This window comes from Xenopus laevis, chromosome 1S (assembly GCF_017654675.1).
Source record: "Xenopus laevis strain J_2021 chromosome 1S, Xenopus_laevis_v10.1, whole genome shotgun sequence".
Classification (NCBI taxonomy): domain Eukaryota; kingdom Metazoa; phylum Chordata; class Amphibia; order Anura; family Pipidae; genus Xenopus; species Xenopus laevis.
Genome location: NC_054372.1, coordinates 9,024,154 through 9,168,332, shown reverse-complemented (window position 1 = coordinate 9,168,332; position 144,179 = coordinate 9,024,154). Strand labels below are relative to the sequence as shown.

Sequence of the window (144,179 nt, the reverse complement as noted above, 5' to 3'; positions counted from 1 at the left end):
ACAAGTAAAAAACAACCCAGAAGGGGAGATTTATCATGGTTGACATAGTAGCCCTAAGGGTAACGGCACAGGAGAGATTGTTAGGATATTAGGAGGCAGTGCCATTCTGCCCAAAATCAACCCATTGCCCACTATAGAAATCACCAGAAACACTCGTACTGACAACAACCTGATAAATGTTTACATTAGGGTTTCAGGCAGTTACCAGGTTAGCAATTGGGGGTGGACAAACGCTAACTGGTGCTCATATGCACAATGTTATCATAGTGGAGCAGAACACCATTGGGGACATGGACCCAGACTAGGAGTAGACACAGAATAAGTACATGCCTGGCACCTTCCTGCTCTGCACCCTAAGCACATGACTCTTCTGACTACCCCTAGTTCCAGCCCTGCTTTGAGTTGACCTCCAGGGATTCAGAGCAGTGAGAGGAGGACTCAACCTGAAGACCAGTTAGCACGAGATTTAGGAAAAATCACTCGTTGTTCTCTTATAGATATCCTAGCAACTGTGGTTGAGCGGCTGATTTTTCTATACTTTATTATATCTGTAAACTTGTAATGAGCTAATAACAGGGAGGTATTTGAGAGCCTTGTCTCAAACATCACCCTACCAGGGGCAGTAAATAAGAACCAAGGCTATAACATGAAGCTAAAAGTGGAAAACTGAAAAGTGACACATGAAACACCTCTAAAATATTCCATGAATACAAGAAATAGCCAAATGAGTAGAGGAATATTCAAACAGGCATGCGGAGAGAGTGCAGAGACGTGTAACTAAACTGGTTAGAGGGAGGGAAGACTTGAATTATGAGGGGAGACTGACAAGGTTGGGGTTGTTTTCTCGCACTTGCGAGGGGACATGATTAGACTTTACAAGTACATTAGAGGACATTATAGACAAATAGCAGGGGACCTTTTTACCCATAAAGAGAATCACGTACCAGAGGCCTCCCCTTCAGACTAGAAGAAAAGAAGTCTCATTTGAAGCAACGTAGAGGGTTCTTCACAGTCAGGACAGTGAGGTTGGGGAATGCACTGCCGGGTGATGTTGTGATGCTGATTCAGTTAATGACTATAAGAGGGACTTGGATGATTTTTTGGACAGACATAATATCAAAGGCTATTGTGATACTAAACTCTATAGTTAGTATAGGTATGGGTATATAGAATTTATGTGAAGGTAGGGAGGGGTGATACCAGTTCTGCCTGAGCTTTGTGGGGAGCAGCAGTAACAGGCTGAAGATAAAGCTGGAAAGTGCAGCCATTATCTGGGAAAGAATGTTCGACTCAGGATGTGAATGGCCTTCGGGCAAGTCTACAGGAACTTCTCTCAGGGAAAATTGTAACACAAATCTGCAGCCACAGTGGCCTCCGGCAATGATGAGAGCGCTGGGCCTCCATTCGTTTGTTTACGTTTCAGCATGGCAAGTAGATTCAGACAAAAGATTTCTGCAAATGTTTTGCCATTATCCATCACAGTTTTTCTTTAGATACTCTGTCCCTTCCTCTAACATGGCCGCGCCACAGCTAGTGGGTATATTGGCCTCTGTCTGTCAGCCACTGGGAACCCACTTTAAAGCCATCAATCAGGTGCTGGAAATACAGAAATGAGCCTCATTATTACAAACAGGGCCAGCCGGAGGCTAACTCTCACCACATGCATTAAATAACCTTGATGTGAACACCCATCCAACTAATAAATATTACAAACACCTGACATATAGACCTCCATGGTTATCAGAGCAGTTCCTAGATAAGTTTTATACTAAATGAGAACCAATAAAATTGGCCAGATCCATTAGGCCCATTGATGCAGTCCTTTCCTGAGAGATATGCTTGGGCTCACATTATGCAGGGCCGTCATCGGGGGGGACAGGGGGGAGAGTTGTAGGGGCCCCAAGGGTAAGGGGGGCCCAGCCACGCCGCACTTACTTGATTAGCTGGGCCCCCCTGCTTTCTGAGAGCAGCTGACTTTGGGAAGGCAGGGCAGGAGCACAGGGAGAGGTATCTTCTGTCCATTCCTTTCCTTTATTGGTCAGAGAGTTTAAGTCCCGGTTGAGCTGCTCAGGGATTGGATAGCTGAGCTCATCCAATCACCATGCAGCTTTACCGGGACTTGAAATTCTGTGTCCAATAAGGGAAGTGTAACATGGCAGGGCCCCCCTAAAGGCCAAAACTTCTGGGGGGGCAATTTTTTTTACATGGACGTTTAAGGGGGGCCCTGGCCACCAATGTTTTTATAACGTGGGGGGGCCCTGGACACCAATTTTTTTTTTTTTACCGTGTGGGGTCCTAGTCACCAATATTTTTTAACGGGGGGCCCTGACCACAAATGTTTTTTTATGGGTGGCCTTGACCACCAGTATTTTTTTATTAACATATGGGGACCCTATTTTTTTTACTGTGTGGTAGGGGGTGGACCTGTGGGGTGGGGATGGCGGACTTGTGGGTGGGGCTTATGGTGGGTGCATCCCAGAAAATTTTGTTGAATGGGCCCCTGTGATTTCTACTACTTGGTGGTCAGACTGGTGGGAAAACAACCAGCAGGTGGCGCTTTGTAACAAAATTCATTCATATTAACAGTACATGTATCCCTTAATATCTTGGAATTAAAAAAATAAATAATGTAGATTACAAAAGTTCTTAGAATAGCACATCATCAATTTTACATTCACATATTTTTAAGGTTTACTTAAATGATTTCCTCTTTCTGTGTAATAATAAAACAGTCGCTTGTATTTGATCCCAACTAAGATATAATTAATCCTTATTGGAAGCAGAACCAGCCTATTGGGTTTATTTAATGTTTACATGATTTTCTAGTAGACGTAAGGTATGAAGATCCACATTATGGAAAGATCCGTTATCCGGAAAACCCCAGGTCCCGAACATTCTGGATAACAGGTCCCATACCTGTACATGAAAGAACCATCATCAATTAAACTTGCATAGAAACCAGTATAGTTAATAGAACTGTGGAAGAACCTATCACATGCATATCAATTTCTAAGAATATTTACTATGAGGTTTTTCAAATATTAATAAGTGTGTTTTGGCTTCTCTTCCCCTAAAATGACAATTTGTTTGTTAAAGAAGTCCCTGATAGCAGAGTATAGTATGGGGAATGGAACAGTTATTCCACTGGAAGATCACCTTACAATTAGGTGCCATAATCTGATATTTGTTTGTTTTCTAATGAGCTTGATTGAACACCCAGTGATCAATCAGAAAACCTTTAGACTTTTTACAGCAGAGAAGATTCACTTTAGTAAATTCCTGTCGCACAAGGAAATGTCGGCCCCAAACCTTGGCTGCAGGACCAGGCTCAGATCCCTCTTCCAGCTCTTCTGAGTGATAAATCAAAGGTAAGGAGGAACTTTCATTGACAAGGTCTCATTGAGGGAGACATCTGAGCAGTCGGTCATAAAAAGCAAGTGGCAAATTACAAGACAGATGGGGCCATCAATCAAAGGGAGTTCCAAACCAAGTTGGAAGCAGGACAGATATTTGGGAAGGTTTGGTTTCATGGTGCTAACAGACATAGAGATGTCATCAGCTGACCTGTTCCAAGTATGGCAAGGTGTCTCCTTGGGCGAAGGGAAGAAGCTCCTAGATCCTAGAAGTTGGGGTGGTTCACCTTTAAAGGGCACCTGTTGGGTAAAAATGGTATCCCCAACCAAAGGTGTGGGCTAATAAAGCCTGCATCATTCAGGTAGGGGATAACAGTCGTTTTTTTTTTGTTTTTTTTTTAAATGTCCCTTATCAGCGCTAAGCTAACCGCACCAGGTGGGAGCTCCACTGCGAGCAGCCATGTCCATTAACTCGCATGTGGATAAGAGCAATTCATTTTCAGTATGCGCATGCGAGTAACTTTATGTTATAAAATAGCCCATTCTAAGCAACTTTTCAATTGCTCTTTGTTTTTTAATTTTTACAGTTTTTGAATTAGTCGTGTTCTTATATATCCAGTCCGATCATTGTAAATAAGATTTTCCAGAGTCAGCGGCCTCATCTTTATATAATTCAATGAGGAGAATCCAGCCCGATCCTTGCACTGGGCAATCAAACAACACAATGTTCACCCTCTTTATGTGAAATTCAACTAAAAATTGTTCATATTAGTCGTATTATATTTGATGACAGCAAATAGACTGGTGCGGCACTGGTATTGATGATCACATGTCTCTATAATAACGTTTGTGCCACCTGTCTTGGAGCTTTAGGAAGAGCCTTTGGGAAAGATTGATGGAAAGTTTACAACACCCTTTTGAAAACTGCACAAACTGCCAGTTTGGTAATACAGTATGTTGATCTTTAGTGACCTCTGCTGGACAATAGTGAAATAACACTCTTGTCATATATGTGGTATATCATGAAAGAAACAACGAGTGAAATATCTAAGATGTTGCTAATCTGCCCATAAGGGTAGGACTACACGGACGTTTTCGGCGAGATCCGACGCGCTGCGACAAAACGCATGTGACGTAAATAATGTAAGAGATAAAAATGTCGGATGAAGTCAGATGTAGATGCAGCGTGCGTTGTCTGCATCCGACAGTCGTGTCGCGTCAGATCAATGCAGCGACAAGGCATTCACTTACCTATTTCCAATTTGTCGCATGTGTTTTGTCGCAGCGCATCGGATCGCGCTGAAAACGTCTGTGTAGTCCTACCCTAAAGGTTGGGGAATATGTGTCAGGGGCATGGCACTAGTGCGAACATTTCCTAAGTGCTAATATTTCACAAGCGCTTAGAAATGGCAGTTATACACGACAGTTTCATGGAAATAACTCATATCTCTTCTTATTCCCACAGGTAATTCTGCTTATCCATGTACTTTCCTAGCAGATGAATTAGAGCTCACTCAAATAATTGATTCCAGTACAAACAAAATCTAACAAAATAACTGCCTTTTGCACAAATCCTGCATGTAGAGAGACATGATGTCTGGTGAGTTTAATAGAATGAGTTCTAATACATCTTCTAGGCAAAAGGAGCCCCTCTATAAGATATATATTGCTGTATAACTGTAAAAAGTGTTTCCAACTCAGCTTGCAGTTTCAGCCCTGCCTAAGACTCCATTATTCTCATACTTTCTGGCCACAGCCTCCAGCCAGACAATGAAAATGTTATCCACCAGGCAGGGGTGTAACCATACCTCCCAATTGTCCCTTTTTCGGAGGGACAGTCCCTCTTTTGACAGCTCAACCCGCAATCCCTCATTTTTACTGGAAAGTCCCTCTTTTCTCTGCACTGAACAGCCAGAAAAAGAAACAAAGTTTCTCACTTAATTGGCTTTTAGCAGAGAGCCCAGAACAGCTAACAGGTGCAAATAAGATACTTTGTAACTATTTTCAGACACAAAAAAACAGTTTCGATAAGGAGAAATATTTTCAAACTTTCATAACCTGTCAAATTTTGCAAAATGAACATGGTAGTTAGGGGGTGTGGCCACAGAAAGGGCGTGGTCAAAAGTTTTGCTGCACTATGTGCAAAAAAAAATTTTTTGTCCCTCTTTTTACTTCCAAAATGTTGGGAGGTATGGACTATAGAGGAAGCAGGGGGGCCCAGGAGCTATAGGGGCCCCATGAGGCCGTAATTCATATACAATTTCAATAATTATTGGTAAAACCTCTAGACATTTTGGGGACATGAATAATAATTTGCTGTGGGATAATATCTAGTTACACTAATGCCACCAGGCCTGTAGCCAGTTTGTTAGCCTGCTCAGTAATTATAATGACTAATCTTAGACTCTGGGCCAGCACTTCTGTTCTTGGAAAAACACACTGGCCCATGTTCTGTTGTGAACACTAAACCCCCGACTTTATTCAATCTCCCATGATGCTCACATAGGACGTACCCTTTTGCCTCCCCCTAGTCCGTGTCCGTCTCCCCTCCCTCCTGAACTTCATCAGGCATTATTTAATTTCATTCTAACAGCTACTTAAATATTAACTGCTTCAATATGATTGGTTCACTACTTATTCCCCAACCATATCCCTTTCTTCTTCTTCTCTTAAAGGCATTTCTCCTACACACACCCTAAAAATACATTCACTTCCTAAACTTAAAGGAACTGTTACACCAAAACATAAAAATGTGTTAAAAAGGAATGACAATATAATGTAGTGTTACCCTGCACTAACACAACCGGTGTGTCTGCTTCAGAAACTCTACTATAGTTTATCTAAACAAGCTGCTGTGTAGCCATGGGGGCAGCCATTCAAGCACAGGATACACAGTAGATAACAGATAAGTACTACTATAGTTTATATAAACAAGCTGCTGTGTAGCCATGGGGGCAGCCATTCAAGCACAGGATACACAGTAGATAACAGATAAGTACTACTATAGTTTATATAAACAAGCTGCTGTGTAGCCATGGGGGCAGCCATTCAAGCACAGGATACACAGTAGATGACAGATAAGTACTACTATAGTTTATATAAACAAGCTGCTGTCTAGCCATGGGGGCAGCCATTCAAGCACAGGATACACAGTAGATAACAGATAAGTACTACTATAGTTTATATAAACAAGCTGCTGTGTAGCCATGGGGGCAGCCATTCAAGCACAGGATACACAGTAGATAACAGATAAGTACTACTATAGTTTATCTAAACAAGCTGCTGTGTAGCCATGGGGGCAGCCATTCAAGCACAGGATACACAGTAGATAACAGATAAGTACTACTCTAGTTTATATAAACAAGCTGCTGTGTAGCCATGGGGGCAGCCATTCAAGCACAGGATACACAGTAGATAACAGATAAATACTACTATAGTTTATCTAAACAAGCTGCTGTGTAGCCATGGGGGCAGCCATTCAAGCACAGGATACACAGTAGATAACAGATAAGTACTACTATAGTTTATATAAACAAGCTGCTGTGTAGCCATGGGGGCAGCCATTCAAGCACAGGATACACAGTAGATGACAGATAAGTACTACTATAGTTTATATAAACAAGCTGCTGTCTAGCCATGGGGGCAGCCATTCAAGCACAGGATACACAGTAGATAACAGATAAGTACTACTATAGTTTATATAAACAAGCTGCTGTGTAGCCATGGGGGCAGCCATTCAAGCACAGGATACACAGTAGATAACAGATAAGTACTACTATAGTTTATCTAAACAAGCTGCTGTGTAGCCATGGGGGCAGCCATTCAAGCACAGGATACACAGTAGATAACAGATAAGTAACTACTCTAGTTTATATAAACAAGCTGCTGTGTAGCCATGGGGGCAGCCATTCAAGCACAGGATACACAGTAGATAACAGATAAGTACTACTATAGTTTATATAAACAAGCTGCTGTCTAGCCATGGGGGCAGCCATTCAAGCACAGGATACACAGTAGATAACAGATAAGTACTACTATAGTTTATATAAACAAGCTGCTGTGTAGCCACGGGGCAGCCATTCAAGCACAGGATACACAGTAGATAACAGATAAGTACTACTATAGTTTATATAAACAAGCTGCTGTGTAGCCATGGGGCAGCCATTCAAGCACAGGATACACAGTAGATAACAGATAAGTACTACTATTGTTTATATAAACACGATACTGTGTAGCCATGGGAGCAGTGATTCAAGCACAGGATACACAGTAGATAACAGATAAGTACTACTATAGTTTATATAAACAAGCTGCTGTGTAGCCATGGGGACAGCCATTCAAGCACAGGATACACAGTAGATAACAGATAAGTACTACTATAGTTTATATAAACAAGCTGCTGTGTAGCCATGGGGGAAGCCATTCAAGCACAGAATACACAGTAGATAACAGATAAGTACTACTATAGTTTATATAAACAAGCTGCTGTGTAGCCATGGGGGCAGCCATTCAAGCTCAGGATACACAGTAGATAACAGATAAGTACTACTATAGTTTATATAAACAAGCTGCCTGTGTAGCCATGGGGGCAACCATTCAAGCACAGGATACACAGTAGATAACAGATAAGTACTACTATAGTTTATATAAACAAGCTGCTGTGTAGCCATGGGGGCAGCCATTCAAGCACAGGATACACAGTAGATAACAGATAAGTACTACTATAGTTTATATAAACAAGCTGCTGTGTAGCCATGGGGGCAGCCATTCAAGCACAGGATACACAGTAGATAACAGATAAGTACTACTATAGTTTATATAAACAAGCTGCTGTGTAGCCATGGGGGAAGCCATTCAAGCACAGGATACACAGTAGATAACAGATAAGTACTACTATAGTTTATATAAACAAGCTGCTGTGTAGCCATGAGGGCAGCCATTCAAGCACAGGATACACAGTAGATAACAGATAAGTACTACTATAGTTTATATAAACAAGCTGCTGTGTAGCCATGGGGGCAGCCATTCAAGCACAGGATACACAGTAGATAACAGATAAGTACTACTATAGTTTACATAAACAAGCTGCTGTGTAGCCATAGGGGCAGCCATTCAAGCACAGGATACACAGTAGATAACAGATAAGTACTACTATAGTTTATATAAACAAGCTGCTGTGTAGCCATGGGGGCAGCCATTCAAGCACAGGATACACAGTAGATAACAGATAAGTACTACTATAGTTTACATAAACAAGCTGCTGTGTAGCCATAGGGGCAGCCATTCAAGCACAGGATACACAGTAGATAACAGATAAGTACTACTATAGTTTACATAAACAAGCTGCTGTGTAGCCATGGGGGCAGCCATTCAAGCACAGGATACACAGTAGATAACAGATAAGTACTACTATAGTTTATATAAACAAGCTGCTGTGTAGCCATGGGGGCAGCCATTCAAGCACAGGATACACAGTAGATAACAGATAAGTACTACTATAGTTTATATAAACAAGCTGATGTGTAGCCATGGGGGCAGCCATTCAAGCACAGGATACACAGTAGATAACAGATAAGTACTACTATAGTTTATATAAACAAGCTGATGTGTAGCCATAGGGGCAGCCATTCAAGCACAGGATACACAGTAGATAACAGATAAGTACTACTATAGTTTATATAAACAAGCTGCTGTGTAGCCATGGGGGCAGCCATTCAAGCACAGGATACACAGTAGATAACAGATAAGTACTACTATAGTTTACATAAACAAGCTGCTGTGTAGCCATAGGGGCAGCCATTCAAGCACAGGATACACAGTAGATAACAGATAAGTACTACTATAGTTTACATAAACAAGCTGCTGTGTAGCCATGGGGGCAGCCATTCAAGCACAGGATACACAGTAGATAACAGATAAGTACTACTATAGTTTATATAAACAAGCTGCTGTGTAGCCATGGGGGCAGCCATTCAAGCACAGGATACACAGTAGATAACAGATAAGTACTACTATAGTTTATATAAACAAGCTGCTGTGTAGCCATGGGGGCAGCCATTCAAGCACAGGATACACAGTAGATAACAGATAAGTACTACTATAGTTTATATAAACAAGCTGATGTGTAGCCATGGGGGCAGCCATTCAAGCACAAGATACAAAGTAGATACACTGCTTTGAATATCAGTTGTCCCTATCCTAGAAGTAAGATTCCAATATACCACATACACAATCTAACATACTGTAAATACTGTGGGGCAGATTTACTAAAGGGGAAGTCGCAAACGTTGGCGACAATTCACCGCAGGGACATCGCCGATTTACTAACAGGCGCAGGCATGACTTCGCTAGCAAAAGAGATAGATGTTAGCACTCATTCGCACTCCATCGCCAGACGACAATTTGCTCTGACGAATGGACATTATTATGCAAATTCACTAAGATGTGGATTTTACTGAACGTTAGCTCTTTCGCCAGATTTGGCTTTGCCAGTTCAGACCAGACGTAGTGCACTGGAGTGCATAGATCTTCCTCATTCTTCTGTTACTTACATCATATTCTGTGAGTGGAAAAAGCATCAAAGTTCCAAAAACGCTTTGTCTTTTCCTTTTTTCAGAGTGACAGTGAAGTCCTAAAACATTTTTTTGTGTAACCGGGTTCCCCCCTACATTTCCTAACATATGGAACATAAACTATACACTGGGCTCATGTGTAGGGCAATATAACAACTTTATTAAGGTTCCCTGGACTTGTGTAATTAACAGTGAAATGTAATGTATTTGCTGCAACATAAAGACGTCCATCCAACTTTAAATTTCCCTCCGTATGTAAATTAACCTGAGCGCAAGACCTCTAGCGAATTTGCGTTATGCAGAAATGAACACTAGCGCATCTTCGCTTTGAATTGCTCGCATTGCCTAAGAAACGCAAGCGAAAAAAGTCATCAGCATTCAGCGCCCACAACAAAACTCCGCATTTTAGTGAATTAGCGTTGTCTGAGCGAATTTTTGGCTGTAGCGATGGGAGCGAATCGGTCGCTGGCGACTTTAGGTCTCACTCCTTCTGCCTTCTTGTTGTTGGCTCATAACAATAGGAGGATTATGGGAGTTGATAAGGGTTATGGTCAGCTATAAAATCAACAGAAGTCTTTCCAGCAACCAAATATTTCCCAAATGTCTGTTCCAAATCCCAAGTTACACTGCACCATACGAATGTTAAGAGAAAGATGCTTTACCCCCAGCGCCGGATTTCCTTTCCGGCCGCCCCTAGGCCGCGCGGTCCGACCAGGTGGCTGCGCGGTTCTAGCACCCGCCTTCCCAGCGTGCTGGCGAAAAAACGCCGGCGCAGCTGGTGTAGTTGAACGGGGACGCGAACATCCCCATAATGCGGCTGGGTGGCATGCCGCCCCTATTTTTTGCCGCCCTAGGCCCGGGCCTATGCGGCCTTGCCGCAAATCCGGGCCTGTTTACCCCCTTGTTGTGCAGCTGCCAGGTAGGAGATTTAACAGTTATGTGGTTGCTATGTGGTTGCTAGGACTAGATGTGAGAAAGAAGGATGGATAGTTAAAGGGCTAAATAGAAATTTCAGCAATAAGAATAACAATTGAAAAAGAAGATTCAAAGACATGGTGACCAAAATGTGCAAGACCTGTGGGTTTACCTGCAGGTCATGAGTGGGTGGCATGCTGAACTCTATCCTTAGCTTTACCCCACCTGTGATGTCATTGTGCTCTAATGACTTCATCTTATGACAGACATAGTTTATTTATATACTCGTGCCCAGGGCCGCCATCAGGGGGACATAGGGGGTACAAGTGTACAGGGTCCTTGACAGCGCCAAAGCCGTGAGGCCTCCTTCTGAAGTCCCGAACAGCCGAAATGCGGAAGTGCCGAAACAGCCAAAGTCCTGAAGCAGCAAAAAGACTCAAAGCCACTAAATAGCCGAAGCTGAAGTCCCGAAGAGGCAAAAAGACCCAAAGTCACGAAAACAGCCGAACTTGAAGTCCTGAAGTGGCGAAAAGACCCAAAGTCACGAAAGTAGGCGAAGTTGAAGTTACTGAAACACCAATGTGTGTTTTTTTATTTTTCTTCATCCCCTGGCCGCCAGTGTATTATTTTAATACTCTATAGGCCCCTGCCACCAATGTTTTTTTAAAAAAAAATTTCTTTTTTTTACTTTTAAGGGGGGACCTGGTGCCAATGTTTTCTAGGATCTGGGGCGTGGCTTGGGGGTCGGGATGGGCGGGACCCCGGAGATTTTGTTGTACAGGGCACCATAATTTCTAATGGCGGCCTTGCCCGTGCCTGCCCCACCCCCTCCCTAGTGACGTATGAGAGGGGCAGAACAGTGAGGGTATATAAGAAACAATGTATGCTGGGTGGGTTTGGGGGATGGCAGGTTAAGGTCGGGTGCAGGCTATTTTACAACCCAGACCTGGATAAGAAACCTTCTTACCTTTTCTCATTCACTTGCTGGTTATGGTAATGGACACCCACTGCAGAATGAGGGCACAGGAGGTAATTGTTTTATTCCCAGCAGCAGGCCTGGACTGGCAATCTGTGGGTTCTGGCAACTGCCAGAGGGGCTGCTATAAGGTCCCATAGAAAGTCAGTATTTAGTGGGCTGGTGTGGGCTGTTTGGGCCTCTATGTGAGCTGATTGGGCCTCTGTGTACCTGAAATGCCAGGGCCTATTTTAATTCTCAGTCCGGACCTGCCCAGCAGCGACCAATGGTACCAAGTATATTTTCATCTGTTACCTCCAAGAATGTCATTGCACCTCAATATGTGTGTAAAGGGCCATTGTCTGTCCACAGCACCCAGTACTGAGAGACCTGTACATATATGTAGCTACTGCTCTCACCAATGCTAAAAATTGTCTCTTGGACCTTTTGGACCTTATCGTTGGCCATTGCTTTGGTAAGACCGACTCATAACTATATGTGTTCAATGGGAATTGCAGGTTTTATTCACTATTACCCTTTTGTGAAGTTGTTCAGGTAACGCCAAACTCTTCTTCTCCTGAAATTCTTCCATCATCTCTTTAATGTCATCAGAACCCTTCATCAGCCATAGGATTCTCTCCATGTTGCACAGCTCCTGGGTTCCATGTGCCGATGGTTACATAGAACAAGTACGACAGAAACAAGGGTTTTCTTTTATTGAAATCATATCTATAATTTGTTTTTCACAGCTTCACCAGCTTGCCTTACCATAGTCATCTTGTTTAACTCTACCTCTTCTATTCCTACCAACACCTTCTACATCAATTGGTCCCACTATTTGGTCAAAGGCAACTGCCCCTCTTTTGACCCAATAAAACAGGGTCAGAAATCCCTCACATTTGGGAAAGCTTCTGAGGCTGAATCACAATACGAGTGCTTTACTGTCCAGGTAAACATGTTGGGGAGACAACATCTACAAGACAACAGGACCAATTTAGTAACATGGCTGCAAAACTGAACAAGGGCAGTTCCCCTTAGCTACCGATCTGATCTTTGATTTAATTTTCTTACTTTAATTTTCTAATTGCTTATTGGTCAGTACTGGCAATTGTTTTGGTGTACTTTAACAACTATATTAGTAAATCTCTCTTGCCTTCTAATTAAGCTAAATTGAACTTATCACTCTCAAAGCTCTGACATTTGTGCAAAACTCTGCAGCCTGTGAGTGCCAAAGAGATACCGATTGATAGGAAAAATCAAAGGTCCTTCCCAATGATAAGACGGATCAATGTAAAAGACGAGATATGGGACAGTGTTCTTACTTATTCCCCGTATTCTGTCAGTGAGTCAGTGTGGCTGTGGTGTCAGCCAATGAGAAATCTCCATATTGGACAGTGAGATGAAAATCATTTCTGTTCACAGCAGCCACAAGTTGTATTAATAAGCCCATTGCTTGCACTTTGCACCCCGCTGAAAACACAAGGGACCATGAACTTTATCAGCACTGACACACCAATATAATTCTTATAGAAAACCAGTGTTAACTTATTAGATTAGCTCAAAAACCCTTTAAGATCCCCATTATATCAATAATAATATTATTATCAGACAGGCAAACAGAGATTTCGTTTTTTTTTATAACCCCATATTGGGCGGTTAACTAAAGGCATATAATTACATTCATTTATTTAAAATTCCTAACATTTATCTGTTAGTATATACATCTATTATTATATATAGTTTATAATTGTTCATGTTAGGGTTCCCCCATCCCTAGCAACAGCCCTGTCCTGAGATGCCCAGATGCCTGGCATAAAAGCTCTTTCATACATTCAGGCCTGGGTTGACCAGAGACCAGAGATGAGTGACCATGGGGTCAATGTCATGCTCCATGTCTAGTAACCCCTGCCATCCAAATCCAGGTTCCCTATCAGTTTTACTAATTCAAGGCAAATCTGTGTGTCAGTAAATCTTGGCAATACACTTACAGTATTCCAGGAGCAATTCATGATCTGTTCATTGGATCCATGGTCAACACTAGCAGATAACTTCAATGTGGATGTGAAGGAGGGCTTACTTGTTGGACATATAGATAGGAGGTGGTATAATTATCCAACTGTAATGCTCTATATTGGTATGTATAGGTGGGAGATGGTCTAATTATCCAACTGTAATGCTCTATATTGGTATGTATAGGTGGGGGATGGTCTAATTATCCAACGGTAATGCTCTATATTGGTATGTATAGGTGGGAGGTGGTATAATTATCCAACTGTAATGCTCTATATTGGCTTGTATAAGTGGGAGATGGTCTAATTATCCAACTGTTATGCTCTATATTGGCTTGTATAAGTGGGAGATGGTCTAATTATCCAACTGTTATGCTCTATATTGGTATGTATAGGTGGGGGATGGTCTAATTATCCAACTGTAATGCTCTATATATTGGTATGTATAGGTGGGGGATGGTCTAATTATCCAACTGTAATTCTCTATATTTGGTATTTATGGACAGCTTAACCTCCAATTCTCTTAAAGCCTAATGCCCATATTTCAAGGAAACAGGATTATTACTTGTTTGGTAGTGCTACGCAATATGTTGGCGCTATATAGATACATGTTAATAATAATAGTGGAAGACTGTTCAGATACTGTTTGTCCATTGGGACCACTGGAATTCGTATATTAACTGGATCATCTATGCTGCCCGTATCTGTACTTAGAAAAGAAATACCCATGCTCAGTGGCGATCCTGGCCCCTCCTCCGCCTGAGGCAGCAGCAGTTGCTGCTGCCCCCCCTCCCCCGGACATTTGCTCTTAAAGTACCAGGAGCAGCATTTTTGCTGCCCCTGGTACCTAGTGGGGCGTGCTGCCTGAGGCAACAGCCTCAACTCGCCTCATTGGCGAAGCACCCCTGCCCATATGTTATGGCCCTAGTGCAGGCCAAACTGCACTAGGGCCATACCATAAGCTTGCCAGGCTTGTGCAACTATTTTCTGAAACACAATTTCTCCATCTGATTCAAATAAAAAGTGTCACCTGTCCAGAAGTGTAGCTATAAAGGCATTGCCACTGCATGATCTCAGGGTACAAAGGTTCCTATGAGCTTTATCACTTGTAAGATGTTGTTTAGAGGTTTATCAGAGAGGTTGTTTAATTAGAGCTGCATTTAATGCTAGTAATAATAAGGGTGAGAGCTCTGGTATTGAACAATGTGAGCCTCAATAGAACAAACTAAGCAGTTTAGTGACTATGACATTTCAGGGCAATAATAACACATGGGTCAATTAATCACCTGCATTAAAAATTTCCTACCACGGGCAACAAATCTCCTTGAAAATACCTTACCATTCACTAATCTTTTAATCACTGCAAGAAGATCCCATTACTCACAGCGTTTCTGCTTAAAAACAGGAAAATTCAAGAGCAGGTATGTAAAAACTCTAAACTCAGACCACCTGACCAGAAATACTACAACTCTAACTGTAACAGGAAGAGATCGCCTGACCAGAAATACTGCAGCTCTAACTGTAACAGGAAGAGATCACCTGACCAGAAATACTGCAGCTCTAACTATAACAGGAAGAGATCACCTGACCAGAAATACTGCAGCTCTAACTGTAACAGGAAGAGATCACCTGACCAGAAAAACTGCAGCTCTAACTGTAACAAGAAGAGATCACCTGGCCAGAAATACTGTAGCTCTAAGTGTAACAGGAAGAAGTGTGGAAGCAAATGTAGGGGCCCATAGGGGTTAATCTGCCCCTATGGCTTTGAGGCCCCTCCCTTTTCTTAGTGTGATTGGCCAAGAGGTGTAGTGACAACTTCCTGCCACACTGCACTATAGTGTATGTGAGGAGTGGCCTCTTCTTCTTTGGCCTCTGGTTGTGATCCAGCTGGGTGTTCCCAGGGGAGCCTGGGTGCAGCAAGGCCCAGAAAGGCATGTGTCCAATTCGGGGACCAGACAACCCCGTGAATGAGGAATAGAAAGTGACAGGTGAGCTCCTAGTACTAGAACACTCTAGGAGTGTAAGATAGTCAGGGTTGATCTAGGTAAGAGCAGTTCTGAGCTCCAACATAGGAGTGATACATAGGAGGTATCTCTCCCAGGCCATATTGCCTGTAGTGTAGGGATCCCAGCGGAGAGGGACTCAGGAGAGATGATTGCCCTGAGGTTGATCCAGAGACCACTACCGGAATATGTTGCAGAGGTGAAGTGGGATACCTGCCAAGTCTGTCCTAAGGGAGTGTCAGTATGCATAAAGCTGCATGTGATCTGCCTGTGCCTTTTTCCTCTAACCACTGTGATGTGAGTAAACCTGAGGACGTCTCTGACTAATAAACAGTTCTTTATTTGCATCATAAGAACCTCCTGGCGCCCAATCATTTGTATGTTTTGTATGCACAGTAGCCTGAGTGTTGTAGTTACACCTTAGAGGGAAAGCTTCCACTTAGTGAAGGCCCGGATCCTGAAGAGAGAGTCCAATGTAACCCATGCTCCCACCTTAGCTGGACATTGACTATCTGTGGTGTGGATAGCCCAGATTGGCGTTACACAAAAGACACAACTCTGTCTGTTAATTGGCTCATGTGACCTAACATGTTTGGTTTGTTTGGGTGCACCGTGAATTGTAGGATCCCAGGGGGCAGCCCTTTTTTTTTAAAATGGCAGTTTTCTATTTACGATTACCCAATGGCACATACTACTAAAAAACTATATTATTATGAAAATGGTTTATTTACACAAAGCAGGTTTTACATATGAGCTGTTTTATGCAATATCTTTATATAGAGACCTACATTGTTTAGGGGTATAGTTTTCCTTTACAGGTGAACATCCTGCCTATGGTCTGACTAGTGAGAATTCGACACTGGGAAAAATCGAATACCTGCTTCTAAATGGAATATATTTAATACTGAAGTGTGTGTTTAGGTGTTTTATCGCTGAACAGAACACAGGGAAAGAAATGACTGTGCTTTATACTGATAAAAGTCTGATTATTAGTCTAACAATATTGATAACCAATGTGTCAGATTGCTAAACACGGCCTGTGTTATCTACCAGTGGTTAATGTGTGTGCGGCTGATACACAAGGGATATGTGGAAATAACAACTGGAACTTTACCTCTGAACTTATAGGTGTTGCCATGCTGTGGGCTGCCATGCTTTGGCCTCACCAAACAACTAACCCTGTCTCCCACATTATTTCTGCCTTCTTTTCTGTGAAACTTTCTGCCCTCTCACCTGTGATATTTCCTGCTCTACCCGTTGGAACGACGATTTCCACCAGGAGTTGGGAACGGCTCTTCTACACTGCAAGTAGCCATAGAACAAATGGGCAACCTGTACGAGGATCCTTGCCCAGTTGGCTCATTATGTTTTTTCACAAAGTCGCTGTCGGCAAATAGCTTTTTGGTTGGATAATCCAGCTTGTCCGACTAGCAAACTGCACCCCTTCCAAAACCAGTGATCTAGAAATGTGCAAATACAACCTGAGCTCCAGTACAAATATAGATCCAAATATACATCCAGGTACATGTCAGTGTGTGTTTTCCTGTTTGTTTTTTTTAATTCATTCCTTTTTCCTGCTTGATTATTAGGGATGCACCGAATCCACTATTTTGGATTCGGCCGAACCTCCGAATCCTTCTTGAAAGATTCGGCCAAATACCGAACCGAATCCAAATCCTAATTTGCATATGCAAATTAGGGGTGGGAAGGGGAAAACATTTTTGACTTCCTTGCTTTGTGACAAAAAGTCATGTGATTTCCCTCCCGTCCCTAATTTGCATATTCAAATTAGGATTTGGATTGGGTTCGGCCAGGCAGAAGGATTCGGCCGAATCCTGCTGAAAAAAAAAATCCTGGATTCGGTGCATCCCTATTGATTATCAGTTTACTTGGCCACATATATCAAGAAGAGGTCATTAAACCTCATCTTTAAAGGAGAAGGAAAGGTTGAAACTAAGTAAGAGCTGAGTCCTCTGTCAAAAGAAACATCACATTTCTTTCCTTCTATTGTGTACTCATGGGCTTCTGTATCAGACTTCCTGTTTTCAGCTTAAACCTCCAGGGCTAGGGCTTGAGCATGCTCAGTTTGCTCCTCCCTTCCCCTCCCTTCTCTGCTGTTATCTGAGCCCAGAGCTATGCCTGAGCAGGGAAACTCAGGCAGGAAGTGATGTCACACCAGGCTAATATGGCAGCTGCTATCCTAAACAATTAGAGAATGCTTCTAGAGCTGGTTACTCAGGTATGATAAAGCATTCTGCAGAATAAATATAGTCGTATAGCTTGTGCTATTGTGGCTAAACTATTGGCAATAAACTGTCTCTGTAGCTTTCCTTCTCCTGATTTTTGACCCACAGGTCCATGAATTTAGAGGCCAACCTGGCAGATAAACTAACAGATCACTAGGACCCCAGGACCAAGGACCAAATACAATGAGAGGTGGTCATCATAGAAGCAAACTATAACCTTGCAATGCATGTGCTTGTGGTACATACTGGGATTGACATTGATTCACCAATAAGTTCTGGAGGTCAATAAATAAATGTCATATTCAGTAAAAAAAAAACTCCTAAATGATAAAACAGAAATTGAGCTGTTTTTTGCCACTCATGTCAGTTCATATTCTGATTGTGGCTAAGGACTCATGCACTCACTTGCCTTATGCCTTCAATGTTTATTGTGCTGAACCCCAGGGAAGCACAGGGCCAGATGCAATTAATTCTTTTAAAGCGGCTGTTCTCGCGAAATATATGTAAGTGCCAAATGCAGGTGGATCCCAGCACGTTGCAATGCAATAAACTTCTGCTGTGCTGGGGATACTGCAAGTTATTTTGCAAGTTTTAAACTTCGTGAGCCTTATTTATCAAAGTCTGAATTTTTCTGACTATTTAAATCAAAATAAAGTCCGACCAAACTAGTATCCATGATTGGACCTTATTTATTATTAAAAAAGCACGATTTAATAGGATCGGGACAAATCCGAAAAAATCTGCGAAAATCCGAATCGTACAAGATTTTTATCCCGAAACTCGATTTTTTTCAGGCTTTTTTTTCCTGAAAAGCCTGAATTTTTCAAATTTTTGCCTGAAAAGTCTGAAATAGTCAGATTCCCAGGCTAATTCCAGCGCAGACAAGAGAAATTTCCAAATAGGATAGGACTTCTCCCATTGGGGTAAATTTATCAAAGAGTGAAGTTCCGACACTAGAGTGAAATTCCGCAGCTCTCCATTCATTTCTATGGGATTTTGAAAGGCTTATTTATCAATGGGTGAAAGTGAAATTTCACCCTTTGATAACTACACCTTTAAAAAACCCCATAGAAATGAATGGGAAGTGGCGGAATTTCACTGTAGTGGCGGAACTTCACTATTAACTTCACTCTTTGATAAATATACCCCATTGACTTATATACAACCTCGGCAGGTCTGAGATGCCTGATTTTCAGATTCAGACTTTTTCCACCCTCGGGGTATAATCAATCTGGAAAAATCTGAGTTTTATTTCCACTAAAAATTCAGATTTTATGGTTCAACTCGAATTTTTCGAGTTTTTGGACTTTAATAAATAACCCCCTGTATATATCATTTGTTTGTGTGCTTGTCTAATGAATAAACAACCTTGATAACAGCAGGCTTAAAGAGAAGTAGAAAGCAAAATGTAGACGGCAAGATGCAAAGTGCAGAAAAAGTGCAGTCGGTGAGGTTTTTGCTCTTGCATGTTGTGCTGGACGCTAAAGAATGAATTTTTGCAGGTCTCAGCCCTCCATATTGGACCATAGAAACTTTTGGCTTCCCCCATGAACATAGCAAGCCTGTCATTCACACGCACTGACCTTTGACGGGCAGGTGACTTGTTCCTCCTCCAATCTACTCCTCACACTTCTCAACGCAGGCAGCACTGTATTCACTAGGTGAATGGAACTCAGAGACCAGCAGAAATCCTATTACCTGCAGGCAGGGAGCAAGTGTAAAAAGTGCAAAAAGAAGTGGCAGATTCCACACTTTGCAACCTGTCCTGTAAGTATTAAATGACCCTTATATTGATTCCTGGGCAATGAACTGTTCCATGGATGGGCCACCAAATGCCTCGGAATTGCTCCTCTCCCTGGCCAAAATAAGCTGATCATCTAATATGTATCTAATATGTTCTCCTAGCACTGCACCACCTAAAATAGGACTGTTGACAAATGAAATATTCTGCTAATGGCTCGTGCTACTGTTACATTAGTCTATGGGTGAGGTCACCTGATCAGGACAGATAAAAAGGCTCCAGAACTGAAGAACCTGTGCCAGTATTATCAGATGAACATTGATAGGCAAATAAATTGGATGTGGGTTTATGCCTATTTTTTAAACTGAATCAGAGGAGAAGAAAGGAATGACCCATACAGTTGCACCCCCCCCACACTTTCTGAGTCAGAGGTTCCCACCATGTGAACATAATTAAAACATAACCTTTAATCATAAATAGGTAAAAATATGCCCAGAAATTAAGTTAAAAATAAAGATGACGAGAGGAAGCTAAATCGACTCAAGGGGGCAAATTCACTAAGATTCGTAGTTGCGCCAGGCGTAACTTCGCCACACTTTGCCAGGCGTAGTTTCGCCAGCGCTTCGCAAATTCACTAAAATCCGAAGTTGCGCTCAGGGGTAGCGTAAGGTTGCGAAGTTGCGCTAGTGTTGATTCGCTAAGCAAAGCGAAGTTACGCTAGCGATGGTTAATTTGCATACTGCGCCAAATTCAAATTTCAATGGAGGAATACGTAGAATCACTACAAATGCCTGGGAAACCTTCAAAACATCAAATAAAATGTTTATTTTTCCCTACACATGTGCCCACTGTATAGTTAAGTTGCCATGAGTCAGGAAATGTAGGGGGGGAGGAGGGGAGCCCCAAAAAAATTTAGATCTTTTTCAGCCTATCACCCGTAATGTAGAAAACATGCCAGCGTTTTTAGGGACTTAGAAAAAATTTTGACTTTTTTTGAAGCAATCCCTATCTACTCTATTGCGCTTCGCCTGGTCTGAGGTGGCGAAGGAAGTCTAGCGTAAAAGGTAGCGTTCAGTACACTGCGCGCGTTAGTGAATTTGCGTAGTTACGTCCGTAGCGATAATTCGCCAGGCGTAAGGGTGCGAAGTAACACTAGCGAATCTACGCCAGCGTTCGTAAGTGAATTTGCGCAGTAACGAAAATGACAAACGCTAGCGAAGTAACGCTAGCGTTCGGTGCTTAGTGAATTTGTCCCAAGGTCTCTAGCTCATGGGCGGATTATGTAGGATTCCAAGTTAACCTTAGTTAGTAAATCCCTTAATTAATCAGTGCTGGGGTGTCAGTATAGTTATGGGTATGCGCTCATTTGGTGACCTTGCCAACTAAGCAGATCTTATCATTTCTGGCCACCTTTAGTGAGTCCTTGATTAATGACCTGCACAGTCTTTCATTGAATCTGTAGAACAATCACTGTGCTAATTAGAAGTCTCTTCAGGCTGTAAAGATGATCAGATATTATGCCAAACATACTACTCGGATCAAAGTTACAAACACGCAATGGAAGTGATAAACCTCTCTGATTGATATCAGACCTAATGTCGGTGCCCAAGGAATCAAAGTGCATCCAGGCAATTAATATCGGATACAAGTCGGAACATCGTTACTGGAGGAAACATAGAAAACATTTATATTATATGGTATATTATTTCCCAGTGTCTGTTCTGTTTCTATCAATGATCAGAGCAGAGCGGTTGACATCCTACTCCTTTCCATCTTTACCTTTATTTAACAGTGACAGAGGGAGAGGAACAGCCGAGCCAGGATGGTGGAACAGTTCACCAAGGGGCAGATTCATTAAGGGTCGAATTTCGAAGTTAAAAATACTTCGAAATTCGACCCTCGAATTGAAATCCTTCGACTTCGAATATCGAAGTCGAAGGATTTAGCGCTAATCCTGCGATCGATCGAAGGATTTTTCGTTCGATCGAACGATTAAATCCTTCGAATCGAACGATTCGAACGATTTTAATCCAACGATCGAAGGAAAATCCTTCGATCAAAAAAAGGTTAGCAAGCCTATGGGGACCTTCTCCATAGGCTAATATTGACTTCGGTAGGTTTTATCTGCCGAAGTAGGGGGTCGAAGTTTTTTTTAAAGGGAAAGTACTTCGACTATCGAATGGTCGAATAGTCGAACGATTTTTACTTCGATTCGTTCGATTTCGTTCGAATTCGAACGAATTTAACCAATTCGATGGTCGAAGTACCCAAAAAATACTTCGAAATTCGAATTTTTTTCATTCGAATCCTTCACTCGAAGTTAGTGAATCTGCCCCCAAGTGTCTGTGTGTGTGTGTGTGTGTGTGTGTGTGTGTGTGTGTGTGTGTGTGTCTGTGTGTGTGTGCGTGTCTGTGTGTGTGTGTCTGTGTGTGTGTGTGTGTGTGTGTCTGTGTGTGTGTGTGTCTGTGTGTGTCTGTGTCTGTGTGTGTATGTGTGTGTGTTTGTGTGTGTGTATGTGTGTGTGTGTGTCTGTGTGTGTGTATGTGTGTGTGTCTGTGTGTAGCTACATCAATATGGTCAGTCTGGTAGATTTTAATCTAATCTATGGATAGAGGCTCAAGCACCGTCTCAGCGATTATATCATCATCATCATCATCATCATCATCATTTATTATATGAGGAATCATAAATCTGTAAATTAAAGGGGCAGGGTGGGAGACCTATTTATCGTCTCTCCTTCCCAGTGACCCTCAGAGATAAATGAGACCAATGCAGATCCTATGCTGAGTCGATGGAGCACCAAGGTCAGTTACACAGGTCATGGGCATGAGCCCCAAATGTTTTGGTTTAAACAAGGTTGGACTGGGCCGACGGGAAACCGGGAAAAAGCCAGATGGGCCATGGCTCTCATGGGCCCCACCAGCCCAGACTCACTCCTTTTCACCACTGCTGTGAAGCTCCTCCTGGCAGCAAAAGGTACGGCGGGGGGCCCAGAAAGGGATTTTCAATATGGGTGGGGGGTTCGGAGGAGAGCCCCTGAGACAGCAGCCCCGTTGGGCCCCTCAGTCCAACTTTGGGTTTAGATGTAGATATTTGCAGCTGCACACAAACACACACATCAGCACAATCATACTGCATGCTGGGACAGACATACACGAGCGATTTAAAGGGGAAGTACTTTAAAATTAAATTTCAGTAGAATGTAGAGCATGAAATTCTGACACTGTTTACAATCGGCCATCATTTTTTTATGTGTTTTGTTTCATTTATTTACTGTAGCTGCGCAGCTCTCTAGTTTGGTATTTCAGCAGCTTTTAGATTGTTACAGTATTATTTTCCCTTGCAACCAGGCAAAAGTTTGCATAAGAGACTGGGCTAAGTATAGGAGTTGAACTGAATAGCAACAAAGCAATACAAAGTAACAATAACAATAAAATTCTAGTCCCACAGAGCAATCGGTTTTTTTTTGTCTGCTGGGGTCGGTGACCCCCATTTTAAACCTGGCACTAGACAAAGAGGAAGGCAAATAGCTCAAAAACTATAAAGAATAAATAATGAAGACCCAATGCAAAGTTGCTCGGAATAGGGAATTCTGCAACATATTAAAAGTTAACGTAAAGGTGAACAAAGAGTTGAACAAATTCTATGACTCATCTGTCTGTGACCCTGAACTTCACACTCCAGCGCCTGCTTTATAGGTAATTCCTCTTTATTTTGCACATCAGGCAATTTATTACATGCGGCGCAGGACAGAATCGCTTCCATTGTGTCGTGCAACATAAATGTACAATTCACTTGGACTTTCCATCTCGTAATTCTACTACACCGGAGCTGTTCCGGCCCAGTAAAGAGACAACTGTCCCCTTGTAGCTCTGCTTGTAAATGTCCCCTGCTGGATATCAGGATCACCTGAAAGATTTGTATTGTTAGGTATGGGATCCGTTATCCGGAAACCCATTACCCAGAAAGCTTCGGAAAAAATCTGTCCCATAGACTCCATTGTATCCAAATAATCCAAATTTTTATAATGATTTCCTTTTTTCTATGTAATAATAAAACAGTAACTTGTACTTGATCCCAACTAAGATATAATTAATCCTTATTGGAAGCAAATTGGGTTTATTTAATATTTACATGATTAAGATGTTTTTTTAGGGGCCGATTCACTAACTTCGAGTGAAGGATTCAAAGGTAAAAAACTTCGAATTTCGACGTTTTTTTTGGGCTACTTCGACCATCGAATGGGCTACTTCGACCTTCGACTACGACTTCGAATCGAAGGATTCGAAGTAAAAATCGTTCGACTATTTGACCATTCGATAGTCGAAGTACTGTCTCTTTAAAAAAAACTTCGACCCCCTAGTTCGCCATCTAAAAGCTACCGAAGTCAATGTTAGCCTATGGGGAAGGTCCCCATAGGTTTGCTAACCTTTTTTTGATCGAAGGATTTTCCTTCGATCGTTGGATTAAAATCCTTCGAATCGTTCGATTCGAAAGATTTAATCGTTTGATCGAAGGAATAATCCTTCGATCGTACGATCGCAGTATTTGCGCTAAATCCTTCGACTTCGATATTCGAAGTCGAAGGATTTTAATTCCTAGTCGAATATCGAGGGTTAATTAGCCCTCGATATTCGACCCTTAGTGAATCGGCCCCATAATGTTAACTATTACATTACTGAATGTTTTATAAAAATGTTTTTTAAAGGTGACCAACCCCTTCAAGATATGAAGATCCAAATTATGGAAAGATCCCTTATACAAAAAGCCCAGGTCCCGAACATTCTGGATAACAGGTCCCGTACCTGTATATACAGTAACTATAATATATGCCAGACCCTGAAGAGAATCAGTTTAATAAGATCTTCAGGATCATCTATTATTATGGAGGAACAAAATGAAGCCAAATGATGTACATTAATGTTGACTTTTTATTGGCCTTTTTCGGGCAGATATCTAATGGGCAGGACAGAAAATTCTGTTGGGTCAATCAGTTGGATCTGCCCAATGCATCTTGCTGCTTATGCCTCGGATTAATGCTGCTGCTGATTGGTTGAGATCTCCTCCTGTCAGCTGACTTCAATCACAACAACTAAACCCTAACAACACAGAAGTGCAACCAAATAATAGTCATTATTCTGTATTCTTGTACAGTAAGTCCATGTGAGTAGTGATGGGAGAATAAATTCGCCAGACACAAATTCGTGGGGATTATCCGTGTTTCTCCACAAGCGAATTAATCGCGCGTCAGATTAATTTTGACTTTAATGCATTTGGACCAAATAGTTGCGCGTATAATAATTGTCACTGGCTTCAAAATTGACGCACGTCAAAATTATTTCGACTTCAATGCGTTTAGCAAATTTTTTCGCCGTTTCGCGAATTTCGCCACAGATTCGCCCATCACTACATATGAGTAGTCATTTAGAAATGCTGTGGATACAAGTGCCCTATGGAAATCATGACCCTCAGTATTTATTTACTCAGTTCTGGCACATGGGGCATTGATTGGCCAGATAGAACAATTGAGCAGGCACTTCCAAGGACCAATCTTCCAGGCAGACTATACAGTTAAAATGTACTTTATTTATTCTAGTGCACTAGGATACAACCTAACGCGTTTCGTATCGATAGGATACTTAAAGGGATACTGTCATGGGAAAACATTTTTTTTTTCAAAATGAATCAGTTAATAGTGCTACTCCAGCACTGAAATCCATTTCTCAAAAGAGCAAACAGATTTTTTTATATTCAATTTTGAAATCTGACATGGGGCTAGACATTTTGTCAATTTCCCAGCTGCCCCCAGTCATGTGACTTGTGCCTGCACTTTAGGAGAGAAATGCTTTCTGGCAGGCTGCTGTTTTTCCTTCTCAATGTAACTGAATGTGTCTCAGTGGGACATGGGTTTTTACTATTGAGTGTTGTTCTTAGATCTACCAGGCAGCTGTTATCTTGTGTTAGGGAGCTGTTATCTGGTTACCTTCCCATTGTTCTTTTGTTGGGCTGCTGGGGGGGGAAAGGGAGGGGGGTGATATCACTCCAACTTGCAGTACAGCAGTAAAGAGTGATTGAAGTTTATCAGAGCACAAGTCACATGACTTGGGGCAGCTGGGAAATTGACAATATGTCTAGCCCCATGTCAGATTTCAAATTTGAATATAAAAAAATCTGTTTGCTCTTTTGAGAAATGGATTTCAGTGCAGAATTCTGCTGGAGCGGAACTATTAACTGATGCGTTTTGAAAAAATATTTTTTTCCCATGACAGTATCCCTTTAATCATAGTGATCTGGAACGCTTTAGGTTGTATCCTAGTGCACTGGAATAAATAAAGTACCTTTTAACTGAAAAGTCTGCCTGGAAGATTGGTCCTTGGAAGTGCCTGCTCAATTTTTCTATACGGTTATCCTCTCCCTCAGCTGAAGGTTCAGGGCGGTGCACCTGGACCCCTTCTCTAAACCTTGAGACCTGAGAGATTTACTGCATTATCTTTACCTACTAGTGTTCATGATTCTATATTGATCGGCCAGAGGCCAGATGAAAAATCTGAGTGCAGCATTGGTGAGCACTAACAAGTAGTGATGGGCAAATTTCTCCCCTTTTCGCAGAAAAATTCACAAATTTCCCAAGAAATTCGCGAAATGGCGAAAAATTTGCAAAAAAAATAGTCAAACTCAAAAATTGACACCCGCTTTAATTTTGGACATGCGTCTGAAAATGTTCAGACGCCGGTGTTACAGTCAATGGGCGTCAAAAAATTTTTGTGGGAGTTTTCCAAATTTATTTGCTGGCGGCAAAACATGGAAATTTGCCACAAAGTCGCGCCAAATTTATTCGCCCATCACTACTAACAAGCCCTATACTTGCTGCCTTCCATTGGGCAGGCTCCTTAGCATCTCATGTGCCTTGCACCTCATTCCCTTCAATGACATGCAAATTTAGGGGATAGGGGTAGGAGGCAGGATGGAGGATGTTGCTCTGCGGAGTTCAGGCAATGCTGTAATCATTGGCAAAGCCCAGGTCCATGGGGTAAATTTATCAAAGAGTGAAGTTCCGCCACTAGAGTGAAATTCCGCAGCTCTCAATTCATTTCTATGGGATTTTGAAAGGCGTATTTATCAATGGGTGAAAGTGAAAGTTCACCCTTTGATAAATGTGCCTATAAAAATCCCATAGAAATGAATGGAGAGTGGCGGAATTTCACTCTAGTGGCGGAACTTCACTATTAACTTCACTCTTTGATAAATATAACCCATGGGGCAAATTCACTAAGATTCGTAGTTGCGCCAGGCGTAACTTCGTGGCACTTCGCCATGCGTAGTTTCGCCAGCGCTCCGCAAATTCACTAAAATCCGAAGTTGCGCTCAGGGGTAGCGTAAGGTTGCGAAGTTGCGCTAGCGTTGATTCGCTAAGCGAAGCGAAGTTACGCTAGAGATGGTTAATTTGCATACGGCGCCAAATTCAAATTTCAATGGAGGAATACGTATCAGCACTACAAATGCCTGGGAAACCTTCAAAACATCAAATAAAATTTTTATTTTGCCCTACACATGTGCCCACTGTATAGTTAAGTTGCCATGAGTTAGGAAATGTAGGGGGGAAGGAGGGGAGCCCCAAAAAAAATTTCGATCTTTTTCAGCCTATCACCCATGATATAGAAAACACGCCAGCGTTTTTTGGGACTTAGAAAAAATGTGAACTTTTTTTGAAGCAATCCCTATCTACTCTATTGCGCTTTGCCTGGTCTGAGGTGGCGAAGGAAGTCTAGCGTAAAAGGTAGCGTTAAGTACAATGCGCGCGTTAGTGAATTTGCGTAGTTACGTCCGTTGCGCAAATTCACCAGGCGTAAGGGTGCGAAGTAACACTAGCGAATTTGCGAAGCAACGAAAATGCCCAACGCTAGCGTATTGACGCTAGCGTCAGGCGCTTCTGCGCTTAGTGAATTTGCCCCCATGTGTTTCATTCAGGTTGGGGTCCACAAACACTAGGGTGCAAAGTGCAAAAAACATGGCATCTTGCACTTGTTTCTTTGCACTTTATTCCCTGGTCCGACGATCACAAGTCACCCCTATAAACTTTTTGTTGGTTATGTTACTTGTGTAAATTATTATCACCATCGGAAAATAAAGGAAGTGCTTTGCAGGCAACCTTTGCATTCTATGCGCTGATTGATCACACCACAGTGTTACCGAAGAGAAATCAGATAATAAGAGCTTAATCAGGCTAATGATTACCTTATTATACAAGTCTTTATGGCAATTGTAGCTCTGAGCAGGGCTATTAGAGCAGCTGGAGTGCCTACATTTCTATTGTTTTTATTGCATTTTACTTACACGGCATCTGTTTTAGCACAGGAAATTCATGGATGGTTGGTATTCCAGCATTATGGGAATAAATCCAATTACATCCAATTATACTTATACTTGTTGTACAGGTGCCAAGATCTCATGGTCTGAGCTCACACACCTACAGTAGAACCCTATGGGAATGCACAAACCCAAACTTGGTACCAGGGCTGGACTGGCGTTAAAAATCAACCCTAGCAAAAAAATCAAAGCAGCCCACATATAAACTAGGTCAGTCCCACCAGTTTAAAAAAATGTTATTCAGGGTCCCCCCATAAGAGTAGGAAAAAAATTGATTGTCAGGGCCTCCCCTTTCATAAAAGTAAAAAAGAAACATTAGTGGCCAGTGGACCTTCTTCTTCCACTCCCTTCATCGGTTTCAGCTTTGGCTCCCTTTGGTGGTTTTGACTCCCTTCTGCAGCTTCAGCTGCTTCGGCTGCTTTTGGTGGTTTCCCAAGTGACCCACACAGGGCAGCCATCAGGGGGGGACAGGGGGGAGAGTTGTAGGGAGCCCCAAGGGTAAGGGGGGCCCAGCCACGCCGCACTTACTTGATTAGCCTGGCCTGAGAGCTGCCGACTTCAGGAAGGCAGGGCGGGAGCACAAGGGGAGGTATCTTCTGTCCATTACATTCCCTTATTGGTCACTGAGTTTAAGTCCCGGTTGAGCTGCTCAGGGATTGAATAGCTGAGGTTTGAACTTCCCCTCCAGCTCATCCAATCACCATGCAACTTTACTGGGACTTGAAATTCTGTGACCAATAAGGGAAGAAAATGCTGTCACTGGAAGAAGATGCAGCCACCTGTGCTCCCCTCCTCCCTTCTGTAGTTGTCAGCTCACTGACAGCAGGTGGGCCAAGCTAATGAAGTAAGTACAGCATGGCAGGGCCCCCCTAAAGGTAACCCTTTGTGGTCCCTGTTGTGTGGTGGGGCCCTGGGCACCAATTTTTTTTTAAACTTCTGGGGGGGTCAAGTTTTTTACATGGATGTTTAAGGGGGGCCCTGGCCACCAATTTTTTTTTCTTACCATGTGGTAAGAAAACTGCACCAGCTCGGGGTTATAACAGTGAGCTCCACGGAGTGATCTTCTGGCTTCCTCTTTCTTCGTGCAGTTGCACATGCGCAGTAGAACGAAAAGCCGAAGAAGCAGGAAGAGGATTGATCTATGGTGCTCACTGGAAGAACCCTGGGCTGGTGCTATGAGCACTGGCCTAGGGTTTCAGGTAAGTCGATACAATCACTTGGGGGTGCCTAACATTTGGCACCCCCACGTGCTGCAAGCCTTTCCTTCTCCTTTAAGGATGAAGGATGTGAGTGTTCTAGGAAAAGTTACTTGGATACTGTAAAGCAGGGGTGCTCCAAAGGTAGATTGGGATCTACCAGTAGACCTTTACCTGGTGATCAGTAGATCTCAAGTCACTGTCAGCAAACAGCTTGTCTAAATCACCTTCCTCTTTCATGCTTTTCATTCAGATTTTTATTATGTTAAGGTTACATAAGAAATAGTTGTTTGTTAAATATAGCAATATAGATTTACAATATACATCAATATAATATTTAAGTAATATTTTCCATGGAACAGAATGCTGACTGTGATATTATGGATGTAGATCATAATGGGACAACTTCACTAAATGTAGACCTCGCATTATTAAAGTATTGGGCACTTCTGCTGTGAAGGCGAATGGCAATTGACTCAATCAAACTCATTTGTGTTGCTGCACCCAGAGCCACTATTAGGCCAGGTGGAGACACCCAAATTCGTCGCCAAATTCCGCTCCATGTGTCTGTACCTGGGCCAACCGGGCAGAAGATGAAGCAGCCCTTGTGTCATGGCAATTATATGCAGAATAAAACATACGTGTTAGGCACAAGAAGACCAAGAAGAATTCCTAGTGAGATATATATATAGGTGCTATATAGCTGCTCACTACTGTGCCTTTAAACTAAAACTGCAAATCAATGAATTCTGCAAACAACATTTATCAGATGAAGAAATACACCATCAAATGAAGTCATCCTACTCATATCTGCAGTTTGGCCTGGGTCCAGTTCATTAATCCTTAGGTCATGCTGATTCCACCAACCACTGCTCAGGTCCTACGTTAATATTTGAGCAGAGTTGTAAAAAGAACTTGCATTACCTCTCCTCCCAGTTAATTTGAAGATAAGGGGAACTAGTTAAATTCAACAGCTGTCGAAATTCAACTTCACTCTGCTGCTGTCTCTGCCTGCAACCACCATGGCCTTTGCTGGGAAGTATGAGCTGGTCCATCAGGAGAACTTTGAGACTTTTATGAAGGCCATCGGTAAGCTGGGCTGATAAATGCTACATATATTGCTAGTGTGTGGGGCACAAGTTAGAATTTCAGAACTCTACAAATTCCATGATTTATATTTATCCAATGTACAATGGCTAGCACACCTATTTCCTCAATATAAAGCTGGATTGGATTTCTTTGTATTGATTTAATCTAAAAAGTAGATAGATGCCTAATGTATGTTATATAATGTATAATTTAAGGCGTTAAACAATGTGTGATTGTGTAATGTCATAGGACCATGCTGAGACTTGTTAAGGACAGGTTAAGTCACATATAAATAGTATAGGGCAGCAATTAAGAGAGGGCTATAGAGGGAAGGTTATTGAAGAACCGGAGATGAGGAACTGAAGAAGGTTTATGCAGGAGATCTAAGGAGCAGATGTTATAATGACTTTGTGGGTCGGTATAGAGAGATATATGTGCCTGGTTGTAGAAGTTTAGATGGTGGGAAAGTGTTTCATAAGTGTTGACATGGGATGGGGGAAATCATTAGTCAATGACACCTGACCTTTCATGGCTTCTAGTTGGGTGAAAACACCTTAGGGGTTATTCTTTATCAAAATCCAATTTTTTCATATTTTTTAAGTCCAACCAATAAAAAAGCACAATTTAATCGGATCAGGGACAACAAGCTTGATAAAATCCGAATCGTTGTGTTTTTTCCGAGTTTTTTCCCCAAATCGTATGATTTGAGTTTTTTGGATTTTTGCCCAAAAAGTGCGAAATAGTCAGATTTTTGGCGTAATTCCAGCGCAGACCACAGAAACTTCCAAATAGTATAGGGACCTCTCCCATTCACTTATATGCAACCTCAGCAGGTCTGAGATGCTGGATTTTTAGATTCACCCTTTTTCTATCCTTGGGTTATAATAAATCTCGAAAAAATGTGAGGTTTTTTTCCACTAAAAATTCAGATTTTATAGTAAAAAAACTAAAATTTTTGGAGTTTTTGACATTCGGACTGTCTGTAATAAGGGGCAGGCTTGCAACCATGCTCAATTAAAAGAAGGCCTTAATTGTGCATCATTAATACTGCTTCAGTATAAAGCACCAGTGGACCCAAGCCACTTTACTAATGCAAATACAGGGCATAGAGAAATGTGCATTTAGTAATAGTGTCTTAGTATAAGGGACTGAAGAGCCACATGATGATCCCTGAGTTGAACTGGATTTTTTTCCCCTTTAAGGTCTCTCTGATGAGCTGATCCAGAAAGGCAAGGACGTTAAGAGTGTCACCGAGATTGAACAGAGTGGCAAACACTTCATTGTCACTGTGACCACTGGCTCCAAAGTCTTACGCAATGAGTTCACCATTGGGCAGGAAGCAGAGCTAGAAACACCAACAGGGGAGAAGGTCAAGGTAAGAACTATTTTAAAGGGAAAATATACCCGTTGTCTCTGCTGGGATTTGAGCCAGGGTTTCTGGGACCTTTGGGCCAGGTGAGCAGCCGGCAGGATGGCTCACTATCTATTACCTGGCCTTTGCAGCCCTAGGCCAACAGCAGCCTGATTGGTGGCTTTGGATCAGCCAGTCAGGGCTGACCCTGCCCTATATAAAGCCAGCCCTCCTAACCCTCCTTGCCTGAGCATTGACCTACATTAGCACTGTGGCATTGCCCCTAGCTAAAGGTTCCAGCTCTAGCCTTCCTTGCCTTGTCTTCCTTGCACCTTTCCTTGCTATTCTGAACCTTGCTCTGTTCCTCGCTCCAATCCTGGCCTTGCCTTGAACTTTCCTTGCCTTTGCCCTGCCTCATCTGACCTTGTTTCTGCTATCCAGTCCTCTTGCTCTACATCAGCTCTGTCTTGTTCCTACCCAGTCTGTTCCTGTTCTGACTCATCACCCTCTTCTCCCAGTCCAGTTTTGACATTATGTTCTCGTCATCCTGTTCCTGCCTTTCCCTTGCCATATCCCTTCAGCACATACAGCTCCTGCCTCAAGGACTCACCCTTCCCTCATCTGCCTCCACAGCACCCCCTACCCAGAAATGTTTTTTTGCATGTATTTTGCCTTTAAGCAGAAATAGTTACTCATGACTGTGTAGATATTCCCTATTTAATGCTTTTTCAGACAAAAATAAATATAAAACCCCTTTCCTTCCTTTATTTCTACAAAAGTGAGTGTTGCCATTCAGATTCTACTTAGAACCAGTAGTGGGCTATGTTTTATTATTGTTCTTTAAATATGTAACATGTATTCTCTTCTTTACACCTTGCAGTCCGTGGTAAACATGGAGGGTGACAATAAGTTAGTGGTACACCTGAAGGCAATCACATCCACCACTGAACTGTCCGGAGACACTATCACCCATGTAAGGCTTCCTACTCTCCTTCCCTTTAAGTATCTTTACTCAAAAGTGATCACCATAAGGCTATTGAATGATTAAACAATTCTTTTATTCAATGAAGATAAATAATTATGGCCGTGTTATTGGTTTTTGGCCTCCATAAGGGTGTAAAAGCCTCCAGTGATCACTCATTGATCTGTCCCAATGTATAGAGTCAACCTGTAAGCGTATAACATTTAAGCCTATAATATTTCTCATAGAGACCGGCGATAGACTATTAGACTGAGAAGCTTTATGCATAAACCTTTTATAAAGAGGCCAACATTTTTGGTTCTGCGAGGTTATTGCTTCCCCAAGAGAAGAAACAGGAGCTAGAACTACAGTAGGTGTTGCTGGGGGTTTCAGGGCTATAAAAACCTCAGTGAGAGTCCTGATAAACCATCCCAATATTTCTACATTTAAAAAAAAGAGCCTATTTAGGCTTGTGGGATGAGGGTTCTAAAACAATTTTGCATGCATACTATACAAAATCAATGCTTTTGCCCAAAAAATAAATGCATTATAAAAGTGACTGGATAAATAGAGGGCATTATAGGACAACGTTTGCTGTATTTAAATAAACAACACTCAATTTCTACAATTTCTTATTAAATATGAATACAGGTATGGGATCCGTTATCTGGAATCCAGAAAGCCCAGAATTACGGAAAGGTTTTCTCCCATAGACGCCATTATAATCAAATAATCCAAATTTTTAAAAGCGATTTTTCAGCTTGTACTTGATCCCAACTAAGATATAATTAATCCTTATTGGAAGCAAAACCAGCCTATTTGGTGTATTTAATGTTTACATGATTTTCTAGTAGACTTAAGGTATGAAGATCCAAATTATGGAAAGATCTGTTATCCAGAAAACCCCAGGTCCCAAGCATTCTGGATTACAGGTCCCATACCTGTACTTTGAACTACTTTAATTTGTTGGTGTTAATGTCCCGTTAAGCTGTTGTATAAATTATAAACTCCGGGGAGAATTCACATATCATACTAAATACTCTAGACCAGTAACAATAATCACCAATCAGAATGTTGCTGATACTTTGCCATGGGTTAGCACTCAGCAGTAACATTCATCAAGTTGGTGTGAAGATGTGGGGCTGTGGTTCCCAAACTGTTTGGAGAAGGGGAGCAACACCATTGGATACTGTAAATGGTTCTCTAAAACGTTACCATGGTGACTATTTTATATACATAATATATATTACATGTATTAAGTTCCACATGTCAGTCTAAATGAAAATTCAGGAATAAACAGAATGGGCACGCACTCCTGAACCAGCCGATGAAGATAAAACTTGACTTTATTCCTTGTTATTATGACCACATGTCCTGACGCGTTTCGTATCTACTGATATGAATCATAGGCACTTTATTCCATTATATTATGACCACATGTCCTGACGCGTTTTGTATCTACTGATACGTAATCATAGGCACTTTATTCCATGTTAATATGAGCACTATGCCTATGGTTACGTATCAGTAGATACAAAACGCGTCAGGACATGTGGTCATAATAACATGGAATAAAGTCAATTTTTATCTTCATTGGCTGGTCCAGGAGTGTGTGCTCCTTCCATTTATTCCTGCATTGCCAACCCAAGCTACAGGTTCAGGGCGCAGCCCCCGAGCCATCCGCCGATATCGGTGAGTGTGAACTTCAATTGTATTACTTTGTATCAATTGATTATACGGAGAGGATCGGCCCCAAAACTGACGGATCTAGGGTTTATACACCCAGATCAATTCCTTATCAGATGAGCTGCAATTTAATTGAAATCACTGCTTAGGGAGTAGAGTTTGGGGTTTTACATACCCGGACAGTTTTTTTTATCTGTCTCCATTTAGGATAGAGACGCTTAAATACCATTTTAAAATGTTTAGCACAATGGGCCTGAAACATGGTGGATAGAACAAAGTAGAAATAATCTGTTTTAATCTTGTTTATGTTTTTCATTCTAGGTCCTGACCCTGAAAGACCTTGTTTTTAAAAGAGTCAGCAAGAGAGTCTGAGGCAAACGTTTACTGTGTAAAAAAGACCCAATGAAAACATTTGTACAATATAAAAACTCATCTCACTGTGTAAAAATGTGAAATAAAATAGTTTAAACAAAAACGGAAGCTTTAATGGTCCATTGGGCAATAGGTATGGGCCTTTTTCTGAGAAATGCACCAATAAGAAGAATTTTAATGTAGAACCAGGGAAGCAAATTGACCTGGGTCCACAGAACAGAGGTTGTGGGCAGAGAGAAGGCAACATTGCTCCTGTAGAAGAGAAAGATGGTAATAGTGGCACTAGATGGCAGCAAAACACATTGAGGATAATACAATATACTAGGGATGCACCGAATCCAGGAATCTTTCACAATGGATTCGGGGGTTCGGCCGAATCCAAAATAGTGGATTCGGTGCATCCCTACAATATACTGTAAGCAACTCATAGTAGTAAGTTTAGGTCTCAATCATGGGATTGGTATATCTCATATGCTGGTTTAAAGGGATACTGTCATGGGAAAAAAATGTTTTTTTCAATACGCACCAGTTAATAATGTTGCTCCAGCAGAATTCTGCACTGAAATCCATTTCTCAAAAGAGCAAACAGATTTTTTTATATTTAATTTTGAAATCTGACATGGGGCTAGACATATTGTCAGTTTCCCAGGTGCCCCCAGTCATGTGACTTGTGCTCTGATAAACTTCAGTCACTCTTTACTGCTGTACTGCACGTTGGAGTGATATCGCTCCCTTTCCCCACCCCAGCACCCTAACAATAGAAAAATGGGATGGTAACCAGATAGCAGCTCCCTAACACAAGATAACTGCCTGGTTGATCTTAAGGTGGCCATACACAGAGAAACCCGCTCATTTGGCGATGCCGGCAAACGAGCGGCTCTCTCCCCTATATGCCCACCTTGAGGTGAGCATATCAGGCTGATCCAATCGTGGGCGGTAAACGGGCGGTCAGATCGCAGTTGGTCGGATCGTGGGACCACATCAATGAACAGATGTGGGCCACAATCCGACGGGATTTTTAGTCCCGTCTGGTCGACATCTGGCAGACTTTTGGTCAGACATAGATCAAAGAAGCCCGTTGGAGGGCCCCATACAGAGGCCAATGAGCTGCCCACTCGGTTTGTCAGCAGCTTTTATCGGCCTGTGTATGGCCACTGTAAGAATAGCACTCAATAGTAAAATCCAGGTCCAACTGAGACACATTCAGTTACATTGAGTAGGAGAAACAACAGGCTGCCAAAAAGCAGTTCCATCCTAAAGTGCTGGCTCTTCCTGAAATCACATGACCAGGCAAAATGACCTGAGATGCACCTACACACCAATATTACAACTAAATACACTTGCTGGTTCAGGAATGAAATTTTATATTGTAAAGTGAATTATTTACAGTGTAATTTAGAAATAAAAACGACACCAAAAAAATCATGACAGAATCCCTTTAAGAAAGGCACAATCATAATGTATATTAACATATTGGCCATTCTATCTCTGTCTCTCTGGCTGATGGAAGGATCAGTTCTAGGCTGGCTGGTCTGGAAGGAGAACGTGTATAAAAGGTCACATCTTGATAAGAACCAATCCTTTTATCATAAAAATGACAAAGCATGAAAAAGAGACTTTAATGGGATTAAACATTTACAAATTCCCTGATTTAACAGTACAAGAGAACAAAGGAATTTAATATTACACTAAAAGGTTTGAAAGTCAATAGGAAATATTACATTTCCCCTCAGAGTTTCTTTCTTTCTTTCATGATCTTCACATTTCCCTCATCATAATAAAATGACTATAAACTAGCTTTACAAGCACCAGAGTCCTTTTGCACAGGTCATATCTACAGTGATTATTATTATTATCCTTTATTTCTATAGCACCCTTTGTTCTGCACTGCTTTACAGAGATTATACAGCATTCCCATTAGTCCCAGTCCCAGTGGAATTTACATTCTAAGGTCCATATCACATACTGTATACAAACAAATGAACCTGCCTGTGTGTTTTTGAGTTGTAGGAGGAAATCACAGTACAGTCCTTCACATTTTCAAGTCTTTAAATTTTTCACTCATCTACAAACCCTTTATAACTATGTTTTTCAAGAAACTTCAGGCTAAAGGAAGCTCCAGATTTACTCAAATTTCTAGACACATGACAGTTCCCACAATGGTTTTCAGTCGGGGTGGCCCTTGCCCCTGCACCCCCTGAGGCGCTTTTTCCTATGCAGTCCCTTTGTCACACACAAAGGCAAATTAAACTTTGAAATCGCTTAGTCTTTATTAAGAAATAACTTACTGAACTCCGCTTGAGCTCCTCTTCAGAAAAAGTGATCCACTGTTCGGTGCTCCATTTCTCCTCCCTGCCTTCCTTATATGAGATAGCCAGGGAGGTGAAATCGAGCGTCGCATGATGGATCGTCACCCTGTCGCCTTTTCTAAAGAGGTGCCTCCCAATCCCTTTCCTGTGATGGGAATTTACCAGCTACAAGTAGCGCTGTTACCTTAACAACATTCCATCTATTGTCTGGCTCGAATGTCTCATTTTGAGTTTTCTTTTAAAAAAAAGCTTCTCTGCCCATAATCTTCTGTTAACTCATCTCTGGCAATATTCTTGTGAGAAACATTCCCAGCTCTGCCAACTCCCCCTTGTCTCCATGGCACGGCACTATCATTGCCCTCGGCATTCCCCCCACTCACTCCATTCCCACTGCCATTCACTCCATGGTCCATCTAGGGTTGCCACTTGGCCAGTATTTTACCGGCCTGGCTGGTAAAAATGGTTGTTGATCCCAATGTTATTAATAAGGAAAAAAGATCAATATATAGGAAGGCCGGTATTTTTTTCCAGAAAAGGTGGCAACCCTAGGTCCATCCCTGCTCATTCCCTTGTTGGGAAAAAATGTTTCTGTAGCTTGAGGATTGTCACATAAAGCAGCTTATTCTATGTTGGAACCTTTTATATTATCTTTCAATAACAATTTGATTTTTTTCCAGAATAATGCCCGTCTGTAAAGCAGTCAGCCATTCCTCATATTATTTCATCTCTTTCTTTAACCTCCAGACAGTTTCAGTTAAAGGCCAAACTCTTTGTTTCTTTAATTCCCTGTCCTCCCTCCAGATTAATGATGAGCGAATATGTCCCATTTCACTTTGCAGAAAAATTTGCAAAGCACATTGGAGTCAATGGGCACCCCAAGTAATCCCAAGAGGCTATTTCAGCAGAATAATTGGTATGAATGCAGTCATGTTCAGGGTTTTATTAAGTTCCCTCTTTCTCGTCCATCATTAAAGGGATCCTGTATCTATTCAAAACAAGGCCACGTACTTTTATTCCTCATACTTGGGACAAAAAGTACAAAAACCACGACAGGCAATCTATTTCAACATGTTCTGTTGCCTTCTGTTATCAAAGGACAGACATGATATAAGCCAGGGGTACCCAAAGGGTAGATGGGGATCTACCAGTAGACCTTTAGCTGGTGATCAGTAGATCTCAAGACACTGTCAACAAACAGCTTGTCTAAATCACCCTCCTGTTTCATGCTTTTCTTTCAGATATTTATTATGTTAAGGTTACAGAAGAAATAGTTGTTTGTTAAATATATATAGCAATATACATTTTCTCACATATCAATATTTAAGTAATATTTTCCATGGAACAGAATGCTAACAGTGATATTATGGATGTGGATCATAATGGGACAACATTGCTAAAAGTAGACCTCGCATTAGTATGGGCACTCCTACTGTAAGAGATCCACATTCTTATATTATAAGTGCTCACCGGAGCATCACTCACCCTTATGTGAGATCTGTGTGTCCATATATCTGGGCAGATGTAGAACAACTCTACTACAGTATGCCGAAAATATTCAATTCAATGCATATACAAGTCTCATTTACTCCAACAACGGTCAAGAATAACATGTTTCATATGTATTCAAACCATATTTACTTACAAATAATATTTCTACTGTATTTTTGTACATTAAAATTTAAAAATTCAAAAAACTAAAACTAGGGATGCACTGAATCCAGAATTCGGTTCAGGATTCGGCCTTTTACAGCTAGACTAGGATTTGGGCGAATCCTTGTGCCTGGCCGAACTGAATCTGAATTCGCATATGTAAATTAGGGGTGGGAAGGGAAATCGCGTGACTTGTCATCACAAAACAAGGAAGTAAAAAACTGTATTTCCCCTTTTTCCTTTCCCGACCCTAATTTGCATATACAAATTAGGATTCGGATTCAGTTTGTTATTCGGTGCATCCCTAAATAAAACATACAAGCACACAACACTAAACTTTTCTCCTTAATGTCATACATGCTATAAAAAGCAGAAATAAAAAGCTTGCCTAGGTCTAGTAAGCAGTCAGCTACTGTATGTAGTAAATGCTACCAGTAGCAAACATTGTACCTTTTTATGAAACTAACAGTGATGTCATAGACAGCAAGATGATGGCATTATCATGTAACCTGGCATCTGGTGGGCCTGAAAAAGATGGTGACACGTTATATCCAGGTTCCCTGCATGTCACTATGGGATTACAGGGCATGTATGTGATGGCAGCTGTGTAACTGGACAGTTAGGACTTTGCTTCTTGTGGTTTTTTGTGGAAGTTTCACTGTTGGGTTCATCCATGACTTGGAAGGGCATATTTGATAGAGCTGCTTCCCTCATCTTGTAATAAACAAACTCATTCTGCTTGAACATCCGAAGCTCCATTTCTGTCTGCGAGCGCATCACCTGTTGGTAGAACCCATTACAAGTTGAATGTAAGAAAGAGAATTTTTAGTTGTACAGTCATAAAGCTTCGGGAAGATGCCGTATTGTGTACTTCTATGGAAATCAAAGTAATTTCTTATGGGCCCTTTTTATTTCATCTTTCCTAGAGCTGGGTCAGCTCTGCCCCCTGGAACTCAATCTTGTAGCTACACAGCTGCCCATTTTATCAGGAAAGTAAGTATGTCCACCATTCAGCTGATGTTCGTAGTGTATACAGTACCTGTTACTCAGCTGTTACATAGTTAGTTAGTTAAATTGGGTTGAAAAAAGACAAAGTCCATCAAGTTCAACCCCTCCAAATGAAAACCCATCATCCATACACACACCCCTCCCTACTTTTAATTAAAATTCTATATACCCATACCTATACTAACTATAGAGTTTAGTATCACAATAGCCTTGGATATTATGTCTGTCCAAAAAATCATCCAAGCCATTCTTAAAGGCATTAACTGAATCAGCCATCACAACATCACCCGGCAGTGCATTCCACAACCTCACTGTCCTGACTGTGAAGAACCCTCTACGTTGCTTCAAATGAAAGTTCTTTTCTTCTAGTCTAAAGGGGTGGCCTCTGGTACGGTGATCCACTTTATGGGTAAAAAGGTCCCCTGCCATTTGTCTATAATGTCCTCTAATGTACTTGTAAAGTGTAATCATGTCCCCTCGCAAGCGCCTTTTTTCCAGAGAAAACAACCCCAACCTTGACAGTCTACCCTCATAATTTAAGTCTTCCGTCCCTCTAACCAATTTAGTTGCACGTCTCTGCACTCTCTCCAGCTCATTTATATCCCTCTTAAGGACTGGAATCCAAAACTGAACTGCATACTCCAGATGAGGCCTCACCAAGGACCTATAAAGAGGCATAATTATGTTTTCATCCCTTGAGTTAATGCCCTTTTTTATGCAAGACAGAACTTTATTTGCTTTAGTAGCCACAGAATGACACTGCCCAGAATTAGACAACGTGTTATCTACAAAGACCCCTAGATCCTTTTCATTTAAGGAAACTCCCAACACATTGCCATTTAGTGTATAACTTGCATTTATATTATTTTTGCCAAAGTGCATAACCTTGCATTTATCAACGTTGAACCTCATTTTCCAGTTTGCTGCCCAGTTTTCCAGTTTAGACAGATCACTTTGCAAAGTGGCAGCATCCTGCATGGAACCTATAGTTCTGCACAATTTAGTATCATCTGCAAAAATAGAAACAGTACTTTCAATGCCCACCTCCAGGTCATTAATAAACAAGTTGAAAAGCAAGGGACCTAGTACAGAGCCCTGCGGTACTCCACTAACAACACTGGTCCAATTAGAAAATGTTCCATTTACCACCACTCTTTGTAGTCTATCTTTTAGCCAGTTCTCTATCCAGGTACAAATACTATGTTCCAGGCCAACATTCCTTAATTTAACCAGTAACCTTTTGTGTGGCACTGTATCAAATGCTTTAGCAAAGTCTAAGTAAATCACATCCACTGCCATCCCAGAATCGAGGTCTCTACTTACATTCTCGTAAAAAGAAATTAAGTTAGTCTGGCAAGATCTATTACGCATAAAACCATGCTGGCACAAACTCATAGTATTATGATTTTCTATGAAGTCCAGTATCTTATCCTTTAATAACCCTTCGAAAAGCTTTCCTAATACTGACGTCAGACTAACTGGCCTATAGTTTTGAGGCTGAGAACGGGATCCTTTTTTGAATAGAGGCACCACATTAGCAATTCGCCAGTCTATCGGCACAATGCCAGATCTCAATGAATCCTGAAAAATTAAGTAAAGAGGTTTGGCAATCACAGAGCTAAGCTCGCTAATTACCCTGGGATGAATACCATCTGGCCCTGGACCTTTGTTAATCTTAACATGTTCAAGTCTCTTTTGAATTTCATCATGTGTGAACCATGCATCATTAGTTGTATTACTAGAATTGGGAGTGTTAAGAAGGAAACCTTCACTTACTGGTTCTTCATTTGTGTAGACAGATGAAAAATACGAGTTCAGAATCTGCGCTTTTATTTTGTTTTCATCAACCAGCTGACCCCCCTCTGATAGTAAGGGTCCCACCCCTTCCTGCTTCATTTTTTTACTATTGACATATTTAAAAAATAATTTTGGATTTTTTTTACTGCTTGCTGCAATATCCTTTTCTATAGCAATTTTAGCTTGCCTTATAGCTTCTTTGCATGATTTATTGGCCTCCTTGTACCTTATAAATGTTTCGGCTGTACCAGCTAACTTGAAAGCCTTATTACACACTTTATCTCAGGCTTTGCCATGGGTAAATAATAACACAATAAACAGAACATCAGGCAACCCTCTGGAGCCATGTGGAGCATTTGTCTATCTTCTAACACTATCTATACTACATATGGTGTGAAAGGGGATATTAGTCCTTCTAATTCAGTGAGTACATCAAACCTCTGTTACAGCTGCGGAGCGCTGATCAAAGCATTCTTGGAGTCTGGTAAGGTTAATATCAATATATCGGCTTTATTTGTGTGCTTTTAAAATTACAAAGGAGGGGATTTACATCTAACGCGTTTCGTGTCAGAAGACTTGACACTCTGATGAAGTGTCAAGTCTTCTGACACGAAACGCGTTAGATGTAAATCCCCTCCTTTGTAATTTTAAAAGCACACAAATAAAGCCGATATATTGATATTAACCTTACCAGACTCCAAGAATGCTTTGATCGACGCTCCGCAGCGGTAACAGAGGTTTGATGTAGTAGCCGGTCAGAAGGAGCCGACATATCGCGAGAGCTGCAGTTTAGCAGTAGCTGGCGTGCATGGGATGAGCTCCGCCATTGCCACATCACTGTTTTTTTGTCTAATTCAGTGAGTAACCTGTTTACTTGCTACCCCATGAAAAATATAAAAAGAGGGCACATAGAAAAACTCAACAAGGGCCACCAAAAATAAAGTTAAAAATTTGATATTTATTGTAGATTCATTAAAAAGGAACTATGCATTTCATGCCCACAAGGGCACTTAGTAATGGGTTACCCCATGCCCGGGGTTCTGATGCCCCCAGTTTTCATGACAGAGCAGAATACACATAGGGGTTGAGGAGAAAGCTTAGTAATTGTAACAACTTACTTCCCTGGTGGTCCAGTGGTGCGGCGCGGATGCCCGCCGTGCCATCAGCGGGGATGCCCGCCTCGCCGTCCTGCTGCTCCTGTATGCGCCGGTAGTAAGGGCGCGTGCGGCGCATGCGCGCTTGCGTGTTGACGCCAGCGTGCAATGGTGCAAAAGTTTAAAGGGCCAATTTACATTTTCTCACTGCCCGTTATAGGTTTTCTCCTAGTGAGTTACTGGTGCTTCTGTGCTCTTCTGTATCCCTATCCCCTCTGATTGATCTCCTGGTTTGAACCTTGCCTGACTCTGCTTGTAATCTGCCTGCCTCGACCTAGTCTGATTGACTACGCCTTGTAATGCGACCTTCTGCCCAGAGACTTTGCTTTACCGTCGTGCCCCTTTGCTCATCTAGAACCCTTCGCTTGGCACCTCTCTTAATAAAACCTGGTGGCATCCGATTAGCTGAGGGGTCCTCCCAAGGTAAAAGGCGGCTGTTAAAGGCGGAAGCAAAAGCCGAGAACAGGGTGCTTAGCATTGGTTCTGGAATAAGGGTGCCGACCGTGACAGTAATCATGATAAGTGCTGAACATGTACAAATGAAAACACCACAGTAAGCAGGGAAACATATCCGTTATCTACAACATACTTTCCAACATATATTTGGCTACTAACCTCTAAGTCTTTAGTGATGGGATGTGAAGGCCCATGTGTGATAAGAAGAATTGCAAAGGCTTTGCAGATCATCCCATGACCAACTTCAATCATGCCTGCATGCCAGTGGGTCACTCCTGCCCTCATTACAGCCATTCCCAGTTGGGCATTATTTGGATGATAGATTTTCCTAGGGAAAAAAAATATCATAGCTTTAATTTTGATACTGTTACAAATGAGGTTCCAAACCCAGAACTAATGCCAAGGTCTTGGTCACGGCTCAATCTTCTGCCTATAGCAGTCGCCTTTCGCTTCGGGAGGAGCCCACCCGCAACTCGCCAGGTCCTAATGTAAGAGGACCAAGGAGAGAGTTCTGGGCAGGCAAGGGAACCGAATGTTGTAACTATAGGCCTATAAACTATAGGCCAGTTAGTCTGACGTCAGTGGTAGGAAAGCTTTTCGAAGGGTTAATAAAGGATAAGATACTGGCCTTCATAGCAAATCATAATACTATGAGTTTGTGCCAGCATGGTTTTATGCGTAATAGATCTTGCCAGACTAACTTTATTTCTTTTTATGAGAAGGTAGAAAGTAGAGATCTCGATTCTGGGATGGCAGTGGATGTGATTTACTTAGACTTTGCTAAAGCATTTGATACAGTGCCACACAGAAGGTTACTGGTTAAATTAAGGAATGTTGGCCTGGAACATAGTATTTGTACCTGGATATAGAACTGGCTAAAAGATAGACTACAAAGAGTGGTGGTAAATGGAACATTTTCTAATTGGACCAGTGTTGTTAGTGGAGTACCGCAGGGCTCTGTACTAGGTCCCTTGCTTTTCAACTTGTTTATTAATGACCTGGAGGTGGCCATTGAAAGTACTGTTTCTATTTGTGCAGATGATACTAAATTGTGCAGAACTATAGGTTCCATGCAGGATGCTGCCACTTTGCATAGTGATTTGTCTAAATTGGAAAACTGGGCAGCAAACTGGAAAATGAGGTTCAATGTTGATAAATGCAGGTTATGCACTTTGGCAAAAATAATATAAATGCAAGTTATACACTAAATGGCAGTGTGTTGGGAGTTTCCTTAAATGAGAAGGATCTAGGGGTTTTTGTAGATAACAAGTTGTCTAATTCTGGGCAGTGTCATTCTGTGGCTACTAAAGCAAATAAAGTTCTGTCTTGCATAAAAAAGGGCATTAACTCAAGGGATGAAAACATAATTCTGCCTCTTTATAGGTCCCTGGTGAGGCCTCATCTGGAGTATGGGGGCAGTTTTGGACTCCAGTCCTTAAGAGGGATATAAATGAGCTGGAGAGAGTGCAGAGACTAAGTGCAACTAAACTGGTTAGAGGGATGGAAGACTTAAATTAGACTGTCAAGGTTGGGGTTGTTTTCTCTGGAAAAAAGGCGCTTCCGAGGGGACATGATTAGACTTTACAAGTACATTAGAGGACATTATAGACAAATAGCAGGGGACCTTTTTACCCATAAAGAGAATCACCGTACCAGAGGCCTCCCCTTTAGACTAGAAGAAAAGAACTTTCATTTGAAGCAACGTAGGGGGTTCTTCACAGTCAGGACAGTGAGGTTGTGGAATGCACTGCCGGGTGATGTTGTGATGCTGATTCAGTTAATGCCTTAAAGAATGGCTTGGATGATTTTTTGGACAGACATAATATCAAAGGCTATTGTGATACTAAGCTCTATAGTTTGTATAGGTTTGGGTATATAGAATTTAATTAAAAGTAGAGAGGGGTGTGTGTATGGGGCTGGGTTTTCATTTGGAGGGGTTGAACTTGATGGACTTTGTCTTTTTTCAACCCAATTTAACTATGTAACTATTTAACTGGAATGGAGAAAAAAGAGCGTGGTCAAGAGACCAATGGATACCAATCAGGAGACGTAGTACAAATCCAAGAGACGAGAGAGTAGTTGAGGTCACAGGCCGTTTCAAATACACCAATATCTTAGTACAAAACAGAATCCTAGAGCGTAGTCAAATAACAGGCAAGGGTAGGACAGGCAGTTTCCATGTAGTTGGTACAATACAAAAGAGTAAATACCCCTGTGATTATGTTATCCTGCTAAACATTGCTTTATGAATTGAATCAGTCCAGTATATACAATAAACTGCACTAGAATCTCATTGAGCAAACTTACATGTATCCATCAATCATTTTCTTGGCATTTTCTGCGGCATCTTGAAACATCTGAAGATAAGAGAGCACTTCTGAATAAATGCTCAGGATCCGTAACATGTAGATGTTGGTATCGGCCAAAATGGGCTCCTGTCTCTTCAGGCATTCCCGGCACAGTTTCACCACCTGATTTGAGATGACAACAACAAGCTGAATGGACGGGTGGGGGGCAAGCTTGTTCTGCTATACTGTATATACAGACGTTGATAACATTTGAAATTAATTTCCACTGGCATTTGTCACAGGCCAATAGTGTGGTATGAAACATCCCCGATAGGAGTTCCATTGCACAGCACCCATTCATTTATGAACTCTAGCTTACAGAACGATGGCTGGAATTCGTTATTGTTTTCTGGTCATAGTAACAATATATTTAAGGGGGTTATTTATTACAGTCTGAATGCTAAAAACTCACAAAGATTCACGTTTTTTTTACTATAAAATCAGAATTTTAAGTGGAAAAATTTCAAATTTTTTCGAAATTTATTATACTGCAAGGATGTAAAAAGTCAGAACCCAAAAATACTCCATATTCAACCTGTCCAGGTCCTGTAGAAGTCAATAGCAGAGGTCCTATTTGCAATTTGAAGACATTATGGTCTATGCTGAGTTTCACAATATAATCAGAACATTTTGCTCTTTTTGCAGATTTCACAAAAAATTTGGATTTTTTTGGAGGATCAAATCTGAAAAAAATCAGAAAAAGTTGTGGTTTTCGTTCGACAATCGAAAAAAGTTGTGTTTTTTCAAGATCTGAGATTTATTCAAGATTTATTACACTGCGAGGATGCAAAAAGTCAGAACCCAAAAATACTCCATCTTCAATCTGTCCAGGTCCTGTAGAAGTCAATGGCAGAGGTCCTATTTGCAATTTGAAGATATTATGGTCTGCACTGGGTTCCGCATGATAATACGAACATTTTGGGCTTTTCTGACAATTTCACAAAAAAATAGGACTTTTTAGATGTCAACGAAAAAATTGCGGTCTTCAAATAGGGCCCTGCCACCCCTAGCCCCTAGTTATTGCCATAGTAATGGCCCTGCTTAGCTTCCGTATTGTTTTTATGGCAAAGTGAAAAGTCCATTCAATAACCTACTTGTGTTCACCTATACTTGCACACAATATGTGTAAAAAAAAAAAAAATACTTGTTGCTATGTTTTTACCTTTGTTTGCTATTAATAACATTGGCATCAAGGTTCATCGTTACAGGCCTGGTGACAACCCTTATTGCGTCTGCGTGTTTTGCAGAATAGGGTAGAAGGCACTTTTACACAAGAGTACCCTGCAGTTTACACCTGCTTTGATAAGGTGGTAGTGTCAGGTATCTTTCTGAAACTTACAGTACATCTATAATCACTCATTATTTAAGGAGAACTAAACCCTAAAAAATTAATATGGCTAAAATTGGCATATTTTATATAGTGAACTTATTGCACGAGGCTAAAGTTTGAGCTTGTCAATAGCAGCAATGATCCAGGACTTCAAACTTGTCACAGGGGGTCACCATCTTGGAAAGTGTCTGTGACACTCACATGCTCAGTGGGCTCTGATTGGCTGTTGAGAAGCTAAGCTTAGGGCTCGTCACTAATTATCCAGCAGAAAATGAGCTTCCCTGGCTGTAATATAAGCTGATGCTACAGGTTTGCTGATTATTCAATTCTGATGCTAATTGCACTGGTTTCTGTGCTGCCATGTAGTAATTATGTGTATTAATTACTAATCAGCCTTATATTGTGACATTTCTATTCTATGTGTACTGTATATTGTGAGTGGGTCCCTAAGCTCAGTAAGTGACAGCAGCACAGAGCATGTGCAGTGAATCAGCAGAAAACATGGGGAGCTACTGGGGCATCTTTGGAGACACAGATCTTTACTGCTAAAGGGCTGTGGCTGCCTTGGGCTGTACAGAAGCCATCAGTGGCTAGGCCCCCCTCCCCAATTTATAAAAAAATTAGTGTCCAAAGGTTTAAAAAAAAATTGTTGTTTGGCATGGCTCAGCTCCTACTTCAGTGCAACTCTGCTCCCTCTTCGGCGCAACTCGGCTCCTACTTCGGCAGTTCAAGGAGGGCCCGGCTAATCCTGCAAACGCAGCATGGCCATTCCCCACTTAACATCTAGAAGCCATTGGGCACGGGACCCCCTAATCGCGGCCCTGCATAGGCAACCCTTCTCCTCCTTCCTGTCCTCTAATTTGTTCATCATTCAGTAACTTAAAGGAGACATTTTGTGTAAAAAATAAGAATGTACCAGTGCATTATACTCATTTAGATATAGAAGAATTGTGCTTAACAAAGTAGTATTTCAGGCTGATTTATTGAATATTTCTGCAGAAACCCTAATAATCCCTCCCTTCTCTTCCACTTGCTGCTCCCTGAATTCCCAGGCTGTGCTCTTAGCTCACTGCACTGTAGGACAGGAACCAATCAGCAGCTAGCAGGACCTGATAGGGAACTGAAGCCTGTCTGTGGCTTGTGTGACTGCAGGGCTGTGATTGGCTGTCCCCTTCCTACTGTGCTTCTTGCAAGGACCATTAGGACACCCCAACCCTCATTTGAAACAGGGACCAGAGAACATCTATAGGGAGCTCCAATAAAGGGGCTATTTTTAAAGATAATATTCAATTTTAGCACCATGTAAAAGCAACACCATATATCACTTATAATTGCCTACAAAATTAGTTTTTTTTTTAAATTTATTCTATTTGTCTCTTTAAAGAGCAAGATTTATTTTATCCAGAGTAACCCAGACCCCAAACACAAGTGTTTTTAAATCAGCTTTTTGCACCCTAAAGGGTAGGACTCCATGAGCGATTTTGTTGCGATCCGACGCACCGCGACAAAATGCTTGCGACTTGTTGCATGCGACAAAAATAAGGTAATTAATAGAATTGTCGCATGATGTTGCAGCGTTGATCCGACACGACAGGACTGACGGATGCAGACGCAGCGCCCAGCGTCTGCATCCGACAGTCGGATCGCTTCTGATCAACGCTGCGACATCATGCGACAATTCTATTACTTACCTTATTTTTGTCGCATGCGTTTTGTCGCAGAGCATCGGATCGCGGCAAAATCGCTCATGGAGTCCTACCCTAATGGTCTTGCACTTTCATCTGGAGTCTCAGCAAATGAGCCCTAATGACTAATTAAACTGTAATATACTCACCTGATGGTACGACCCTTCTGAACGAGCTTTGTCTATTTTCTCCATAGTATCTTTTGAATATCGTATCGCCTCTTTCACAACACGTTCTTCTGGCTGTAAGGGGAGGAAAACATTGCCAGTCACTAAAATAACAATTATTTATTAATGAATTTGGCTCAACTGAAATGTTAGTTGAAGTCACCATGCGTCACATGAGCAAGGGCTAGAGACCTCAGTACTAATAAATGGATTGATCTCCCCTTATAAATCCAACCGAGTCCCTCTGTATTTATTATATTTATTATAGCAGTGTTCATCTTCCCTGCATGTTACCTTAAACAGGCAGTAATGTATAAGCACATCGTTTATTACGCATAGTAAACATTCCAGCTCTGAACATTTCCTTTTAAATGCATAGGAGTCTTTGCTATGTTGTTTGCTTCAGCAAAGATATTCTCCACTGGCACAGACTCAGCTGCACCCATAGTCGTTATATAAAATAAAAACAGAAGATCGGTGATTAAAGAGGAACTGTCTGCAATACTAATGCATGATATACAAAAGTTTTTATAGTTTGCCCTCTGAACCCAAACGTTTTTTTCTTGGTACAAACCTCTCCATAGTGCAGTTTAGGGATGTAGCGAACTGCCGATTTGGTGTTCGCGAACGCCGTTCGCGAACACCGGCAAAAAATGCGAACGTTCGCGAACAGTTCGCGAACTTCGAACACCGCTAAAATCGTTCGATTCGAACGATCGAAGGATTTTAATCGTTCGATCTAAGGATTTTCATTCGAATCGAACGATCGAAGCCATTCGATCGAATGCTTTTCATTCGATCGAATGCTTTTCATTCGATCGAATGCTTTTCATTCGATCGAATGCTTACAATCGTTCGAACGAATGGAAATCGTTCGATTTTTAGCGGTCGAAGGAATTCGAATGGTCGAATGGTCGAACGATCGAACACGAACTCAAAATGCGAACGTTCCCAAACGTTCACGAACATTCGGCGGACGCGAACGGTCGAAGTTCGCGCGAACTAGTTCGCGGGCGAACAGTTCGCTACATCCCTAGTGCAGTTTACTATCGTATCAGTCAACAGTGCTGGCTCGTGCTGGAATAATTCTCTTAGGCCTGGTTAATCTGAAAGCATGGCTGAGTTGTTGCAACAGGAACAAATATTTTCTAAATTCAGTAACTCTCAAGTAAAACATTGAGGGGTTGATTTATTATTGATTGGATAAAATCCAGAAAGATTACCACCTGATTTCCACCATCATCTGTTTGAATCTTCACTTTTAGTCAAGGTAACAATAATTGAATTTGTTTTTTTAACAATAAACACATTTAGATGATTTGTGGTACTAATACATTAAGGGTTTTTTTTTTACTAAACTCAAATTTTTTAATTTATTAAAGCCAGATGCAGCAAAAATCCCGAATCTGAAAATCCGGCATCTCAGACCTGCGTGGTTGTGTTTAAATAAATGGCAGAGGTCCCTATTCTATTTTGACGTTTCTGTGGTCTACGCTGGAATTAGCCCGAAAAATCCAAACTTTTCTGGGTTTTCAGACAAAAATTAAAAATAATTCAGGCTTTTCTGCAAAAAGCACCAAAAAATCGAGCGATTTGGGAAAAACCTGAGAATAAAACGTACTATTACGGGTTTTTGCTTGATTTTATCGGGTTTTTACCCGAACTGATTAAATCAAGCTGTTTTTTTTTTTTTTGCAATTACATTTTTATGGATTTTTACATGCAAATAACAATGACGTATTTTAAAATGTAGCAAGTACTGGAGCTGAAACAGTAAATAACCCTCTAATCATCTACAGCTGTGTATCCCTTTAAAACAGTGACATCTCCAATATGACAACCTTTCCCGGCAATGCTCAAAGTGCTATATATGGGAGGACAAATCAGAGATGGCTCAGTAAAGTTGGACAGCTCCATTAGATAACTATCTTGGAATGCTTTAAATTTGAGATGTTCACTATATCTTCTCACTGCCACCCTGCAACCTTCCCACTGCCATTTTTAGCCTAACATGTAGCAAGTCATTGAATTTAAAAGATAAATCATAATAACAACGTTTTAGCCAAAAGTAACTATGAGACAATGACATCTTGTTCATGCATGGTAAAATGTTATTCTTATAGATTATTTCAAACATCCAAATGGATCAAGGTTCTTCCAATGCCAAAATATTTCATCCTCTTAGTGCCAATGTTATTTTTTTGTTATTACCATGTGAGTTGTATGTTACCATCGTACCTTGCTTTCTTCATCTTTCACAGCCAAGAGCAAGGCATCCATGGTTTTGTTGGTGCAATGCTCACACGTGCAGTCAAAGTAATACTGCTTCTTTAGTTGCTCCTTCCTATCCAACGTGAGATTGAGGAAATCCACATAGGACACACTAAGCTCATCTCCTTTGTTGATCTTCCCAAGAGCTCGAAGCTCAATTCTGTTATAGAACAAGAGAAAAAGAAATCAGTGTTGGATGCAGAAGACAATAACAAGGATTTTTTTCTCTTATAGTTAATTCCTGAATGTTAGTTGTGAATTGGATTTACATGCACCATGAGTTTGATAGGTCCTTCATTGTCCTGCTCTCCGCATCATTAATTCTGGGGATTCTGTGCAAATACAAGGTTAATAAGATCTAGACATAATGCATGTTTTGTATTATTTTTAACAATTTAATTTAACTTTAACAGCATTTATGGAACATGCCATGTGTATTTGGTACTTTGTTAAAGGTCTGCTTAAATCTGGGATGTGCCATTTTATTGCATCAATATTTAATTAATTAAAGAGAATAATAATCATTAAAGGGGAACTATCGCAAAAATGAAAGTTTAATATAAGCTTCATCATACTACAATCAATTAAAATTCTGTGCTGTTTCTCAAATAATCAAGTTTATCTTCACTATTCCTCTCTCAGCATCTGTTTCTCTTCATTCTGTCTTCATGCAGCAGTTGGGTGTCAGATATTCACTGACAGTTAGATCCAATATATCTTATAGGGGGGCTCCTTTTGCCTAGAAGATGTATTAGAGCTCACTCTATTAAACTCACCAGACATCATGTCTCTCTACATGCAGGATTTGTGCAAAAGGCAGTTATTTTGTTACATTTTGTTTTTACTGGAATCAGTTATATGATAACTGATTAAAGGACCAGTAACATCAAAATTTCTTTTTAAAAAATTCATTAGAATACATAAAAAAAAGACAAATTCAATTTTGAAATCACAAAGTCTTTATTAAGAAATAACTTACCGAAACTCTGCTTGCGCTCCTCTTCAGAAAGTGATCGGACGACGATCCATCGTGCGGCGCTCAATTTTACACCCTGGCTATCTCCTATAAGGAAGGCAGGGAGGAGAAATCAAGCGCCGCACAATGGATCACCCAATCGCTTTCTGAAGAGGAGAGCAAGCAGAGTTTCTGTAAGTTATTTCTTAATAAAGACTTTGCTATTTTAAAGTTTAATTTGTAGGGATGCACCAAATCCACTATTTTGGATTCAACCGAACCGCCGAATCCTTCGCAAAAGATTCGGCCGAATACCGAACCGAATCCTGATTTGCATATGCAAATTAGGGCTGGGAAGGGGAAAACATTTTTTACTTCCTGGTTTTGTGACTAAAAGTCACGTGATTTCCCTCCTCTCTAATTTGCATATGCAAATTAGCGTTCAGATTCGGTTTGGCCGGGTAGAAGGATTCGGCCGAATCCGAATCCTGCTAAACAAGGCCGAATCCCAAAGCGAATCCTGGATTTGGTGCATCCCTATTAATTTGTCTTAGTAATTTTTTCTGATGTATTCTAACAAATTTTTTTTTTAAAGAAAAATGTGATGTTACTGGTCTTTTTAGAGGTAAGCCAATAAGGCCAATATGGAAGAAGATGTAGTAGTGTAAATTTAGTAGTGTAAAAGTACTTTATTTATCAAATTTATTTATGAATAGTGATGGGCGAATTACTCCTGAAAAATTGGGAAATTTCCCGCAAAATTCGCGAAATTTGCGAAACGGTGAACAATTTTGCGGGAAATTTCCCAATTTTTCAGGAGTAATTCGCCCATCACTATTCATAAATAAATTTGATAAATAAACTCACATTGTACAGGTATGGGATCCATTATCTGGAAATCCGTTATCCAGAAAGCTCTGAATTAGGGAAAGGCCATCTTCCATAGACTCAGTTTTTATCAAAATAATCAAAATTTTTAAAAATTATTAATTTTTTCTCTGTAATAATAAAACAGCCCTTTGTACTTGATCTAAACTAAGATATAATTAGTCCTTATTGGAAGCAAAACCAGGTTATTGGGTTTATTTAATGTTTATATGATTTTCTAGTAGACTTAAGGTATGAAGTTTAAAATTACGGAAAGGTCCGTTATCCGGAAAACCCCATGTCCTGAGCATTCTGCATAACAGGTCCCATACCTGTATACATTAATGTTTGTGCTGGAAGAGGCAAATAATCACCATTATTATTTTTCTTATAAATCAGTCTGAATTTTACAAAAACACCAAACCCTATAGAAACATAGTAAGTTAGGTTGAAAAAAGACATGTCCATCAAGTTCAACCTTTTAATTTTTTTTTAATTATTTTAAGCTACCTAACTGCCAGTTGATCCAGAGGAAGGTGAAAAAACCCATCTGAAGCCTCTCCAATTTGCCTCAGAGCAGGAAAAATTCTTTCCTGACTCCAAAATGGCAATGGGACCAGTCCCTGGATCAACTTGTACTATGAGCTATCTCCCATATCCCTGTATTCCCTCACTTGCTAAACACCATCCAACCCCTTCTTATACCTATCTAATGTATCAGCCTATACCACCGATTCAGGGAGAGAATTTTTATAGATCTGGCTTTATTAAAGGTTAACCCCTACCCCCTACCCTACATAGACCCCCCTCTATGCCCCCCCCAGCCTATGTGGTACCTTTGGTAAATGCTCCTAACTCTTTACTTACCCCTCGTTGCAGATTCAGGGCATCAGAGTTCATGGGCACCATCTTCTTCTCTTCTGCAATCTTCGGGTCTTCTTCTGGCGCTTCGGCAATTTCCGTGACTTTCGGTGCATGCGCAGTTGTCACGAAACAGAAGATTGCTCCAACTGCGCATGCACCGTTACTCCACTCTCTTCCCAAAGATTGCTGAAGAAGATGGAGCCCGTGAACTCTGATGCCCTGAATCTGCAACGAGGGGTAAGTAAAGAGTTAGGGGCATTTACCAAAGGTACCACCTAGGCTGGGGGGAGCAAGGAGGGGGGTCTATGTAGGGTAGGGGGTTTTATTAGCAAGGGTTTGGTTCTCCTTTATGGTAAACATTTCCAGTCCGGTAATTTCAGACTACTCTAAGTGGTTTAGTAGGTTCATCCTTGTTAACAATAAACGTTAGTACCATATTACCAAATAAAAAGTATTTTTCTATTTCCAGACATTGTCTGTGGTACATAAGAAGGCTAAATCCATGCTTTGCGGTGGAGGACAAATCAGATGACTTTGTGACCAATGACATGTGGGATGTGCAATATGTAGGAAAAGGGAAGATTACGGTACATGAGATGGTTCCACAACATGAATATTAATATTGTTCTCATCAAGTCTGGAAAGTGGATTTGGGAGTGGAGAAAAGGATGGGAGCTCATACACTGTGCACAATACACGTTACGGATTCCATATGGGAGGGGGTGACGTTGCACAAATACTTGTGATACCAACCCACCTCATCTGTGTATGAAACATTGATCTAACAGCCTCATGACTGAAAAACAAAACAAGAGTCTGCAATGCACAACTGAATAACAAGGGCCATTAGAATGCAATAAAGGCTCCTGTATTTCTGGGACCAGTTAAGGAATGTCATATATCTATCCAGCACTGGATATTGCATTAGCAATCGATTCATGAGAGAAGCCTTAAAGGGACCCCAACCACAAAATACAAATTGATGTTAGCTATAACTATACAGTTATACAGCTATATATACTTTACAGCAGAATGATTTATTTTATATTATTTAATGTAAGGGGGTTATTTATCAAAATCCCAATTTTTCTGATTTCATAAATAAAAAAAAAAAGACCAAAATTAGAATCCATGATTTGTCTTTATCTATCATTTTAAAAAAATCAGCCATTGACTTCTACAGGACCTCGACAGGTTGAAGATGGAATTTAAAGCTGGAGTATTTTCAGATTCCGACTTTTTGCAGCCTCAGTTATAAGAAAATCTCGAAGAAAAAAAATTTATAGCAAAAAAAAAAAAAATCAAATTTTTTGAGTTTTTAGCATTCAGACTTCTTTTATCTACTGTGTTTCCTGTGCTTGAATGGCTGCCCCCATGGCTACACAGCAACTTGTTTATATAAACTATAGTAGTACTTATCTGTTATCTACTGTGTATCCTGTGCTTGAATGGCTGCCCCCATGGCTACACCGCAGCTTGTTTATATAAACTATAGTAGTACTTATCTGTTATCTACTGTGTTTCATGTGCTTGAATGGCTGCCCCCATGGCTACACAGCAGCTTGTTTATATAAACTATAGTAGTACTTATCTGTTATCTACTGTGTATCCTGTGCTTGAATGGCTGCCCCCATGGCTACAAAGCAGCTTGTTTATATAAACTATAGTAGTACTTATCTGTTATCTACTGTGTATCCTGTGCTTGAATGGCTGCCCCCATGGCTACACAGCAGCTTGTTTATATAAACTATAGTAGTACTTATCTGTTATCTACTGTGTATCCTGTGCTTGAATGGCTGCCCCCATGGCTACACAGCAGCTTGTTTATATAAACTATAGTAGTGTTTCTGAAGCAAATACACCAGTTTTACCAGTGCAGCGCAACACTACATTATATTGTCATTCATTTAAAACACTTTCATTTTTTGGTATCACTGTTCCTTTAAGAAATAGACTGCATTGAAATACATACTGTATACGCTATAGAAAATATGACACATACTTGCCATTGTTGAATATGATGGTGCAGTTTGGCCAACAGTCATGGTTAGCAAGGCAGAGGTTTGGGAAAATTCCAACACCAACAGCTTGGAGACCTCTTTGGTCACTCAGAGTAAAACCATTGCAGCTTATCTAAGAAAACATCAAGCAAGAGGTATATATTGTCAGTAACAGATCAACAATTTGCACATGAAATTATTTTAAAGATGAAATGAATTTATCCTAGTGGAAACATTTGGGGGAACTGGCACAGGGGGCATATGCCCACCTAGTTTTCTTGTAGCCCAAACACACACACACCCACACCCAAAAGGCCCAGTATCAGTTACCAATGGGTTCTATGAGAATTTGAAAGCTTTGAGTTTTTTCTGGGTGTCAGTGTAACAATGACCTACCACACTAAAGATAACGGAGATGTACTGCATGCCAAACTGTTGGCTCTGAATTGGCCAAAAATGCAAAAATTTCTGAACATCTTCCATGAGTGAGCTCTTCTCTGTATCATCATATTTGTCTAAATGGTTCTGTAGATCATCAATGGAGACAAAGCATCCCTCAGTGAGGCCTCCTCCTTCCCTCTCTATCCTCCAGAGAATTCTTGCAGCAAGTCTGTTGTTGTACAGAGAAACTTTGTTAATTTGTCAACAGAATTAACATGCAAAAAAAACCAAAACACAAACACCTCACTAGGGGGTTATTTATCAAAGTCCAAATTTATCTCAATATTTTCTGGAAAAAACTCCAACCAAATCTGCTCAGGTTTTTTGGGCTTATTTAATAATACACTTTCCAGAAAATTTTGTTTGCGGGAAAAAAATCCCAAAAAATCTTGAAAAATAAGATTTTAATGATTTTTTCCGATTTTTCACCGAAAACTCAGAATTTTGACCAAAAACTCAGAAACCGTCAGAGTATTGCCAAAAACCCAGCGCACATCAAAAAATCATTGAGACTTCTCCCACTGACTTATATGCAACCTTGACAGGTCTGAGATGCCGGATTTTCAGATTCTGACTTTTCCATCCTCTGGGTTTAATAAATTCCGAAAAATTCATGATTTTTTTTAAAAGTAAGATTTTATAAAAGGAATCACAAATTTTTCGTGATTTTTGCATTCAGAGTTTAGTAAAAAAAAAAAAACTTTCAGGCACACAGTTTTGCTTATTTGTTTTAAAAGGGTATTACTATCCCTTGTAAAATATCTATTGTTTAATTAATAAATTGATATTTCTTGTAGGACAGGACAAACACTTAAATTAATTAAAATTTTATTCTCCAACTTCCTGGTTCTGCAGAGGAACTGCGGAATGAGGAGAAACCAGTTCATCAATTTGTAGAATCCCCTCTGTATAATGATCTGTAAACCTAAGGTGGGCATAGAAGATTTAAAAGATCTTTTAGTTATCGAAAAACCAAGCTTATCTTGAAAACGTTTGGGAAGCCCATTTATCAAAGGTAGAATTTTTTTAAATTCGAATATACTCACAATTCGACTGGGTTTTCGACTGAGGTTATACAAGAAAAAAAATTCAAATGGATAATATTCGTACGAATCAAATTTTTCTCCCCAAAAAAACTCTAATGTCAGAAAGGCCATTAACATCTCCAAATGGCTCAACGGACCTCTGCCATTGACTTAGAGGAACTTGGCAGGTTTTAGGTGGCGAATATTCGAATTAGGGCTGTTTCCAGGTCGAGGTGTAATAAATCTCACATTTGAATTTATACTAGAATAGGGGGATTAAAAATTTGAATGTGTGACTTTTGAAACTAAAAAAATTAATTTACTATTCGACCCTTCATAATTCTGCTCCTAAATTTCAAGCGATATTTTCTCGTTGAAGACAGGAAAACTATGGGGAAAACTGTTTGTATCTTTGCATGTATTTTCTTAAAACCACTTCAACCAAACTCCCGCGTACATTTTTACAGTATTTATCAATAAATGAACTTGAAAAAATCTGATGCAGAAAAAAGATTTGAAAAAAACAATTTTGACTTCATAAAATCTGAAAACGTGACATTTTGGGATTTGACACCTGAAAACTCATATTTTTTTGGATTATCACCTGGAAACCACAAATTCTTCTGGTTATTGTATGAAACCCAGCGCAGATCAGGATATCTTCCAATTGTAAATGTGACAGCTGCCATAGACTTCTACATGGCCTCTGCAGATTTGAGAAGGTGTTTTTCCGTTTAAAACTTCCGACCAGAAAAATAAAATTTGGACTAAATGTTTAAATTATTTTTAGCAGACATAAGGTATCATGATCCACATTAAGGAGTCCTCCATTATCGAACAACTTCAGGTTCAAGCAATCTATATCCTATACCCATATTACTAAAGTGCTTAGGAGCGGGCTTTGTCAATATATAGGGGGTTATTTATCAAAGTCCAAATTTATCTCAATATTTTCTGCTACAAACTCCGATCAAATCCGCTTATTTATTTTCAGATTTTTGCGAAAATTTGATTTGCGGGAAAAAAATCTGATTTTCGTAATTTTTCGGACATTTCATTTGATTTTCACGATTTTTTTCAGATTTTTGCCCAAAAACTCTGGGGTATTGCACAAAACCCAGCACACATCAAAAAATCATTGGGACTTCTCCCATTTACTTATATGCAACCTCGACAGGTCTGAGATGCGGGATTTTCTAATTCGGACTTTTGCGTCCTCTGGGTTTAATACATTTTGAAAAATTAGTAATTTTTTAGTCCGATTTTATATATAAAAAAATCACAAATTTTTCGTGATTTTTGAATTCAGAGTTTAGTAAACAACCCCCATAATGTTTGAGTTCATGGGCATTCAGGGGTTTATGTCGCCTTTCACATACAGTATCTGTGAAGTTTGTACGTACCTGATATTTTCTTGTGCTCTTCCAGCTTTCTTAATAGCCACACACTCATGTTTGTGGCTAGCCCACGACTCCTTTTGGCAGGTTCGGTCACAGTAGTGAGCAAATTTACACTGTCCGCAGCGTAGTAGCTTCTCCTGCCTCTTAAAGCATGAATGGCACACACAGTGGGAAAGACTAAAGAGAGAAGACAAATTATACACAAATAAACTTTTTTTCATTCAGACCCTGCGGATTTAAGAAAAAAGTCAGAATATCCAGCACAACAGTTGTTATTTTCCTTGCAGAGCTACAGTAGAAGAACCTCACAGCACAGGACAGACTATGTGAGGGTCACAAGTGCACGTTTATGTTGGGAAAGCAGGCTGCAGAATGGAGAAATATGCCTTTTCTACAGTGGCATTTCAGGGGCTGAAATTAAAATGTCACAATATAAGGCTGATTAGTAATTAATACACATAATTACTACATGGCAGCACAGAAACCAGTGCAATTAGCATCAGAATTTAATAATCAGCAAACCTGTAGCATCAGCTTATATTACAGGGGAAGCTCATTTTCTGCTGGATAATTTGAATTCCAAGGACCACTTGGAAAGGCCATCTCCCATAGACTGCATTTTATCCAAGCAATCCAATTTTTAATCTGTAATAATAAAACAGTCGCTTTTACTTGATCCCAACTAAGATATAATTAATCCTTATTGGAAGCAAACCCAGCCTATTGGCTTTATTTAATGTTTACATGATTTTCTAGTAGACTTAGGGGCATATTTATCAAGGGCCAAATTTCAAATTTGAAAAACTTCAAAATTCGAATTCAAAAAGACCAACAGAATTTTTTTTTGGCCGAATAGGTCAGTTTTTGATCAAATAGGTCCATATTCGGTCCGAATCGACGGAATATCGATCGAATTTGATTAGAAGTTTTTCCAAAAATATAAAATTGGATTTTTCAAAGTCCACCAATTGATTCCAAATAGGTTCTAGGAGGTCCCCTATAGGCTAAAACAGCGATTCGGCAGGTTTTAGATGGCAAATGGTCGAAGTCGAATTTTTAAAGAGACAGTACATGATAAATTTTGATATTCGAATTTTAGATTTTTTTTCAAATTCAAATCGAATTTGGACTATTCCTTAGTCGAAGTACACAAAAAAATAGCTCTAAATTCGAATTTGTTGAATTCCATAATTCACCTCGACCTTTGATAAATCTGCCCCTAAAGGTATGAAGATCCAAATTACAGAAAGATCCTTTATCCGGAAAACCCCAGGACCCCAACATTCCAACAGTAAATGTCACCTGAATTATCCCACTGCCAATATCTGCCCTTAGGTAAGATTCTTAACAGATCTTTTTTATATTTATAGAGCTCCTTTATAACAATAAACAACAGGCAAATCTAATGGTGTGCACATAAGAGCAGTAATCACAGAAAGCAACACAACAATGAAACCAAGGACCCGCTACTGAACCACCAGAACAGAAATTACAAAATTGGGCTAATTATATCCAAATTAGAATAAAATTATTGTCGCTAAATCATCCTGCCAAGTGTATCTGAACATGGTGTTTATTTTTTAGCAGTAGGTGCTGCCATGTTGTTGCTCACTAAAGCATTTCATCCACAGACTTCAAAGAAAGAGTCGCTCCGAATAATTCATAAAATAAAAAGAAAGGGTTGCAGACTGATTCTTACTTGTAACATCTTAATGTCTGCCTTCCAGCACCCTTGCTCTATGCATTCTATATGGCAGCGTTCTCTATGAAATAATGCATTACAGGTATGGGATCCGTTATCCGGAAACCCATTATCGAGAAAGTTCTCAATTACGGAAAGGCCGTCTTCCATATTATTTTATTCCATTAATAAATGAATCCATATTTCTAAAAATGATTTCCTTTTTCTGTGTAATAATAAAACAGTCGGTTGTACTTGATCCCAACTAAGATATAATTAATCCTTATTGGAGGCAAAACCAGCCTATTGGGTTTATTTAACGTTTACATGATTTTCTAGTAGACTTAAGGCATGAAGATCTAAATTACAGAAAGACCCATTATCTGGCAAACCCCAGGTCACAAGCATTCTGGATAACAGGTCCCAATACTGAATAAATAAATAAGACTTACTTGTCAAACACAACAGCAGAATAAGGAGGTTCTGCAAAGATAACGTCTCCAGCCCAGGACTCTTTAGTAGCTCTTAGCCCTCGTCCTTTGCCCTCTGAATCGAAAATTTCTACATTCTCCATGTCTGTTCTGCTCCTTCCCGGTGCTTAACAAGGAAGGAAAGCCGCCTGCTAACTGCACAGTCCCCTTGTCACGTCTGATAATTCAGCACCTTCACATTCCTAAAGAGCAGTCCTATTAAAAGATTCTGCCCCCTCCCTTTCCCCCTTCTGTTGTCCTGTCCAAAACAAGACCCATATCCCCTCCCTGCACCATAATTCTAACATGTAGTGGTGGTCCCTGGGGCAAACACCTTGAGGGACCCATAAGAGACCCTTTATGTTATTATACAACATCCAACTCTCAAATATTTATTGAATTACAATTTCCATCATCCACTGACTTGGGCTGTTGGAGGATGCTGGGAGTTGGAGTACAACAACAGCTGTAGCAAAAGCAATAAGGGTTCAAACAACACCGATATAAATTGAATGGGCAGCTCTGGAAAAAAATGTAAAGCTGGCCTTATACAGAAAGATTTGCTTGCCTGTTTTGGTCACTCATGCTGTCACTCATGGACTGTGCAGGTCCAATATGGCAGCCATTCTTCAGTTCACCCAATAAACACTAAGGGGCAGATTTATCAAGGGTCGAATTGAAAATTCGAATTTTGGAATTATTTTTATGGTCAAAACTGTCAAATTCGACTAGGGGGTTATCCAAATTCGATTCGAGTTTTTAAAAAAATTCGATTTTCGAGATTTATCCTACTCTGGCCCTTTAAGAATTCGAATTAGACTTTTTGCCACCTAAAACCTGCGGAATTGCTGTTTTGTCAGAGAAAAAACTAATCGAGTTTAATTGAATTCAATTCAAATTGAAATTTTCGAGTCATTTACCTTAGTGCCTACTCTGCCTACCCCTAGTTCCAGCCCCAAATCCGTCATGAATAGGGTTGTCACCTGTCCTGTTTTGACGCGGACAGGCCACTATTTTGAAGGCGGTCACGGCGATCGGGCAATCGGCGATCGCTGCATCATAGCCACACCCCTCTGCATCATGGTCCACCCCTCTAAACCATGGCCACGCTCCTATACGCCACTTCCCGCCGCGTCATGGCCCCACCCCCCTACCCGGTCTTTACTGGGGGGAAAGATGGCAACCCTAGTCATGAAATATTCAGTTGAAGCACATACAGAATCCAAACCCACGTGATTAGTGAGCAGCTAAGAATTTTTTATCCTCCTTGTTTTTGGTTTTGAGTATCTGGATTCCGTTCGCCCAGGCCGAATCCAAATACCGCTGAAGAAGTGCAACCCTAAGGGCAATGACACACGCTCAGATTTGGGGAGATCATCCAGCAACAAATCTCCTCTTCTTCGGATGACTAATCTCCCCAAACTACCTCCCGCATTCTTTTTCTGAAGTTGCATCACGAGGAAACTTCAGGCAACTTCAGAAAACAAAGCACTCTGAGTGCCATCCCGTCAGTGATTTTGATTCTAGCCGGTGGGAGGCAGTTCATCGTTGGGTGACTAAATCTCCCCGAATCTGAACGAGTCTCTGCCCTAATAGTGATTCCATTTTGCTTTATTATCTTAACTATCTCACAGATACAGCTTCTTCCCGACACCATGCTTTACTATTCACACGATCCTGCAGTCACCCTAAAGGTGGCCATAGATGTAACAATTATGATCTTTCCTGGAAAAGATGTTTCCAAGAGACATCACCCGTTTCAATACATACCTCTAGAGCTGAATGGTCAGATATACATATAGAAACAATAGAATTGTACCTGTATCTGATGATTCAGCACTAACAATGGCCGTTGCTCAGGTGCCTTCAAAGACGCCCAATCAAAATTTTCCACCTGGGCCGATCAAGGAGCCAACCGAAATCCAAGTCTTCCTCCAATATCGATGTTGGTGTCTCCCACCATACACGCGCTGAATATCGTACGAAAAGTTGTTTCAATCGATATTATCAGTGCGTCTATGGCCCTTAAAGGCCCCCATGCACGGGCCGATAAAAGCTGCCGACAGACCGAGTCAGCAGTTTATCGGCCCCGTGTCAGTTTAAGAATGAACTCTGGAGACCCACAGCAAATTCAGTGTAGTTTATTTCTCACAACATGTTTCGGATATAAATATCCTTCATCAGGTGCTTGTTACAAATGTAAATGAACCCAAGATATTTATTACCCCATTTACACCAACAATTAGTGTGCCAGCTCCAGCTAGTGGCCAGACATAATAGACATTTACCTAACAGAGTATTGCCATCTTGTGGCCTGCTCCGATAATGCACCAAGCAATACAAAAACAATCGTATAAATTCAGAACCACAGTCTCATGGACAGTTATAAACCATAGTATATCAATATTAGTCACATCTTGCATATATTATACCGCATCAATATTTAAAATTTCAATCTTCACATAAATAAGTACAAAGTATAATAAATAGTATAAAAGTCGTACCATTTTGCAATATTCAATCCAGTTTCAGATAATGGAAAAAGGTAATAAGTTATAGGAAGCATTTGTAGCTAAAGGCAACATTTAAACCCCAAGGTTCAAGTGCATTTAGGGCATCTATCCACTTTGCTTCACATTGAAGGAGCACACGTTTTCTATCACCTCCCCTTAATGGCGGTTTGATCTCTTCTAGTACTTGCCATCTTAGGCTAGCACTGTTATGTCTATACTCAAAAAAATGTTTACCAACAGGAGTATGAGTTTTAATATTAGATGGATCATAATTAGTAACAGAGCGTTTATGCTCACCATAAAGCAGCCGGTGACTGTGTAGAGATTTTATCCACAGATCCAGTGCAGTCTCAATACTCTGATTATTAATCAGTCTTGCTGTATCGGCTTCGATGGCAGATATTATTTGACTTGTGCTGTTTTGATAATTTATGACGATCCCTAAGTTTTACCTCCCAACTGAAGCCCAGACCACACAGAGCATGTGCATAGTCTTGCAAAGATGTTTAACAAAGTTACAAGATGACAGCCCCCTGCAGCCAACTTTGAAAACATAAATCATTTGTTTAATTAGGCTTCTGGGGCAGCAAATTCATGTTTATGTTGAGAATACAAAACAAAGCATTTCTAGCATTATTCCATTTCAGACTTTAGTTCCCCTTTACAATATTTTAGCCATTCAGTAAAATTGTTATGCCGACACGTTTTGCTACTGCTTTGGCAATGAGTGCTACCCACAGAGTACTCAACTCAAATCCCACTGCCCTAACTCTCGTTCCTAACCACGCGGGATTTGCTAACTTATTCTCCCATCACTCTATGTTTCAATTAGAGAAACGTGTATCATAGCATTACTATATAGAATTACCTTTATTTCAGCGTCTCCCCAGGAAGCACTCACATTAATTTATAGTTGCATCACGTCAGCTAGTGAATGGTACAACGAGAGATGAGGCAGATGAGATGAGGAGGTGATCTGCTGCCACCACAAATACTTTCATAGCACTCTCCATTCATTTCTATGGGATTTTAAAAGAGTATTTATCAATGGGTGAAAGTGAAAGTTCATCCTTTCATATATAAGCCTTTAAAAATCCCATAGAAATGAATGGAGAGTGGCGGAATTTCACTCTAGAGGACTGTGGCAATCTCAAACTTCACTCTTTGATAAATATACCCCAAAGAGTTGAGCATACCTCCCAACTGTCTTGTTTTTAGAGGGACAGTCCTTCTTTTGACAGCTCAACCTGCTGTCCCTCATTTGTACTGAAAAGTCCCCTTTTTCTCTGCACTGAACAGCCAGAAAAAGAAACAAAGTTTCTAACTTAATTGGCTTTTAGCAGAGAGCCCAGAACAAGCACAACAGAAGATAAGATACATTTGTAACAATTCAAATGTATCTAGATAAGCAATCTAGATAAGTAAATAAGTAATTGTAACAATATAACATAACAGGTCCCTTGGGAGAAGTTAGACTCACAGATTAAAGGGCAATTCACCTTCATTCACAAAACTGTAATAACTGAAAAAAAAACCCACCGAAATATATTCAATATGTGAAAATTTTGTAAAATGAACATGGTAATAAGGGGTGTGGTCAAAAAATGGGCGTGGTCGAAAAAATTGCCACGCTACGCTATGTTCAGAGGTATGAGTTCAGCACAGTGGTCAATGCATAAGCAATTTGTAGAGGTCATCCATGTCTTATACAACTTCCTCCTGATGGTGCCACACCTGTTCACATTCCTCTTTTCAACATTTGAAAAGAAAGAGGGACAAATTTTTCTGACCACGCCCGCTCTCGGACCACACACCCCAGTCAAACCCATTTTACAAAAACACACCCCTTTCCCTACTTCTATAAGTAATTCTGACTCACCAACTAGAGAAGTACAGAGTTGCCAGGCAGAGTAGACCTTAGCAGCAGCAGTGTTTTTAGCAAAGTCTACAGCAGAAGAACAGCAGCAGCACAGCTCGCCAGCATCTGATTGTCTGTCTCACTACTTCAAATTCTCATAACACGAGATTTGGGTTCGGAAAACTCCACGGAAGGAGCCGAGATGACCCGAAGCACTGGAAAGACCCCGAAGACAACTGCACTGGAAAGACCTGAGAAGACCTTAATCAAAGAGAAAATCACAAGAAGAAGCCGGGAAGATCTAAAGATGACGGGACACCGCGGGACATCTCCACAACCATCCGGGACGGAGGGTCAGCCAGCAAAAATTGGGACTGTCCCACGTAATGCGGGACAGTTGGGAGGTATGCATGTAGAGATGATCAGGTACAATGGACAAAATTGCCCAAACACTCCTGTTTCAATAGATTTTATATGAATGCAGCGCAGACTTTACTGATGCTTTTGACACACAGCTGCCTTTTTGGGTGTGACTGTCCACAACAGCCTTACCAGTCTCCATTCTACTTTCTCCATCCCGTTTCTTGCTTAATCTCTAAATTAATAAATAGTATCACCTAAAAATAAACGTTGGAAGGAATGTGCGGAACTAAAACAGTCCGATTCCCCAACACACAAATACCTTCTGTTTACATTCTGCATCTGCACTGGTTCAAACATCGCCTGATTTAAAGCTGCAGCCCCTTTTCTGGCATGCATTTTCTGAAGGGGGGGAGCAATGGCACGTATTGCACATAAGGAAGACACTATAAATGATTTATCTAACAGTCTCCACTGGCATGGCATTTTTTAAACTAAGTATTTATCTACTTGCCAGTGGAACGCCAGTTCTGTGCTGCCTCATGGTGGTCAAAATAGTAAAGAGGGAGTGCATTAATTGAGCAAAAAGCATAAAATTAATTCAGTAGAACGACATCTTCTTCCACGCGATCTTCTTCCTGCTTTGAACGGCGTTTTGGCGCATGCGCAGTAGGAGCATTTCGCCGGTACGGATCTACTGCGCATGCGCCAAAAGTCACAAAGCAATTGGTTTTCATTTTTTTTATTATTTGTGGTTTTTGAGTTATTTAGATTTTTATTCCAGTTTACAAGTTCAGCTGTCTGGTTACTAAGGTCCACATCACCCTAGCAACCATGCCTTGATTTGAATAAGAGACTGAAATATGAATAGGAGAGGCCTGAATAGAGTCGAGTAATCAGAAGTAACAATAACAATTCTAGCCTTACAGAGCATTTGTATTTAGATGGGGTCAGTGACTCCCATTAGAAAGCTTGAAAGAGTCAGGAGAAGAATGTAAATAATTAAAAAAAACTACATTACAACAATGAAGACCAATCGAAAAATACTAAAATTGAACATGAAGGTGAACCACCCCCTTAAAGGACCAGTAACATCAATTTAAAAAAAAAAAAAAAAAAATTGTTAGTATACATAGAAAAAAAAACACCAAGACAAATTAAATTTTAAAATCGCAAAGTCTTTATTAAGAAATTACTTACCAAAACTCAGTTTCTGCTCCTCTTCAGAAAGCGATCGGGCGATCCATCGTGCGGCGCTCGATTTCTCCTCCCTACCTTCCTTATAGGAGATATCCAGGGAGGAGCAATCGAGTGCCACACAATGGATCGTCCAATCGCTTTCTGAAGAGGAGCGGAAACTGAGTTTTGGTTTGTTATTCCTTAAAGGGATAATGTCAAGGGAAAAATTTATTTTTCAAAATGAATCAGTTAATAGTGCTGCTCCAGCAGAATTCTGCACTGAAATCCATTTCTCAAAAGAGCAAACAGATTTTTTTATACTCAATCTACAAATCTGACATGGGGCTAGACATTTTGTCAATTTCCCAGCTGCCCCAAGTCATGTGACTTGTGCTCTGATAAACGTCAATCACTCTTTACTGCTGTACTGAAAGTTGGAGTGATATCACCCCCTCCCTTTTCCCCCCCAGCAGACAAACAAAAGAACAATGGGAAGGTAACCAGATAGCAGCTCCCTAACACAAGATAACAGCTGCCTGGTAGATCTAAGAACAACACTCAATAGTAAAATCCAGGTCCCACTGAGACACATTCAGTTACATTGAGAAGGAAAAACAGCAGCCTGCCAGAAAGCATTTCTCTCTCCTAAAGTGCAGGCACAAGTCACATGACCAGGGGCAGCTGGGAAACTGACAATATATCTAGCCCCATGTCAGATTTCAAAATTGAATATAAAAAAATCTGTTTGCTCTTTTGAGAAATGGATTTCAGTGCATTCTGTGGATTTCAATGCATTTCAGTGAATTCTGCTGGAGCAGCACTATTAACTGATGTGTTTTAAAAAAAAAAACATGTATTCCGATGACAGGATCCCTTTGATAAAGACTTTGCGATTTTAAAGTTTAATTTGGTGTATTTTTTTTTTTCGTTCGTAGACTAATGGTTTTAAAAAAAGTGACTGGTCCATAATCATTGCTTGGAAAGGGTTAAACAATACTTGTGAACTACAATTACATGAACTCATAAAGGTAACGCCGTTGGAAATACATATACTATGACTAAAAGGTCTCCTCACAAAACCAACATGGCCACCGAGCTTCTCACTTCCGGTTTGGATCGTTAGGCTTACTGGGATAGCCATAAAAAGCAGACGTGCGTGCCGCGGCTGTGCGACGTACAAGGCTCCGCCCTTTTCCGCTCAGTCTCTCGGAGGGTGGGGGAGTTGGCTGAAAGATGGCGGCGGAGAGTGCCATCATCCCGCAGCTAGCGGAGAGTATAACTCCGAGCAGCCCCGCTGCCGCTTGTAGCGGGCCCATGGCGGGGGGTGACACTAGTAGTAATGCACACACCTCCATCCCCTGCCAGCAAGGTGAGTGAGTGAGCCCACCCCCCCTGACAGGAAAAGTAGAACAGTCCTTCGAGATATCTTCCTTGTGCGTCGCTTAGGGCCCCGAGTGAGGCCTTTTGGGAGTGGCTGCTGGGTGGATGGGCTCTGGGAATGGAGCTGAAAGTCAGGCAGGAGGGTGAGAGTCACTGGGGAGATACAAGAGCCTTGCTCGCTGCTGTAGGGCAGAGTGTGGCTCCAGAGCGTGAGAGGACGCCATTGGGAGGGGAGAGGACGACTATGTTCTAATACACAACTCTGCGGTGCAACTTCACTGCTCTGTACCTTTAAGTGAATGTCGAGTGTGATGTAGATGGTGAAATCATCTTAAATGGGTTGTTCTCCTTTGAGTTAACTGTTAGTTTCATGTAGAGACTGAGATTCTGAGACAATTTGCAATTGGTTTTCATTTTTTTCATTATTTTTGGTTATTAAAGGGGAAGTAAAGACTAAAATAGAATAAGGCTAGAAATGCTGTATTTTGTATATTAAACATAAACATGAACTTACTGCACCACAAGCCTAATCAAACAAATGATTTATGCTTTCAAATTTGGCCACTGGGGGGTCACCATCTTGTAACTTTGTTAAACATCTTTGCAAGACCAAGACTGTGCACATGCTCAGTGTGGTCTGGGCTGCTGCTTAGGGATCATCATAAATTATCAAAACAGCACAAGTCAAATAATATCTGCCAGAAGCCGATACAGCAAGACTGATTAATAATCAGAATATACAGACTGCACTGGGTCTGCGGATACAAATCTACACAGTTGTTACAGGGGAAACAAGCAAAGCTGCTCAAGTTCTGGGAAGTAAGGCGGGGGCTCCCCCCTGTCTTTTGAAAGTGTTTGTTTCCCTGCACAGCAGTTAGGGACCGTCTGAAGTTTCCTAACTGCAGCTGTAAAATGAAGGGGGAATCTCACTGCATACAGTCCGGTTTCTTGTATAAACGGTACACATCTTTTAATTAAAGTATATTGGAGATAGGTTTCATTTTCATTAAAGAAAGTAAAAATGGAATTGATTTTATTGCTTTTACATCCCCTTTAAAGGAGAAGGAAAGTGGTTTACCACTTGCAGGTGCCAAAAGTTAGGCACTGCTAAGTGAATGTATGTACTAGGGATGCACCGAATGCAGGATTCGGCCGAATCCTTCTGCCGGCAGAACAGAATCCTAATTTGCATATGTAAATTAGTGGCGGGGAGGGAAATCAAGTGAATTTTTGTCACAAAACAAGGAAGTAAAAAATATTTTCCCCTTCCCACCCCTAATTTGCACATGCAAATTAGGATTCGGTATTCGGCCGAATCTTTTGCGAAGGATTCGGGGGTTCAGCCGAATCCAAAATATTGGGTTCGGTGCATCCTTAGTATTTACTTACCTGAAACCCTGGGCCGGTGCTCCTATCAGCAGAAAACTACACCGGCCGGGGGTTATACCAGTGACACCACGGAGCGATCCTCTTCCGGCTTCTTCTTTCTTCTCACGGCTGCACATGAGCATTAGAGTGAAAAGCTGAACTTTTAACTAAAAAGTCGCTATTTCATTCTACTGTGCCTGCGTCTGCCCCTGGAAATTTGAAGAAAGAAGAAGCCAGAAGAGGATCGCTCCGTGGTGCTCACTGGTATAACCCGGGCCGGTGCAGTTTTCTGCTGATAGGAGCACCAGCCCGGGGGTTTCAGGTAATTAAATACTAGGGATGCACCGAATCCACTATTTTGGATTTGGCCGAACCTCCGAACATTTGGCACCCCCCCGTGGTAAACGACTTTCCTTCTGCTTTAAAGAGATGCACCAGAAATTAATAAAACACATTTTACATCTACCATAATATAGCATTTGGAAGCTACATATAATTTTGCCATAAAGTATTAGCACAATTCTTTGACATTACCTGTCTGATGCCCCATGTTCCTGTATGAGGAGGCTGCCATATTTGTGCAGCAGGAGTCCGTTAGTATTAGAAACTTTAACTGACAGCCTGAGATGGGACAGTCAGGTTGGCAACACAGTCAGGTTTAGGAACATCAACTAACAATAACTTAGATAACAATACATCTCAGCAAAAAAATTTTCAACATGACCTATAGGTAACTTTTAATGTACATTCATATTTTAAAAAGTCATTTTTTAGTGTCAGTATCACTAAGTTATTTATTCAGCAGTTCTCCAGTTTGCAGTTTCAGCAATCTGGTTGCTAGGATGCAAATGACCCTAGCAACCATGCGTTGAATTGAATAAGAGACTGAAATATGAATAGCAGAGGACCCGAACAGAAAGACGAGTAATAAAAAGTAGCAATAACAATAAATGTGTAGCCTTACAGAGCATTTGTTTTTTTAGATGGGGTCAGTGATCCCCTATTTGAAAACCGGAAAGAGTCAGAAGAAAAAGTAAAATAATTAAAAAAACTATAAAAAATAAATAAGGCCAATTGAAAAGTTGTTTGAGTTGTTGAATTAGCCATTCTATAACATACTAAAAGTTAACTTAAAGGTGAACCAATCCTTTCAATGAAAAGGAAGGTCCAATTGATGGGGGTGCCAAATGTTACCAGTAAACACAGTGGTGCTTCACTTTACACAACATGATAAATAGACCCCTTTATGTTCCCATATTTCTGTGTTTTGGGTAAAGGGTTCTGGTGAGCTGCATTGCAGAGCTTGTGTAGAATGTGATGTATAACTAGTAGTGTGCAGGGTCAACATGCACCTAAATAGCTGCCTTCTAGGAACTCCTTGTTTCTGAACTGTAACTCCCAGCATTCACTTTATAGAAGGTGAAGAGTTGCTGGGACTTGAAGTTCAGTGACAGCTGGAGAACTGCAGGTAAGGCATCCTTGTCATGAGTTTCTCCTTGGCTGGTTAAAGGGGTTGTTCACCTTTTAATCCACTTTTACTACGACGTAGAGAGTGTTATTCTGAGACAGTTTGCTATTGGTTTTCATTTTTTATTATATGTGGTTTTTCAGTTATTCAGCAGCTCTCCAGTTTGCAATTTTAGCCATCTGGTTGCTAGGATCCAAACTACCATAGCAACCATGCATTCATTTGAATAAGAGACTGGAATATGAATGAGAGGCCTAAAAGGAAAGATGAGTAATAAAAAGTAGCAATAACCATATATTTCTAGCCTTGCAGAACATTTGTTTTTCGATGGGGTCAGTGACCCCCCCCCATTTGAAAGCTAGAAAGAGTCAGAAGAAGAAGGCAAATAATACAAAAACAAAAAAAATTAAAACCAATTGAAAAGTTGCTAAGTATTAGCCATTCTGTAACATACTAAAAGTTAACCACCCCTTAATTATACAAAGTAATGCACTACTTCGGCTCTCTGTCTCTATAAATTGGGCTGAAGCCTTCCCTTTGTGTGTGATCATGAATCTGCAAGGGCTGAATTAAACATTTGACAGACTTGCAGCCCTTTTTGGATTTGGGCAAATCTTTAGTTCCAAACACACAGGGGCAGATTTATCAAGGGTCAAAGTGAATTCGAGGGAATTTTCGAAGTAAAGAAATTCAAAGTCATTTTTTGGATACTTCGTCCATCAAATAGGAGGAAGTACTGTCCCTTTAAAAAAAAAATTTGACTTCAATACTTCGCCAAATTAAACCTGCCGAAGCGCATGGAGACCTTCTAGAGCAGTTTTCTACGTTTTTGGAAGTCGAAGAAAAATCGTTTGATCGATGGATGAAATCCTTCGAATGGTTCGATCGAACGGTTTTACTTCGGCCTCAAATGGCCAAATTTGATGTAAAAAAAACTTCCAATTCGATGGTCGAATTTCGAAGCTTTTTCTTTTTGGAAAATCGACCCTTGATAAATCTGCCCCACAATTTTGTGATGTCTATGAATGATATTGTTGAAACTTGACTCAATTTTGGATTTCCCCGTGCAAGCCTCAGTTTGGATTATTCAGTTCAGGATTTGTCTAGATCTTTCAGGGTTTAGTATTTAGTCAAATGATAGATTTAGTGCATTGTTAGTATCTAGAAACATTTTGGGGCATTCACCTCTTTGTAAGCCAACAAAAGTTTATAACTGTGACTTGATATAAGTCTGCATCGTCCTTAGTGTGCAAGGCATATGGGTGGGCACCCTGAGTCAGTCAGTGCGTCAGATGTAAAGGCACCCTAGACTTTGTAACTGATACTGCCTCCCCCATTAACTATGCTTGTGCCCATTATTATAACAAAACAATAAAACACTTTTTTATGCTATGTCTTAAAGGAACAGTTCAGTATAAAAATAAAAAACGAAATAGAGTAAATAGGCTGTGCAAAATAAAAAATGTATGTACGGTAATATAGTTAGCCAAAAATGTAATGTATAAAGGCTGGAGTGACTGAATGTGTAACATAATAGCCAGAACACTACTTCCTGCTTTTCAGCTCTCTTGGTTCACACTGATTGGTTACCAGGCAGTAACCAACCAGTAACTTAAGGGAAGGCCACATGGGACATATCTATTGCTTTTGAATCTGAGCTGAATGCTGAGGATCAATTACAAACTCACTGAACAGTTATGTCCCATGTGGCCCCCCTTATAGTCACTGACTAACTCAGAGTTAGAGAGCTGAAAAGCAGGAAGTAGTGTTCTGGCTATTATGTTACACATCCAGTCACTCCAGCCTTTATACATTACATTTTTGACTAACTAACTATATTAGATACATTTTTTATCCATTTTTTATTTTTACACTGAACTCTATTTAAATCAACAGAAATTATGTCTCTCTACATGCAGAATTTGTGCAAAAGGCAGTTATTTTGTTAGATTTTGTTTGTACTGGAATCAGTTATTTGAGTGAGCTCTAATACATCTGCTAGGAAAGGAGCCCCCCTATAAGATATATTGGATCTAACTGTCAGTGCATATCTGACACCCAACTGCTGCATGAAGAGAGAATGAAGAGAAACAGATGCTGAGAGAGGGATAGTGAATAAAAACTTGATTTTTCCAGAAACAATTCCGAATTTTTAATTGATTATATTTAGAAAGTGTCTTACGTCAGTATGAGGAAGCTTATATTACATTTTCATTTTCGCGATGGTTCCCTTTTAAGTGAACTTTTAGTATGTTACAGAATAACCTGTTCCTAGCAACTTTGCAGTTTTTCTTTATTTATAAATTTTGGATTATTTGCCTTCCTCTTCTGACTTTTTCCAGCTTTCAGATCGGGGTCACTGACCCTGGCAACCATTATTGCTCTGTAAAGCGACAATTTTGTATTATTTACCTTATTTCTGTGCAGGCCCTCTCCTATTCATATTCTCTCTCTGGTTCAAAGCACTGCCTGATTGCTAGGGTAATGGCCCTAGAAACCAGCTGCTGAAGAACTGGAGAGCTGCTGAACAAAAAATCTGAAAAAAACCCCCATAAAAAACGAAGACTGGCTGATCCTTTCATGGTATTTGACTAATTGGGCCAAATGAACGGATACCATATGAGTGGCCCTTTGCGGTAAGGACTGCCTTTGTTGACAGCTTGATAAATACATAGCAGAAATAGTAGAGGAGCTGCAGCTAGGGTCCTTTTTTTGAAAACCCGTACCTGACGCATATCCGCGACCGACCACAATCGGCCAACTAGCCTTCCAACCTGGGGGATGTGCAACCGGAAGTGGCGTCACATTTGACTGCAAGTGACGTCATTCCGGCACCAAATCTTCCTAAAAAAAAATAAAAAATGGCAGAACCAGATCAAGCCCACACCTTTGTTGGGTACCCAGCTGGGTTACCCGCGGACTGCCTGCACGGCCAAGGATTTGGGGACTTTTTGCCCGAAACCCGACCACGTTGTGGATATCCCACGGGTACCCAACCTGATGCAGGACTCTAGCTGCAGTTCCTTATCACTTCCTTATCAGATGATTCACCATGCAATAGTTCTCCTTTAACTGGCGTTTTGCTTATGGCTAGTGATATACTTTTCTAAAAATGCCAGAGTTATGGAACATCAGTAAAAACCAAAATATCTGAAAATTCTAAATAAGAAAAAGTTATTTGGCTACTAGGACTCTTCAGTCATTTTAAGTTTCTAATGTTCTTGGACTTGTGGCAAAAGCATAAGAAGGATAAGGAAACAATATTAAAAATATCAATATCATCACTAGGACCTGATTCCTGGGAGTAACCCCCTTCCCCACAATTTTCTAATAATGAATATTCCAAAAATGTACCAGATATCTTGCCAGGCAGGTTTGAAAGTGTTTGGCCTTTGTTATGATCTGATCACTGGCCCTTTATGGCCGTATCTGTTCTGCTGTACCACTAGTACCTGAGGGTGGTGTTGAGCTCTGGCAGACTGGAGGCGCTTCTAAAGGTGGCCATAGATGCAAAGATCCTATCGTACGAATTGAGGATTCGTACGATTTTCGGACCGCGTGTGGAGAGTCCCGACATTTTTCGTCCGGCGGAGATCGGTCATTTGGTCGATCGGACACGTTTGATTTTGTTCCGACCGTCCCGCCGGAGCCCATTGCGCTCTCATGGAATCTGATCGTTCGGCCATAGCGCAGAACGTTCAGATTACCCCCGATATAGCCATGCCTGTTAGTGGCATATTGGGGAAAGATCGGCTCTTTTGGCGATGTCGCCAAACGAGCGGATCTTTGCGTCTATGGCCACCTTTACTGTCAGAATTAGGCACTACCTCCAGTCTATAAGAGAGAGAGCCCCTTGCATCCCTGATTATGAAGGGTAGAGAGTTGATATACGTGCTTTTAATCACAGTATCTAGCGTTGCTTTATGTAGGGAATCCATTACATAATTTAAATAAAGGCGTGTCCCTTTAAATTTACTGAGAATCATCGCCACCCCCTTTCCACCCCCACACACCAATAAAGCATTATTTGCACTTTCTCCCATTGCATGTCAGCGCCCCTTCATTCTGTAAGTACGGGAGATAATTATTCAAAGTCTGCATTTAATTTATATATTTAAACCAACCTAATTTTTATTTAAACAATCACTGATATGTTAAAAAAAAATGTTTGTAGAGGGGGGGCCATAAAACCAGGATACTTTAGGTAAACTGTTAACATATAGCAAACTGGCTCAATCGGCTTCTTAAAGGAACTAGGGGGCCATACATGGATATGTTTAAGCTGCAACCTGCAGCATTCACATCCAACAGTCGTGTCCGATGCACGTAGCAACAAGGTCCGACATTTCTATTACTTATCTTATCTTTGTCGCATCCGTTTCCCTCTCGTTGTGTCGGATCTGATGAAGACGCATCGTGTAGCTCCAGCCTAAAACTTAAAGGGATACTGTCATGGGAAACAAAAATGAATCAGTTAATAGTGCTGCTCCAGCAGAATTCTGCACTGAAATCCATTTCTCAACAGTGCAAACAGTTTTTTTTATATTTAATTTTTAAATCTGACATGGGGCTAGACATATTGTCAATTTCCCAGCTGCCCCAAGTCATGTGACTTGTGCTCTGATAAACTCCAATCACTCTTTACTGCTGTAGTGCAAATTAGAGTGATATCACCCCCTCCCCCCCCCCCAGCAGCCAAATAACAGAACAATGGGAAGGTAACCAGATAACAGCTCCCTAACATAAGATAAAAGCTGCCTGGTAGATCTAAGAACAGCACTCAATAGTAAAAACCCATGTCCCACTGAGACACATTCAGTTACATTGAGAAGGAAAAACAGCAGCCTGCCAGAAAGCATTTCTCTCCTAAAGTGCAGGCACAAGTCACATGACCAGGAGCAGCTGGGAAATTGACAATATGTCTAGCCCCATGTCAGATTTCAAAATTGAATCAAAAATAAATCTGTTTTCTCTTTTGAGAAATGGATTTCAGTGCAGAATTCTGCTGGAGCAGCACTATTAACTAAAAACATGTTTTCTGATGACAGGATCCCTTTAAGGCAGTCTGTTTCCAATCAGTAAAGTTTATATAAAGCAGACACAGGAAGACTCCTGATATTTATACAGGCATGGGATATGTTATCCAGAAAGCTCTGAATTACGGAAAGGCCATTTCCCATAGACTCCATTTTATCCAAATAATTCACATTTTCAAAAACGATTTCCTTTTTCTGTGTAATCATAAAACAGTCGCTTGTACTTGATCCCAACTAAGATATAATTAATCCTTATTGGAAGCAAAACCGGCCTATTGGGTTTATTTAATGTTTATATGATTTTCTAGTAGACTTAAGGTATGGAGATCCAGTTAATGGAAAACCCCAGGTCCCGAGCATTCTGGATAACAGGTCCCATAACTGTATAGCATATTGTAATCTTTCCCTGCCAAAGCATATGGCAAGTCTCTTCCCTTCTCATCAATCTTGTGTGTGAGCAGAGTGTTGCTCAGAATGTCTCTCTCTGCTGGGGATGAATACAATATGTATAGGCTTACTATTAATGATTTATCGTCTTTATCTTGCTTCATTTACGATGCGTTATTTTCTTGGGTTCAGGAGTGTAGCAAGCAGGCAGAGGGAATTTTATATTGTTTCCACGGCTGCAGCATCAGCTGGATTCCTACAGACCCCTGTGACTGCTGATCCTGACATCTCTCTTTGTAAATTCAGATTTGTATTAGATTTACCATATATTTCTGTCCATAAATGTAGGGATGCACCGAATCCACTATTTTGGATTTGGCCGAACCGCCAAATCCTTCGCGAAAGAGTCGGACGAATACCGAATCTTAATTTGGATATGCAAATTAGTGGTGGGAAGGGAAATCAATTTTTTAATTCCTTGTTTTGTGACAAAAAGTCACGTGATTTCCCTCCCCGCCCCTAATTTGCATATGCAAATTCAGATGCCGGCCGGGCAGATCCTGCTGAAAAAGGCCGAATCCCGAACCAAATTCTGGATTCGGTGCATCCCTACAATAAATCAATAAGCAACATTCCAATTACATTCATTCTACATTTTTTTTTAAAGCAACTTAGAAACTAAATTGCAAATAAAAGCAGTATTTTTTTGGCTGCGTATATGCCCTGACTCCTGAAACCATGTTGGAGAAGCCAGCTGATTAAGGGCCCTTACTCACGGGCGTTTGAAACTGCGCTCCCCCGCGTTCCGGTTTTATGCGTTCAGCCGCAGGGGGGGCCCGAGATAGACACAATGAATTATTTTCAATGCGGCTGTACTGCACCGAACGCAAGAAAAATGCAACATGCTGCGTCTCAACCTGCGTTCGGCTATTAAATGCGTCTGTGTGAGTACAGCAGTATTGAAAATAATTCATTGCGTCTACTCCTGTGCTCCCCTGCGGCTGAATGCATAAAACCGGAAGGCCGCTTCAAGCGCCTGTGAGTAAGGGCCCTTGAGGGGTCGGCAAACCCCCTCCCAGAGCTGCTTTGTGAAAAATGAAACTTTACACTTCAATATTGGATAATCAGTCACCCCTTTAAAGGGGTTGTGCACCTTCCAAACACTTGTTTCATTTGAATTCAGACAGTTCATCAGAAAATAAAGTGTTTGGAAGGTGAACAACTCCTTTAAGTGTCAGGACACACGTTCAGATTCGGGGAGATTAGTCGCCCGGTGACAAATCTCTTCTTCTTCGGGGCGACTTATCTTCCCGAACTGACTCCCACTGACGATTTACATTCTAGCCGGCGGGAGTCAGTTCGGAGAGATAAGTCGCCCCGAAGAAGAAGAGGAGATTTGTCACAGAGCGAGTTATCTCCCCGAATCTGAACGTGTGTCCAGACACTTACACTGGAAACGCTTCATATTCCGAAACTTCACAGTTCCATCCAGCTGGTGATTTACATTGTAGACGGCAGGAGTCAGTTTGGGGAGATCAGTCGCCCCGAAGAAGAGGAGATTTGTCACCGGGCGACTAATCTCCCCGAACCTGAGCGTGTTTCCTGACCGTTACAGAGCAGGCGGAGAACTGACTTTAGCTACATTGTTTCAAGTATTAAGGGATAAACAAACTGCTTTGAATTACAGGTGTATATGCTGTGATAATAAATAGGTTTTTGCTTCTACCTTATATTACTGGGGAGCAAGCAGTCATACCTTGTAGTTCTCACCTGCTGGCCTTTTTACAGTCGTAAAGGTTTGTGCCCCTTCTTAAGGTGGCCATACACGGGCCGATAAAAGCTGCCGACAAACCGTGTCGGCATCTTATTGGCCCGTGTATGGGGCCCCCCGACGGGCTTCACCGATCGAGATCTGGCCGAAAGTCGGCCAGATCTCGATCGGATGGGACAAATAATCCAGTCGGATCGTGGCCGCATCTATTTGTTGATGCGGTCCCGCGATCCAACCACCCGTTAGGCGGTTATGCCCACCTCAAGGTGGGCATATCGGAGGCAGATCCGCTCGTTTAGCGACATCGCCAAGTGAGCGGATCTCTCCATGCATGGCCAACTTTATACGTATCTTCCTTCAGATCGAGGCTTGTTGCTTCCCTTCACCACTTAGGGCTCATACACATGGCCGGTTTTTCCTGCGCTCCCCTGCGTTGCGCTTTCTTCCCTTCAGTCGCAGGGGAGCGCAGTAGTAGACGCAGTCAATTATTTTGAAAGGGGCTGTACTCACACAGACGCATGTAAGCGCCAAACGCAGGTTGGGACCAGCGTGTTGCGTTTCACCTGCGTTTGGCACTTACATACGTCTGTGTGAGTACAGCCTCTTTCAAAATAATTGACTGCGTCTACTCCTGCGCTCCCCTGTGGCTGAATGGAATAAAGCGCAACGCAGGGGAGTGCAGGTAAAAACGGCCATGTGTAAGAGCCCTTAAAGGGTTTTAAAGGAGAAACGAACCCTTAATAAAAAAAACCCCTACCCTACATAGACCCCCCCCTCCTCCCCCCAGCCTAGTTGCTACTCCAGCGGAGTTCACATGTGCCATCTTCTTATCTTCGGAATGAGACCAGCGTATTGGCGCATGCCGAAACTCGTGAAAATTGCTGAAATGTCGGTCTCATTCCGAAGATTACCGAAGCGCCTGAAGATGGCGCCTGTGAACTCCGCTGGACAGAATCTGCACAGATGGGTAAGTAAAGAGTGAGTGGCATTTGCCCGGGTTAGCAGCTAGGCTGGGGGGGTCGGGTCTATGGGGGGTAGGGTTTTTTCTATTAAGGGTTTGTTTCTCCTTTAAGACAATGGCACTTGGGGCATTTTGCTGCACGTTAGAAACGTGACAAATACTAATCACTGTCGTTGCTGTATCTCTGCATGTGCACTCACATTATATGAATTAGCAAGCGGTTTTCACTTCACGATTTTGCCTGGGCAAAAAACTCCCCACGTGCAGTTGCCCAAAAAGGAACTGGGCTGTTTCATGCCGACTTCTCCCACAGAAAGTATAGGGGATCAGTAATGATCATTGGAGGTGGGCGCAGAATTAATGTGTTTGCTTTACAGTCGGTCAAAAGTAATTAATGGCAGCTGAAGGAGTTATTTTTTTTTTTTTTATATATAACAAGTCAACATTTGGTTTTTTTTCTGTCCAACAGATATTGTACTGGATGAACAGACCAAAAAGGAGCTTTTCACAGACACATTTTGCAAAGTGTGTAATGCTGTTCTGCAGTTTAAATTCCAAAGAATCTCTCATTATAAGGTGAGACGCATTTTATCAGTATATGTGAGTACACACAACCCCCCCCCCCCAATCATTTTTCTCAAGCCACCTGGGTGGGGGGGGTGGCACAAGAACTTATTTTAAGTGTATATTAAATGTTGTACATGATGTTTTGTGCTTCTGTACCAGCCCAAGGCAACCACAGCCCTTTAGCAGTAAAGATCTGTGTCTCCAAAGATGCCCCAGTAGCTCCCCATCTTCTTTTCTGCTGATTCACTGCACATGCTCTGTGCTGCTGTCACTTACTGAGCTTAGGGAGCCACTCACAATATACAGTACACATAGAATAGAAATGTCACAATATAAGGCTGATTAGTAATTAATACAGATAATTACTACATGGCAGCACAGAAACTAGTGCAATTAGCATCAGAATTGATGCAAACCTGTAGCATCAGCTTATATTACAGCCAGGGAAGATCATTTTCTGCTGGATAATTAGTGACGAGCCCTAAGCTTAGCTTCTCAACAGCCAATCAGAGCCCACTGAGCATGTGAGTGTCACAGACACTTTCCAAGATGGTGACCCCCTGTGACAAGTTTGAAGTCCTGGATCATTGCTGCTATTGACAAGCTCAAACTTTAGCCTCGTGCAATAAGTTCACTATATAAAATAGGAGTTAAGGGTATAAAAATATGGCACTGTGCACTTTGTAAATTTATCCTGAAGAAGGGAGGCTGTGTTCCCCCCGAAACGTTGATTGTTGGTGGCATTAATAAAAGGGGCACAATCCCCGACTGCAACATTGGTGTGTGCGGACCGTTTTTTGAAATTGCACAGCAGTAAGGAGACCGGGCTTGGTCAGCGGAGAACCAGCACCACCACGCAGAATAGTGGAAGGAGGTGTGCGGTAATACAATATTTCATTGCACTATATAAAATATGCCATTTTTAGCCATATTCATTTTTAGGGTTTAGTTCTCCTTTAAAGGGATATCAAAAGACTCCAATATTATATACCATGTCCAAATTTTCCACAATCTATGCACTCATGACTGAAACATTAAACATATCTACCTTGTAAGTGATGTGCATCTGATTTAGTTTTGCTGCCAATTGGAAGCTGGAGCTGTTTTATGAGCAGTCATTCTCCCAATGGACAATATGAATTTTTAAATTATGCATTGTAATTTGCTGTTTAAAGGAGAAGGAAAGCTACAGAGGGCATTTTATTGTCAAAAGATTAGCCACAATAGTGCAAGCTGTAACACTATATTTATTCTGTAGAATGCTTTACCATACCTGAGTAAAATACTCTAGAAGCTCTCTGTTATAGCAGCTGCCATATTAGCTTGGTGTGTCATCACTTCCTGCCTGAGTCTCTCCCTGCTTATAGCTCTGGGCTCAGATTACAGCAGGTAGAGGAGGAGGGAGGAGCAAACTGAGCATGCTCAAGCCCTAGCCCTGGAGGATTAAGCTGAAAACAGGAAGTCTGATACAGAAGCCCATGAGTACACAATAGAAGGAAAGAAATGTGCTGTTTCTTTTGACAGAGGATTTAGAGCAGCATTACTTTGAGGGTTTACTGGTATATTTAGATGGACCTTTCTGATAAGGCTTACTTAGTTTTAACCTTTTCTGTGCTGTAGCACGCTCACCTCTTCAGTAGAAACATATATTGGCCGGATACTAGTGATCCCTCTTATTTTGACTCATACAGGTAATGAACTCAAGCATTTCAAATAGGTTATACTACTTATACCACCCACTCTATTTCCTCTATATTAGGGATGCACCGAATCCAGTATTCAGTTTCGGGTTTCGGGCGAATCCTTCTGCCTGGCTGAACTGAATCCTAATTTGCAAACGCAAATTAGGGGTGTGGAGGGAAATCGCGTGACTTTTTGTCACAAAAAAAGGAAGTAAAAAATGTTTTCCCCTTCCCACCCCTAATTTGCATATGCAAATTAGGATTGGGGTTCAGTATTCAGCGAATCTTTTGCGAAGGATTCGGTGGTTCGGCCGAATCCAAAATAGTGGATTCGTTGCATCCCCGCTCTATATGCATTCTCCTTGTACTCTGGGCTATCCTTACTCCTCCAATTAAGTGTCACTTACATTGGATCGCAACAATGACAAACTTAAGCTTTTTGTAAAATTAAATAGCGTACTTACATTTCTAACACTGTTTTTTACAATGTTGGCTAGCAACCATTTGGCAGCCATCTTGGAAGGGGTATATCTCTTTGCTTATTGGTGGAGGCCCTGTTTGTTTGCTGTTCTTTACAAACGTTAGGTCCTGGTTTAGGACTGAAAAGTTGAATAAACTCTTCTTTTTTCCATAATATACAAACCCTGAGTGTGATACCCTGCGGGTTGCAGTAGAAGTTTCAGGAGCGGTATAGATGGGGGTCGGCGGTTCTTCGGGTTTGCGGGTCACAGTTCGGGTCGTGGGTCTTCCCAATAGCAAGTTTTACTCCTTTTTTTCTGATCACGCCTACTTCCAATGATGTCACTTCCGGGTTTACAATGGCAGTGCTTCCTGTTACTTGATGGTAAGAGGTTCACGGATCGGGTTGCGGATAAGGTACTTGCGGGTCCAGGCGGGTAAGTATGTGGGTCGGGTTTAAAAAATTGGTTCTGCCGAGGACTCTTAACACAGGTTATTCTGTGCCATGAAACCCTTTTGTGTGAGAACTCCTGAACTGATGTTTCTGCTAAAAGACAACAAGCACACAGCTATCTGGTATTCCTTGTATAGCAGCCCTGTGGTACAGAAGTCCAAATCATTTGGTTTATTTGCCTTTTGGGTGTGACTAATGCACATGGGGAGGTGTACCGGAGCATTTTGAATGGTGACAAACATTTGAAGACAATAACAAGAAGATTTTTTTTTTATCTTTCAGGGTAAGAAACATGCACATAAAGTCCGCCTTTACTTTCTGAAGAATGAACTGGAAGAAATAGCTTTGAAAACTCAAAGAACAAACCGTGTAGAATTCCATGTATGTGCCCTTTATCTCACAGCTACACCATGTTCTCCCTACTGGTGCCATTTGATTCACTCACATTCGCTTGTATTTCTCCAGGTGGACGGAGAGGTCTCTCTTGACAAAAACAAGTTTTGTAGCCTCTGCAATATGGTATTCAGTTCCCCTGTTGTCGCTCAGGCACATTATGTGGGGAAAATCCACGCTAAGAAAATGAGGCAGTCGGCTGGGGAACAAGTGGAGTGGACCCCACAAACTGATCAGGATTTCTCAGCCACCTCCCCTATGGACTCACACTCAGACGCAGGTGAGGGAACATGTAAATAAAATCTTACCTATAATTGTAGGTGGGTTGGTCCAGGATGTGACCATAAAAGTGTAAATCACCCCTGTATTACATTATAAAATACAAAGCTGAATCACTAGTTCATATCCACCACAAGTTCATTTGGGTTCTGTATATAAACTCCGGACACACTGATGGATGTTTCAGTGGCCACTTTTGACGGCACAGTTACACTATCTGAGAGCTTGGGCCACCCACACTACCAAACTATGAATGCATCATAGGCAACAGATATGAGCGGTCTTTATACTGCAGGATCATAAGCTGTATAGTGAAGTTTATCTTCACTATACCTCTCTCAGCATCTGTTTCTCTTCATTCTGTCTTCATGCAGCAGTTGGGTGTCAGATATTCATTGACAGTTAGATCCAATATATCTTATAGGGGGGCTCCTTTTGCCTAGAAGATGTATTAGAGCTCACTCTATTAAACTCACCAGACATCATGTCTCTCTACATGCAGAATTCATGCAGCAGTTGGGTGTCCGATAAATGATCCAATATATCTTATAGGGGGACTTCCTACCCTAGCAGATGTTTTAGAGCTCACTCAAATAACTGATTCCAGTACAAACAAAATCTAACAAAATAACTGCCTTTTGCACAAATCCTGCATGTAGAGAGACATGATGTAAGAGAGGATTAGTGAAGATAAACTTGATTATTTCAGAAACAGCACAACATTTCTAATTGATTGTATTTAGAAAGTTTCTTTACTGTTTCTGAAATAATCAAGTTTATCTTCTCTGTTCCTCTCTCAGCATCTGTTTCTCTTCATCTGTCTTCATGCAGCAGTTGGGTGTCAGATATGCATCGACAGTTCGATCCAATATATCTTATATATCTTATCCTTTTGCCTAGAAGATGTATTAGAGTTCACTCTATTAAAATCACCAGACATCATGTCTCTCTACATGCAGGATTTGTGCAAAAGGCAGATATTTGATTAGATTTTGTTTGTACTGGAATCAGTTATTTGATTGAGCACTAATACATCTGCTAGGAAAGGAAGCCCCCCTATAAGATATATTGGATCTAACTGTCAGTGAATATCTGACACCCAACTGCTGCATGAAGAGAGAATGAAGAGAAACAGATGCTAAGAGAGGAATAGAGAAGATAAACTTGATTATTTCAGAAACAGTACAACCTTTCTAATTAATTATATTTAGAAAGTTTCTTATTTCAGTGTGTTGAATTTTTCCATTTTCACATTAGTTCCCCTTTAAGTGCTGTATGTAATATATGCTATTACTTTCTGATGAATCCTTCTGTGCAGAATTGTTTAAAGGGGAGGTTCACATGAAAGTTAACCTTTAGTATGTTAGAAAATGGCCAAATCTAAGCAACTTTTTGAGTGGTCTTCATTTTTTTTATTTTTTGAATTTGCTTTGTCCTTCTGACCCTTTCCGGCTTTCAAATGGAGTGGTCACTGACCCCATCTAAAAACGAATGCTCTGTAAGGCTACAAATATATTGTTATTGCTACTTTTTCTTATTCATCTTTCTATTCAGACCTCTCCTATTCATATTCCAGTCTCTTCTTCAAATCAGTGCATGGGTTGCTCGGGTAATTTGGACCCTAGCAACCAAACTACTGAAATTGCAAACTGGAGAGGCTGAATAAAAAGCTAAATAACTCAGAAACCACAGATAGTAAAAATTTAAAACCAATTGCAAATTGTCTACTAATATCTCTCTCTACATCATACTAAAAGTTAATTGGGTGAAAAACCCCTTTAACTCGGCTTACAGTTCTGATTGGTTATTGGTGTTTCTTATGTTTTTCCAGCTGCTGCAGAGCTGACCTCTGACAAACGTGATGAACAGGAGGTGAGCACTGAGCAGCCAACCTCCACCGACAATGAGATTGATCTGAATGACCCCAATAAGTACTGCAAGCTCTGCTGTGCCTCCTTTAATAAGGCATTGGTGGCTCAGCAGCACTACAGTGGTAAAAAGCATGCACGTAACGAGACCCGCAAAAAAATGATGGAGGAAATGGAGGGGACCGGTGTGGCTGATTCAGTGGGTAAGGAGAGAAATAAGAACACAAAAGAAAACATTCAATCAATCATTCTTTTAGTCCAAAAATATGTATATACACAGTTGTGCTCATAAGTTTACATACCCTGGCAGAATTTATGATTTCTTAACCATTTTCAGAGAATATGAATGATAAAACACAAACTTTTCTTTCACTCATGTCAGTGGTTAGTTGATGTCGCCGAACGAGCGGATCTTTGAGTCTATGGCCAGCTAACAGACAGAGTTGTGTCTTTTACTTCCACACTTCCTGTTACAGTTAGAGCTGCAGTATTTCTGGTCAGGTGATCTCTTCCTGTTACAGTTAGAGCTGCAGTATTTCTGGTCAGGTGATCTCTTCCTGTTACAGTTAGAGCTGCAGTATTTCTGGTCAGGTGATCTCTTCCTGTTACAGTTAGAGCTGCAGTATTTCTGGTCAGGTGATCTCTTCCTGTTACAGTTAGTGCTGCAGTATTTCTGGTCAGGTGATCTCTTCCTGTTACAGTTAGAGCTGCAGTATTTCTGGTCAGGTGATCTCTTCCTGTTACAGTTAGAGCTGCAGTATTTCTGGTCAGGTGATCTCTTCCTGTTACAGTTAGAGCTGCAGTATTTCTGGTCAGGTGATCTCTGAGGCAGCACACGGACTATCATGAAATGGTGGTTCAAGACAAGAGATCTAAAAGGGCAATATTTACTTAAATTTAAATACCAGTTTGGTAAGATTCTTTAATATGCCACTTAATTTGTTGCTCAAGTATTCATTTTGGGGGTATAGTTTTCCTGTAAGGGGTTTATTTATTAAAGTTCGAATGCCAAAAACTCAAAAAGTTCGAGTTTTTTTAAATATAAAATCGGAATTTTTACTGGAAAAAAACCCTCAATTTTTTTGAGATATATTTTACCCAGAGGATGGAAAAATTCAGAATCTGAAAATCCAGCATCTGAGACCTGCTGATGTTGTATATAAGTCAATGGGGGATCTCCTTATCCTATTTGGAATTTCTGTGGTCTGTGCTGGCATTCTGACTATTTTGGACTTTTCAGGCAAAAATCTGAAAAATTCGTGCTTTTCAGCAAAAAGCCTAAAAAATCGAGTGATCGAGAAAGAACTCAGAAAAAAACGTACTAATCAGGTTTTTGAATGATTTTATCAAATTTGGCCCCCGATCCAATTAAATAGTGAATTTTTAAATGATAAATAAGGTCCAATCGTGAATTCTAGTTTGTTCTGACTTTTTTTTTTTTTATACATATATAAATACTGTAAGGGTGTAAGAGCCTGCCATATGATTGTAGTTTTAATTTGAATGTTTAATTCTACAGAGGCCAAGTTTCACTGCAGGTCTAAGGTGCATCCACATGCTTTGTGTACAAATCCCTAAGGGCATGGACATACGTGCGGATTTTCAGCTCGGTTCGCTGCACGTTTTTTTTAAGCGGCGGTCAGCTTTTTAAAAACTGCGGCGAAAATCCGCATGGTGTCCATACCATAAAGCAATTCTTTGGGTGAATTCCGGACACACACAATGCAGTTCTGGCCAAGTGCTGGATGTAGTCCAACCATAAGTGCGGATGTACTTTATTAATGAAGAAGTTATCAGGGATTGCTTTTCTTCACATGATCATTTAACATTCTAAAGGCCTAATTCTGTTTTCTACCATATACATTGTAAGCCTTCCACACTGTCATGTAAAGTCACGTTGTATTAATTGTAACATTTTATCTTTTGTTAGTGAGTGATGGCAAATATGTGTGCCCGATCTGCAATATCACCTTCACCTCAATAGAAATGTACCAGTCTCACATGCAAGGAAACAAGCATCACACTAAGTAAGTATATGCGCCTCCGCTGTGCTCAAATAACCCTTTGTATACCGCTCGTTCAGCGTGACCTAAATGAGTAAAAGAACAAACACATTTGCTATTCTGAATATGATATGCCTACTGGATAACCAATTGGATTGCCGCATGCAAAGATAATATGTTAGGAATGTTATCAATACATGTTACATCAGACATATTATTATTTTCAAAAGATATTCCTTTAAAGGGGACCTGTCACCTATTTTATCACCTTACTCAAGCCAAATAAACTTTAATTACACTGTATAAATTATTTAAATCTTGTTTCCTTCAGTCTGGGAATTCATAATTATAACAAGCAGGCAGGAGCCATTTTGTGGACACTGTTATTAAGACAAGTCTTGTATCATCTCAGAATCTTGTTTGTGCACCAGAATGTGGGACCTGATGTCGACCCCCATGTCCTGGTTACACAATTAAATGGTGAAAATGGGGGAATGTGGGGAGAGCAGTGACATGTAGGAAGTGCTGAATGGAAAGTGAAAGTAATTGCCTAAGGCATAGAGGAGGGGCAGACAATATTTGATTGACAGCTGAGATTTTTCAATGAGTTTACAACAGCTATGAATGCTTTAATAAAAAAAAATATATATATATATTTGAAGACTCAATCTGTACTGTCTCTTAATGTGCTACTGTAAGCTATTGTCGACTTTGTTTATGTTATGTAAACTCAATAAAAATATTGGAATATAAAAAAAAAAAAATATATATATATATATATATATATATATATATATAGGTATGGGACAACAGATCTCTCTATAATTTGGATCTTCATACCTTAAGTCTACTAAAAAATCATATAAACATTAAATAAACCCAATAGGCTGGTTTTGCCTCCAATAAGGATTAATTATATCTTGGTTCGGATCAAATACAAGGATCTGTTTTATTATTACACAGAAAAAATGAAATATTTTTTACAATTTGGATTATTTGATTATAATGGAGTCTATGGGAGAGGGCCTTTCCGTACACACACGGCATGCACTAAATCCACTATTTCGGATTCAGCCGAATACCGAACCGCATCTGAATCCTAATTTGCACATGAAAATTAGGGGTGGGAAGGGGAAAACCTTTTTTACTCCCTTGTTTTGTGACAAAAAGTCACGCGATTTCCCTCCCTGACTCTCATTTGCATATGCAAATTACGATTTGGGAATCCTCCTGAAAAAGGCTGAATACTGGCTCGAATCCCGTACCGAATCTTGGATTCGGTGCATCCCTAATATATACACATCAATACAAATACATTTTATCTGTTTTTGCATTAAATTCCCTTTTATCACTCCACAGAGAAAACATAGTGACTAACTTAATGAAAACCTCCAAGAAGAATTATGACTCATTTCAGGATGAATTGGCCGACTACATAAAGGTTCAAAAGGCTCGAGGACTGGAGCCTAAGACTCAGTTCAGGCAAGAAAAGGACCAGTATGATAGCTGTGATTATGAAGAGGAGGAGGAGCCAGAGCCTAGGCCCATGCCTGGACATGTTATCAGCAAAACAAATGCCCCTTACAAATATTTAAATCCTCATCCTGTTCCCTATCCATTGCACAACTCAACACACCCCGTTGATCACAGAGTCCCAGCTTGGGGAGCACACTGGGAAAAAGGCAGCAGACCTCAGAAAGGACACCATTTTGACTTACATAAAACAAAACATATCTCCCGCTCTCCATCCAGTCGGGACTCGAGCAGTGATTCCAGCGGCTCATCCACAGATGAAAGCAGCAACTCCTACAAGAAAGACAAAAGGCGTAAAAGGAAGCATCACCGAGAAAGCCGACTCCGGGGACCGGTCAGAATAAGGAGAGACGACGAGAACAGCGAGAAGAGGAAAAGAAAGATGGAGGATGCAGATTCGGGAAAAGAAGATAAACAAGACAGAGGGAAATCTTCGGTGAGCGACAAAGATAAGCACCGAAGGGAAAAGAAGAAAAGAGAGGAGCAAAGCAAAAAACACAAGAAACTTAAAAAGGAAGGGGACCAAAGAACTGAGGAGGAAATGCTCTGGGATGAATCCATATTGGGATTCTGAAACTGCTGGGCAATGAAAATATATTTGGGGCACACAATTTCTAAACCCATCACTGCTTAACAAGTGATTAAAAACGTTTAATTTGCGGCACACAATTATAGTTCTAGATTAAATTAAAGGGATACTGTCATGGGAAAACATGTTTTTTTCTTAGATCTACCAGGCAGCTGTTATCTTGTGTTAGGGAGCTGTTATCTGGTTACCTTCTCACTGTTCTGTTGTTAGGCTGTTGGGGGGATGGGAAAGGGAGCGGGTGATATCACTCCAACTTGTAGTACAGCTGTAAAGAGTGACTGAAGTTTATCAGAGCAAGAGTCGCGTGACTGGGGGTAGCTGGGAAAATGACAATATGTCTAGCCCCATGTCTGTTTTCAAAATTGAATATAACAAAATCTTTGCTCTTTTGAAAAAATGGATTTCAATGCAGAATTCTGCTGGAGCAGCACTATTATTTTCAAACTGATGTGCTTTGAAAAAAACTTGTTTTCCCATGACAGTATCCCTTTAATTTTATTTTTTACCCAAACTGTGAAAGAAACCTGCCTTACTCTCCATAATCTTCATACCCCTTTCGTCCTAAATATGTCTAACTTATTTTAACTTCTATATTTACTTTTACGATATATTTTTTTTTTTTTGTGTGCGAGTCTCCAGCATATTTCCTTTTGTTTTAAGCATCAAGTCTTTCAGCTGCTCCATACTGCGTAAAAACAGCGAATCACCGAAATCACAGGCAAGGAATTGATTTTATTTTTCTACCACTGAAGAGACGGTTGTTGGTTAATTTCTCAGTCACTTTCCAAAATATTTTTATTCTGCAATGAGTGGAAGGTGATGCCTCCTGACGACTCGACTCCGCCTTATACAGGAATTCCAGCCTGAAAATTGTAATTTATAAGCTACTGTAATATGAGAAAATACAATAACAGAAATACAATGACATGGAAAAAGCAGCATTAAAATTAGTTTTCCCTTTCATGTGAGAATTTATTTAACAAGACAATATACCTACTAGAATTATGCCTAGTATGGCCATATGCTGGCATAGATAAGTAGTATCTCTCTAAACTGAATATGAGAAAACAACAGGGTTCAAACTGCTAATAACTAGGGATGAGTGAATTTTGTCGCCGTGTTTCGCAGCAGAAAAAAAAAGTCGCCCATAGACTTTTTAATGCATTTCGGCAAATTTTTGGCAAAGCGAAATCCACCCATCCCTACTAATAACTCTACATATAAATTATTGTATTGGGATTAGAACACAAAGTTATAAGGAAGCTTGTGAAGAAATATAAAATGAATCATTTAATGAGCCTAGGCCTGGTACATATTTTACTCTGTACAATGAAATTGTCCAGCCATGGAGTTTGTTCCCTGGAGATGGGGCATCTTCAATCTTAAAGGATCAGTAACACCAAAAAATGAAAGTGTTTTAAAGTAATATAATGTACTGTTGCCCTGAACTGGTAAAACTGATCTGTTTGCTTCAGAAACACTACTATAGTTTATTTAAATAAGCTGCTGTGTAGCCATGGGGGCAGCCATTCAAGCACAGGATACACAGTAGATAACAGATAAGTACTACTATAGTTTATATAAACAAGCTGCTGTGTAGCCATGGGGCAGCCATTCAAGCACAGGATACACAGTAGATAACAGATAAGTACTACTATAGTTTATATAAACAAGCTGCTGTGTAGCCATGGGGGCAGCCATTCAAGCACAGGATACACAGTAGATAACAGATAAGTACTACTATAGTTTATATAAACAAGCTGCTGTGTAGCCATGGGGCAGCCATTCAAGCACAGGATACACAGTAGATAACAGATAAGTACTACTATAGTTTATATAAACAAGCTGCTGTGTAGCCATGGGGGCAGCCATTCAAGCACAGGATACACAGTAGATAACAGATAAGTACTACTATAGTTTATATAAACAAGCTGCTGTGTAGCCATGGGGGCAGCCATTCAAGCACAGGATACACAGTAGATAACGGATAACTACTACTATAGTATTTATAAAAAAAGCTGCGGTGTAGAAACTAAGCTTAGGGGTCATCACTAATTATCCAGCAGAAAATGAGCTTCCCTGGCTGTAATATAAGCTGATGCTACAGGTTTGCTGATTATTAAATTCTGATGCTAATTGCACTGGTTTCTGTGCTGCCATGTAGTAATTATGTGTATTAATTACTAATCAGTCTTATATTGTGACATTTCTATTCTATGTGTACTGTATATTGTGAGTGGGTCCCTAAGCTCAGTAAGTGACAGCAGCACAGAGCATGTGCAGTGAATCAGCAGAAAAGAAGATGGGGAGCTACTGGGGCATCTTTGGAGACACAGATCTTTACTGCTAAAGGGCTTTGGTTGCCTTGGACTGGTACAGAAGCACAAAACATAATGTACATCTTCTTTAATAGCTCACTATTTTCACACTATTACAGTATTTTTTCAAGATGGCGCCCCATTAGATTCACGGTTACGATCCTCACATGGATGATCCTTTGTTTTGCCTGGTAACCCTCTCACAAAATCCAGTCTTCATAAATCTAGCCACACTCTAGGCAGTTTTTGCTGCTCAAACAGAAGCCTATTAGCCAATGCATGAAACTGTCCTCCTCTATCAATATCTGATCAAGCCTCCTTCATATATCCATAGGGATGGCTGGGGCATCCATCAGCCAAGGCCTGAATATGTCAGGGTCCACTTTACTAAACTGGCAGGTTAAAAAAGTAAAAAGGTTGAACTTGATGGACATGTATTTTTTTTTTCAACCTAACTTACTATGTTACTATGCTATGTTTTTAAATAATCCAGATCTGGCTTACTACATGGATGGCAGAGCCAAGTTTTGAGCTGGTCGAGTCAACTCATGAATACAATAGAGGGTGTAATCCTGAATGTGATATAAATGCTTCTAATATTTGGTTTGAATTTGGTCAAAACGATTTGTAAGAGGGTACAGAGGAATATGCGCAAACGTGAACCATGTGGATGTGTTCTGAACAGATGTTGGCTTATAGCCTCCACTTGTTCATCATTTGGAATACATGTATAGAGGCTAGACACAACCATAGTGCACAAAAATATTTCCTCGTCAACAGGTATAGTTATATGGGCCGATCGGTTATGTCCCGAAGACATGTGGGAAGGTTTTTTTTTCAGATTTAAATAGGTGTCAGTGAATATGGCCAAGGGTTGTAGAAGGGAGTCATTACCAGATACTATAGGCCTACTTGGTGGATGTTTGTCGATTTTGGACAGAAGGTAACGAAATTATGGGGTGACAGACTTATCCAATCAACACCACAACCTCTCCAAATTAGAACATAAGGCTCTAAGTTCTTTTAATAAAGATCAAAGCATTATAATTAAGAAAGCTGAATATGGAGGGGCAAAGTGGTAAGGAATAGGGTCATGTATATACAGGAGGCTGAAAAGCAATTAAAGGAAAACTATACCCCAAAATTAACACTTATGTAACAGTTTACATCATATTAAGTGGCATATTAAAGAATCTTACCAAACTGGTCTATATATTTAAGTAAATTGCCCTTTTACATCTCTTGCCTTGAGCCACCATTTTGTGATGGTCTGTGTGCTGCCTCAGAGATGACCAGAAATACTGCAGCTCTAACTTTAACAGGAACAGATCACCTGGCCAGAAACACTGCAGCTCTAACTGTAACAGGAAGAGATCACCTGGCCAGAAACACTGCAGCTCTAACTGTAACAAGAAGAGATCACCTGACCAGAAATACTGCAGCTCTAACTGTAACAGGAAGAGATCACCTGGCCAGAAACACTGCAGCTCTAACTGTAACAAGAAGAGATCACCTGACCAGAAATACTGCAGCTCTAACTGTAACAGGAAGAGATCACCTGACCAGAAATACTGCAGCTCTATCTGTAACAGGAAGAGATCACCTGACCAGAAATACTGCAGCTCTAACTGTAACAGGAAGAGATCACCTGACCAGAAATACTGCAGCTCTTACTGTAACAGGAAGAGATCACCTGACCAGAAATACTGCAGCTCTAACTGTAACAGGAAGAAGTGTTGAAGCAAAAGACACAATTCTGTCTGTTAATTGGCTCATGTGACCTAACATGTATGGTTTGTTTGTGCATACAGTGAATCGTACGATCCCAGGAGGTGGCCCTTATTTTTTAAAATGGCAATTTTCTATTTATGATTACCCAATGGCACATACTACTAGAAAATATATTATTATGAAAATGGCTTATTTACATGAAGCAGGATTTTACATATGAGCTGTTTTATGCAATATCTTCTTATAGAGACCTACATTGTTTGGTGGGGGGTATAGCTTTCCTTAACGTAACAAAGAACATTATGAATTGCTCATGATCCTACTATTATGTACAAGAATGAAATTGACTGTGTACTTAAAGGAGAAGGAAAGCTACGGAGGCATTTTATTGCCAATAGATTAGCTGCAATAGTGCAAGCTAGAATGCTATATTTATTCTGTAGAATGTTTTACCATTCCTGAGTAAAAAGCTCTAGAAACTCTCTGTTTGTTTAGAATAGGAGCTGCAGTATTAATGTGGTGTGACATCACTTCCTGCCTGAGTCTCTCCCTGCTCTGGGCTCAGATTACAGTAGAGAAGGGAGGGGGGTGGGGAAGAGGAGTAAACTGAGCATGCTCTTGCCCAGGGCAATGAGGTTTAAGCTGAAGGCAGGAAGTCTGATACAGAAGCCCATGTGTACACAATAGAAGGAAAGAAATGCAGTGTTTATTTTGACAGGGGACTCAGAGCAACATTACTTTGGGGGTTTACTGGTATATTTAGATGGACCTTTCTGATAAGGCTTACTTAGTTTTAACCTTTCCTTCTCCTTTAATGATGCAGAATTAAATGGTATCACCTCTAAATTGAAAAAAGCATTAATGGTACCACATACTAGGTTGCCTATTTTTTTACCTTCTGCACAAAATCCATTGGCTCAACCTTGGGGTGGCAACATTTAAAAAAAAAATAGATTTTTTTTTTGCTCGGGTTTTTTTGTGGTCCCCAGATGCATTCTGGTTAAAACAATGTTTCCCACTCTAGGACCTCATGCCCAGTTACCACTGGAGGTATGCCTGGCAAACTGAACTTTTTAACCGTCATTCTGAAAAAAGTGAGTCACAATGCTTTCTGGTTACCCATCTCATGGAGAGCCAACAAAGTAAAATTCAACAATCGAAGGCGGTGCAACTTCGAAAATCAAAACCGTGCAAGACGCTACCAAAATCTCAAAGAAACTTTTTTTTCACAATTCCAAAGGTTGGTATTTGAAGGTCTCACCTAGTGGATCGATTGGACGCTTGACTCACACTATTGTCGCGCACGGTGCTTTAGCTATAGGCCATGATAGGATGCAAAAACGTATTTTTTGTCAACTCATGACACATGCCAGTGGATTCTTCAACAACAACTTTGCACCCACACTCCAAATTTACCACAGTTGTTCAGGAATCTTCCCTAGACAACAAATTTCAGCCTTATAGGTAGAAAGGGACCTTCACAGGATTTTTTTTTCAAACTGCCATTTTATGTTATTGCTATGTCTGAATCCACGTTTTTTAGTGAGTCTTTAAAATGGTACATGTTATGGACCTGAAATTCAGCACAAAGCTGCATGATATGCCCGACTATTGACTTGACAAGTTTTGACTTTCTGGGTCACACAGATTTAATGCATGCATGTTTTAAGCGTGTGCGATAAAACCACAAGACACAAGATAACTTCAAGACACAACAGGAGTGGAAGGAGAGGGAATGATGATGATGATTAACGATGACGTTTATGATGAGGCTTATGATGACGTAGACACCCTACAATGGAATGAAACAGAGACAGGAGTTTTATGTCCAGATACGACTTTAACTAATGGAAATGATTAAGTATCTGAGAGATATGAAATTCGTAAGACGGTGAGGTTGTATCCTTACGTTCTACAATAAACTACTTTATGTTTTGGCAAGCCTGCCTGGAAGACTGGTCTTTGCTAGTGCCTGCCCTTTTTCTTTATATGGTGGTGCACTCCCTAAGCTGAGGGTTCAGGGTGGTGAACCTGGACCTCCATTCACAACCGGTGAGTTCTACAAGCACCTAAGATTTGTACTACGTTTGTACTGACTACTATAAAAATAGCGTGTGATTTATAAGGGAAATGACACCTAGAAAAAAAACACAGCTAAGGACAATTTACATCTCAAAAGACACTTTCCTTAGGTTGTCCTCACAACAAGGTGCTGACTGTACTAGTGTTTGATTCCTTGGCTAAAGTGCTCACCTTGGGGGCTTATCAATATTGAGGCTTTAATTTTGTCTTATCTTTACAGGTCACAGTTCCTAGTTGTAGTTTATTTGTTACAGTCTGGTATGGACTTGTGAAGTGGATAAGTTCTGGATCCATATGTTATCCCACCCAATGGACCTTTACCTGTATCTTCACTTTTTTCTTGTCCAATTCCTAATTGTCCACTGTCTCGTTAAAGGGATACTGTCATGGGAAAAAAAATTTTTTTCAAAATGAATCAGTTAATAGTGCTGCTCCAGCAGAATTCTGCACTGAAATCCATTTCTCAAAAGAGCAAACAGATATTTTTTATATTCAATTTTGAAATCCGACATGGGGCTAGACATATTGTCAATTTCCCAGCTGCCCCCAGTCATGTGACTTGTGCTCTGATAAACTTCAATCACTCTTTACTGCTGTACTGTAAGTTGCAGTGATATCATCCCCTCCCTTTACCCCCCCAGCAGCCAAACAAAAGAACAATGGGAAGGTAACCAGATAACAGCTCCCTAACACAAGATAACAGCTGCCTGGTAGATCTAAGAACAACACTCAATAGTAAAAACCCATGTCCCACTGAGAAAAATTCAGTTACATTGAGAAGGAAAAACAGCAGCCTGCCAGAAAGCATTTCTCTCCTAAAGTGCAGGCACAAGTCACATGACCAGGGGCAGCTGGGAAATTAACAAAATGTCTAGCCCCATGTCAGATTTCAAAATTGAATATAAAAAAAATCTGTTTGCTCTATTGACAAATGGATTCAGTGCTGAATTGTGCTGGAGTAGCACTATTAACTGATGTGTTTTGAAAAAAAACATGTTTTCTGATGACAGGATCCCTTTAACCTTACCCCATTCTGTCTGGGTCTAGTTCAAACGATGTGACCTGCCTAAATCCAGACCCCTGGACTATTTACAACCCACCCTGATTCTTTTTATTATCTCTACAAGTTATCTCTGTCTATCTAACTTTCTAATTTATTTCCCATAGACCATTTTTCAATGATCTAACAGAATCCTCCTTCAGTGCTTTTAAAACGAAACTCAAAGACTCCCTCTGGGAGCACCTGGATAACAGCTGAACTGGCACTTGTATAACAGTGTAACAAACTGTAACTCACAGCACCTTAATACCCCTCTGAATTGTGTCTGTATGTTACCTTCCCATTTAGACTGTAAGCCCTACGGGGTAGGGTCCTCTAGCCTTTTGTTTCCTTGACACTGAACACTTGATCTGTATTGTAATTATATTTTATATTTATGTGAATTGTATTTCTAATAATGCACTTATTGTTACGTATTATTTCAATGACCCCTTGTTTGTTAATTCTAATTTATTGTTTTGTTGTACAGTGGTTTGTCCTCAAGGAGCGCTATACAGATACAAATATAAATATACATACATAGAGAGAGATAGATAGATAGATAACAGATAGATAGATATAATAGATAGATATATACACACAGCGCCGGATTTCAATGTTCGGCGCCCCTAGGCCGCGCGGTCCGACCAGGCGGCCGCGCGGTCCTAGCACCCACCTCACCTCCCCTTCCCAGCGCGCCGGCGTTTTTTCGCCGGCGCAGCTGCTGTAATTGAATGGGGACGCACGCGTCCCCATAGTGCGGCTGGGCGGCATGCCGCCCCTATTTTTTTGCCGCCCTAGGCCCGGGCCTATGCGGCCTTGCCGCAAATCCGGGCCTGTATACACACACACATACAGACATAGATATATATACACACATACTGGTACTTAAACAAAGGCCCTGCTGTCAATGTCCATTTACTTTCACGCCTTCTAATTTTGCAACACAACTATTATATTATTCGTATTCGTGCACATAATTGTTCTGTATTAATCACACTTCAACCCTTTGAGCGTTCTCTCGGGTTTTAAACATATGAGAAGCCGAACCACCATAACTTCCCATGCAATTGCCTCATTGCGGCAACAAAAACTACATTTCCCAGAGGGCACCGCGCGGCCGGCCGCTCTCTCCCAGCCCTCCTTTTATCTATGATTTGCCAGTCACCTGCGGTGACGTTTTCGCGGCTGCCGAGTATATGCCTGCTCTATTGCTTTCGCGTTGTCGATTGGACTTTTCATGAATTCTGTGCCCAGTAGGCCGTCTAACAGCACCGAATGTCCCGGCCATTGGTCTTCAACTGCTTCTGCTGGAGTAACGTATGTTTCTAGTCAGGCAAAGAAGAGGGCAGCCCTCAGGTCCTCATCTCATAGGACCCTTCCACCTCTCCAACCTTCCAGCCTGGGCCCGGGGCTGTCATTGGTGAAGGAGCCACACCATGCTGCAGGGAAGGCTGTTCGCCCGCTTCCTCCGTATGTAACTGCTCTGGGACTGGGGCAATAACTTATTCTTCCCCCGGGGGATTGGGTTTGTGTGAAGCTTCTCCCTGATAAACATAATAGGGGCTGCTGCCGGGTTAGAGGACATAATGGCAGAGGGGAGAGGGAGCTGCAGAGGGAAGTCCAGGTTGTGACAAATATTCAGTTGTGCAATTATAACTCACACACCTGACAGGGGATAGTGGGTTGTCACTAAGCAACAGCCTGGTGGGCTCATCCCTGTGTGTGTGGATTTGTGCTGAGACTGAGTGGCCTTGTACAGCATGTGGGGGACTAATAGGGACTGTTGCTTAAAGGGGTTGTGCTCCTTCTAATGATCTGTTAGTAAGATGTAGAGAGGGATATTCTGACACTAATTGCAATTGGCTTTCACTTTTTATTATTTGTGGTTTTTGACTTATTTAGCTTTTTATTCAGCAGCTCTCCGGTTTGCAGTTTCAGCCGTCTGGTTGCTAAGGTCCAAATTACCCTAGCAACCAGGCATTGATTAGAATTAAAGAAACAAATTAGAACAGACGAGGGACTAAATAGAAAGATGAATAAAAAAAAAAAAAGTAACAATAACAATCCATGTGTAGCCTTACAGAGCATTTGTTTTTTTTAGATGGGGTCAATGACCCCCCCCCATTTGAAAACTGGAAAGAGTCGAAAGAAAAATTCACCAACTGTAAAGAATAAATAATAAAGACCAATTGAAAAGTTGCTTAGAATTAGCCATTCTATAACATACTATAAGTTAACTTAAAGGTGAAGCACTCCTAGAAGAGAGAGGATATTGGGCAGGCAAGTGGCTGCACGAGTTACACAGCTTATCGTGGGTTAAATATTTACTTGCATTAGGGCTAGTGGGCGCTGCTGTTGCTAGGGGCTCTTGCACCGGCTAAGTGGGATTTGCTCTAGTCATCTTATGTGAGGGGCAGGGTAAAGGTTCCAGTGATAAAGTGCACATGAAGAACTATTTCCCAGGATAAGCAGAGGTCTCCAGCTAGCAGCAGGTGTGCCTGTCATTCAGTTTGCTTCTTAAAGGAACAGTAACACCAAAACATTTTTGTTTTATAGTAATGCAAATATGTACTCTTGCCCTGCACTGGTATAACTGGCGTGTTTGCTTCAGAAACACCACTATTGTTTATATAAACAAACTGCTGTGTAGCCATGGCAGAAATTGAAAAAAGACTATATGGCACAGGATAAATAGTGGGTAACAGATAACATTATGTTCTTCAGAGCTTATCTGCTGTGTAACCTGAGCCTTTTCTCCTTTGAATTGCTGCCCCCATTGCTACACAGCAGCTTGTTTATATAAACTATAGTAGTACTTATCTGTTATCTACTGTGTATCCTGTGCTTGAATGGCTGCCCCCATGGCTACACAGCAGCTTGTTTATATAACTATAGTAGTACTTATCTGTTATCTACTGTGTATCCTGTGCTTGAATGGCTGCCCCCATGGCTACACAGCAGCTTGTTTATATAAACTATAGTAGTACTTATCTGTTATCTACTGTGTATCCTGTGCTTGAATGGCTGCCCCCATGGCTACACAGCAGCTTGTTTATATAAACTATAGTAGTACTTAACTGTTATCTACTGTGTATCCTGTGCTTGAATGGCTGCCCCCATGGCTACACAGCAGCTTGTTTATATAAACTATAGTAGTACTTATCTGTTATCTACTGTGTATCCTGTGCTTGAATGGCTGCCCCCATGGCTACACAGCATCTTATTTATATAAACTATAGTAGTACTTATCTGTTATCTACTGTGTATCCTGTGCTTGAATGGCTGCCCCCATGGCTACACAGCATCTTATCTATATAAACTATAGTAGTACTTATCTGTTATCTACTGTGTATCCTCTGCTTGAATGGCTGCCCCCATGGTTACACAGCAGCTTGTTTATATAAACTATAGTAGAACTTATCTGTTATCTACTGTGTATCCTGTGCTTGAATGGCTGCCCCCATGGCTACACAGCAGCTTGTTTATATAAACTATAGTAGTGTTTCCGAAGCAAACACAGCAGTTTTACCAATGCAGGACAACACTGCATTATAAATATGTATTATTTTAAAGCACCTCAATTTAATGTTACTGTTCCTTTAAGGTTCCAAAGGTGCCAGTCTATGCGATATAGAGCGAAGTCTAAAGCTGCATAACATTTAAAAGGGAAGTTTATCTTTGGTTAGGTATGGTGTAATCAAATCCAACTGCTGTAGCACCAAATTCAGGCAATGTTGCAAGATTTTGAAGCAACTGTATGTTGAGGTCTGGATTTTCTTTTGCCTTGGGTTGGCATTAAATTGAGTGCCCTTTCCAGATTAATGGGTTAATGGTTACCTTTTACTTCTCTGAGCTGCTTCTCTAACTCCAGTGACATACAAAGTGCAACAGTGAATGCTGGACTAGTAAAAGTTGCAGCCTCAGGCAGTTACACATATGGACCCCTGTTAGACCTTTGTGCTAGTAGCTATATCATCTTTATACACAGACCTGTTTACAGGAACACTCTCTGCCCTCTGCTCTCATTTCTTTCAGCGCCTAGAGCTGACTTTTCTTGTTTGGCCATACCTATGTAATTATGCTGTGAACCTTTGCTGAGTGTCAGTTAACTGACCTTTCAGGGCCATCTAAGTTTTGATTTTGCTTAGTTTTCAGCTTAAAGGGGAACTATTGCAAAGATGAACATATAATCAATTAAATATTATATGAATAATTAAATATAATATAATCCATTAAATATTCTGCATTGTTTCTGAAATAATCAAGTTTATCTTCACTATTGTTTCTCTTCATTCTGTCTTCATGCAGCAGTTGGGTGTCAGATATTCATTGACAGTTAGATCCAATATATCTTATAGGGGGGCTCCTTTCCTAGCAGAGCAGAGCTCACTCAAATAACTGATTCCAGTACAAACACAATCTAACAAAATAACTGCCTTTTGCACAAATCCTGCATGTAGAGAGACATGATGTCGGGTGATTTTAATAGAGTGAGCTCTAATACATCTTCTAGGCAAAAGGAGCCCCCCTATAAGATATATTGGATCTAACTGTCAATGAATATCTGACACCCAACTGCTGCATGAAGACAGAATGAAGAGAAACAGATACTGAGAGAGGAATAGTGAACATAAACTTGATTATTTCAGAAACAGTACAGAATATTTAATTGATTGTAGTTACAAAGTTTCTTATTTCAGTATGCTGAAGCTTATATTAAATTTTCATTTTCGTGATAGTTCCCCTTTAAGGTGACCTTCGATAAAACATTCCCTCCCCGCCTTTTCACCTGAAAGTAATCCTTAGCCACTTTGTCAATGTTGGAAGTGATCTGACCCCTAATGGCAATTTCATCCAGCATTTCCATTACTTACCTTATTTCTGTCGCATGCGATTTGACGCCGGCATTTTGTTGCAGCGTGTGGGATCGCGATGAAAACGTCCATGTAGTCCTATCCTAAAGGAACAGTTCAGTGTAAAAATAAAAACTAGGTAAATAGATAGTCTGTGCAAAAGAAGAAATGTTTCTAATATAGTTAGTTAGCCAAAAATGTAATGTATAAAGGCTGGAGTGACTGGATGTCGAACGTAATAGCCAGAACTCTACTTCCTGCTTTTCAGCTCTCTTGGTTTCTACTGATTGGTTACCAGGCAGTAACCAATCAGAGACTTGAGGGGAGGGCACATGGGACATAACTGTTGCTTTTGAATCTGAGCTGAATGCTGAGGATCAATTACAAACTCACTGAACAGTTATGTCCCATGTGACCCCCCTTATAGTCACTGACTAACTCAGAGTTAGAGAGCTGAAAAGCAGGAAGTAGTGTTCTGGCTATTATGTTACACATCCAGTCACTCCAGCCTTTATACATTACATTTTTGCCTAACTAACTATATTAGATAAATGTTTTTTATTTTGCACAGCCTATCTATTTACCCAGTTTTTATTTTTATACTGAACTGTTCCTTTAACAGGAAATTCAGTCAATCTGGCTGCAGAAGGCCCCTCTTCCAGAGGAGTTTGTGAGTGAGATTTTACTGGTCATGTCACAGGGCCTTTGTTGTAGCAGTTTTACTGACCTATTATTTGGGATCTGAGCGAGCATGTGATAGCTGCACTATATAATGCAGTGACGGGCAGCTACTAGTCCTCCAGTATGGTCTGTTAATAGTCTTGCATTAGTGTCTGGCTGCATAACTAGAAATAAAAAATCTTCTTTGCTTTGTTTTTCAGTACAGCAGAATGGAGTAAGGCAATGCTCCTACACAGCTTCCAGGAAGCACTTGTATATAAATAAAGATACGAGGGTTATCTGCCAGGGATTCACTGGGAAGCAGGTATGTATTTTCTCTTCTTTATTATGGAAAGGTTATACAGCATTATTCTGCTACACAAACAAGCCATAAACACACAATATACAAATCAGAAATATAAGATATAGAGGGTTATGTAATAAAAGGTACCACGTTTGCCCAGGAGCAGTAACCCGTAGCAACCAATCAGCAGGTAGCATTTACTGGTCACCTGTTTAAAAGCAAGCATCTTATTGGTTGCTATGGGTTAATGCTCCTGGGCAAACTTAGTGCCTTATATTACATATGGGGGATAGATATAAAAAAGTGTGCTGGGTCACCTTGAATCCAAAGGGTTAAAAACATCCCTATCGTATAGGGATGCACCGAATCCAGGATTCGTTACGGGATTTGGCCAGGATTCTGCCTTTTTATCAGGATTCAGCTGAATCCTTCTGCCCGGCTGAAACAAATCCGAATTTGTCACAAAACAAGGAAGTAAAAAAAGTTTTTCCCCTTCCCACCCCTAATTTCAGTTTTCAGCCAAATCTTTCTCAAAGGTACATTTAAGTGGATTAAAAAGTATAATAAACATTTGTGCAATTACTAGCCTGCAAAACTAACCGGACCCACAAGCAATAATGTCTGATAATTCATAGAGGTCCTCTTTCCTGAGTGTGGGCCATAAACGTCTATGGGTCTCTCCAAATTCAGTGTGTTCTGTGCACCAGCTGATCCGATATTGGCTGGAGCTGATGACACACTTGCAGTAGAAGTAGAAGAACCAGAAAAAAATGGTGCTGTATAAAGTAGGGATGCACAGAATCCAGGATTTGGTTTGGAATTTGGCCAGGATTCTGCCTTTTTCAGCAGGATTCGGATTCCGCCGAATTCCTGTGCCTGGCCAAACCAAATCCTATTTTGCATATGTAAATTAGGGGCGGGTAGGGAAATTGCGTGACTTTTTGTTACAAAATAAGAATTTTTTCCACTTTTACCTTTTCCTGTCCTTAATTTGCATATGCAAATTAGGATTTGGTTCGGTATTCGGCCAAATCTTTCACTAAGGATGCGGGGATTCTTAATAGTGGATTCGGTGCATCCCTAGTATAAAGTATTGGAAATTTTGCATTATATTTATTTTAGGAATTCTTCAAATCAGGGGGATTTAAAATTAAGGTTTCAGTGTAATTCACAGGGTCAGGTTGTGCTCCTTACTACAATAGTCTTGACCCTTACATCAGGGTCAAGGGTTACACAGACATAAAAACATCAACAGGTGCCACAAGTCTAATGTACTGCAAATACGATTTCCCACGCAAATGTGAAACCTAATTAGCCTTCAAGCCTAACTACATCCCTGGCAATACTTGAAGCTTAGCCTACTGTTAAAGGTCATATTAAAGGGATACTGTCATGGAAAAAAAACATTTTTCAAAATGAATCAGTTAATAGTGCTGCTCCAGCAGAAATCTGCACTGAAATCCATTTCTCAAAAGAGCAAACAGATGTTTTGTATTCAATTTTGAAATCTGACATGTCAATCTCCCAGCTGCCCCAAGTCATATGACTTGTGCTCTGATAAACTTCAGTCACTCTTTACTGCAAGTTGGAGTGATATCACCCCCCTCCCTTTCCCCCCAGCAGCCAAACAAAAGAACAATGGGAAGGTAACCAGATAGCAGCTCTCTAACACAAGATAACAGCTGCCTGGTAGATCTAAAAACAGCACTCGATAGAAAAATCCAGGTCCCACTGAGACACATTCAGTTACTTTGAGTAGGAGAAACAGCAGCCTGCCAGAAAGCATTTCTCTCCTAAAGTGCAGGCACAAGTCACATGACTGGGGCAGCTGGGAAATTGACAAAATGTCTAGCCCCATGTCAGATTTCAAAATTGAATATAAAAAAAATCGATTTGCTCTTTTGAGAAATGGATTTCAGTGCAGAATTCTGCTGGAGCAGCACTATTAACTGATGCGTTTTGAAAAAAAACATGTTTTCCGATGACAGGATCCCTTTAAAGGTTCTGAAAAAAAACAATAATTTGTATAATCTGTTATTAAAATAAACTGGAGTTTTCAAATTACATGTGCTTAATCTATTTTATTTTGGCTAAATTCTACAGTGCTCGCATTTGGCCAAATCCAAAACAGAATCCTACATCAGCTGCACCTCTAAAATAAACGCTATTTATGGGTTTACTTTTCCAGGGTACCTTTCACAGCCAGCAAGCTTTGGAATATGGAACCAAGTTAGTTGGTGGAGTCTCACCTGGAAAAGGTGGGAGCACTCATCTTGGCTTGCCAGTCTTCAACTCTGTGGCAGAGGTAATTCTTACTCTATTAGTGACACACTGTGAAATAACATGTTTATGTGCACTGCAGAACTGCTGTCAGTAATAATGTATTATTTATGGGCACTGTAACATATACACAATACATAGTAACCAGTATTGTTCAAGTATTTCACCAGTATGTACTTCTTGGAGGTGCCATAGTTTTTTTTTGTGCGTGTATATGTAAAGTCACTTTTATGCAATCAGAGTACATATGGTGCTTTAATACATAATAGCTAAGTGGGGGGAAAGGGAACCTGTAAAGCTTTGAGATGGTACAATAGTGCAAGCTGTACCACTATATTTATTCTGTAGAATGCTTTACCATACCTGAGTAAACAGCTCTAGAAGCTCTCTCTGTTTGTTTAGGATAGCAGCTGCCATATTAGCTTGGTGGGACATCACTTCCTGCCTGAGTCTCTCCCGGCTCACTCACAGTTCTGAACTCAGATTACAGCAGGGAGGGGAGGAGAGAAGAACAAACTGAGCATGCTCAAGCCCAAGCCCTGGAGGTTTAAGTGAAAACAGGAAGTCTGATACAGAAGCCCATGAGTACACAATAGAAGGAAAGAAATGTGCTGTTTCTTTTGACAGAGGACTCAGAGCAGCATTACTTTGAGGGTTTACTGGTGTATTTATATAGAACTTTCTGAGAAAGCTTACTTAATTTTAGCCTTTCCTTCTCCTTTAAGGGACTTCTTTGTATCTCTAATATATGTATATTTGGTAAATCTATTTGCGAATACATCTCATTTCAGGCCAAGAAAGCCACTGATGCCACTGCCTCTGTCATTTATGTGCCACCTCCATTTGCTGCTGCTGCAATCCATGAAGCTATAGAAGCAGAAATATCCCTGGTAGTGTGTATTACAGAAGGAATCCCCCAACAGGACATGGTGCGGGTCAAACACAGGCTTCTTCGTCAGCCTACAACACGGTTAATTGGTCCCAACTGTCCTGGAGTCATTAATGTGAGTTGTTATAGATTATCTCACCTTAATTTATATTTTAACAGTGGGCTATGGAGCCTTAAAGGGGTTGTTCACCTTTGAGATAACGTTTAGTATGATAAAGAGATTGATATTCTCAGATAATTTGCAATTTGTTTTAATTTTTTTTTATTGAAGGTTTTGAGCTTTTAATTCGGCAGCTCTTGAATTTTAAGCAATCTGGTAACTAGGGCCCAAATTACCCTAGCAACCATGAATTGATTTGAATAAGAGACTGGAATGTGAATAGGAGAGGCCTGAATAGAAGGATCAGTAATAAAAAGTAACAATGACAATACATTTGTAGCCTTACAGGGCATTTTATTTAGAAGGGGACAGCGACACCCATTTGAAAGCTGCAAAGAATCTGAAGAAAAAGACAAATAACGATAAAACTAAAAAAAAAAAAAATATTGAAAACTAATTGTAAAGTTAAAGCCCTTTAGCAGTAAAGATCTGTGTCTCCAAAGATGCCCCAGTAGCTCCCCATCTTCTTTTCTGCTGATTCACTGCACATGCTCTGTGCTGCTGTCACTTACTGAGCTTAGGGACCCACTCACAATATACAGTACACATAGAATAGAAATGTCACAATATAAGGCTGATTAGTAATTAATACACATAATAACTACATGGCAGCACAGAAACCAGTGCAATTAGCATCAGAATTTAATAATCAACAAACCTGTAGCATCAGCTTATATTACAGCCAGGGAAGCTCATTTTCTGCTGGATAATTAGTGACGAGCCCTAAGCTTAGCTTCTCAACAGCCAATCAGAGCCCACTGAGCATGTGAGTGTCACAGACACTTTCCAAGATGGTGACCCCCTGTGACAAGTTTGAAGTCCTGGATCATTGCTGCTATTGACAAGCTGAAACTTTAGCCTCGTGCAATAAGTTCACTATATAAAATATGCCATTTTTACCCATATTCATTTTTAGGGTTTAGTTTAGCATAATAGTAAAGATTGAGGGGCCGCTTCACTAAGGGTCGAATATCGAGGGTTAATTAACCCTCGATATTTGACTAGGAATTAAAGTCCTTCGACTTCGAATATCGAAGTCGAAGGATTTAGCGCAGATAGTTCGATCGAACGATCGAAGGATAATTCCTTCGATCGAACGATAAAATCCTTCGATTTTAATCCAACGATCGAAGGAATATCCTTCGATCAAAAAAAGTTAGGCAAGCCTATGGTGAAGCTTTTAGATGGTGAACTAGGGGGTCGAAGTTTTTTTTTAAAGAGACAGTACTTCGACTATCGAATGGTCGAATAGTCAAATGATTTTTACTACGAATCCTTCGATTCAAAGTCGTAGTCGAAGGTCAAAGTAGCCCAAAAAAAAAGACGTTTTTTTTACTTCGAATCCTTCACTCGAAGATAGTGAAACTTTAAAAAGCAGCTTTTTCAGAAGAGAAAATGAAAGCTTTTTGTATCTTTATTTTTACTTTTGTATCTTTTTTCCATTGATTTAAAAGGATTTAAAGGTCCAGAGCTGTATTAATTGACAATTTTCTGTTCCTGCATGTTTCAGACGCCATTAATTATACCTAAAGGCCATTAATTAGACCTAAAGAGGCTTTATGATTTTAATTTGAGTTTTCTTTGTTTTAGCCTGGCGAATGTAAAATTGGAATCATGCCTGGGCATATTCACAAAAAAGGAAGGATTGGTAAGTATTATTTATTAATGCCAGAGACTCACTAGAACTTGCATTGCTGCTTAATCATAGACTGGTGCTATGTCTGTTGAACTGATCTATTGGATATAATTCAATATATTGCAAACCACAATACATACAGGTATGGGAACTGTTATCCAGAATGCTCGGACTTGGGGTCTTCTGGATAACAGATCTTTCCGTAATTTGGATCTTCATTCCTTAAGTCTGCTAGAAAATCATGTAAACATTAAATACACCCTGGTTTTGCTTCTAATAAGGATTAATTATATCTTAGTTTGGATCAAGTACAAGCTACTGTTTTATTATTACACAGAAATTTTTTTTTTTTTTTTTCAAATTTGCAATACTAATACATAATTAATGTATTTAGTCTTCAACAATTCATCCCAAAAAAGGAAATTGTCAGAATCTTTAATTTGCTCTTGCAATGCGCATCTGTCATTAAAGGAAAGGGCAGCTCCCATACAAACATTGCCCCAGAATATAAGCTTAGTTTTACCAAAGTCTTCCGACTTTGTGCTATTCCTGAAGAAGTAAATCACATTCCTAGAAGCCTGTGGTTTCTGAATTAGATTTAGACACAGCTGCACCCCAACGATGATCCTTACCTTGTAGAAGTACAGACAGATCCCATCTATTGCTTACTGACTGTGTCACAGCCATTCATTTTGCACATATGAATCTTGGTAGCCATCTTTGTTATATCGTCAAAGCAAAAATGAAGGCCATGTGGGATGCCTACACACATTTTCTACACATTTATGGGTGGACCTGTGATTGTGAAGTACTGTTGGCGGTCTACAGCTGTAAGAATTGTTGTTTCTGGGGGTTGCCTTGTCCTTTAACATTTCAGATGTGTGTTAGAGCTCAGCACTGCTACTGAGCTTTAACACCCCATTAAACAAACGGCATACTCCAAAGAGCAACAGAGTTTACAATCTAACAATGCATCTGTTTGTTAAAACACTTTCTCACCTGTCGGGTGAATATTTATAATGGGAAATATCAAACTGCTGCTAATTCCGGAGATTATCTGATAATAACATACCCCACCCATGTATTTAACATGCAATAGTCTATAAAATATTCAGACATCGGTACTTGCTGTTACAACTGGGCATTTGTTGGAGTGCAATATGCTGTGGTGCTCCTCTTTACACAGCGGCATCTAAAGGTGTACTTATAGACGGCAAAAGTTTTTTGCTCACCCCTTTCTTCATTAGAGGTCACAAATATACAGAAAAGTACAGATCTATTGATGGCAATAAATTGCTGTCCTAGAGTTTTTTTTTTTAATTCGAATGAACTCGAAATTCGAACAGCATCTTATTTAAGAAAAACTTAAATATCTAAAACTCGAAACGAATATTACCGACCAGAAAACTCAAATCGAATTTGACTAAACTCGAATCGCGTTTTTTCTCTCTCCGAATCAACGTCTTCAATCATTGACTTCTACATGAACTCGCAAGGTTTTAGGTTGCAAATAGTCTTAATTCGAATTGTTCCCAGGGTCCAGGTATGATAAATCTCAAATTCGAGTTCGGATTATTCCCAACTAAATCCAACTCGAAAATTCACACTTCTATTTGAATTTCCAATTTAAACTTTAATAAATCTTCCCTTAAAGTGGAAAGAGAATAAACATTTTAGAGACTGATATTCGGTTGTTTGCACACAATACTGTATTTAAAGGGGAAGGAAACCTAGTCGGCGCAAAAACCCACCCCCCCCTCCCGTGTGTTGCCCACCCTCCCTCCTCCCCCCTGGCCTACCCGTCCCGCTGGGCAAATGCCCCTAACTTGTTACTTACCCTTCTGCGCAGGTCCAGTCCAGGGAGTTCACAGACGACATCTTCTTCCACGCGATCTTCTTCCGGCGTTTTGGCGCATGCGCAGTAGGAGCATTTCGCCGGTACGGATCTACTGCGCATGCGCCAAAAGTCACAAAGTTTTCCGATTTCACTTTGTGACTTTTGGCGCATGCGCAGTAGATCGTACCGGCGAAATACTCCTACTGCGCATGTGCCAAAACGCCGGTCAAAGCAGGAAGAAGATCGTGTGGAAAAAGATGGCGTCTGTGAACTCCCTGGACTGGACCTGCGCAGAAGGGTAAGTAACAAGTTAGGGGCATTTGCCCAGTGGAACGGGTAGGCCAGGGGGGAGGAGGGAGGGGGGGCAACACACGGGAGGGGGGGAGGGTTTTTGCGCCAACTAGGTTTCCTTCCCCTTTAAGAGCTCTTTCCAAAGCAAGCTTGCCACTGCTTATACGGTACATTATAACTTCCCGCATAGCAGAAAAATAACTTTCCCATCGGAATGAAATACACTTTGCCGAGGAAAGACCCGGGCTGTATTTATGGCCTCCTGAGACTGTTTCTTAATGCACCCAGGTTTTTCATCAAAAAAAGTAGGTTTTATGAGAAGATATTGTGTCCTTGCTGAAACCATCATTTCTTCTCCCATTTTTTTTATTTTCCTGCACAAAGGGGGATAAACAAGAGCAATTGCTTTCATTTAGGGAGTGCAGTATTTATTATACAGTGTGTACTGTTTGCCATGCCAAGAGCTTGAAACATACATAATGGCCAGATATATTTTCTTATTCCATACAAGCTCCACCAGAGAAGGGAAGAAAGATAAATTCTAGCAGAACAGATTGATCACTGTTCCCAAGCAGTATTAACTGTAGAGAAGCGGTTTGGGACTCCGGTGTTTTATGTCTCTGGACACTGTCTGTGTCCCCGGGGGTCTTCATCACATCCGTGTATGTTTTCTTATGGGTTCTGTAAAGATGAACGGCTCTACACTCCCAATTATTCATTCCCTCCCTTATATTACAAGCAGTGGAGTTTGCTGCAAACTAAACATTTTACCAGGCCGGGAGTTGATAAACCAGGAACGCTCGTGTTAATTGTCTGTAAGTGCTCTACTGAAGTTCAAAAAGGAATAGCTGTGGAAAATAAACCCCAACCTTGACAGTCTCCCCTTATAATTTAACTCTTCCCTCCCTCTAACCAGTTTAGTTGCACTTAGTCTCTGCACTCTCTCCAGCTCATTTATATCCCTCTTAAGGACTGGAGTCCAAAACTGCCCCCATACTCCAGATGAGGCCTCACCAGGGACCTATAAAGAGACACAATTATGTTTCATCCCTTGAGTTAATGACCTTTTTTATACAAGACAGAACTTTATTTGCTTTAGTAGCCACAGAATGACACTGCCCAGAATTAGACAACGTGTTATCTACAAAGACCCCAAGATCCTTCTCATTTAAGGAAACTCCCAACACACTGCCATTTAGTGTATAACTTGCATTTATATTATTTTTGCCAAAGTGCATAACCTGCATTTATCAACATCGAACCTAATTTTCCAGTTTGCTGTTGTAATCGCAAGCCTGAGCAATATGCCTGAAACAATATGGCAGCCGCCATCCATATGTATAAATGATAACATACAGAGAAGGAATGCTTCAAGCATTAAATAATCCTTATGTTTATATGCTACCTGTTTAAAGGGGAATTTCAATTCATAAACTATGTTTAGTGCCCCCTAGACTGGATATATTTGCTTAGAAAGGAAAATTGAGGGACTTTGTGAAAAAACTAAAGTATTTAAAAAAATGAACCAGCAACTAAGAAAGCTAAAGGGCAACAAGACTGGTTTTGTATTTTGAATCAATTTAACATATACAGCAGCTTTATGAGACTTAAATTGCAGCTCCTTCATTCTCTGTCTGCCACAAGATCGATGCAGAATGTGTAAATAGCACAGTCTGCGGGAAGTGCTGCTCACCCCAAATATCATTTTAAAGAACACGTTAAATGTATAATTTAACAGCTGTAGGGCCTTAGGTTGTATAGTTTAAATGTATTTAGTAAAAATCTCTAAAAACTCTTAAGCAACATCACCTTTCAGGTGGGTGATTATGAAAGAGTACTCCAGCCTGAGTAAGCAAAGTGCAGGGAGTGTATTAATAATAAACTGGTGTTTAAAATATATTTTAAAAAAAATATTATTAAAGACCTTCGTGATGAAGATTTTCTAAATCGTCATTAAGGGGCATATTTATCAATATGTGAGTTGTGTGAGGCTTCTTCTACCTCGAATAAACTAGACTTTCAAATGTTTGTATGTTAAAGGGGTTGTTCACCTTTAAATTAACTTTTAGTATGATGTAGATAGTGATATCTGGTTGGTTGCTAGGGTCCAAATTATCCGAATAATTTTAGCAACCAATAAGAGACTGGAATATTAATAGGAGAGGCCTGAATAAAAAGTAGCAATAGCAATACATGTGTAGCCTTACACAGCCTTTGGTTTTAGATGGGGTCGGTGACCCCCATTTGAAAGCTGGAAAGAATCAGTAGAAGGCAAATAATTCAAAATCTATCAAAAATAGATAATGAAGACCAATCGAAAAGCTGCTTAGAATTGGCCATTCTATAACATACTAAAAGTTAACTTGAAGGTGAACCACCCCTTTAATGAAAAAATCTGAATGTCAAAACTTGAAAGAAAAAGGACAGGGAAAAAAAACTCAAATCATCAAGTTCATGTCCCGAAAAAACTAGAATCTCTTGAATTGATCAGGTTTATGTCCCGAAAACTCGAGTTGATGGAGTTTTCGGATAAAAACCCTCAAATCAACCAAAAAACTTGAGCTTTGCCATTTGACAACTCCCACTGACCTCTACATAATCTCTCCAGATGGCAAATTTTTACATTCAAATATCCCAGTTTTTTTTGCTCAATAAATACCAGAGATTAGAGTTTTCAAAAATTTTCCCTTGAATGTGTCAGTTTGGGTGCAAAAAAATTTGAATTGTGGAAAAATCAAATTCGATTTTTTTTTTTTTATAAATCTGCCCCTAAATGTTGAGTTCATGAGTTATAGCCGTGTGGTTTCATGGGTAAGTGCTGCTTTGCTGATTTATGGAGTGAAGCAAGCACCTGCCAGTGATAGGTATGTACTCGCACCTGTGATGATCTGCTGGTGCCAGCATTCGAAGAAGCACACATACAATCAGATCAGATTGTATGTCTGCCACACGCTGAACAGTGAAAGAAAAGTAGAGAAGGTGAGATAGTAACAAAGCATAGGCAAACTCAAGGATACTAGTCCAGCTCCAGAAATGTTAAGGTTCCCCTGGCAACCATATGCACCACGCTCAAGGTGCTCTAGCCAGTCTTGCTGGACGAGGACATGAGAAAGAGTGATCAGACAATGCACTGCATATTTTGTTGAAAGAACCTCAATCAACTGCTGGACAGATTCAAGTTGCCCTTTAGATACAGTTTCAACTCTACCAGCTGTCACCAAAAAACCCAGGAAGACTTCTGGTTACGAAGAAATGAAGCCTTCAAAGAAAAAGAACCACAACAGTGTTCTCTGCAGGATGTTTTTTTCTGATTGCATTGCCTGGAAGTTTTTAGTGGCTGTCCAGCTCTGCTCCCACCCCAAACCTCACTCGTTACGGAAGCATATAGGGTCTTCTAGGCGTCACTAAAAACTGCTACAGTCAAACATGGAGGTGGTTCACTGACGTTTTAAGAGGCTTTCTTGCTGCTAAAACTGGACAACTTGAGACTAGGCACTACATTGGATCTCAGGAGATTAACCAGGCATGTTGAAGTGGAATTTTGAACTCAATGTCAGCTGCATATCTGTTGAAAATCATGAGGTCTTTCAGCAGGACCATGACCTTCCCAGGGACTGGATAACAAAGTTCTGTAGTGATGCAAGAAATTGTGGAAACCTGTTTTTTTTGGGGGTTTTTTTTTCAACCGTTATTTTGACTTTTTATAGTAATTTGTGTATATATTTTAAGTAAGGCTGTGCCCCTTTTGTGCACTTTGCTCATTAGAAATGCCAAGGTGAGAAACCATTCACTCACTTCAGAGAGACATTGACATTTCTGTACTTCTCAGAAGATAATTGGCTTTCAGACTAGTTGGTTTGTGATTTCCCACCCCATCCAAACCTTGCCTGAATTTGAATAAAAGCTTCCAGAAGAGGCAAAACATTAGTATTCTGCACATCTCCTTCGCCAAGGAAAGTGCCCATAAACTGAAAATTGAAAAATCAAATAGGAATGCAATTACATTTTGTAGAGAATTTTTTTTTGTGTGCTCATAAAGGGCCAGCTTAATGGCCTAGTCTGTGTGCTTCCTTCCATTTTGGAGCTGAATAAAAAGCCTTTACTAAAGTGTGAAAGGCAGAATACAGTTTGTGCAGGGTTTAAGTAAAAGAAAAATTAAAGAGGGAGCTATAAAGCATTTTGACTTTTTGCTGCAAATTCAATAGAAAATAGCTCAGTTGATCCTGTTTTCATTTTCTTCTCTTGTAAATCACGTGCTCGAAATGCAAAATGATCAGCTGCTTTTATAAACCTATAGAAATTCTGTGACATTTTTCTCTTTTTGTTACTTTGCAAAAAAAAGGTGAATACATTTATTTACAGTCCAACCCCAGTTTTACACTTTCCAGAGGACTGTTAAAAAAATAAATTAATAAATAAAATTCAGGAAAACCTACGATAGTGGTGCATAAACTTTTTTGGCAAAATTATGATGTAACATGTTGGAAAACATTCTTGAAATCTGGGAAGTGTTCTTATTTACCGTATATACTCGTGTATAAGCCGACCTGAGTATAAGCCGAGGTACCTAATTTTACCTACAAAAACTGGGAAAACTTATTGACTCGCGTATAAGCCTAGGGTGAGAAATGCAGCAGCTAAGTTTCCCTAAATGTGGCTCTTCTAGCTCAGAGAGCACAATTGTGCCTCTCTGGGCTAGCATCGTGGAACCCACAACCTCCTCCAGAGGCAAAAAGATGAGGGGGGGGGGCAGCAGCAAGCAAATGGGCCAGGATCACCCAAGTGGCAAAGCTCTCTGTCAAGCATCACCTAATATCACTTGAGGTTCAAAGCAGCCTGGCAGTTCCAGTGCTCTCAGGTACCATATAACAATAGGATGGTGATAATAAAACTGTTTAGAATGTATGTGATAAATGTATGGCAAAATACCTTCTTCAGAAGAACTGCTGTCTCCATCGTACCCTGTTTCAGAGCAGTCACACTCAACCTTAGCAGGGAAGGGGTTAGCTGGCTAGCTTCTATTACTAAACTGCAATGTTACCGTGGTAACCCGTACCGCACTCTCTACTGGCCACTGCCATCTTGCCCACTGAAAGTCTCGTGAGAGTTGCAGAGGCTGAGCGAGAGCGGACGGGGAGTAACTTGTACCGGTAACTTGTGCAAGATTAATACGGAGTCCGGGAGGATCTGGCGGAGAACGTCGCAGTTGTGGCGGACATGTTTGCGGACAGTGGCGAGAGAAGAGGCGCTGGTCTGTGAGCGCTGCCTGCAGGAGCAGCCGTAACACAATCCCAGGTACTGTGTGTTGTTCTGCAGGGAAACTGCATAGACATTGTCCTATTCACTATTTTAGTACCTGCCACGGACCCCAATAGTGAACCCGAACCTGCCCGCGGATATCTCTGGTGCGCATTGGCTTTATCGCTCGCTTGTCTGCAGGGTCTGGTCTGGTACTGACTCGAGTATAAGCCGAGGCAGACTTTTTCAGCACATTTTGGGTGCTGAAAAACTCGGCTTATACTCGAGTATATACGGTAAATGCATTAGTACATGCAAAAAAAAAAAAGGAAGATCTAGGAAACCCTAAAATGATGAAAAATTGTGGTTTGACTGTATTTCTATTGTACTTCTGTTCTCCAATGGGTTCATGTCCATATTATAGCACAGGGCTGCAGACTGAGTTGTGACACTGTTACATGCTGACTTATACAGGTCAGGGAATTCTGAGTATTGCTTGTATTATAAGGGATAATGTACCCCCTACTGTAAATGATAAGGATATTAGAAGTCACTGAGGGGTTGTTCTGTGACCATATAAAGGCACAAGGCTGCAGGCTGAGTTATACAGGGAACTGAGTATCACTCATGTATTATAAGGGATAATGTACCCCCTACTGTAAATGATAAGGATATTAGAAGTCACTGAGGGGTTGTTCTGTGACCATATAAAGACACAAGGCTGCAGGCTGAGTTATACAGGGAACTCTGAGTATCACTCATGTATTATAAGGTATAATGCACCCCCTACTGTAAATGATAAGGATATTAGAAGTCACTGAGGGGTTGTTCTGTGACCATATAAAGACACAAGGCTGCAGGCTGAGTTATACAGGGAACTCTGAGTATCACTCATGTATTATAAGGATGTTCGATGTAAATGAGGAACATGAACAAAAGAGTTTTATATAATTACCGGTAGAATATTTCTGATTCTGTATACATAAGTATCAATGGGACATGGTACAACACATAACAATGCTGTTGATGCAGAGCTCACAGAATAAACAACAGGAGAAGTTAGACCCCACATCACATAAAACAGCAATGGCTACCAAAACCCCCTTTGACTACAGTTTGGGAATCAATGGTACACTGCAGCAATGACTGAAACCCACAGTTTGGGCCAAAAAAAAACCACTCCAGACTCTGGTGATCGGCCGAACTTTTCAGAGATCCATTTCACTGATGATATCAGCGCATACATACTTCAGCTTCTTCAGTGAGGGCTCATCTAATCCCCAGTCATCTCTGACAGAGGTCGTAGCTCAAATCAGGTTTAACATTAGCATGAGTTGGGTGATGTTTAGGATGGAGCTTGTTATGGGCTTGCACGTCCCTGTCTCTGCTTATCACTATATATATTTTATATATGTATATTTTACTGTCTGCACCTAGAGTTCCTCCGTTCCCTGTGCTTAGTCCTGCCCACTTGTTACGTTATGGATATACAGGTATGGGATCCGTTATCCGGAAACCGATTATCCTGAAAACCCCGAATTACTGAAAAGCTGTCTCCCATTGACTCCATTATAATCAAATAATACAATTTTTTTAAAATGATTTCCATTTTCTGTGTAATAATAAAACAGTCGCTTGCACTTGATCCCAACTAAGATATAATTAATCCTTATTGGAAGCAAAACCAGCCTATTGGGTTTAATAATATTTACATTATTTTCTAGTAGGCTTACGGTATGAAGATCCAAATTATGGAAAGCTCTGCTATCCGGAATACCCCAGGTCCCGAGCATTCTGTATAACAGGTCCCATACTTGTATTACCATACACATAAATGACACAGTGCTGTGATTATAGCTTGTGCAACTTGCCATTCAATCCTCGCTAACGCTCCCATTATAGGGGATATTGATGCTAAAACATATAGCAGATCATTTGCTGTTGGTTTAAAAGAATATGAGTTTTACCTATGAAATCAGTCACATTAAGTGTTTGGCGCAGTGCGAGGGAGGAGAGTGCTGTCAAAAAAAACAGGATTATTTTCCATCTTCAACTGCTCAGTAGCACCACAAGGGGGAGCCATTACAGCACTATTCAGTGGTTGCTGTGCAGACTATTTCAAGGCTATGAATGCGAGTCTAATCATTTATGCTGGCCTGTACCATTTTCCCTTCCATTTCTTAATTAACTGTAATGCACTACACACTGAATTGATCTCCCCAGCAAAATTATATAGCACGGCCATATAAAACATGACATCCCACACAACTGTGCTGCTCGTCTGTTTGGCTAATGTAGGTGTCTCTGGCCCCGTAACCCTTTCTGATGACCCTGGCAGCGGAGAAGTAGCAGAATTTACATTCTGTAAAGGTTTTAGCCACCCCGTGTCTGCTAATTCACTTTATGCATGGCCAACGATGCCTGATTCATTAATAAACCACTATCAATGCCGTTATGTACAGTGCACATCAAATGATACCTCTTATTTTTTCCTTTCTCGTAGGGATTGTGTCCAGATCCGGAACCCTGACCTATGAAGCTGTGCATCAGACCACGCAGGTTGGATTGGGACAGTCGCTGTGCGTCGGTAGGTCTCTTGTGCTTTATTCTTGAGCTCAGTCAAGCGTGATCGGAGAAATGGTGCGGGGACATTGCAGTTGCTTCTCACAGACACTCAGGGCAGAGACACACGGTCAGATTCGGGGAGATAAGTCGACCGGCGACAAATCTACTCTTCTTCGGATCGACTAATCTCCCCTAACTGCCTTCCCGCCGGTTAGAATGTAATGGGACTGCACTTGGACTGCTTCATTTTCCAAAGTCACCCGAATTCCCCCCCCCCCCCAACAGCCTAACAACGGAACAATGGGAAGGTAACCAGATAACAGCTCCCTAACTCAAGATAAAAGCTGCCTGGTAGATCTAAAAACAGCACTCAATAGTAAAATCCAGGTCCCACTGAGACACATTCAGTTACATTGAGTAGGAGAAACAACAGCCTGCCAGAAAGCAGTTCCATCCTAAAGTGCTGGCTCTTTCTGAAATCACATGACCAGACAAAATGACCTGAGATGCACCTACACACCAATATTACAACTAAATACACTTGTTGGGTCAGGAATGAAATTTTATATTGTAGAGTGAATTATTTGCAGTGTAAACAGTGTCATTTAGAAATAAAAACTACACCATAAAAATCATGACAGAATCCCTTTAAAGGAACAGTTCGGTGTGAAAATAAAAACTGGGTAAATAGGCTGTGCAAAATAAAAAAAAATCTAATATAGTTAGTTAGGCAAAAAATGTATAAAGGCTGGAGTGACTGGATGTGTAACATAATAGCCAGCCCAAGGCAACCACAGCCCTTGAGCAGTAAAGATCTGTGTCTCCAAAGATGCCCCAGTAGCTCCCCATCTTCTTTTCTGCTGATTCACTGCACATGCTCTGTGCTGCTGTCACTTACTGAGCTTAGGGACCCACTCACAATATACAGTACACATAGAATAGAAATGTCACAATATAAGGCTGATTAGTAATTAATACATATAATTACTACATGGCAGCACAGAAACCAGAGCAATTAGCATCAGAATTTAATATTCAGCAAACCTGTAGCATCAGCTTATATTACAGCCAGGGAAGCTCATTTTCTGCTGGATAATTAGTGATGAGCCCTAAGCTTAGCTTCTCAACAGCCAATCAGAGCCCACTGAGCATGTGAGTGTCACAGACACTTTCCAAGATGGTGACCCCCTGTGACAAGTTTGAAGTCCTGGATCATTGCTGCTATTGACAAGCTGAAACTTTAGCCTCCTGCAATAAGTTCACTATATCAAATATGCCATTTTAGCCACATTCATTTTTAGGGTTTAGTTCTCCTTTAAGCTTCGGCTGTCAACTGCAGAAAGGTTATAATGCTGCCTTTCCTCACTAATATTATTGGCAATGTTGATATAAAGGAGCAGAGCAGTACAGTAAGTACAGGCCTTATACAGAAATACTTGTCATTAGCACAGAATTAAATGGGGCACCAGGTCCATGTTGCACAACACAGGCTCGACCAATCAGATCACTCACTAAAGGCACTGCTGACCATTATTCCTGGTTAACCATTCATATTAACGCACCTTTTTTTCTTTCATTCTTTTCCTTGGCTCAATGGAGTTTATTTTGTCTGACATATAAGTACAGTTAGGGGAATCTAATTTTAGTTGTGAGCTCTCCTACAGTTAAATATAGTAACACGTTCAGCTGCCACTGTGTCTGTCACAGAAACCAAATGATTATACGGCTATGGAATCTGTTATGCTAGGGACCTGGGGTTTTCCAGAGAACGGCTCATTCTGTAATTTGGATCTTCATTCCTTAAGTCTACTATAAAATTATATGAAAAATTAAATAAACCCAATAGGCTGGTTTTGCTTCCTATAAGGATTAATTATATCTTAGTTGGGATCAAGTACAGCGACTGTTTTATTATTACACAGAAAAAGGCAATTGTTTTATAAAATTTGGATTATTTGATTATAATGGAGTCTATGGGAGATGGGCTTTCTGGATCATGGGTTTCTGAATAACAGGTCCCATACCTGTACTGTCTTATTAAGGCTATTTAAACTGGTTTATCTGCTGTGCCAGTCTTGAACTGCAATTAAATTAGCTGGGCTTCATGTCCCGTCTCTATGGAACTGACTGCTTTTATATAGTAATACATGGAGAAAGCAGAATAAATCAACTCCAGTATATCTTATAGGGGGGCTCCTTTTGCCTGGAAGAGCAATTAGAGCTCACTCTATTAAAATCACCAGAGATCATGTCTCTCTACGTGCAGGATTTTTGCAAAAAGGCAGTTATTTTGTTACATTTTGTTTTTACTGGAATCCGTTATGTGAGTGAGCTCTAATACATCTGCTAGGAAAGTAAGCCCCCAATAAGATATATTGGATCATTCATCTGACACCCAACCGCTGCATGAATTCTGCATGTAGAGAGACATGATGTCTGGTGATTGTAATAGAGTGAAGTCTAATTCATCTTCTAGGCAAAAGGAGCCCCCTTTAAGATATATTGGATCTAACTGTCAATAAATATTTGACATCCAACTGCTGCATGAAGACAGAATGAAGAGAAACAGATGCTGAGATAGGAATAGTGAAGAGAAACAGTGCAGGATATTTAATTGATTGTATTTACAAAGTTTCTTATTTCAGTATGCTGAAGCTTCTATTAAATTTTCATTTTCGCTATTCTGTTTATTCTAAGGCTTCCCATTTACTTATGGTGTAAGTAAAACACATTCCCTTTATTTGTCCTGAAGGTATTGGCGGTGACCCCTTCAACGGAACCAATTTCATCGATTGCCTTGATGTCTTCTTGAATGATCCTAAAACGGAAGGCATTATACTGATCGGGGAGATTGGTGGCAGCGCTGAAGAGAATGCAGCTGAATTTCTAAGAGTAAACAATTCTGTAAGTGTATAGATGTTACATTTACCTCCTGTAAGTAATACTGGTGTAAAGTGAATGAGACGTGGCTTTACAGCAAAGCTCACTCCTGCATGAAGGTAGGTGTTCTGTTGTGTTGTCCAGGTGTATTTACTGGTCACTTGTAGGGTGATTGGCTGCTTGTGAATATAATGGGAGCAGCTGATTGGTGGCTGTAGGCTGAGTTATGTGACCATATAAAGGCACAAGGCTGCAGGCTGAGTTATACAGGGAACTCTTGAGTATCATTCATGTATTATAAGGGATAATGTACCCCCTACTGTAAATGATAAGGATATTAGAAGTCACTGAGGGGTTGTTCTGTGACCATATAAAGACACAAGGCTGCAGGCTGAGTTATACAGGGAACTCTTGAGTATCATTCATGTATTATAAGGGATAATGTACCCCCTACTGTAAATGATAAGGATATTAGAAGTCACTGAGGGGTTGTTCTGTGACCATATAAAGACACAAGGCTGCAGGCTGAGTTATACAGGGAACTCTGAGTATCACTCATGTATTATAAGGGATAATGTACCCCCTACTGTAAATGATAAGGATATTGGAAGTCTCTGATGAATTCTGTGACCTGTATAACAAAAGAGACCACAAAAGGAACAAACAAAACTTTGATTGGTCTGTGAATGGGTTGGTTGTACAAATCTCCCAGTCACCCTGTGTTTCTGTCTCCCCCGCAGACTCACTGTATGACCCAAACACTCTGTCATGCCCAAGGCAAGTTCTGTGCTGCATTTATGTGCTGTGTCTGCTTGCAGGGAATTTTTATGGTCTCCCCCCTCCATTTAATTTTATTCTGCAGAAATTAAGTTGTTTTCTCTTCTTTTTGACAGGGTCCTAATGCCAAACCTGTAGTGTCCTTTATCGCTGGTCTGACTGCTCCCCCCGGCAGGAGAATGGGACATGCTGGAGCCATTATTGCTGGGGGAAAAGGAGGTGCTAAGGAGAAAATTGCAGCTTTGCAGAAAGCTGGTGTCGTTGTTAGTATGTCCCCTGCCCAGCTGGGCAGCACCATGCACAAGGTAAATAACCCAGATACTAGCCTCCACAATTAGACTACTGGTCGTAGCACAAAGTCTATTGGAGCTCAGAGCGTTTGGTACTTAAATTAAAATGATACCCCCAAAATAAATATTTAAGCAACAGATAGTTTATATCAAATTAAGTGTCATATTAAAGAAACTTACCAAACTGGAATATATATTTAAGTAAGTATTGCCCTTTTACATCTCTTGCCTTAAACCCCCATTTTGTGATGGTCTGTGTGTTGCCTCAAAGATCACCTGACCAGAAATACTGCAGCTCTAACTGTAACAGGAAGAGATTGCCTGACCAGAAATACTGCAGCTCTAACTGTAACAGGGAGAGATCACCTGACCAGAAATACTGCAGCTCTAACTGTAACAGGGAGAGATCACCTGACCAGAAATACTGCAGCTCTAACTGTAACAGGAAGAGATCACCTGACCAGAAATACTGCAGCTCTAACTGTAACAGGAAGAGATCACCTGACCAGAAATACTGCAGCTCTAACTGGAACAGGAAGAGATCACCTGACCAGAAATACTGCAGCTCTAACTGTAACAGGAAGAGATCACCTGACCAGAAATACTGCAGCTCTAACTGTAACAGGAAGAGATCACCTGACCAGAAATACTGCAGCTCTAACTGTAACAGGAAGAGATCACCTGACCAGAAATACTGCAGCTCTAACTGTAACAGGGAGAGATCACCTCACCAGAAATACTGCAGCTCTAACTGTAACAGGGAGAGATCACCTGACCAGAAATACTGCAGCTCTAACTGTAACAGGGAGAGATCACCTGACCAGAAATACTGCAGCTCTAACTGTAACAGGAAGAGATCACCTGACCAGAAATACTGCAGCTCTAACTGATCACGTGACCAGAAATACTGCAGCTCTAACTGGAACAGGAATTATTCTGGAAGCAAAAGACACAACACTGTCTGTTAATTGGCTCATGTGACCTAACATGTATGGTTTGTTTGTGTGCACCGTGAATCCTGGGATTCCAGGGGACGGCCCTTCTTTTTTAAAATGGCAATTTTCTATTTATGATTACCCAATGGCACATACTACTAGAAAAGTATATTATCATGAAAATGGTTTATTTACATGAAGCAGGGTTTTTACATATGAGCTGTTTTATGCAATATCTTTTTATAGAGACCCACCCACATTGTTTGGGGGGTATAGTTTTCTTTTAAGGAGCACTTATTTATTGGCTGGAGAATCTGATGCAGAAAACTGTCTCCTCCTATTAAATGCCTATAGTATACAGGAATATTGTCCGTCTGCTCTCCGTCACCAGTTCTTTATCCCTGTCTTTATGGGACAATAATGATTAGGTTTGTTATTTTGGCTTCTTTATTTAGCCAACTTAGCAGCTACTTCCATTCTCCTATAGCAGGTTGTTACAGTTGTACCACTACAGTGTATGAGAGCAAGGGTATTATTATACACATCTGCTGTTGCTTAGCTACAAGGGCATGTCAGAGGATGCTGGGATTTGTAGTTTAGCCACAGACAGTCTCATGGGTCGGAGAATTGATTTTGCAAGCTAAGTATAACCTTCTTTATGTCCCTTATGTATTTTAATGTCGCTTTATTCCTAATATTTATGCACCATCATGCCTGTTGGTTTATGGGATTTATTCTCATTAAATCTATACAGCCTCCGGGATCTGCAGCTTTATGAGAACAATTCCATTTTTTATACAGACCAACAGGTTACTGGAGATGCAAAATCCACTAAAAAAGTATTTGCTCTCCTGATACCCCTATATAAATAACCTAAAGGGACCCAGCATGAAGGCCAGTTAGGGGGAGATTTGGGGTGAGATCTATAGCAGGGTGACTGTTACCCCAATGTTTCTATATATCTGTAACCTTATTATGAGCTAAGGGGCCCAGCCTGAAGGCCAGTTAGGGGGAGATTTGAGGTAAGTGTTTATTTGTACCCTGGGTACCCCTGGAACTATAGCAGGGTGACTGTTACCCCAATGTTTCTATATATCTGTAACCTTGTTACGAGCTAAGGGGGCCCAGTCTGAAGGCCAGTTAGGGGGAGATTTGGGGTGAGTGTTTATTTGTACCCTGGGTACCCCTGGAACTATAGCAGGGTGACACCCCAATGTTTCTATATATCTGTAACCTTGTTATGAGCTAAGGGGGCCCAGTCTGAAGGCCAGTTAGGGGGAGATTTGGGGTGAGTGTTTATTTGTACCCTGGGTACCCCTGGAACTATAGCAGGGTGACTGTTACCCCAATGTTTCTATATATCTGTAACCTTGTTATGAGCTAAGGGGGCCCAGTCTGAAGGCCAGTTAGGGGGAGATTTGGGGTGAGTGCTTATTTGTACCCTGGGTATCCCTGGAACTATAGCAGGGTGACTGTTACCCCAATGTTTCTATATATCTGTAACCTTGTTATGAACTAAGGGGGCCCAGTCTGAAGGCCAGTTAGGGGGAGATTTGGGGTGAGTGTTTATTCCATGGGTACCCCTACATTTACTGCTACCTGTATTTATATATCTGGAACCAATGATCTTGTTTATCCTTAGAAATGCCAACATATTCTGCATCGCTATAAATATATTGCAAAACAAAGGTAATACATCAAACATACTAGTACTGACCAATACAGGAGGAAAAGAGTGCTCTAGTCATCAGAGCTTACAATCTAATAATGATTGTCTATAAGTCAGAAGTGCTGATTTTGCTTTGTTATCAGCCCTGCTGTATTCTGCCATCTTTTATCAGTCAGGCTGGGCACGTGTGCTCTCATTTAGTCGCTTTTGGCCCCACGTGCTAATAATTTAACTTCCCCACTGGGGCAGGGATTCCAACGAGGTACAGTCTCTGTAAAGCAATATGCCTGCGCTATATTGATAAATACAATTACATTTCACTGGAACTGGTGCCTTTTATAAAGGGCTGCCATAATTGTTTTAAGCGTATTCCCTGAAGAACCCGCAAACACTTCTTGCTGTCCATTCCCGACATTGTCTGTCAGCTCTTCTTTCAGCCATAAATGAATAACGACAACTACTGAAAAGTTTTCTTTAACCGTAACTGCTTTTACAAGCTCCGCACACTAAATGTACAAGATAAAACCCACTCGACAAATCTACATATTTATGGCTGTAAATGATTTGGTGAGTGATTGGAGCTGTTTGAGTAATAATACTGCCGGGCACCAGGGGGCATCAGAGAACCTCTTATTGCTGCTCATGTAAAACATTGCTGGGGAAAAAAGTCAATTGAGAAGCCATTTGTTTTCTTTTCATAAGGTGCAAAATTGATGTCTTCTGTATTAAAGGAACAATTGAGTGCAAAAATAAAAACTGGGTAAATAGATAGGCTGTGCAAAATAAAAAACATTTATCTAATATAGTTAGTTAGGCAAAAATGTAATGTATAAAGGCTGGAGTGACTGGATGTGTAACATAATAGCCAGAACACTACTTCCTGCTTTTCAGCTCTCTTGGTTTGCACTGATTGGTTACCAGGCAGTAATCAGAGACTTGAGGGGGGGTCACATGGGTCATATCTGTTGCTTTTGAATCTGAGCTGAATGCTGAGGATCAATTGCAGACTCACTGACCAGATATTAAAATACACAATAAAAAGGATATTAATGGTTTCGGTAGTCCAATTCCTCTGCCGGTCCACAAAATTGTCTGTTCTCCCTCAGAATTCAGTTAGTGTTGTAAAAAGAACCAGCGCTCACTAGCACAAGCTTTAAACAAATAAGGAAACAAAAGGAGTAATTCCAAAATAGTGCAGTATTTTTAGATAGAATCGATGCATCACTCAGTGAAATTGGGATATTCTTAAAATAAGTGCCCTTTTCAATTAGATTTTATTGATCTATGTGCCACTTATTCCACTACTCCAGTTCATGCAGTGTGGTAAATCTTATGGTGGGGTACTCACGAAAGTCACTGACTAACTCAGAGATAGAGAGCTTAAAAGCAGGAAGTAGTGTTCTCTCGTGCCTCCCTCCCCTCTGGCGCTCTCTCCTTTATCCCGGCGCTCTCTCCTGGCTCCCTCCCCTCCAGCGCTTTCTCCTGCTTCCCTCCTCTCCAGCACTCTCTCCTGCCTCCGGCGCTCTCTCCTGCCTCCCTCCCCTCCGGCTGTCTCTCCTGCCTCTCTCCCCTCTGGCACCCTCTGCTGCCTCCCTCCCCTCTGATGCTCTCCTGCCTCCCAGTGCTCTCTCCTGTCTCCCTTCCCTCCGGCCTCCTGACACTCTCTCCTGCCTCCATCCCCTCTGGCGCTCTCTGCTGTCTCTGTCCTCTTCGGCGCTCTCTCCTGCCTCCCTCCCCTCCTTCACTCTGCACATAGGTGCTCACACTGTGTTGGGGGGCATGGGTGCACAGTCTGATGGGGGTGTGCATCACCTTGGGTGCCCGGTGGGCATTGCCCAACACTGCTGTGAGTTCTTTTTACTTTCCCAAATGTTTTCTGCATTCTGTAGCCTTTATTCCATTCATGTTCTCTGCTATCTCTATGAAAAGCCCCGTGTGTTAAGGTAAAAGCAACAGAAAGCTTTTGTGATGTCAGTGAATATTACTATTTTTTTTTTCTTTTACAGGAATTTGAAAAGAGAAAGATGCTGTAAGTGTGGAAGGAGATGACGCCTTTTGCACAGAGCACGTCCAACTTATGCGTATTCTCTAAATGACGTCCGTCACCTCCCGTTCCCACTCCGCAGTGTATTGGACACACCCAAAATGGCCGGTACCTTGTTTCTTCCTAGTCTCAAATCTTGGATGGACCTGTTAATATGACTGTACAACCTTCCCAAATAAAGACTTCCATTTATTTTGGATCCTGATACTGTTCTGTTTTTATTTATTCTTGTGCCGATTACACTAATGTATTTGTTAAAATGTGACTATGCCCAAGATCCGAAAATATCCGTATACCCCTGCAGCAGCCATATTTGATGTCTGTCCTTACTTTCTTTCCTATGCGGCCATTGAATATCTGCCTTAATTATAGCAAATAAAACTAGGTTAGTAAAGTGTTGGGTCCGTCTCTAAACTGCCCAGACCCAACCTGGTCCCTACACAACTCACCTTCTTCTCTCATTTACTGGCGCCCAACATGACCACTGTGCAAATAAAAACCGACAGCTGGAGGAGGAATCAGCTGGCGGCTCTTGGATCCCAACGCATCAGAAATGTGTTGCACTGGCCCAAGCCCAACTAGGCTTCAGCTCAGAAGATTTTGCCCATTGTTATTTAAATAAACCTTTGTGCATTCCACAAGAATGAAGCCACACTTATATATGTATTGTGCTTGATTAGGGATTGTAGAGGATTTATTTGATAGGGTGACTGGGTACCCTTAACCCTCCTGTTCATTACACTGACTTACATACAGGTACGGAACCTCTTACCAGAATGCTTTGGACCTGGGGCTTTCTGGGTAACAGATCTTTTCGTAATTTGGATCTTCATACCTTAAGTCAGGAGGGCCCATACTTTACTAATACTTATAGTGATGTTGTGCCAATATGATCTACATCCATAAAATCATAGTTATCATTCTGTTCCATGGAGAATATTACTTAAATATTGATTTATGAGAAAATGTAAATTGCTATATTTAACAAATAACTATTTCTTATGTAACCTTAAAGGGATACTGTCATCGGAAAACATGTTTTTTTTTTCAAAACGCATCAGTTAATAGTGCTGCTCCAGCAGAATTCTGCACTGAAATCCATTTCTCAAAAGAGCAAACAGATTTTTTTATATTCAATTTTGAAATCTGACATGGGGCTAGACATATTGACAGTTTCCCAACTGCCCCAGTCATGTGACTTGTGCCTGCACTTTAGGAGAGAAATGCTTTCTGGCAGGCTGTTGTTTCTCCTACTCAATGTAACTGAATGTGTCTCAGTGGGACATGGGTTTCACTATTGAGTGTTGTTCTTAGATCTACCAGGCAGCTGTTATCTTGTTTTAGGGAGCTGTTATCTGGTTACCTTCCCATTGTTCTTTTGTTTGGCTGCTGGGGGGGGGGGGAGGGAGGGGGGTGATATCACTCCAACTTGAAGTTTATCAGAGCACAAGCCACATGACTGGGGGCAGCTGGGAAATTGACAATATGTCTAGCCCCATGTCAGATTTCAAAATTGAATATAAAAAAATCTGTTTGCTCTTTTGAGAAATAGATTTCAGCGCAGAATTCTACTGGAGCAGCACTATTAACTGATTTATTTTGAATTTTTTTTCCCACGACGGTATCCCTTTAATGTAATAAATATCTGAATGAAAAGCATGAAACAGGAGGGTGATTTAAACAAGCTGTTTGTTGACAGTGTCTTGAGATCTACTGATCACCAGCTAAAGGTCTACTGGTAGATCTCGACCTTCCTTTCGGGCAACCCTGCCTTAAGTTAACTAGAAAATCAGGTTTTGCTTCCAATAAGGATTAATTATATCTTAGTTGGGATAAAGTACAAGCTACTGTTTTATTATTATTATACAGAAAAAGGAAATCATTTTTTACAATTTGGATAAAATGGAGTGTATGGGAGATGGCCTTTCTGTAAGTCAGATCTTTTTGGATAATGTGTTTCTGGATAACAGGTCCCATATCTGTAGTTAATTTGGGTTGAAAAAAGAAAAACACAATCTTCCTATAATGTACTTGTAAAGAGTAATCGTGTCCCCTTGAACAACCCCAAGATTTAACAGTTTTTCCTCATAGTTCAATTCTTGATGAGTAATAAACAAAGATGAGTAATAAACAGTAACAATAATAATAAATGAGTAGCATTATGCTGCATTTGCTTTTTAGATGGGGTCCCCATCCCTTTGAAAGCTGAAAAAGGCAAACAAAAAATTATAAAAAAAAGAGGACTAATTGAAAAGTTGTTAGAAGTGGCCATTCAATAAGATACGAAAAGGTAGCTTAAAGGTGAACCACCCCTTTAATGCCTTTTTGTATACAAGCCATGACTTCTTTTTTTTTCAGTTTGTGATTCGACCAGGATTCTGACTTTTTCAGCAGGATTCGGCCGAACCAAATCAAACACATTTGTACTCGAGCATTCCCCAGAGGGGTCGGAAGGAGGGACATGTAAGGGTTCTGAAAATTGTTTGTGAAATGGTATTACATTGCTCTCTGATTGGACATAAATGTCATGTGATTTTATCAGTTGTATATTTAAATGATCTTGAAAAAGACATTATTTAGCATATGGAAGTGTGGTTTATATTTTTCAAAATTTGATTCATGCAACTTTATTTAAAATCAGAACTCCGACATGGATACACAAAACAACTAAGAGGAGATTGAAGCAAAACGGCACGGTTGGAGGGGTCGACTTTCGGCTCTTGTCAAAATTCTTATATTCGCTTTTATTTCCATACACATAAATACACTGGGAACTCTGCACATTCTATTCCAAAACAAAACAGGAAGAAAAATATATCAAATGTGTGTTATTCCTTTACAAAAAGTGAAGAAAAGGGAATATTTGGCTGCTCCAAAAAAATATCAGTCCCTGCGTTCTTCTTTATAATCTCAGTCACTGTATAAACTGAAATATGTTTACAGATTTTGTTTACTTTGAATGACTGAACGAATATTGAGTTGTATAATCAGTGTTTCTTTGCTGTACATCTGGGTTATATGGACTCCACCAACTTCCAACAACCTGTTCCACAATTCTTCTGCATTTCTTGCTTTTGCCTCACAAACACCATTTTTCATGTCACCCCACAAGTTTTCTATTGGATGAAGGTCTGGGCATGGGGCCTCTTCATAACGTCAGTCTTGTTGGTGTAGAACCAAGATGTTGCTCATTTACTGGTGTGTTTGGGCTCGTTGTCTTGTTGAAACCCATTTCAAGGGCATTTCCTCTTGGGCATAAGGCAACATGAGCTCTTCAAGTATTTGATGTATTGAAACTGATCCATGATCCCTGGTATGTGATAAATAGGCCCAACACCACGGTATGAGAAACATCCCCATATCATGATCCTTGTGCCCCCGGCTTCACTGTACTGTGACTTTAATTCAGTGTTTGGGGCTCGTCTGACAAACTGTCTGTGACCCCTAGACCCAAAAAGAACAATGTTGCTTTCATCAGTCCCCAAAATCTTGCACCATTTCTCTTTAGGCCAATGTGTTCTTTGGCAGATTGTAAGCTCTTCAGCAATTTTTTTTTCAACAATGGGCTTCTTGCATATAGCTTGGCTTCACATAGGCGTCTTCGAACAGTATCACAGGTAACTTTACTCCTTCTTTCATCTTCCTGGAGCTGATCATTGGCTGAGTCTTTGCCATTTTGGCTATTCTTTTATCCATTCCAATTGTTTTCTGTCCACATCTTTCAGGTTTTGGTGCCATTTTAAAGCATTTGAGATCATTTCAGCTGAGCAGTCTCTCATTTTCTGCATTTCTTTATATGTTTTCCCCTCTCCAATCAACTTTTTAATCAAAGTCGTCTGTTCTTCTGAACAATGTCTGGAACGAGCCATTTGACTTTTTCAGAAGAGAAATTCAGAGAGAAATTCACTATAACCAGCAGCACAACATTTGCTCCTTCCTTTTATAAGGGCCGGAATTGACTCCTGTTCTGTCACAGAATGAATGAACTCACTAATTGAACCCCACACTGCTATTATTTAGAACAAGCTATTATTATTTTGAACGCTGCTATTATTTCAGTAAATTAGTAACTTTTAGTAAATTATTTGCCATTTAGAAATAAAATTTTTACCAAAAACAGTAATTGATCAGGTTAGTGATGTTGAATCCAACACCATCTTCCAGAATCCCCTGTGGAGTTAAACCCTTAGATTGATGGGTATGGTGGGCATCTTACTGTAGTTCCACTGTTCTACAGTTGTAGTATGTACCTGCTCACAGTATTGATGTTACATCATCACCAAATAACCTTAAGAATTTATGATAAAATTCCAAGATGGTAGTTCATAATGAGTGTAGCAGAGGTTTTTCAGAAATTTATAATAAAAAACAATAAGGGGGGTTAGTTATTAATATCCGTGGGAAAAAAGACCTCGGTTTTTTTGTGATTTATTTAACCTTGAGGGTGTTAAAAGTGCGATTAAAAAAGTACTCCGACTCAGACCTGCCGAGTTCATGTAGAAGTCAATGGCAGATGTCCTGAAGATATTCTGATTTGCCCTAGGTGTTCCGCCGTCAAATCCAAAAAAGTTGTAGTTTTCGTCTTTTTTCACGATTTTATTTAGTTTTTTCCCCAAACAAGATAAATAAGGTGAAAAATCCGTGCAGAGTAGTTTTCAGAAAATTCTGAGAAATTTTCGGATTCTGATAACCCCATAGTCATCACACAAGGGAACATATGAGTTTCACTAAAAGTATGTCATTAAGGACTATAGGACTTTGATTGCAAATAATCCGCATTCTCCACCAAATTCTCCTGATTCCAGATGTATTGTCTTGCAAGTATGTAGCATGTACTACAGACAAAATCAGCCCTACCCCAACACAACCCCTTAAGGTTACAGCAGACACATCTTTAACTGATCTTTGGAGAGAGACCTGATTATAAAGCTGATTAGTGGTGGGATGCAGAGCAAAAACTTCAATCTTGTGTTGTTCTCGCAGAGAAGCCTGATTCGTGCTTGTTACTGTTCCAAAACCTTTGAAGTCCATTGCGTATGATGTGTGCTTTGCTTTAATAATTTAGTCCATTTACACATTCTGAGAAAATAAATTCCTTCTAACCATTCCGACCCAAAGGGATTCTTGTAAACATGGTTTCCAAGGCTGAGAACTAGGACTGTTGCCTTTAGTACTTGCACACACTACCTGTGGATACCCTTAAGGGCACAACTCATCAAAGCTACGAGCTTCTAGTTAAGTTCATAATCTGCTTCAGGCTTTGTGCTGAAAGGGATGGAAAGAGTCGTCCACATACCCAATAGATTCCTATAGAGAACACCAGAGCAGGCTGTCAGCTTGGGGCATTATCCTCCTGTTCTTCAGATATTAGACTGTAAGCTCTATGGGACATGAATTCTCTCTGAAGAGTCAGAACAATTACACAAGGCACACTATTGATATTAATTGCACTGGGGATAGTGGACGGCTGATGATGATAAAGCAAAGGTCACTTTTCTGACAGTTGGATACAAAAGGCAAACCAGCTGAGAAATATTATTGGCGTTTCCTTTTGAGTCAGAAGTGTAAATAAGCCCCATGTAACATTTTACTGCAGATAATACAGAGATAAATGTGAGAATGTAGAGAAGATTTACAGTTAGTGATGGGCGAATAAATTCGTCAGGCGTGAATTCGCAGCAAATTTCTGTGTTTCACCGCCGATTACACTTGTGAAACTGCCGCATAAAGTTGCTGGCGTCAAAAAAATTTGGACGTGCGTCAGAAAAGTCGCTCGTGCCAAAACCGTTGTTCATAAACATTATTTGGACGAATTGACGTGGGCGTCAAAATTGATGCAGGTTTCAAAGTTCGCATTTCACAAAATTTTCACCATTTTTGGCAAATTAAACGGGACAAATTTGGTTATCACTATTTACAGTTCTATACCTCAATTTTATCAATATGAGTAACATTGCCGACATCATGGTGGACAAACCTGTAGCCAACCTGCCATAAAACTGAATATCTAACCATGTTTTCATGACTTCATTACACCCACTACATTTTTAGTGAATTTTTTCCCCCAGAAATGTCTCCACAAGGAATGTCGGGGAAGATCGTTGCTTCGTTATTTTCCGTCGGTATACAGAAGGTATTTTGACGCACAAACAGTATTATGACGAAATAATGAAATTTTTGCAGCTCAGTAATGACAAATTTTTAGCATTCAAATAAAGCTTTTTAACATTTAGCGGCAATTCTACAAATCTAAAATACTTCTATGAATTGTCACACTTATCGACACTTTTGCAAAATAGGATCCGACAGTTTTAGAACTGCATTTTTACTGACATTTTTGTGAATCCCCCCAGTGTGTGTTGTATTTTTCTTGGGCTGTTGGCCGCCCATGGCTAATTGTGTATTTTTAGAGAATTTTCCCCTATTTTTCAATTGCCTGAAATACAGATGGAGCACATTTGATCCTGTCTGCTGGAGCATGCTGCCACTCCTATTATCCTGAACAGTGTGCTTTGAGTTCTATGGGGCAGATTCGCTAACCGGCGAAAAGTCTCCAGCGACCGCTTCGCTCCCATTGCTACACTTCGCCAGGCGAATGCTGGCGACTTTTCACTAGCCTTACTTAGGCAATGCGAGCAATTCAAAGCGAAGATGCGCTTCTGTTCATTTCTGCATAACGCAAATTCGCTAGAGGTCTTGCGCTCAGGTTAATTTACATACGGAGGGAAATTTAAAGTTGAATGGACGTCTTTATGTTATATGTTGCAGCAAATACATTACATTTCACTGTTTATTACACAAGTCCAGGGAACCTTAATAAAGACAATAGAGTTATTATAATGCCCTACACATGAGCCCAGTGTATAGTTTATGTTCCATATGTTAGAAAATGGATAGGGGAACCCGATTACCCCAAAAAAAATTTTTTAGGACTTTTGCAGCCTATCACTCTGAAAAAAGAAAAAAAACGCCAGCATTTTTTGAACTTTGATGCATTTAGACTCACAGAATATAAGTAACAGAAGGTTGAGGAAGATCTAGCTACTCTATTACACTTCTCTTGGTCTGAGCTGGTGAAGGCAAGTCTGGTGAAAGAGGTAACGTTCAGTAAAATCCGCATTTTAGTGAATTTGCGGAGTAACGTCCATTCACTAGAGCAAATTGTTGCCTGGCGATGGAGTGCGAATTACCGCTAACGTCTATCTCTTTCGCTAGCGAATTGGCGCCTGTGCCCATTAGTAAATCGGAGATGACCCTGTGGATGGCAACACTGGCGAAAAGTCACTAGCGTTAGCCACTTCACTCTTTAGTGAATCTGCTCTTATATGAGATATATGAGAAAATAAACTGTACTCCACTTTTATGTTCTTATTATTACGGCATACCAAGAAAAAAACGTGTTTACCAATTCTTTCCAGGAACTTTAACTCCGTAGTTGTGTTGACTCTCACAGCTTATTCTATGATTTCCCATTGGTGTTGTTAAATCTGGTTTCCATATCACAGAACAATGTTCAGTTAATCACAAACATTGAGAAGCAGCCAACAATTTTCTGCATGGATTTCACTTCTTCTGAAATGCTGTTAGTTCTTATGTTCTAGGTCCTTACATGAGACTACTCTAGCACTTAATTCAGGGCCAGAACTAGGGGTAGGCAGAGTAGGCACGTGCCTAGGGCGCAAAGGTGGAGGGGCGCCAGACACGTACTTACTCCTACCCCTAGTCTGGTCCCTTCTCTGCCGACCGCCCACTTGTTCCCATCTGTGCGAGTATGCATGCGTCGATTCGTGCATGCGTAGAAGCATCTTTATTCGCATGCGCAGAAGGGTCTTTATGCACATTCGCGGAAGCGTCTTTACTTGCAGAAGCATCTTTTCGTGCATGCGCAGAAGTGCACAACTAGACGGCGCAGCAACCGGGCAGGCTGCCTGCCCGGCTTGGCCCGGCTCTGACTTCATTTATCAAAGGTCGATGTGAATTTTCGAATGAAAAAAATTCGAATTTTGAGCTATTTTTTGTGTACTTCAACTAGGGAAAAGTCCAAATTCGATCCAAATTTTAAAAAAATTAGAAAATTTGAATATCGAAATTTATCATGTACTGTCTCTTTAAAAATTCAATTTCGACCATTCGCCATCTAAAACCTGCCAGATTGTTGTATTAGCCTATGGGGTACCTCCTATAATTTGAAGTCAATTGGTGGACTTTAAAAAATCAAAGGTTTTTTGGGGGAAATGCGGTATTCCTTCAATTCGTACGATTCAAATTCGGCCGAATACGGATCTATTCAATCAAAAACTGACCTATTCGACAAAAATAACCTTCGACTTAATTTCGGTTGGTCTTTTTGACCAATTCGAAATTCGACCCTTGATAAATATGCCCCGTAGATGTCAGGTTGGAGGGGGTGCAGGACATGTGTAGTCCCAACTGGTATTAGAAAGTCCAACAGGGGACTTAGGGTAGGAGTTTAAGCTCTAGCTCTGATCTCTATGTGAAGTATTTGTAGAAATGTAGGATATGATTAGACCTCTAGTAGAAGATCAAGCTGGTAGTTGACCAATGGATGAGTTATAGATAGTACCATTACTGTGAATATTGTGCATGTTCTACACTACAGGAGATGCAGTAGATATGAGCAGCTTTGACTGCCAATGAGGAGTTTATTTATCAAAGGTCGAAGCTTAGACTAGTTTGATTTTTTTTTTTAAATTCAAATAAATTGATTTTATTCACAATTCGAATGGTGTGTTATTTATGAATGTGAACATCTAAAATTCGAATATTCCTGACCCAAAAACTCTAAACAAATTACAATGGAGTTTCTCCGTAAAAAAACCTCAACTTTTGCGCATGGGTTTGTGCAAACTGGGAAAAAATTTGGCTCATCGCTACTATTAGCATCTGCAAATAGTTTAAGGGACCTCTGCCATTGACTTCTACCTGAACTCGGCAGGTTTTAGCTGGAAAATAGTCGAATCAGAACTGTTTCCAGGGTTGAGGTGTGATAGAGCTCACATTCGAATTCAAATTCGAGATGCTGGTTTTAATTTCAAATTTGTAAGCTTTGACCAAAAAAATTTCAATTTACCATTTGAACCTTCGTAAATCTGCCCCTTAGTGTCCCTATGGTCCCCATAAAAAATAGCTAAAGGTTGAGCACTATAGAGCAGTAGTGATGGGCGTAAACATTCGCCTGGTACGAATTTGCATCAAATTTCCACGTTTCGCCTCAGGCGAATAAATTCGTGAATCTCCAGCGAAAATTTGCCACTGAATTTTTCCGGTTTTCACGGTGTAAACGTTCAAATTGCTCGATTTTTTAGTGAAAACTTTAGAATTGCACAATTTTTTGATAAAAGCGTTCAAATTTCAAAAATTTTTCGTGAAAACATTTGAATTTCAAACAAAAGTTTCAAGTCGGGTAATTGAAATAAGATAAGGGTATCCTTCTCTAAACCATACAACGAATTGAAACAAAATTATCTTTGTGATAAATTTTGAGGGAAGTGTTTGATATATAGAGGTTTGGTGAATTGATACAGTCACAAAACAAGGTCCTTTTTCTTTCCTTCTCCTGTTGAGTCTGAGCATTTATTTAATTTATTTTAAGAGTTAATTTTTTCCTTCAAATAAAAAATATTTGAATTTCATGATTTTTATGTGAACTTTCAGATTTCACGATTTTTCGTGAATTTATAGAGCAGTGATGGGCGAATTTGTCCCGATTCGATTCCCCGAAAAATTAGAATTCGAATTTTTTTGACGCTTGCGAATTTTCACGGCCAAATTTGCCGCAGTTCGCCAGGCGCGAATTGGCGGGGGAATTCGCCCCTGGCGAATTTATTCGCCCATCACTACTATAGAGCTCTCTCCAGACTGGGCCAGGTGATTCCCAGGAGGCGAAATGTCCTGTTAGGAAAACTTTTAAGGATTCAATTTGTTAAATTTAAGGTAGAGCAGCACCAATGCCTCTGTCTACTGTATGTTGTCTCTCACTCACCTTACCTAGTAGCTAATCTACCTAATGGATGTGCATTGCTCAGATATCATCGTAAATCCACATTCTCTAAAGGTTTAGTTGGACAGATCCTCGGAAAGCTGCTGGCGACAGAGCTAAAACAGGGTAATTATCCCTCATATTTCCCCAGGGTGCTGCCATTTAATTACCATCCTCGGTGCCGCTGCTACAGGCGTTACCCCACTTTTCAGAAGGGGGCATGTGCCGAAATGATCAAAAGGTTAAATCTAAGAAACCCCCGCAGAGAAGCAGCCGTCCAAGCTGTGCCACTAAACAGCAATTAGAAATATGGACAGGGAGTTTGGGTTGATTATTTTGCAGAATGTTTTATTCCGGGCTATCATGGGAGATTAGGCTGATGTATAATATAAGGCAAATATCACCCATGTGAATTACAGCAGCAGATCAGATCCCGCCGTCAGCTCAGTGGAAATGCTAATGGGTTTGGGGCAATGTAGCTCATTTTACTCAGCACAATTTGCAGCTGCCAAACCTGTGGGGATTCTCTGCCACTTGGAATATGTTCAACTATTAGTAAACCCACTGCCGCCACTGCTGCTGCGGGTGATATTCTTATTAAGTGACTAAAATCTATTTACCTGATACCAAAAACTGGATTTGAAAAAAAAGTGAAATGTCAAGATGCTGCTTATCAGCTGCTTTAATGACTCCAAGGGGCCGATTCACTAACTTCGAGTGAAGGATTTGAAGTAAAAAAACGTTGAATATCTAAGTGTTTTTTGGCCTACTTCGACCATCGAATGGGCTACTTCGACCTTCGACTTTCGAATCGAAGGATTCAAACTAAAAATCGTTTGACTATTCAACCATTCGATAGTCGAAGTACTGTCTCTTTAAGAAAAAACTTCGACCCCCTAGTTCGCCATCTAAAAGCTACCGAACTCAATGTTAGCCTATGGGGAAGGTCCTCATAGGCTTGCCTACGTTTTTTGGTCGAAGGATAATCCTTCGATCGTTGGATTAAAATCCTTCGAAACGTTCGATTCAAAGGATTTTATCATTCGATCGAAGGATTATTCGATCAAACTATTTGCGCTAAAATCCTTCGACTTCGATATTCGAAGTCGAAGGATTTTAATTCCCAGTCGAATATCGAGGGTTAATTAACCTAGCACAGGAGACATATCCAGGAGTCTTGCTTGTCATTAGCACTTAGTCACTGTTACTGGGGACTTCTTTTTATCATATCATAATAAATGTATTATATCATAAGTCACTTTTTTCCTGTCATCCTCTAAAACAGGGGTCCCCAAACTTTTTGAACCCATGAGCAGCATTCATATGTAAAAGGATTTGGGGAGCAACGCTAACATGAAAAATGTTCTTGGGGTGCCAAAAAAGTGCTGTGATTATCTATTTGGTAGCCCCTATGTGGACTGTCAACTAGTGATGGGCTAATTTGACCAGTTTCGGAAAAATCGGGAATTTCCCACAAAATTTGCAAAGCACCGAAAAGCATTAAAGTCAATGTGCGTCAAAATTATTGTGACACGTGTCAATTTCAACAATTTTTATACGCGCCTATTTTGTCCAAAGGAATTAAAGTCAATGGCCGGCCGAATAATTTTGACGGGGGTAGGCAGAGTAGGCAGGTGCCTAGGGTGTAAAGCTTGGGGGGCATCAGGCACGTACCTTTCACTGCTGATTACCCCAGTCCGGTCTGCTGAGTCCGTCTTGTTGCGCGTGTTTGCACTATGCGAGCACGTAACGTGAGGTAAGGGGGTGACGCGGTGAGACAGCACGTATGCACCAGAGGGGCGATGCGGCCGGCCGGGTTGCCTGGGGCTCCCGTCCGGCCTGGCCCGGCCCTTTCATGAGCCACTGGTTGGGGATCACTGTGTATAAAATGTGTAAAATGTGTGTATATATAATATAAAAGGCACCCTAGTTACACCACTGTCTGATGCAGCCAAACATAGCAGCCGATAACCCCTGTTTTTTTTTAAGACTAGGCAAAGGTTTTATCAAGTTCCTTTCCTCCCGAAAATAACCAATTCTTAGCTTAGAAATAATGAAGAGGAAGGTGAACAAAGACATCCAGGGCAGCCATGGAGGGGGGGGTGAATTGTAGGGGGCCCGAGGGTAAGGGGGGCCAGGCCACGCCACACTTAATTAGCCAGGCCCCCCCATCTTTCTGAGAGCTGCTGACTTTGGGAAGGCATGGACGTTTAAGGGGCCCTGGCTACCAATTTTCTTATAATGTGGTGGGGGGGGGCATGGCTACCAATTTTGGCCACCAATTATTTTTTTCTCATGTGGGGTCCTAGCCACCAATATTTTTTTAATGGGGGGGCCCTGACCACCAATGTCTTTTTATTTTTTATTAACATGTGGGAACCCTAGCCACCAATATTTTTTTTTTTTTTACTGTGTGGTGGGGGGCGGACCTGTGGGGGTGGGGAGGGCGGACCTGTAGGTGGGGCTTGCGGTGGGTGCAGCCCAGGGGGCCCAGGAAAATTTGTCGTATGGGGCCCTGCAATTTCTGATGGCGGTCCTGAAGACATTTTAGGAGATTGTCTTAAAAATGGAGGGTGGGTGGTTTAGCTTTCCTAAACTGGACAAAGGTTTTATCAAGTTCAGTTCTTCCTAAAATAACGAGATAATCAAGAGGAAGGTGAATAAAGACAGTTAGAATATTTTCTTAAAAATAGAGGGTGGGTTGATTCGTTTTCCTTCAAAAACAAAAGGTTTCATCAAGCAAATCTTTTCCCTAAAATAATTCTTATCTTATAGATGATGAAGCAGAAGGTGAAGAAAGACAGCTAAGAAGATTCTCTTCAATATGAATGGTGGGTGGTTTAGTTTTCCTTTAAGGCTGAACAAAGGTTTTGTTCGGTTCAATTTGACCAAGTTAAGTTCTTCCCTAAAATATCAGATTATTTTATAGATGATGATGAAGAGGAAGGTGAATGAAGACAGTTAAGATTCTCTTTAAAACGGATGGTGGGTGCTTTAGTTTTCCTTTAGGACTAGGCGACGTTTTTATCAAGTTCAATTCATCCCTAAAATTTACTCATTCTCAGTTTATAAATAATGAAGAGGAAGGTGAATAAAGACAGCTAAGAAGATTCTCTAAAAATGGATGGTGAGTGGTTTAGTTCTCCTTTAAGACTGGAGAATGGTTTTATCAAGTTAAGTAAAAGCTGATAGATGATGAAGAGGAAGGTGAATAAAGGCTTGTGAGTTTTCTAGGGATATGAATGATTCCTTTTGGTCAAGACCTCCATAGAACTTTGAATACTAGTGATGGGCTAATTTGCGTCGTTTCGCCGGAAAATTTGCGAATTTTCTGTGAAATTCGCGAAACTGCGAAAAATTTGAGAAATGGCGCCGGCATCTCGTTTTTGACGCCGACGCCCGTTTTTGACGGCGCGTCCGTTTTGGCGAAATTTTTTTTTGATGCCGGCGAATTTTTTCGGGCGAATTTTCGCGGGCGTTTCGCAAATGTATTCGCTGGCGGCGAATCGCGCAGATTCGCCGCGAATTTGCGCCTGGTGAATAAATTCGCCCATCACTATTGAATACTCCACTTTAACAGATTTTCAGATTCCCAGATGAGTCACATTGTCTCCTAATCTCACACATCATAAAAATCATCTCTCTTTCTCGCTTATGCTGTATATTTTATGTAAGACTTATAGTCATGGCCATTTTCTTTACAATCTAGATGTCACCAAGTAAAATAAGATCAAGATATCAAACTTTTCATTTCTCATTGTCCCGTGTTACTGTCAGAGGCAATCAAAGCCCCGCGCTCACTGATTCCAGGTCAACTGAGTCCTCTCTTTTATCTTCAACTTGTTATCCCGCTGTGTCTCACTTCAACATCAATTCACAACACAATGTTTTCTCTTCCTGACAAAGGATCAGAGATGGTCATATTATGTTTACATCAGCCGTGTCCCTACACAGGAAAATATTATGAATATTTGAACTTAAAAATAAAACATATAAAAATACAATATAAAAAATATTTACAGTCTCAGAAAATGTAAGGGATCATTTACAATTGCGTTCAGAATAATAGCAGTCCAACGTCACTAAATTGATCAATCACTGTTTTTAGTAGAAATTATATTTTTACTTGGCAAATAGTAGAGTTAGTAGAGTAATAAGAACCCAACAGAGTCATGACTTGATGCTGAAGTCATTGAATCATTTATTGAGGCTTGTTCCAAATAATAGCAGTGTGGAGTTCAATTAGTGAGCTGATTCATTCTGGGAAAAAACAAAATCAATTTCCGGCCCTTATTTAAAGGGATACTGTCATGGGAAAACATGTTTTTTTCAAAACGCATCAGTTAATAGTGTTACTCCAGCAGAATTCTGCACTGAAATCCATTTCTCAAAAGAGCAAACAGATTTTTTTATATTCAATTTTGAAATCTGACATGGGGCTAGACATTTTGTCAATTTCCCAGCTGCCCCTGGTCATGTGACTTGTGCCTGCACTTTAGGAGAGAAATGCTTTCTGGCAGGCTGCTGTTTTTCCTTCTCAATGTAACTGAATGTGTCTCAGTGGGACCTGGATTTTACTATTGAGTGTTGTTCTTAGATCTACCAGGCAGCTGTTATCTTGTGTTAGGGAGCTGCTATCTGGTTACCTTCCCATTGTTCTTTTGTTTGGCTGCTGGGGGGAAAGGGAGGGGGGTGATATCACTCCAACTTGCAGTACAGCAGTAAAGAGTGATTGTTTATCAGAGCACAAGTCACATGACTGGGGGCAGCTGGGAAATTGACAATATGTCTAGCCCCATGTCAGATTTCAAAATTGAATATAAAAAAATCTGTTTGCTCTTTTGAGAAATGAATTTCAGTGCAGAATTCTGCTGGAGCAGCACTATTAACTGATGTGTTTTGAAATTTTTTTTCTCATGACAGTATCCCTTTAAGGAAGGGATACTGTCAAATACTTGAAGAGCTCATGTTGCCTTATGCCCAAGAGGAAATGCCCTTGAAATGGGTTTCAACAAGACAACGACCCCAAACACACCAGTAAACATCTTAGTTCCAGCCCAACAAGATTGACATTATGTACTGGCCCAATCGCCGGACCTTAATCCAGCAATCTTTATGTTTAGCCCTGCAGCAGGCTCTTCATTGGGAGTATTAGACAAGATGCCGCATGGCTAAACATACAGATTGCTGGGAATCACAGTTATTCGGACGAATCCTTTGCAAAGGAGGGGTTCGGCCGAATCCAAAGTAGTGGAGTCGGTGCATCCTTAGTTATATATTTAATAGCATGCCCCCTTTCTTTCAAATGTAACACACTGGGGCTCATTTATCAACACTGGGCAAATTTGCCCATGGGGAGTTACCCATAGCGACCAATCAGTGAATAGCTTTTTAAAGCCAGCTGCAAGTAGAACAATGAATGCAGCAATTTGGTTGCCATGGGTTACTTATTGAAGTATTCTCCATTAGTAAAGGATTGATTTTATATGATATTTGAGCCTGGCTGGTTCAGACAAGTCCATGGGCTCAAGTGCTGGATCTCTAAGGGGTGCAAAATGGCATATTTGTAACTATAACTTTCTATGGTAACAAAAACCATAAGAATGAACAGCAACTGAAAATTTGCTTAGATTATGTCAATCTATAACGTATGAAAATGTTATAATTAAGCTTCACAGTATGAATAAATAACTGGTCCTTATCACATATACGTACATTATATAAATATATCATATTAGTGGCTACAGCCTTGTTGTTGTACCTCAAGGTTATTTAAGTGTAGTAAAGTGTGCCCGGTGTGTTGTGCTGTTTTATTCTGGCTAAATAATTTCATGGATGACTAAGAAAGAAAAGGTTGAGAGGGAAAGGGGAAAGCGGATTTATAGTGACAGCTCCTGTAAGCACAATGGCAGCACAGACCCCGTTTAGCAGATTCTCGGAGCTAAGACTTTACTCGTTCTTACTGTAAACTGTACTGTGTTGAAATACAGCCCTATAAAAACATTTTACAAAATGGCAAATAGAAATAAGAATAATAAAAAAAAAATACCATAAAAGCTTTGGGCTCGATCCGTGTGCCAAGTGCTGGTGCAGCATTTTCTGAAATTATTTACAATATTAATAGATGTGGTTGCCAAAGCCTTTCTGTATGCGGAGGAGGATTTATCATACAACATATAATGGTTTAAAGGCTTGTGATGCTCCTCCCTGGCCTTGACTTTCCCAAAACACTTTCTGCTACAGGAGAGAACTGTCTGTGCAGCCGGATACAGCTCACATGGAGGGGTCGCCTTCATCATCTACAGTATCATCTATCCATTATCTATCTGTCTATCTATCTATCTATCTATCTATATATCTATCATCTATCTATCTATCTATCTATCTATCTGTCTGTCTGTCTGTCTGTCTGTCTGTCTGTCTGTCTGTCATCTATCTATTATCTATCTATCTCTCTATCTATCTATCTATCTATCTATCTATCTATCTATCTATCTATTATCTATCTCTCTCTCTATCTATCTATCTATCTATCTATCTATCTATCTATCTATCTATCATCTATCCATCACTCTATCATCTATCTTTCTGTCTGTCTATACATCCATAAATCCCTCTCTCTCTCTCTCTCTCTCTCTCTCTCTCTCTCTCTCTCTCTCCATCTTTCTAGCTCTCTCTATCTCTATATCTATCTATCTATCCATTATCTATCTGTCTATCATCGATCTATCTATATTTATGTCTGTATACCCATCCCTCTCTCTCTCTCCATCTTTTTAGCTCTCTCTCCATCCATTATCTATCTGTCTATCATCAATCTGTCTATATACCCATTCCCCTCTCTCCATTTTCTCCGTTATTAAATAAGACTCAGTTGATCTATCTATCGTTCAATCCCAAATGGGGGAAGAAAAGAGAAGCCTACATTGGAAGGGACTCAGCCCTGCAGCTTTCTGCCTTCTGATATTCACTGCCCAGCCTGAAGACAATACATTGATTTGACTTCCATATTTCTCCCAAGGTACCTGTGATGTAGGTATAACCCTAAATGTATGCAAACCAGCCTATACCTGACTTCCAATAAAGAGACCAGGTAATATCCAGTATGTACAAGAACATTATGTTTTCTATTGTCTTGGTATAAAAATCATAATCACACTACAATTGAAGATTTTGAAACCAACACCTGGGAAAGTGTTTCCAATAATTGTATCAGTGGTGCAGCCATTGTGATAATATGCCCAGAGAAACTGTGGCAATGGGAATATTGGGCCAGACATTTGTATTTTCAGCTACAGCAGCAAAGAGCTTTGTTCCTCAACTAATGTGCCTGCCGTTATTTTAAACTTCAGCTTCCATCATCCCCTGGTTACTGCGGTTTGCTTGAAATTGATGGGACTTGCAGTTAAGCAGATTAATCAGAAATGTAGGTGTTCTAAAAATGTAAATGTAAAATCTTTCTTGCAAAATGATATACATAATACTCATAGCTATAATAAATCATGCCCAGAATGATAGGATTTAAAGGAGTGAGGCACTTACAAGAACAGGCAGCCTGGCTGTGTAGAAGGTAATCAGACATTGCCCACAAAGGCAACTGAGGCAGAGGTAGGTAGTCCTCTCCTGTAAGAGCAGATACAAAGTTATAGAATGAAGGATTAGACAGTTTATCATTTTTAAGATGTGGACTGGGATTTGTGTTAGAAGAACAGAGGAAGACATTAGTTACATTGTATATAGGAAATACTATTGCCCCCTATTCTGACATATACAATTATTAGAAGTCCCCTTGTCTTGTCTCTGTTCCTGTATCCTGAGAACCTACCAAGTCTACCATTTCCTATTTCCGTAAGGTAAAGATAAGGTAAACAAGCAGGCATTAAACTTTAAGTATTTCTCTGTCACAGTATTTCAGGCATACATGTAGATGTACTATCTACCTACTGTGTAGTGTTACCAATCGCTATTTCTATAGGTAATGCAAAGCAGAGCAAGCAGAGACCCTTCCAGTATTTTCATCTTGACCCTACTTACAAATGAGCCAAATACCTATTGTTAACAGAGCAGAATGTTCCATGAATGTTGCCAACCCAGGCTTAAGGCCCCCATACACGGTCCAATCAAAGCTGCTGACAGAGCGAGTCGGCAGCTTATTGGCCCGTCTGTGGGGCTATCAGATGGGCGTCCCGATCAATATCTGACCGAAAGTCAGCCAGATGTCGATCGGGCAGGGTAAAAAATCCCATTGGATCTACATCTGTTCGTTAATGGGGTCCCACGATCCGACCACCCATATAGCCTCCATTCTCATCTGATCATTGGGCCCTAGGGCCCACGATGGGATCAGCCTGATATCGCCCACCTCAATGTGGGCATATTAGGGAGAGATCCGTTCATTTGGCGACATCGCCAAACAAGCGGATCTCCCTGTGTATGACCACCTTTAGAATGGGAAGCCCAGGTTTTTGGTCTTATGATGGTATATCAAAATACCTGGTCTTATGATGGTATATCAAAGACCTACCAATTCTTCACCAAGGCCCAAGATTTCACAACTCTAGAGAAAGAGAGAGAACCCAGGGGAAGCTATTGGAAGGAGAAGCCTAGTGACATCATCCCTCAGTAAACCTCACCGTCATGGAAGCATTTAGAGCTGTAGAGTTGAACTGTGAAAATAAAATGTAAACTAAACACCAGTGGGCATGAAGTGGATCATCAGAATAAGGATTGTTGTAAGTGGGAAGGATTTAGACAATAATGTAGAAGGATACTTGATTGACAGCTTGTTTGCTCTCTGTCCTCTATGCTATTGGTAATATCTTCTTCAGGTTGAATAAAGGTCATACCTTGACCAACCATAGCACTGATTAATTTACAGTACTTTCCAATACCATGT

The 144,179-nt window shown here is 40.6% G+C and overlaps 3 protein-coding genes and 1 pseudogene across 3 annotated transcripts; 3 read left to right on the top strand and 1 right to left on the bottom strand.

The window, feature by feature from the left end:
- Positions 1-30,339: 30,339 nt before the first annotated feature.
- On the top strand, positions 30,340-34,919 carry fabp1.S (fatty acid binding protein 1 S homeolog). The gene is made up of 4 exons (XM_018242610.2): positions 30,340-30,446; positions 31,649-31,821; positions 32,678-32,770; positions 34,766-34,919. Exons 1-4 carry the CDS (start codon positions 30,380-30,382, stop codon positions 34,814-34,816), a joined length of 384 nt encoding a protein of 127 aa, XP_018098099.1. The 5' UTR covers positions 30,340-30,379; the 3' UTR covers positions 34,817-34,919.
- Positions 34,920-39,018: 4,099 nt separating this feature from the next.
- On the bottom strand, positions 39,019-60,900 carry LOC108706505 (annotated as a pseudogene).
- A 6,867-nt stretch (positions 60,901-67,767) lies between these two features.
- krcc1.S (lysine-rich coiled-coil 1 S homeolog) lies at positions 67,768-89,021 on the top strand. The gene is made up of 7 exons (XM_018242988.2): positions 67,768-67,973; positions 79,445-79,551; positions 82,420-82,518; positions 82,603-82,810; positions 84,641-84,880; positions 86,608-86,704; positions 88,040-89,021. Exons 1-7 carry the CDS (start codon positions 67,838-67,840, stop codon positions 88,785-88,787), a joined length of 1,635 nt encoding a protein of 544 aa, XP_018098477.1. The 5' UTR covers positions 67,768-67,837; the 3' UTR covers positions 88,788-89,021.
- Positions 89,022-97,192: 8,171 nt separating this feature from the next.
- Positions 97,193-125,488, top strand: suclg1.S (succinate-CoA ligase, alpha subunit S homeolog). The gene is made up of 9 exons (XM_018242987.2): positions 97,193-97,445; positions 101,710-101,813; positions 103,981-104,097; positions 104,864-105,076; positions 106,712-106,769; positions 116,627-116,710; positions 119,441-119,592; positions 120,462-120,650; positions 125,246-125,488. The coding sequence occupies exons 1-9, from the start codon at positions 97,412-97,414 to the stop codon at positions 125,270-125,272; spliced, it is 978 nt and encodes a 325-aa protein (XP_018098476.1). The 5' UTR covers positions 97,193-97,411; the 3' UTR covers positions 125,273-125,488.
- The last annotated feature ends 18,691 nt before the right edge of the window (positions 125,489-144,179 follow it).

What these genes read in the sequence shown, in the direction of transcription:
- fabp1.S (XM_018242610.2), top strand. Translation starts at nt 30,380, where the DNA reads ATGGCCTTTGCTGGGAAGTATGAGCTGGTCCATCAGGAGAACTTTGAG. An exon ending in GACTTTTATGAAGGCCATCG is followed by an intron (nt 30,447 to 31,648) that starts GTAAGCTGGGCT and finishes TTCCCCTTTAAG; the next exon opens with GTCTCTCTGATGAGCTGATC. An exon ending in CAACAGGGGAGAAGGTCAAG is followed by an intron (nt 31,822 to 32,677) that starts GTAAGAACTATT and finishes TACACCTTGCAG; the next exon opens with TCCGTGGTAAACATGGAGGG.
- krcc1.S (XM_018242988.2), top strand. Translation starts at nt 67,838, where the DNA reads ATGGCGGCGGAGAGTGCCATCATCCCGCAGCTAGCGGAGAGTATAACT. An exon ending in AAAGAATCTCTCATTATAAG is followed by an intron (nt 79,552 to 82,419) that starts GTGAGACGCATT and finishes TTTATCTTTCAG; the next exon opens with GGTAAGAAACATGCACATAA. An exon ending in GGAAACAAGCATCACACTAA is followed by an intron (nt 86,705 to 88,039) that starts GTAAGTATATGC and finishes ATCACTCCACAG; the next exon opens with AGAAAACATAGTGACTAACT.
- suclg1.S (XM_018242987.2), top strand. Translation starts at nt 97,412, where the DNA reads ATGCTGCAGGGAAGGCTGTTCGCCCGCTTCCTCC. An exon ending in TCTTCAACTCTGTGGCAGAG is followed by an intron (nt 104,098 to 104,863) that starts GTAATTCTTACT and finishes ATCTCATTTCAG; the next exon opens with GCCAAGAAAGCCACTGATGC. An exon ending in ACTGTCCTGGAGTCATTAAT is followed by an intron (nt 105,077 to 106,711) that starts GTGAGTTGTTAT and finishes TCTTTGTTTTAG; the next exon opens with CCTGGCGAATGTAAAATTGG.